At 39.2% G+C, this 128,061-nt stretch overlaps 9 protein-coding genes and 4 long non-coding RNA genes across 20 annotated transcripts; 6 read left to right on the top strand and 7 right to left on the bottom strand.

Moving 5' to 3' along the window:
- Window positions 1–8,879: 8,879 nt before the first annotated feature.
- On the bottom strand, window positions 8,880–10,607 carry LOC6493686 (gamma-glutamylcyclotransferase). 2 transcript variants are annotated; one of them, XM_001958203.4, is made up of 4 exons: window positions 10,102–10,607; window positions 9,578–9,701; window positions 9,371–9,504; window positions 8,880–9,312 (listed from the first exon to the last, which is right to left on the bottom strand). In XM_001958203.4, exons 2-4 carry the CDS (start codon window positions 9,680–9,682, stop codon window positions 8,994–8,996), a joined length of 558 nt encoding a protein of 185 aa, XP_001958239.2. In that variant the 5' UTR covers window positions 9,683–9,701; window positions 10,102–10,607; the 3' UTR covers window positions 8,880–8,993. The 2 variants fall into 2 exon arrangements, with proteins under 2 accessions (XP_001958239.2, XP_044570364.1); XM_044714429.1 differs by having other exon boundaries at window positions 10,162–10,449.
- Window positions 10,608–10,743: 136 nt separating this feature from the next.
- LOC6493685 (gamma-glutamylcyclotransferase) lies at window positions 10,744–11,601 on the bottom strand. The gene is made up of 2 exons (XM_001958202.4): window positions 11,156–11,601; window positions 10,744–11,098 (listed from the first exon to the last, which is right to left on the bottom strand). The coding sequence occupies exons 1-2, from the start codon at window positions 11,530–11,532 to the stop codon at window positions 10,786–10,788; spliced, it is 690 nt and encodes a 229-aa protein (XP_001958238.1). The 5' UTR covers window positions 11,533–11,601; the 3' UTR covers window positions 10,744–10,785.
- Window positions 11,402–13,115, top strand: LOC26514871. Of its 6 annotated transcripts, XR_004310833.2 has the most exons (6): window positions 11,402–11,535; window positions 12,223–12,262; window positions 12,323–12,437; window positions 12,572–12,738; window positions 12,804–12,876; window positions 12,971–13,115. It is a non-coding gene; the product is annotated as an uncharacterized LOC26514871 (long non-coding RNA). The 6 variants fall into 6 exon arrangements; XR_001408936.3 differs by having other exon boundaries at window positions 12,572–12,876; XR_004310834.2 differs by lacking the exon at window positions 12,804–12,876 and having other exon boundaries at window positions 12,572–12,768.
- A 3,946-nt stretch (window positions 13,116–17,061) lies between these two features.
- LOC116655866 lies at window positions 17,062–17,489 on the bottom strand. The gene has a single exon (XM_032454567.2). The coding sequence runs from the start codon at window positions 17,301–17,303 to the stop codon at window positions 17,148–17,150; it is 156 nt and encodes a 51-aa protein (XP_032310458.1). The 5' UTR covers window positions 17,304–17,489; the 3' UTR covers window positions 17,062–17,147.
- Window positions 17,490–24,614: 7,125 nt separating this feature from the next.
- Window positions 24,615–25,254, bottom strand: LOC116655887. Its single transcript, XR_004310975.1, has 3 exons — window positions 25,060–25,254; window positions 24,777–24,882; window positions 24,615–24,715 (listed from the first exon to the last, which is right to left on the bottom strand). It is a non-coding gene; the product is annotated as an uncharacterized LOC116655887 (long non-coding RNA).
- A 3,843-nt stretch (window positions 25,255–29,097) lies between these two features.
- On the top strand, window positions 29,098–29,503 carry LOC116655792. The gene is made up of 2 exons (XR_004310853.2): window positions 29,098–29,268; window positions 29,328–29,503. It is a non-coding gene; the product is annotated as an uncharacterized LOC116655792 (long non-coding RNA).
- A 7,061-nt stretch (window positions 29,504–36,564) lies between these two features.
- On the top strand, window positions 36,565–36,970 carry LOC116655794. The gene is made up of 2 exons (XR_004310855.2): window positions 36,565–36,735; window positions 36,795–36,970. It is a non-coding gene; the product is annotated as an uncharacterized LOC116655794 (long non-coding RNA).
- Window positions 36,971–41,798: 4,828 nt separating this feature from the next.
- Window positions 41,799–57,049, bottom strand: LOC6493684 (somatostatin receptor type 2). The gene is made up of 2 exons (XM_001958200.4): window positions 56,523–57,049; window positions 41,799–44,140 (listed from the first exon to the last, which is right to left on the bottom strand). Exon 2 carries the CDS (start codon window positions 43,984–43,986, stop codon window positions 42,235–42,237), a length of 1,752 nt encoding a protein of 583 aa, XP_001958236.3. The 5' UTR covers window positions 43,987–44,140; window positions 56,523–57,049; the 3' UTR covers window positions 41,799–42,234.
- A 31,547-nt stretch (window positions 57,050–88,596) lies between these two features.
- LOC26514225 lies at window positions 88,597–89,989 on the bottom strand. The gene is made up of 2 exons (XM_014910105.3): window positions 89,300–89,989; window positions 88,597–88,884 (listed from the first exon to the last, which is right to left on the bottom strand). The coding sequence occupies exons 1-2, from the start codon at window positions 89,435–89,437 to the stop codon at window positions 88,657–88,659; spliced, it is 366 nt and encodes a 121-aa protein (XP_014765591.1). The 5' UTR covers window positions 89,438–89,989; the 3' UTR covers window positions 88,597–88,656.
- Window positions 89,990–90,053: 64 nt separating this feature from the next.
- Window positions 90,054–90,892, top strand: LOC6506263 (uncharacterized protein CG13380). The gene is made up of 3 exons (XM_001958198.4): window positions 90,054–90,195; window positions 90,253–90,659; window positions 90,745–90,892. The coding sequence occupies exons 1-3, from the start codon at window positions 90,159–90,161 to the stop codon at window positions 90,844–90,846; spliced, it is 546 nt and encodes a 181-aa protein (XP_001958234.1). The 5' UTR covers window positions 90,054–90,158; the 3' UTR covers window positions 90,847–90,892.
- Window positions 90,893–98,005: 7,113 nt separating this feature from the next.
- On the top strand, window positions 98,006–117,259 carry LOC6506267 (somatostatin receptor type 5). Of its 2 annotated transcripts, XM_032454172.2 has the most exons (3): window positions 98,006–98,478; window positions 110,567–110,635; window positions 114,881–117,259. In XM_032454172.2, the coding sequence occupies exon 3, from the start codon at window positions 114,950–114,952 to the stop codon at window positions 116,405–116,407; it is 1,458 nt and encodes a 485-aa protein (XP_032310063.1). In that variant the 5' UTR covers window positions 98,006–98,478; window positions 110,567–110,635; window positions 114,881–114,949; the 3' UTR covers window positions 116,408–117,259. The 2 variants fall into 2 exon arrangements, with proteins under 2 accessions (XP_032310063.1, XP_001958230.1); XM_001958194.4 differs by lacking the exon at window positions 110,567–110,635.
- Window positions 102,056–103,026, top strand: LOC6506264. The gene is given in 3 exon segments (XM_044715156.1): window positions 102,056–102,504; window positions 102,539–102,577; window positions 102,580–103,026. Coding segments are annotated over 3 exon segments (858 nt in total). The 5' UTR covers window positions 102,056–102,057; the 3' UTR covers window positions 102,952–103,026.
- Window positions 105,344–105,859, bottom strand: LOC116655740 (proline-rich receptor-like protein kinase PERK5). The gene has a single exon (XM_032453602.2). It carries the CDS (start codon window positions 105,857–105,859, stop codon window positions 105,344–105,346), a length of 516 nt encoding a protein of 171 aa, XP_032309493.2.
- Window positions 117,260–128,061: the final 10,802 nt, after the last annotated feature.

Consider the following 128,061-nt stretch of genomic DNA (forward strand, 5'->3'; position numbering starts at 1 on the left):
TATGAGAAAAATATTTAAAGCATAAAACCCAGCACCTGCTAATCGCAAGTACTGTCATCTGATATTAAGAATCCTGACCCTTTTTATCCCCAAAAAAGACACCCTTGTCAGTTGAGCAATTAAATTCAGCAAGACTTTAATTATATTTCAGCAAATTTTTAATAAGGCACCTCGAGACCGCACTTTTTTCCCTTTTATATCAAATATAATTCCTTTTTTTTATAAATTCCAAATAAAAAGGGCAAAAAATTGCTAACAACTTCAATTAAGGGGGCATGCGCACTTGGAGGGCCAAAAAATAGGCATTTTTTCCGAATTTTTTTCTCGTAAACTATTGAATTTTTTTGAAATATCGTTTTATTATGTGAAAGTACATTATTTTAACTTAAATTTGAAAAAAAAAAAGTAGAAAATATTTAGGGGTTGCAAAGTTATGCCCCGTCGAAGTGAGGTCCATCCGAAAAAGGCGAGTTGCGGTGACCAACACTGTGAAAAACTGGATAGTCCGAAATCAAAAAATGAAACGGATTTACATTTACTAAAAGTAAATCTAGTACTTAATCGAAGGATAGTAAAAAAAAAAAATATTTGACAAAATGGCGACCTTTCAAAGTTGAAAAATCGTTTTTCGTCAAAAAAATCGGTAGTTTTTCAGCTGTAAAAAAAAAAGTTTTGCATAAAAAAAAAAATCCTTCGATTAAGTACTAGATTATTATGTAATAAAAGAGCATGCTAAATTTCAAGACAATCGGGTCACTAGTTTTCGAGTAAGAGTGGTCACCGACTTTGAAAACGTAGTTTTGAGAAAAACGTGTTTAAAGTTTCAACTCACCATTACGCTTACCGGACGCCCCTCCCTTTCAACATGTGTATCTCACTGAATTTTCACCGGATCATTTCAAAATTTTGTGGACACATTTCTAAATGTATATACTTTAACAAAATGCAAAAAAAAAAAATTCGATTTTTTGAAATTTACAAGTGCGCATGCCCCCTTAAATTATCAACTTTCCGCACGTAGAAGTCTCGACCTGCGGACGGGGTCAGAAAAAATTGGCCGCTGGAAAAGTTTTTCGGTCGAGTTTTAACTCAATTTGCCTGCGAAAAAGTTTTGCCATCACTCCCCATCTCGATTTTACTGGAAACGCTTAACGCGGCTTAATTGTGGTCACAGGTGTCTGGGGCACAATTTTTATCGTTCTGTTCACAGTTTGCAGAAAAAAATGGTTTCTTCACCCAGGGGCGGCGGAAGTGGCAGGCTGAAATGAGGGAGATTGGTTGGCTCATTTCGTTTAAGACAATTTTTATGACCTTTACGACTATTTGCCGAGTCGTTGCATTGGATTGGCTTTGATTGCGTTTATGGCTCTAAGCTTCTTGGGCCAGAAATAAAATTCCTCAATTTATTTGTTTGTCTTAGCCACATAAAAAAATAATGCGAGAGACCACTTCTGACTTTTCTCTTCGGTAATTTGATATCCTTTCGCGCAACCCTTTTTTATTCTTCTGGCTGCCGGCCAAAATCCATAGCGCGCTTTTCAGCGTTGCGCATTTTTTAATTGCTTGAAATTTAATATTTTCTGGCTGGCTTCGATGTTTGTTTTATTTTATGCTAATTATATTCGTATGCACCGCGAAGCAGTCCCTCGTTTTATCTTCGCTTTTTCCGCCGAAAAGCCAATTATAAAATTTCATTTTTGCACTCTTCGCTTTTCAGTTTGTTATTGAAAATAGCTTTTGGCGTTGGTAATCCGATAGGCGCAATTAGCGAGGGGAGGTCAGCCACAGAGTCACTGCCAGATGAGGATTTAATAACAATAAGCAGATTGTGGGATTATTTCCACATGAGATTGTATCGCAACAGTAATATGGACCCATTTTTGATACTTTGACTTTCACATACTATCCCATAACCTGAAACTAACTTAATCTAGAGTTCCTAATTATGCCAACCTAATTAAAAATCTATTTGAATTCTGTTCCTAATACAAAGTATGCTCCAAAATGCACACACCTATTTATATTTATGAGCTGACCAGTCCATCTACTTCACATGGGCATTATAATTCAATAATTTCCTCACTCGCTTGGCGCACAGATTTTTTAATTGCTTTCCAATAACAGCTCGGAACTAGAGGGTTCATTTGAATGGAGAAAGAAGGACATTGTCCTGGATGTGGAGCCTGTTCAGGCGCTGATAAGCCGCAGGATAATCATCACCATGGTCAACGCGTTAAATGCTGAAAAATTCATACGTGTGCAACTGAAATATTTACGAAACGAATTAAAATCCTCGCTAATGTAATTCACTCGGCCAGCGCTAATTTAAATTTTTAAGTGGACCAGCAATATGTAAAAAAACAAGAAAGGAAAGCTAACTTCGGGCGGAGCCGAAGTTGATATACCCTTGCAGTTCAGTCGCAGTCCGCTAGGTGGCGCCACTCATCTTATATTATTAGATATATAGCGGATCGTTTATAGTCGGCCGATCCTTATGAAAATTGGCAGATCAGATTGTTTTACCCAAAATAGAATCTGTACCAAATCCCATCTTTCTAACTTAAAAAACACCAAAGTTATGCCAATTTCGATCGTTCTATGACAGCTATAGGATATAGTCGGCCGATCCTTATGAAATTTTGTACACAAGATATTTTGGTCAAATATAACATGTGTGCAAAGTCCCAACCCTGTAACTTAAAAAACACCAAAGTTATGGCATTTCCGATCAATCAGTTATATGGCAGCTATAGGATATAGTCGACCGATCCCGGTCGTTCCGACTTATATACTGCCTGCAAATGAAAGAAGGATGTGTGCAAAGTTTCAACTCGATAGCTTCAAAACTGAGAGACTAGTTTGCGTAGAAACAGACAGACAGACAGACGGACAGACGGACAGACGGACATGCTCATATCGACTCAGGAGGTGATCCTGATCAAGAATATATATACTTTATAGGGTCGGAGATGTCTCCTTCACTGCGTTGCACACTTTTGACCAAAATTATAATACCCTCTGCAAGGGTATAAATATATAAGAAAAAAGTTAAAGAATTATGAATACTCTAATAATTTCCAAGTTATATGTTTAAGTAAGCCTACTGGAAAAATTCACATAAATAAAATTACAAATAAAGGAACAAATTAATAAAAAAAAAAATAAGGAAATCGATATATAAATTTTTACTAAACATTGCATGGCAAAGAAAAGAGCAACGTTTAGCTGCTGCATATGCAACAAATTGTTGCATGGCTTTTCGAAATAATGCTTCCATCTCTTCTATGCCGCCATCGTCCTCTTTCTATCCTATTGGTGGGAGTGCTACAATGTTGTGTTAATGCTTACACATGTCCATGACACGACCACAATGAACAGGAGTCCAGAACAGCACCAATCCAGTTGGGAATCTGCTTACTCCACAGTCGGTTGCTCCACTTTTCCCGACCATTTCAGGCCAGACTATACACTGGGAAATATTACGATTGTTTTACTTTACATGCTCCTTATTAATATAGATTGTATACATATTTACAATTATTCCTTTGTACATTCTATTTCTTCCTCCCTTTTTACGATATCCTTTTTACAGATATGTATAAAATCTAGATTTCCACAAAGTCAACTCACTAATATCTAGGAATAGTACTACGTTTTTCTCCAGTGCAGCAATTCAATTCAATCCAGGCTGGTCTGTCCATAAAGTGCATCAGTTGCGCTGCATTGCACTTTGGAGTAGCGTCGAGCAAAGTGCCTCAAAATGCATCGTGTCTGTTTGGGTGTCGATAGCAGGCCTTAATTAATTAAAATTAACATTTTTTGCACAAAACTTAACAAGCCTCTGGCCTTCTCCGCCTCCGCCGCTCTTTAAACATTGTCGGGTTATGCTTTTAGGCCAAAGTTAACTCAATTTGTTGTGAGTCCTGCACAAAAGGGATATGCCGACGAGGATATGCAAACGTGTGGGTACTTCGGCTTCTTTTAACCTCTAACCCTAGCCCCAGATTTCTATTGATTCAGATGATGGTTATTTAATTTGGAGCGTCAAGTGTGCGTTATTGATGCGAGCCGAAGAGGCTTTTGAGTGCATTTGCTGTTTTAATAGCCTGTGGCCATCAGGATGGGTACATTTTATGGTAATTGAGGGGTAGGGAGAAATATTACACCTTGTAGTGTGGGGATGCATAAAATATTGCTTTAGAATTTTTGATGGCAGCTCTACTAAAAAGTGATTAAACTATTATCAACACTTAACAGCACTAATATTTAAATTATTATATTAATAGTAATACTAACATATTTTTAAAAATCATTGGCATTCCATCAACATAATATTAGAAGTATTAATTGTATTAACCAACAATACTCTCATACAAACTTAAAAATCTTGTTCTTATTACTGCTTTTAAATTTACTTATTCAGTAACTAGTTATGAGCAACAATTAATGGATAAATTAACCTCTTATTTTTATAAATAAATGTATATAATATATAAATAATTATATGCTTATTGATAACTCTATATTCTTAACACTAATTGCCTCATTATCCATTTCTAATCAAATACTATTATAAGCTTTTATAAAAAAGGCTTTATTAAATTGTTATTAAATTTATTAAAACTTATTAAAGATCCCTTTAATTCCAAAATACTATATGCCACAGCAAACTGTATATATTTTTCTATAATCCCTCGAAAAACGGCATTTATCCACCGAAGCCGAAAAGCGCATGAAACCGTATTTAATAACGGGCTCATATTTCCATGTAGTTTATTTGACTTTTTGCGAAAATGCATTTCCGCGGCAGTCGCCTGCTGCCGTTGGCGATAGAGGGAGGGTATGCAGGTCTGCCCGGGTAAATATCAATATTTACACCTTTAATTAAAAACGCTAACAAGGTTATTTAGTATGTTGTAGAGGAGGCAGGACTGATAGGAGGGGACTGGCCCGGAAATCTGGCAGGAAGTCAGCCGTGGTGGCCAAACAAGCGAAGCTACGGTTGCCCCCGATGTTGGAAAGCTTTTAAGCGAAAATGCCAAAATGGAAATGTAAAATTTATTTTTCATTTACTGGCTTAACTTTAAATAATGCAGTGGGTGGGAAAGATATTTGGTTGGGTTGGGTAGCAGAGTGCGTCTACTAAGTTATTTACGATATTGGTTACTAAAAATTCCTCTAAAATTCTTAGTCCAATTGCGGATAAAATCCAGCTTAGTGGATAACTAATTCCTATTTGAATGGCACAATCTGGATACCCCAACTGCAAAAATCGCGCCTGCATTGTGTGCCTAAAATATTTGTCATATTGCACGTGCCACCAAAGGCGCCGCTAATGCTTCATCACCACCCACAGGGCAAGGTGGTGACATTAAAATCCAAATATTCAGACTCTACGCTGCATGTCGTTTAATTAAAAAATGCCCCAAAAGCATTTACCCAAACCAGAGCCAGATGATGCCGCAAAAGGGCTAAAAACCAGTGCAACCAGTACTGGGGATGCAGCAGTTGCAAGTGTAAAGAGGGAGGCGTGCACTTTAATGAAAACGGAAACCAAATAATCAGGAAGTGACAATCTCCCAGGGTGGTGGCGGTCAAGCTCGGATGGTATAATGCCAGGACCTCCAGGACAAAGGCACTCCAGTTCAAAATGGGAAAAGTGCAACCCATGGAGCGTATGAATTTAATGATTTAATCGCAGTCGCCCACCCCCATATGGATTCGCTTCCTTTTTTTGTGCCACGCCTTGTTGACACTGCATGCGTGTCAAGAGAATTTGTCAAAAAATGCAACCGCCGGTGGCCGCCCCGGGGGAAATTGGACAATACCAAGTGGACTTGGAGATGGACTTGGCGATGGAATGGAATATGAGGGTACAGGGCCAGGCCGTGCAAGTTATTGACTTTGTGTCTCTGTCAAATCCTGGCATGTGGTCAACATTTAAGTGTAATTAATGCCCGCGGCCAGTCGCCAGTTGCATTTCATCCGGGAACTCCGAATATGAAATCCAAATATTGCGCTTAATTTGATTAGCATGTCTGCGTCCAGATTCCAATTGCATTTTTGGTTTCATTTTTGCATTTCTAGCCCGAAGCACTTTCGGGTTCATTCTTATTATTTTTGCAATACCGGAAATATGGTGACAGCATCAAGTATGGGTTTCCTAACCAGCAGAAACTTAAACTGAAAATATTCTCTAATAAAACATCATCTTTATAAAGTCTTTAGTATTTAGAAATTGATTACAGAGTTCTTAGCACTACTTCCACCCTATTTCCTGTGTTCCCCTGGGACTCTTCTTATTTGGTAACCTTTTCTTGTCAAAGGGCGCTAATCGAAAGTGTTGCTACCTTGGTAATTAATAGTTTTCATCATCAGAAACTTTCAAACACTTTGAACTGTCAGAAACTATATGCAAATGTGGCAAAGATCCTTTTCTTGGGCAAGAAAATTGAATTCTTGGGTTAGTTGGAGAATTTTCCTTGCCCTTCCCATGGGTCGCCATTAACCCCCTTAAGTCCCGTGTGGCCTTTGACGCCTCGTGTGTGGAGCATAATTACAGGGACCAGTCAAGTTCTTCAATTAAAATTTATTTGGTTTTCAAAGAGTGGGAGTTTGGGGGTCTCTTTTAGTTTCTGACATGGAATGGCAAAGTTTTCGACGCGCCTCGTTGCGGTTTTGTGCGATTTTTAATCCTTTGTGCCTCTGACAATCCAATTAAAAATGATTTGTGGTTGCTTTGAGTAAATGGGTAATATGTTTCAATAATATTGGATAGTTATTAGCAAATAACAGATCTACAGATGGTAAAAAATTCCTTGTTTTAAATGCAAAATAAGTCTTAGTAGAAAAAAAAAGCAACTGCCTGGCAGTAATATCCTTCACACACATACTCCACACTTTGGAGTCCAAAGTGTCGAACAAAAAAGTAGCAAAAGCCCCATGGCAGTCATAATGATGACACACTTACCACATAAACCGCACGCACCACATATAACCACCGACAGGCCAACCACCAGATCCAGCTGAGAGTGGTTCCACAGTATTGTTGGTGGCGGGGAAAGTCCCGGGGACCGGGAAATCCCAGCAAAAAAGGGTTGGCTAGTGGAAAAGGCTCTTGTAGCAGCTCCAGAATTGCCACTAAAATGCACGCTAATGAGTTTCAATTACGACCGACGACTGACAAGACTGGAAGGAGCCGAGGAAGGGTGAATGGTTGAACGCATCTGAAACAGTTTTTATTTTTATTGACATGGCATTTGGGCCTTCTATCGTCGCCGTTGTTGTCGTCGCTTCTGTTGTCAATTTGCGTAAAATTTTCGTCCTTTTTTGAGTGTTGGTTTGTCGCTGCTTTGATTGAAACTAAACGACGAGCTGAGCTGCAGCTTTTAGAAGGTGTGGCGTATGGCATGTAGCCGGGGGAGGGCGTGGGAGACTTAGATGGGGGCTTGGAAAGTGCTTGATTTTAATTAAATTCCCGTTCCCACAAAATGCGACGAAAGCAGCTGAGGCCGTTCTAGTCACCGTCGTCCTGTGGCTTCCACCTCACACCTACTGTGTTCTGCTTCTGTTCGTCACTTGTCCTTCTGATTTCAGTTTTAACTTTTTTTAAATCGTAAACTTTTATGATTACAAGAGCCCAGCGCGTTTGTTGTTATTTGTACTCCTGGTGTTGTCGCTTACGCTGTGGCCTGGTGGTGTTTTGTTGCCTTTTGCAACTTTGCCACATGTTGCACCGAGTGGGAGTCCCACCTAAATGGTTATGGCGCCGAGCATTTTAAATAATTAATGGCCAAGTTCGAGTCGCTAGCACTCCGTCTGCGTTGCAAGTGCAACTCCACAGAGGCGCCACAAATGTAATAAAAATGCTGGGCCAAAACTTTGACCAAGACGCACAAACTGGGAGAGAACTTTGGCCTTCTGCAGACATTTGCCAACTTCAGGCCAAAAATCGACTCCTCGACTGCATTTCAATTCCCAAACGATTATAAACTACCGACGGTTTGCAAATTTAATTTACAACTACACAAAGTGAACAAACCGCAACAAGAGCTCCCTGGCACCAAGTTTTTACTTTGTTAAGGTCGGAGGGCAGACTTTTATTTGCCACCTACGAAACAACTTTGGCAAACAGGGGTCAGCTGGCAGATGGAGCTCCTGCCAGCTCCTGGAATTAGCTGCTAACTAGGGAATAAAATGCACTAAAGAAAAAGTTATTATTCGGTATAAGTAAGTAATCATTTCGAATTATATTCTAAAAGATATATATACATTATTTGAAAACAGATCCAATCTTTCTCAATATATTTTTAAACATTTATCTTAATATTATTTCTCTCAGTTTAAAAAGGCATGGGGAAACTTCTCCAGAAACAGGAAATTATGTTTATTATTACTTTGGCACACACAATTCCGAACTGAAAGTAGCCAAATGCTTTCCCCCGAACAATATGCAAATATTCGGAAGCCAAAGGAGCCTCAAAAGACCCCGAAAGGGCTCTACTTTTCTCTTACCCATTTCCAGAAAACTTCAAATTTAAATTAATAAGACAGGAGCCGGGATCGCCTGGTTGGATGAGCTTCGTTAGCTTCCTGGGCGGCAGTCATCAGCATCAGAAGGAGCGTCCTCGTCTTTGGAGTGCACACTAAATTGCACTTTAATTGCACTTTAGGCGAGAGCCACTCGCCGAGAAAAACTAGAAACTTTTCGGCCATTGTCTGAATGGAGTGCAGACGGGAAATTTGGTAATCATCATAAATAAGTGATTCGAATTAATTAAATTCAGTTTTGGGACAAAAGTCTCTTTTCAAGGAGTAAGGTAATCAAAGTTTACACAAAGAGTCCACAGAGAAGAGCTGCTCACACCAACTGATACATATATAAAATATATATTTATATTATTTATACATTTCTCTATATAATTTTTCTATAATTTCTCGAAAATCTCAGGAACAAATATCACTCATAATACCATAAATAGGAAATTGAACATTTAGCTTAGTTGTATTTGGTCCAGTTGCAGTTTATTCTCCATGGCCGGCACCGTTCGGCCGTTGTGCTTGATGCCTTTGAGCCAACTGATGTACTCATCCGGAATACCCGTCTCCTTGGCTCCTTTCACTAGCACCTTGAGGTATGTTTCAGAGGGCTGGCGATCGAGGGGAATGCATTCCTGGGCACCTGTAGCATGAACTATTGTATCAGGCTGATTGGTTAAGTGGTAAGCGCGACAGGTGAGGTTGGAATTACTGGCCAGCGAAAAAACTGATATGCTGATCGGAATATAGTCGCGATCGGATACACTTTCCTGACTGTAATAAAGGTGCAAAAGTTAGGGATTTCTATCATTTTTAAAGTTAAGACTCATACTCATCCAGGTCCTTCAGGTTGCTCATGTCGATCTCCCAAATGGCCCCATAGACATGGGCTCCGGGTGTGGACACAATTGTGGCAGGTGCCCCCAGCCAGTTTTTCGATCCTGTATGAAAATCCAACCGATAATTCTGTTCCAATAAAATATATATTCAAGATATATATTTAATTTATAATGTCACCCGAAATATAATATATTTTTACCTCTAATTTACCAGCTCCAACCCTTTTGGCAGTCGGATTTTGGATGTGAATCCTGCTGGCCAACATGTTACTGCCAAAGCCAAAATAGTAAAATGTGCTAGCCATAATTGGGATAGTATATTGTCTGAAAACAATTTAGAAAAACAAAATATTAATTTTATAAGTTTTAAAAGAGTATGATACATTTAGCAATGTTTCAATATCCCTCAGACTGTAAACTGCTTTAAAAAGGTTTTTAAAGCAAGCAGTTTGTAAATGGCTTATAACTTGGCTTAAAATAATAAAACGTTTAAAAACTTTTTTTTATCTTGAACACTAAGGTAAGTCTTTTGGTACCATCATTATTTTTATATTGATTTTTAGTATTTAATAATTTTAATATATATACATAGCTTTAACCATCTAGTCACTAGATTCTAGTGGATATGAGCTTTTAAGCTTTTGCATCGTAAATCAAATCAGCTGTGTCATGACAAAAATAAATAACCAAGGTTTATTTTTTCTTTGTTTTGAAACACACTTACCTTATATATATTTTTTATTTTGATATCACTACCTTATTTATTTTTATATTATATTTGTACCTTGTTTTATCAAACTGTTTTAGAGAATGTACACGTCACTTAACTGAATAAAATTTTGTTTACACGTTTTGCCTCGACAGCTGTGGGAGAACTCTCAGATTGATAAACCCAAACACAATGTTATGATCCAGAGAGTGAGAGATATGTAAGTGGTGGGCTTTTAATTGACAATGCCAGGGCTGTATTGAAAAATAATAAAAAAATAGGGTTACTTTTTGAATGTTCTTTATCTTTCTGAGAGTAAGTATTGGACTCGAACTATTATTAAAATTGGTAACGTATATTGTATATTTTGTCTTATAAAGCTTCAACATATTTTGAATAATATTTTATTGATTTTCTAGAATTCTGTTTATCTGTTCCACCGTAAAAGGTTTTGGCTAATATTGCTTTTAAAGCTTTATGGATGGTTTGAATCTTGGGAGAATATTGAAACTGTTCTAAAAACAGAAGTAAAGACTGCAACCCTGATGAAAAAAAAAACATTTTCAATAAAATGTTTAAATTCTTTGTTTTCGAACAAATTTATTGAATTTTTCTAAACTGAGTTGCAGAAATATTTTTAATATGAAAATTGTAGACTTTTTGTCTCATTGGTGATTTTATTTGGCATTTATTAATTATTCACAATTGGACTTCTTTCAGATCCAGCGTTTCTTCCAGCTTACTGGCCACCCGATTGTTGTGTCTGATGCCCTTCAACCGCCGCACGTAGTCCTCCGGGATGGAGCTCTCGATGGCGCCCTGCACCAGGCACTGAAGATATGTTTTCGAAGGCTGTCGAGAAGCTGGAATGGACTCCTGGGATAACTCGTACAGATTGGTCTCCGGCTGCTGGATCAGCAAATAGGCCCGGGCTGGGGTCGATTCGGATGCATTCTGACGCTTCACGTAGACGGTACGAGGCTCATAGATGCCCAAATGTACGCCTTCTTGGCTGGAATTTTAAGGATGGGTAATCATCACATAATTCCAAAATTATAGTAGATCTTACTTGTCAATATCAGGCAGGTTGCTGAGATCGATCTCCCAGAGAGTTCCCCAAAGACTGTCACCCGGAGTGGGAACAATAGTGGCCACTGCTCCGTCCCAGCGTTTCGACACAAAGGCAAAATCTAGACGATATCCTTCCAGCAGGGCGGGACCAATCCTCACGGCAGTCGGATTCTGGATGTGAATCCTTTTGGCGAGCATGTTGCTGCCAAAGCCAAAGTACAGGAACTTGTTGCCCTGAACCTCGGGCAGATTCTGGGTGGCATTACTCACATTGATGCTGCTGATGCTATTCACACTACCTATGCTGTGGCAACTGTATCCAGGGCATGCTGCCAGAAGATATGTGGCAAAGCCGATGAGACACTGACGATTCATTGGGTGAGTATATTACTGTGACAGTTCCAAAGATTCGATCCCGTTGGCGGTTGAACGCCTACTGAGTTAAATATTATTTTCCAAGAGATTACCTTAGAAGATGCTCTATGTTTTCATTATTGGGCGTATAACAAAAGTAGTGCATTAGGACTTATTCAATATAATTTTTGAAAAAAAAAAACTTATTTTAAGTCTTTAGCTATACTGCAAAAATCTCTGTCTAGATAAAATTTTATATTTATTTTCAAAAATATTGTTTTTGTAAACACATTATTGAAAAGAGTATTTGTAATTTAATGATATCAGTCCAGAAAATATACAACCGCTCACTTATCGCCTTTGTGTTCTAATCAGCTTTTGTTGACATTGGAAAGTATATACATACATACTCGAATCTAATTTAATTTGGGCTGAGTGAATATTGAGTTAAAAGTCACCTATTTCATTTAATGATTTTTGGAAGAATAATTTAACATATTGTTTGAAATTGTTTATACACAAACACAATTCTGTCTGTAATTTAATTTTTGTTTAACACATTTTTATAATCTCGTAAGACCATAACGCTTGGATTTTGATTAAACTTTTATACTTTAAAGAGCTTCGATAATGAATTTAAATCTCTTGGGCTATAAACTGTTAAATTCAATAGACTTTGAATATATTTCACATAAAACGTTTATTTTTCAGATAAAAAAAGTTTATTAACAGCAAGAGGACAGTCTATTTTGTGAGTCAACATTTTTGTTTTAAAAGTAAATTTTGAAAATCGAATTCGATGCAAACACAGGCAGCGAGCGAATGTCACCAAAAACCGATTCGTTTGGCTTTCGATTCCAATATTTGGTGACATGACGGCTGCGGCAACAGATTGAAAGGGTGGCGGAGCTGCCTCTGTTTGCTTGGTAAGCCACAGTGACAGGCGTTTGCTTGGCGAACATATACGAATATATTTTAAATGATTTTTGCGATTTTATTGTGGAATTTGTTGCATGTTCTCGATGGATCTTTGTGTGGCTTGCGGCCGGACTTTGGCCAGTTTGACATGGTTTCTGGCCAAACCAGCAGCAAACCAAACCAAGCCCCATCGGATTGGCGGAGGTTGGGCCAGGACTCCGACAGGGCAGACCAGGACACACCAGGACAGGACGGGAGCTGAATGCGTTAAGAGGCCTGACGTGGTCAACATGACAGCTGCACTTTGTGGTGATTTATGTGTATGACTGCGAATGCCAGGTGAAAAAATGTTTTTTTTTATCACTATCTGACAGACAGCCTGTAATGCGCGCATAATGACAGCATACAAAGCGATTTGTAACAATTCGCGAATAGCTTAATGATTGTGTGAGTTACTATCCGTTGGGAAAATTTAAAATAATTTTTAATTGAAATGTAAGCGTTAATTCATTTTCATTCTTATCTTCTAATTTATTTGCAGACAACAAGGCTTCTCGATCATCAATCTTAAACATATTAGAAATAAATTTAAAATTACGTTTCACACTTGACTTATTTTATGTTTAATTTATTATAGTTAGAATGAGGATAAAAACATTGTATTACAAATAAAGAATTTAATTATTCAATCGCTCGCTGTCACTTAAAATGAAGTAGTTCGGTTTAATAATCTTATAATGTTGTGTCCCATAAAAGTATTGTATTTGTTAATATATAAACCCTGGTAAAAATGTCTGAACAATGTTGTTAACCCCTTTTAGCTATGCCACTTAAGTATATTAAATTATGGTACAACTTGCCGCAAATCATTCAATTGTTATATCCATCCAAGCTTTGAGAGCCGTAAGCAGGCGCCGACATAAATATTCATAAGTGCATGTGCCCCCCAAAATGGCCTTCTCGTCCTTCTGCCGTTGGCCTTGCTATTGTTCCCGTATCTTGGCTAAGTTTCACGCACACATGAGCACATAAAGGACAGAAATGATCCTGCATCATTATCATCAGTGATGTACAGCACAAACAGGGCGAACAATACACATATTTGCGGAGAAAACACAACCCTGCCGCTGCGCATATTCATAGATAGGACATGTAATTTAAATATGCCGCCATTCCCCATTCATGATTTTCGCGATGCCATCGAAATGCCAACTGTGTGGAGTCATCAAATATTTTTTCCACCTGCCGCTAGTTTTTGGCATGTAAATATCGCACATCAAGTGTCTATAGTTACTATTTTCTGTAAAATAAAAAAAATATATATTAAAAATCAAAAAGCAAGTTTCCGATGCAGACAGCAGCCATATGATAAATGGATTTTCCGCATCCTCGAACTTTGGTTGTCGCATCCAGCACTTGGGAGCCTTTTGCTTTTGCTCGTTTGCTGCTCTGCTCGTTTTCACTTCTCATTTAAAGTTTCGCGCGAAAAGTTGAACGCGCATATAGAACATATCTTATTCCCATTCAAATATCGAAATCTCTGTATGCACAAGAATATTTTACGTGCCAGGCTCTATTATGTTCCATTTCGGGCATAAATTTCGTGGCATCGTCAAATAGGTGAAGAATAAGAATACTTTACCTAACGACTCCTCGTTGAACATTTGCTATGCTAATACTTTTTAATTTTTTACTTAAATAAATGGCAAATGTCGGTTTATCATAATATTGAATGATAGTGTTAAATCAAAAAGGTTATGCAGTATTGTTTTTTGCTTGCGGAAACTAAACAGTAGGATCCCAACAAAATCTTCACAAGAAATATCACAATTTTAAGACATCTCTAAAAATGAACAATTCCCATTCCCGTACAAATATGAAGCTTAAGCAAATTAAATATTTATCGTGAATCGATCAATTAACTGAAATTCCGCAGAAGAACAAATAACAGAGAAATATTTGCATTTCATTGAGTTTTGCGCAGTTTTTAATTAATTTTTAATGCTCTGAAATCGACAAAAAACGTTAATCAAACAGAATTTTGTTGAAAAATTGAGCTCTGCTTTATGGCAATTGTTTTACTAAGTGAGCCTGGCAAAAGGATTCAGGATGCAGCACGTGTCACTGTGTGGGTGGCAGTTTGAGTGGCTGGGTGTCTGTGGAATAAATTATCCAACAAAGCCTAACACGAGTCTGCCATTAAAATGATTGAGCCGCAAAACCAAAGAATCCACACAAAAACATTCAACCCAATTGCCAAGTAAACGGATTAAATTTCCGATTGACGATGAGCAAAGTGTTAATCAGATTTTCTTTCAATAAAGACTTTTCAATACTCTCATTAGGATTTTATGTCCTTTAGCTATATTACTAAACGTTATTCTGGGTCTTAATTATGTAAGAAATGTTTCGTAAAAAAGTGTATGTGTATGCCTGCAATTTCAACAAAAACTCAAGGACCTTTGGCAAGTCACGTTGCCTGAAATCCGCCGACACAAGACGAAGCTTCTTGATATATGGTCGTGACATAAGACAACTTTTCGGCAAGATTAGCAGGAAGTTCACAGGTTCGTTGTCCAAATATTTGCGGGAATCCAATGCCAAAGTTTCCTTTTTCTTTGCCTGGAAAGGAAAACATATTTTTGTGGCTTAAAGCTTTTTTCTTTTTTGGATTTTTGGAAATGCACAAAAGCGGAGGTGATGTCAGAATTCAGGTGTGTGCTGTTTACACTTGACCTTAGCTGAACTTTGGCAATCAATGTCACTTGAAACGAAAAACTTGTAGCCAAGGTACATATTTTTATAATTTGCATTTCAACAAGCTCTTATTCTTCAAATGTATCTTAAAATGACAAAAAGTTTGGCCAAAAAAATGGGTTGAGTGGTCGTACTTGACAGACCACAGAAATGTTTTTAATGAGTGGTTTTATTAGGGATTTCTGCGAATATTTCAAACGAATATAGGTTGTGGTGAACAAGCTGGTTAAGACTCGGAGAACACCCAATTTAATATGAAATTAAATTTTAAATCATTTCTAGTTTACAAGATTACCCATCCGCCCTGTGTGCAGACGTCAAGCTGGCAGACTAGTATCCATACAGATGGACATCATCATGGTATCATCATCATAATCAGGCCCTCATATCGAGGGCAGACTTGTCCATTATTAGCGCCACCGTCAATGCCAACAACAAAGTGATAAACTGCTCAACAGCCCAGGCATCAGGGAGTCAATTATATAATGAAGCGTCGATGTCGATGTCGATGTAGATGTTGTTGCCTTGACTATATCTATCGCCTGACAAGCTCGTTACAATTTATGCATTGTTTGTATTGCTGGGTTGTTTGGGTGAAAAGTCAAGGGAGCGAATGGACGGAAGGAAGGATGCCTCTCTGTGTGACGCACTAATTTGTGACGTTGTCTGCAGGACGAGGTAGGACGAATTCAAGGGTTAGCCGCCACGGCACTATTGCCCTGCCCTGTTGGTTTTGCTGCCTGTCACAGTGCCTGTCAATGTTTGGACATTTGTCGATGACCATAAAACAGAAGCTTAAATATTAGATCGCTTGTTGAATTTCCCCATGATAGAATGGCACTTGAGGTGTGTTTGAGGGAAAGTGGAATCCACTGACATTTAAATGTTAATATAATTTGATTAAGTAAACTCATTCTAGTGGCTATTCGTCGTAATTCCAATGGTTTATGGGGCAATAAATTTTATGAATAGATAAATTCAAAAATAACTGCCATTAAACTTCCTAACATTATTTTTTTACACTTTTTAAGTCTTAAATCAATCAAATTTTTCCATTTGTCATGCAAAAAAGTGTTATAATTGAAATTTAATGAAAAGCAAATATACGGTAGCATAAAAAATTAAAAGTAAAATTATCGCAGTGAAAAAATGCAAATAATGAAACAGAAAACTTCCACCGCGTAGGTAAATAAAATTTCCGCTCCTGGTGCAAACATGAAATTGTTTTATTGGCTGTCCAACGATTGCCCACAGATAATAATAAATATTTGCAATAAAACTGTGTATGTCAGTCAGTTAACCGATTGAGTTCGCAGTTGCCTGTGGCAGCTCGAAGCCCGCATAAAAACGCCATTCACGGGCCAGGCTTTAAGTTTTCCTGGTGAGTGGTTGCTCATCATCCTGTCTTTTCAGGACTTCGAGTTCCCAGGAAGCCTCAAGAAGGATGCACATGTTTGCATGCAATGGCGGCTGCATGCAAAATTAATAAGGCATAACTTGGTTTATGCCCCTCGACTTCCTGGGACGGAAAAACTGTGCTTGTTCGGGGTGAATTAATTAACAAGAACGGGGAGTGGAAAAGAGGCTTACATCTGCATTCGGGGAATCTTTTTCCCGCCCTTTTCCAAAATATAGACCATGGGGATAATTGGAGGGGTGATGATGAGTTATTATGGATTCGAGAAAAGTTGCTTTCAGTTTCACTTCCCTCCAGCTAATTTGTGTAAATATTGTGGAAGTCGAGGATGTTTCCTTTGTTTTCAGAACTTAAAGACTGAAATATGCCTTAACCAATCGAGTGGGTGTTAAGCTCACAATTTTCTACGTCAAATTACCTTTTTAATACCATGCTTTGGATGCAAATTATTGAACTCATATATTTAATGTTCATTTATTATTAAAACTTGTAATAGAACCAGATATCCCAAAATGTTCAAGATGGTTCTGTTCCTTTCTAGTATTTAGAAGGGCAGACAAGTGTGACGGGCTTCACTGTAGTATCGGCCAGGACCGCAGGCCTTATCCCTGGAGGTTTCTTCCCTGGTCGGAGGCTGCGCATTGACGGCGCCAAGGACCAGGCCCAAAAGCAGAAGAATAGAGCTTGTTGCGAAGTTCATCTTTTCGATATAGTTGGATGATCGTTTCGGAGGTATAGCCGTCTATTTATACTCGCCTGCTGGCGGAAATGTTCGTAATCGGATTCTCCAATTGATATGGTGATTTAACGGTTGAAATACTAGATTCTAATCACTTATGTAAACTCCATCATTTTCGTTTCACTTTTCACCACTGACCTATTCCGATTGTGCAGCCCACTTGGCGTATACTTGATGGTAAATGTGCAGTGTAAACAAGCGAAACGAGCAGTCGACAAACACACATTCCCACTTTTTCCCTTCCGCTCTCAAGTCTTTCTCTGCCATTTAAATTACATTTGTGTTTGAATTTGTATGCCAAGCGAATCGAGAGCTCCAGGCGAGGGCCACATCATCATCGCTATCCATCTGCTCCTAACCCACTGACACACCATACTTTCTTAGCCCACACCTCCCCTTGATTAACTACACATTGAGGGAAATTGATACGCACTTTTTACTTTGCGTTTCCCTTCCCGAAGTGCCTCTTAAATTTGTTTGCTCCTTCAACTTCTGTTGAAATCGCGAAAGAAGTTTGCTCTTGGCAATACATTTTCCTGCCATCATCACGTGTTTATTTTGCTCGGCAATTGCATTTAAAGCCAGATTAGATCAGATGCGAAATATTCGGCCAAAATCGAAGCTTTTTAATAATTTTTTTATGTTTGTCTTAGCTCTTTTTTAAACGATCAGGAAAGGGAATACCATTTATGACTCTGAACTCTAATCCGCTTCGATTTGGATCAAAAGATTTAAAAAAAGCAAATACAAATGTGGGCCAATTTTTGATCAAAATCCTGATGGTACCCTTTAGGAAAATATCGAAAATGGGGTAACAAATTTTTGGTGCCAGGTTTTGATTGAAAATGAAGGTACTCAAAGTTCTGAGATCGGAAAGGTGCAACATTCCTGGATCTGACAAATATTGGCCGAGTTATGCACAATTTTCTATCAAGAAAGTTACAAAATTGGATCAACGTTGTCGATATTTTTTTTTGGCCAAAATCTAAACTTTTGACTCACTTTTTAGTGAATATTTTAACTATTTAATAACCGATTTAATAACCAAATAGAAACTACGAATCAAACAACTTTTTTCCATCGATCTGCATCAAAAGATTGGAAAAACTACACATAAAAAATTTGACCAAATTTTTGGCCAAAATCATGATGGTAACCCTTAAAAAATATCGAAAAATTGGTCAAAATTGTTGTTGCCAGGTTGTGATTAAAAATGATTATACTCAAAGCTCGGAGATCTGGAAGGTATAACATTTATGGATCTGGCAGGTATTATCCGAGTTAAACACATTTTTCCATTAGGCAAATGCAAAAATTTGCACAGCGTTTATTATATTAATTTTTTTTACACATTTCATCCGATTTCTGAGGGGCAGTTTCCCGAGAATATTTTACAATCTTTTTTCCGTATAGTATTTTTAAAAGCAGCAGCTGGGAATGACTGATTACTTGAGTGAATCTTACTGCTTGGAGCTTACATGGGAATATAATTACCCGCCAAAATGGTTAACGACAAAAGTGGGCCGAAAGGGAGTCATTATGTGAAAGCGGATTGTCTTCCCGACTGCCTTTGGCATCGCCTCCCATTTCCTTTACTTTATGCGTTTTTACAGGATTTGTTGTGTAAAGTAAAACTTAAACTTTAAGTATAACTTTAAGGCCTGTTGAAAAAAAAACATTCAACTTGAGCGAAAGTTGCCGATGTACTTGTAGAGGCTCCTCCGCTTACAATTCAATTAATTAAGCGACAAGAGGGACAGGGACAGGGAAACTTGGGGCAGAGCCTGCGGAAGTTACTTTATTTCGGCACGTGATAAATTAATTTAAGCCGGAGCCGAAATGTTACGTCTAATGTTTTTGCATACACATGGCTAGGTGCCATCAGGTGGATCACTCGGGGGCGGATAGTGGGTGCTGGGGCAGTGGCGGCTTGGCTTATCGAAGTGGGCGTGGCAACAACTTAATTACGCTACGCACGGAAGCTAATTGAGTTCGGAGCCAAGCGAAAATAAAACGCCATTTGGCTTGGCATTGAGACCAAGTTTCGCTTTTCGGTTAGCAATTACACGCAATTTTCATGGTCTGGAAACAGTGGTCTGATGGGCAATAAATATTAATTGTCCCATATGTATAAAATATAAATAAAATTTTATTTTTGGGTCTAAGACACGGATAATATAGTCAGGTAAAAAAATAACTAACAATAGAGTTAAGCTTGAAGCTAAAAGAGTGTCCTAGAAACCACTGTGCTCACTTCCCCCTTTGTATCGCCTTTGAGGACGTGCTCCTTGAGTATTTCATGTTTATGGCCCTAAAACAGTTTCCTAATTGCCTAAATATTTGAATGCTGAGCAAACATTTGGCTAAATCAATTTTGCCAAAAGAGGGGGTGAACCTTAGACTGACCCAGGCCTAGACATTGGCCACGAACTGAACCGAAGCAAGACCCATCTCAAGGTCTCCTTTCATTCGCACTCCACTCCTCTGACAGCTCAATTTACTACTTGACTCCCCTGTTTCCACTTCGAACCCCCACTAATTATAAGTTGGCCGTAATCTGCGTATTAATCTCAGTTTTCGGTGGTGCTAGGAAAACACAAAGCCGGCTTCTTCGGTTCTGGACTCACTTTTCAGTTTTTTCTCCGTTTTGGCGTAAAACAAATGCCAGCGAATTTGTTTGGTTTATTTTTGCGTATATTTTGTAGCCGTTCCTTCGCATTAGCTGCTTTTGTCTAATTTAGCACTTGGCACGGAATATTATTAATTGGTCTAGACGAGCTCGAGACAAAAGGCCCAATCCCTACTTGGCCTTATTGAGCAATAAAACTAAATATTTGGAGTTCCCAACTTATGATTTTAAGCAGGGATAAAAATAAAGCAGAGTGTCAACAATTAATATACAATTCAAAGATTTATTATATGTTAAAGAAATTTAAACTTTGTAGAAATGTAAATTAGTGTGTGCACAAGGCTCGCCAACAACGACACCAAGATGTGTTAATGCAAATCTTTTCACCCACAGTCTAGACCCCAGACGACACATGTGGCAGCGAGGCACAAAGTGATATCAAGCCGCATCAAGTTTATACCTCGATGAGTTCTCGGTTCAAAGACCAGAACCATTGGCCGAGGACTTAATTAGCAAACGAGGCCTTGGGGATGAGGTTACTTTCTGGCAGTCACTGGGTGCCCGACAGAGTTGACTTTCTGCCACTTTAGGATCATTCCTGTCAAGTTCAGGGCTGTGAACCTCGACCGGGTGTTCCAACTGCAGACTGCTCCTTCGCTTCAGTTTGTACTTGACAAGTGCAGTGCCACCCAACTGCTGTCTTACTACTCATTCGAGTACGGCTATATCCTGTCCCCGTTAGTCCTTACTCTCCATCTTGAAACTGTCCATCAACGTCAGCTCGTAAGCCACTTGACTTAAATTTCATTATAATAAAACGAAACATCACGTTTGCAGGAAGGCGGAAAGGTAGATCCTGTTCTTATTTATGTAAGCTTCAGATGATATAAACATGGCGCCTCTTTAGGACTAAGAAAGTGACTTCATCTTAAATTAAATTAGATTTTAGTTTCTCTATGATTAGGAATTCAAAATGGTAATCTTTTACATGAAATGAAATTCTCTTTAAAAATGTTAAACCATTGCCCTTATTTGTTGGCTGGAATTGTGGCATTCCCAGTTTTCTGGAAACCATTTTCGGTTATCAAAAATGTCCACACAATGGGCCAAAGTGTGCCATTGACATTGTGTGGCAGGCTCTACGTTTGTGCCACATAACCGGTACACCCGAAACTTTTCACCTGCTTTGTAGCGCTGGCACTTGTTTGAAATATCACAGACAATTAAAAAGTTACCATTTGCTTGGTGCCATCAAATTTAATGCTTAATTTTAGTGGACAACTTTTGTGTGTAATTGCTATTGTGCTGCTGGGGTCCTTTTCAGCCTTTTTGCTAATTTATGCAACCCAAAATCACACAGGCAGCCGGCAGTCGGCTATTCAGGTGACATCTAATTGCATTTCGCATTGGGAGAAATGTCCGAAAAAATATCTAAATGGAACGTGCTGCGGGCTGACGCAACCTCTGCCAGCCCTCCACTTTTAATGAGTTGAAGTTGCCGCAATTTTACGGGGCACGTGAAGAGGGCAGGTGGAGGCAGCCACCACCCTGATGCTGCCACCTGGCTGGTGCTAAGTGGCGTGGCGCTGCCACAGAGAGGGAGTGGTGGTGCAAAGTTTACCTGGTGGCAAGCAAAAGCCGCAAATTGGCTCGTGTGGTCGGTTTTGTTAATGTCTCCTGTAGACGTGTGCTCTCAAATTGAATCTTTGATGAAAGGATCCATTTTATGCTGATGTACTTTTGATGGACGAGTGATGTATGCAATGCCAATTTGGTCTAATGTTTGATGCACAAAAGTACTAAGCACTCAGCTTATTTTTGGAATCGAAAAATAAGTACTATGTAGGGACTTCTACCATCTATCATAAGTCCAGGGGAATAAACATCCTTTTTAAACATCCTGTTATAAATCCCACTTTTAACTCTTGACCACAACATAAATCCGCTTTCACTTTTCTGAATTAGTTTCTAAACATTTCAATCTCCAGCAGGCACTCTGCGTTGCTGCATCGGCCACTCGACTATTTATGCTCAATTATTATTCAAAAGTTGCCCCGACAGCTGAAAATGTTTACCAAAATATTGCCTCTACAGATAGTATCCACACCAAGCCCCTCAACTCTACAACTCTCAACAAATCCTACGAATCCATTTAGCAGACATAGCCGAAGGCGAAAAACTAATAAAGCTGCACTAAGTGGATTCGTAAAGTATCTGGTTTTTAGTTTTTTCTCTCGTTTTTTTCCTTATTTATTATATATTTTTTGTTTCTGTTGATTTAATAAAGCCAAAAGCTCATTAGAACCAAAACAGCAAGCGGATTTGGATTATTTATAAATTTCAATTTTAATTTCGAAATGTTTACTTTGGTTCCAGTGCAGATCCTATTTGGTAAACCCTTTTTCCCTTGACCTGCTGGGCGGACAATGAAACCCAATCCCAGACTCAAATATTTGGTAAAGACTTTCATTCGTTTATTCATACTCCCGAAGCTACCGTAGTATGAAGTATTTGCATTTGATTTCTCCAGTATTATTGATATCATGCCCAGCAATTTACATACAGATTTCGATTCATATTTGTGGGCAACTCATCGAAATTTGATGTATGCGAATTGTGCGTCGTGCCAGGGAGGCAAATCAGAATCCTGTTGAATGCAACATTTGTCAAGCCCAATGAGAATGCATTTATTCAGATGGCCCACAGAAGACATTCCAAACAATCTGGTGAATTGCAGGAGATCAAAGTCATATCCGATAGGGTTTCGGCATCGGAATTAACAATCAATTGGAAAGGTCCCTTTCAAATTTCCAGATATGCTGGGAAAACGATACCACATATGCCAGGAAATAACTCTGGTATCGGAGAGCTGCCAATAAAATGAAATTGTAATCTGAGAACTACTTAAATAGTACACACAAAAAAATAAAATAGATTTATCTAATATTTATAACTCCTTTTCAGAATATTACAAATAGATATAAGCCTGATTTTCTGTAATATATCTGCAGTGGAATATACTTTCTAATATTATATCTTTTCAACTAAATACAAATTATTCTCAGTACATGTTTCAATCGGGAGCTGAAATAATTGAAAATATTTGCAAATTTCATGTCTTTCTTTCCATTTGAATCACATTTGGGGTTGCATCTGCAGATTTACAATCCTTTCAGCTGGCAGCTCTAGAATGTTGCCTTAGCTATACTTTCCGTTACTGAGTCCTTGACTCCTCCGAAGTGCCAGTGGCTCCTTGCGCCCATTCTCTCCTGGCCCTCTTGATTTTCTGGCCGGAGCAATCAAAGGAACCTCCGCTTGCGGCCTTTCGCACCTTGACGCCTCCGTTCGAGGTCTTACCTATTTTCTAATTTTCCTGCTGGCAAATTCAATTAGTTCCGCCTGCTCCAGTCGGCTGGAGTGAATGCGGCCACGCCCCTCTCTACCTTTTGGCTCAATCAATTCCCATTTATTCGAGCAACAATGGTGAAAATGTGAGCAAAGGGCCTTGAGTAGGGACCTCTCATTATTCTGTCAGCTTAATTATTATTTTGACACAGCCAGCTGTACATTTAATTACTTGAAATATCTCCATCGAAACGGGTGCTTTTCGAAATCCTTAACCTGGACAACAGAAAGTAAATCTCGGGTGGCGCCCCATCGAGCTTAAAGTTACACTTTTTTGGGGGCTCGGGCAAATAAAACGGGCTCAGCAATTGCCTCGACTTTGCCTTCGGTTTACTTTGTAGGAACCTCTCATTGTTGTTGTTTACTTGGCGGTTTCTTTTGTTGCCTTTGATTTCGGGGCAACGAGCCCCATTTTTGCTGGAATTGAATTCCCTGATTGCGATACTGAGGCTAAGCCTTTTTCCTGCTGCTATTTATTTTAGTTTTTCGAGGGGCATGGAAGTTTAAATGGTGGTTCGTTCCGGGAAATGCAAACAAGTACAAAAATTTCAAGCAACAAAACAGCAAGGGTAAACAAAACCAAAATTACTGAAACTCGTTCAAAGTTTAAGATAACTAAAAGTTTCTGCCTGGTATAGCACTGAAAAATTAAATGTAAACATGTCCAAAATTATATCTCTATTTCAATACCAAATATTTTCGAACCGAACCTCTTTCTTTTTACAAAAATCTCTTAGCTCCCATCGTTCGGTTAATTATTTCCACTTGAGTAGGTTTTTTTAGAAGCATCATCTGAGAATCTCTTGTTCGTGTTCTTTGCTTCATTAACAGCTCTTTGTTCCCAGAAGCTTGTAAATTAAACATCAAAAGGCTTGACCACAAAGGAAAGGAAAAGAGCAAAGAAAGTCTGGGACTCCACCTTCTCTTCCAGAACATTCATCTCGACAGTCATTTGTGTTCGATGCTGCTGCCGCTGTTTGGCAAATTAACAACATACATCATTGACCTGTAATCCGGCAAGCAGACAGCGCCGGAGTGGCAGCCGTTCCCGGATCCGGCTCGTACTCGTTTCCGTACATAAAGCCGTGGTGGATGCCAAGTTGTCTGTTGCCCTTTTGTGTCCATTTTTTTTCACACATCCGACAGATAAAATTCAAGAAGACAATGCAAAAAGGATAGGACTACTACACTTAACATTTAAGAAAACTAAAAATTTTATTTTATAATTCATGAGCATATTTAATATTTTTTCAACCGATATCAAAAAGGCCTAAGCTCAGAGTTTCCTAATACTGATACCTATCATGCCCAGATCAGTCGGAAACTGGAAACGTCCAAACTATGAGGATGAAATACAAAAATGTTAACAATATGTTAACCCAAGCGGAAATATCACTTACGGGCTACACGAATTCGGACAGAAAGCGTCTGACTTTCGCTTTGGGTCAAAAAAAATAAACGGAAAAAGTGCAAAGCGATTTTGGCTCGGGGGCATTGGCTTCAGAGCTAGAAAAAGGCGGAAAGAATGTGTCAATAATGACTAATGGCCAAGTCGGAGTGGCGGCCATTTTTGCCGAGGCGGGATGATGGTTGGCTTCTTTCCGCCAACTAGGGGGAATTCCCATTTATTTTTGCATATTTTTGTGGGCTGCTCATGATGTAAAAATAATTTGGGCGGCTCACCTTTTTTTCTGATGGTTCCCGTTGGGTTTCGTTTTTAATTTCGAATTCACAGAGGGCGAAAACTTTTTGTGACCCATTTTTGGCCATGGATTCATTTGGCTTTGGGAGCAGTAACCAGCATTAAGATACATATTCTTTTTCTTTTTTTTTGGCATTTGCAATTGACTAGATGGAGACTGTGAAAGCAAACATTTAATTAATTTAGGCTTACTTGGATTCATCTGAGATGGCGGCACTGACAAGTGCAAGCTCGGTAATGGAGTTTGGCACTAAAAGGCAGAACGGAACCACAAACGAACTTGCCCCTAAGTGACTGTGAATTCGATATGTCTGCTTTAAAAGAGACTCAAAAAAGAATATATTTAAAGCTTTCTCAAGGAAAAAATACTGTGCAACGAGGCACTAAAATCGGAGTAAAAAGAGATACGATGCTTCACCAGTGATTGAAAATAAATCAGACAGTACTCAGAATAAATATTTATCCCTCCACGCCCGCTACCAGTACTCGCTTTCAGTTGTAATTTAAATAAAGCTAAGTGTCATTATTCCAGGAAAACGTCCTTTGATTGCCAACTCACCGGCAATCATTGGGTGCAAACACAAACGCATCATTAGGAGTGGAGTGAGCTCCGAATCGAAGCTCATTATGGGTAACACTCGAAGGAGACTTTCCCCGGTACAAAAAAATAATAAAATAAAATGGTAAAACACGTGCCTGCTTTCTTTAGGTTGTTCGGGATAAAAATAAAACCTTGTTCGCCAGCCAATTGGCAAATCTTTGTGGTCTGCAGCCCACAATTATGGCCAGAAAATGAAACGCTCATCTGTCGTCGAGAAAAAATAAAAAAGAGCCAGAGGCAAGAAGAGAAAATTGCCCAAGGACCAAGGACCCTAAAGAAAAAAAAAGCTCAGGGTAAAAGGAAACTAAAGAGGGAAACCAGAAATGGGCCAGATGAGGAGGCATAAATAACTATGTCCGCACAAAGTAAACAGAAATAAAAGCGGGGCAAACACAACAAACTCAAATTACACACCGAAATGCTGGCTGGCTCTGTCGTTGGGTGGTTGGCTGACTCGTGGGGTAAAAGTTGGTGGTTTCTGCGGAAATGGTGGGGCCCGGCTTTGGGGAAGTCCCGAAAAGTGGGCAACTAATGTTCGCAAATGTTTGTCTGGGTTTGCCCAGGCTTGCGTTCCATTCCACTCCCTTCTCGATGCTCCACAAAGCAGCCATGCAGGTGAGTCCCTGCCTTTACTTCCTTTTCCGGTGTTTGTGTGTGTTAGCCTTGTGTAATTAATGTTTTCCTACTGGTCTCGCAACAGTCTGCAAGGAACAGCCGGATGGGAAGTGAAAGTGTAAGCCCAAAAGTTTGCACAAACAGGATATTGTTATTGTTTTGTCGCCTTCAAAAAGCAAAGAAAGCTAAATTGAAGTTTAAATAACTAGCAGTGTTGCTTCTAGAAATCATACCCATAGTACCAGATAGCTCACCAAAATTCCTTAACATCTCAGCTTATCCACAAACTAATAGGTGGCTCTTGAAAACCGAAAGTGCCAGCAAACAAGGGACTTTGTGTGCAATATTAAAGAAGAACGGTCCAGGCATCACTGGGTTATTCCAGTGGGGTCAACGACTTCTCTCCAGGATCTTCTTTTATCACCATCATCACATCACCCCCTGCCAGAAGCTTATGTGAATGGGTAATTAAGATGCTATCTCAGGGCGTTGAAATTCTAGACGAAAAACGATTTCTTGTTAACTTTCATTGGGCTTTCATGACTTGGCCTTGTTGTGTTCCAGAAACTTACCGGAACAAAGTTGGCTTAAAGGCACTGTTTCCCTAGTGGCTATTGCCAATTCCCGACAGCGTGCCATATTTTTCAATAAGCACAATTGACACCCACTCGAGAAAGGGTGTGGCGCCTCGGTACTAGAGGCTGAGCCAAGGCTGGCAGTAGACCGAGTCTGGGCTAATTTACGCCTTCAATTTGTACTGGCCGAGCACTTGTTATAATTGATGACCACTCCGGGACAGGCAATCACTGAGCCAAAAGCTCTTACCTGTATTAGAATTATAAATTTTCTTTTACTTGAAGGTTAAAGTTTTGCTAATGGTCAAAGGTCAACTTTCATATCCTTTCATTTCAAATATAAGATGTCACAAGGATGTATTTCCCTCGATAGATATTTCTCTAAGAACTTGAGGGTACTTTCTACAAGGATTAAGGAAAATTCCAATTCCTGTTGTTCAGTTAAAAGATACATATACTTTTACTAGTTTTCTTATTTAAATAAGAGTTTAATAATATATCTTGATTGCATACATAATTTTTGAATATTTGATAGACATCTCCATATTTTTCCCAGTGATGCCTTAAGGAAAAGAAAGTAGTCATAGAAGTGTAGGAAGAGTAGCCGCTTTCCCGCTGGCTAGTAATTTACTTTTTCTTGGCAGGACGACTATGCTGTGTCCGCCTCCTTCTTAGGTGACGCCTAAATGTAGGAGAACACTCCATATATCGTGTATGTATATGAGCAGCATATTTCAGGCATTTTTATGGGAAAAGAGTCGAAGCATAAATAACCGAACAGGAACCCGGAAAACGGAATAAGGACGATGAACGAGAAAGGAGCAACAGAATCCATGGCATGTGGCGTTGTTTACGAAAGAATATGGCTGACCGTGGGGGTGCGTCATTTATATGGCGCCTTCGTCCCCTTGGATCTTTACTTTCAAACTATATATACTATATATATTCATCATCATCATCTTTGCTGAAAAAAAGCTACAAAAATGTTGATCGATTCTAGCTTGACTTTTATGCCCGCTGTGAGTTTGTCTTTTTGTGGAGAAAACATAGGGCATAAATAACTAAGAAGGACATTTTAAAAATATTTAATAAAAAAGTAAATATTTTTTAGGTCATATTTACTATGTTTGTAGTAAGTTTCAATAAATATTATATAACAATTTTTTAGTCAAAAAATTATAAATAAATTGAGAAGAATATTTAAAGGTTTCCTAGTATTTTATCCAGCATTGTTTTATTTGATGTTCCCTTGGTTGTTAATACTTTTTCGGTGGGTGACTAAATCATCAATCATTCGGCGGCAGCTTCTTCATCTCCTTGACATGCCCCCCAGTACCCGAATTTGTTTCTGGCCCTACATGGGCTTATCAAATTTGTTTCCGAGTCATTGAAGATTACCACATTCTGGCCTTAAATCGAAGCCAGATGGAAGTGCATTTTTTGTTCCAATTACCAGGAAGAATCAAAAAGCTGCTGCTTCAAAATTTGTAGTCCGTCTCAACGACTTTGGGACTTTGCAGCAATTTGCAAATGCCACGAAATGGCAGGGCTATTTGAAAATAGTTTTAAGTGCGCAAGAATGCCAAACGCTCGAGTGGCCGCAAAATTAAAATTGCGGAAAACTTTCAATTTGCTTGGCCAAGTATCGGAATCGTGGCAATCATCAGGCAACAGCAACAAAAGGGAAAAATCATAAAACATAAACCAAGAACGAAGCCACTACCAAATGGAGCGGAAGGCAGGGGGGTAAGCGCTCAAGAACTTTTCAATTTGGTGGCAAAATTTGCGCAATTTCCTTGGTGGTTGGCTTTCGAGTAGGAAAAAAGGCTTACACGCCCACTTCCGCCCCACTTGAAAACCTGCAAGTGTCAGTGGGGAAATTATGGATAGCCCAAAGTTACTCAACTTCTTTTGTGGTTTAAAATTGTCATAAATTTAAAAAAGTTAAGTTGAAATTAATATTAACGATTTTTAAGAAACTAATAATTGTAGTGTGTGGATTTCCAACAGGGCACGCATGCGAAGAGCGGTCATAAGATAGACATAGAAAAGCTTAAAAGCTTATCACCGAATATCATTGATCTGCGGTCACCTTGGATAAGTGAACGAAACATCACGCGATTCTTATCTATGTTTTTGCATATCGAGATAAGAGTGCCGTTATGTAAAAGCTTTTTCTCTAGCATAGTTAGGGCTAGGTTTGCATAGGAGAGCTTTGATTTTTTTTTGACGAGCTTGAAAGCAATACGGCTGCAATTGTAAGCCAAGTTTAATAAATATTTAAATTGTGCTGAAAATTAAATAAAATCAAATCCCAGACGAATTATCGGGATTCATTTAATAAGTGTTTAGTTATTTTATGCCAGTGCCACGTGCCAGTGCGGCTAGTACCAAATTATGTAAGCGGCTAGCACCAGTTTTTTTTAATCGGCTAGTACAGGATTATGTAATCGTCTAGCACCCTATTATGCAACCGGCTATCTGGAGGCCGAAATGGATGAAATATGGGAATTAACTAGTGCAGAGATTCGACGCGGGATCGCAATCTTTTGATAAATATTTTTGGATTCGACGACAAGCCCCCTTTTCGCTACACGGAGAGAAAACTCCAGCGAATTATTGATAAATTTGTAACTATAAGAAGTGCAATTATGTGAATATTGGCCTGCTGAATTTTATTCAAAGCTCAAATCCCTTTTGTTAATTATGAAATTATTCTGCGGAAAGAAAGAATATTGTATCTTAATTCGAATTTTGCACACCCTTCAGTTTTTTTTAAATAATTAATATCTTAATATCCGTTGTTATTTTATTATAAATATATAGATTTATGTAAATATATATATATAAGTGATATGAAAATATAAGGAAAGAATTTAGATTGAATTAAATAATGATAACTTTGCGATAATATTCGAGCATGGCCAGGCTAATTTATTGTTCTATTTAAATTAATAATTATAAACATCTCTAGCTATTCCTGTCCTTGAGCTCAACGGCGGCGAACATCGGTGAGTGAATATCCCTAAATTAAATTTTAATAGTTTTGCGAAGCAAACAGTAAATTTTAGCAAGGCATGAATTGGATAATTTTGGATTGATAATAATTTTAACTAATGAAATCGCAAATTTTATAATTCCTAATTTAATTACTACATTAATCCCAAACGTAGTTAAACTGATTTATTGAATTTAACCCAATATTTTTAAATCTCTTCTTTATATATAAATATAAATTTATATATATATATATTAATATGAATTCTAATGAAATTATATAAAGTAGCAGTTAAGGAGAAATTTTATAATGAAATAGAAATACCCGACTGGGAAAAATGAATCAAGTTCGCTCCAATTTAAATTTGAGTGTTAGGAACTCCATGAAGGCTTAAGGCCATTACAGATCCGCCACCGAAACTTCAAATAGCCATGCTGGAACCACAATAGGTATCACATAGGATTGTGATAAGGGGCGAATCAAACGTCGTAGATCTCGCCAAGGTCGGGTGGGTTAAGAATAGGGTATAATGAACACCTAATACCCTACAACTGATCAAAGTCATTCTCTCTCTCTTTCTTCTGAGCCTGTTTGCCTTTTAGGTGATTTGTTTCCTTAGTTTTCTTTTGGATTTGAGTCAGTAAGACAATCATCCGGGTTTTCGTTATTAATTTGCATCTAGTTAGTGCACTTAAATTTATTTTGATGATGTGTAGTATGGATACGTGAAAAGAACCACCCCATCCGTCGAGCTTAGTCTAAGACCACAAGAAGTGCACGCCCTTCACTCCCATCCATACGTCCCCAAGGTATATCCTCTGGACCTTGCAGTAGATCTTGCAATTTGGTTCTGTTTAACTACAGCCCGTACACCCCCACGTTAGAAGTTGGCTAACAACGTAGGGAGTTCGAACCACACCCACACATTACAAAATTGGCGCCCAACGTGGGGCCTGATTAGAGTTATCTAGTCAGTTTCCTTTTTTTTCATATCGTCTTTTGTGGAACTGCAAGAGGCTAGAGTTTTTTGGCATCTTGACCCATTAGACAATGATATATCGTAGTAGTATTTTTTTTTAGTAAAACCTATTAGATCTGTTTAACTTGAATTTCGATGGAATTCACCAACTGTTCGTCTTTAGGAATTGCGATTGCAGTTCAGCAGCTTGGACTGATCGACCAGAGCGACTCTTGTGTGTAACTTGACTTCTCCAAGTTAAATAATTTCAGATTTATCAGGTCCGAATAATAGATCTGGTTAGGAATCGCAAGACGCTGAAAGATTTTTAGCTCTTGACCTACTGGATGTACATATTATCGGAAGTTTTACGAGTCAGTAATTTTCTAGTGTATCCCCAAACAGTATCAGAGAAAGAGAGATTTGATCAGTTAAGTGTTTCAGCACATTTCGGATTTCCGAAAAGCGCTATACGAATTTTGGTGGCGGATTGGTTTTGATTTTTTTATTTGGCGTAATTTTAATTTTGGAGTTTTATAGTAATTTTTTTTATATATTGAATAGATAATTTGATATTTTACCATGGCAGTACGACACAGCTTAGAGAATCCAGCTGAAGGCGTAGGAGAGCAGGAAACTATTTGTTCCACTTGTCGCGAACCTACGAGTTCAAACGATATGTTGGCTACGACTCCCTGTAATCATAAATTTCATTACAGCTGTTTAATGCCACTTTTACAAGTTAAATCAATTTGTCCCGTTTGCAGCAGTAGTTGCTCAGTGAACCGACTATCCCTTACTAACAATAACGTAACGGTTGAAATAAACGAGGCAGAGGCCTTAGGAGAAATGTTAGATCCCAGTCTTGAACCAATTAGAGCTAATCCATATAACAGAGGGAAAGGTGCTATAGCAAGAAAAGGGGTACAGACAAGGTCTATGCAACGTAAGGGACAGTCAAGTGACTCATACCTCGAGAGCGACAACCATCGAGAAGGATTAGGCAGAACCGAAATAACGGATTTAGTACAATCATGTATACAAGCTCAACAAAACAACATGTTGCAGAATATATCCCAAATTATTAACTCATCGATAGAACAAGCTCTAAAAAGCAAAATGACTTCCCTTAATATCGAGTCAACAGAACAGGATCAAAGGTCACCTAGCGTTCCCCGATGCTTTGACGATTACCAATCGCAATTACCACCCATTCAGAGAAATATCAGTCATCATAGTGAGACATCAGCCGGAAATTCTAGAACGTCCAGTATTTCCCCCGAAAAAGTCGCTAACATTATACAAGGCTGGCGAATTAAATTCGACGGTGCGCGAAACGGCATGCAAGTCGAAGACTTCCTATATCGTATTCGCTCCCTTACAGCACAAAATTTAGGAGGCGACTATCAACTTTTGTGTGATCATTTGTACTTGTTGTTCGCAGGAAAGGCGAATGAATGGTTTTGGAAGTTTCATCGTTCTCGTCCTAATTTCTCTTGGCAAACCTTCCAACAGGAATTTCGCGAAAAATTTCAGGAAGTGGACTCCGATATGGACATTTGGGACTTGATCAATGTTAGACGACAGTCAGAACACGAACCATTCGAAGAATACCAGTTCGCTGTAGAAACTTTGTTAGGTAGACTAAAGATTCCCATATCCGAACAATCTACCGTACGAATTCTTATCAGAAATGCAAAGATATCGTTACGTTACGAGTTGATGCATTTAGGTATTAACACCATTGCTAGATTACGTGAAGAAATTCGTACTCACGAGCAATTTCAAAAGCACGTCAAGGCCCAATCCTTGAAACCGAAGATACCAAATCGTTCCGTTTCAGAATTATTTGGCACTTCAGCAGATGAACTAGAAATGGAAGTAGACGAAATCCATAAGAGGAAGATGGTTTGCTGGAATTGTCAGAAGCCAGGTCATAGGTTCGACGATTGTATGGAGGTCCGATCAGTATTTTGTTATGGCTGCGGAGCCAAAGATGTTTATAAGCCAAAATGCTCTCGGTGTACCCCGTCGGAAAACCGTCAGCGGGATGCGCAGAACACCACCTATCTGACGCATCCTTAAAATCCAAACCAATAGTTAAAGAAAATTATTCTCAAACGGAATTTACAACACCTATTCCAGAGAATAACAAAGTTCAGGAAGAGGCAGAGCCCCTTTGTGCAGTCACCGAACATCACTCATTCGTACCTCTACACCTTCGATGGAAAAGGTACAATGAAGCAAAGTGTCGCATATTCGGATACCCGAAGACGACGGCCAAACTGAAACCAAGACGTTCAACCACTCGGTTGAAGTTATTTTGGAAAAATGTTACCAATACCAGGAAAAAGTTAGTTTCATCTATATTTTTTAACTCCGATGATAGGTTGTATACCGATATTAGTATAGGAGAAAGGAACTATGTTGCATTACTAGATTCGGGAGCATCAGTAAGTTGCTTAGGCGGAAAAGCAGCTACCGAAATTATGAGCAATCACCAACTTAAAAAATGCTCGGGAAATATCCGAACAGCCAATAATAATAAATGTCCCGTGGTAGGGAAATATGTGACTAATATTTCTTACCGTGACAAAATAAGACCTATTGAGTTTTATGTTATCCCAACATTAAGTCAGGATGTTTATTTAGGCATTGATTTCTGGAAAAGCTTCAACTTAATCAACCACCTAATTAGCCCTAAGGTTGCAGAATTAGATACTGAGAGAGATGAACAAAAGGGAAGCCCAAAAATACACCTTTTGTCACCTGATCAACAAAACAACCTTGATAAGGTCATCAGTAAATTTCCATCGTTCGATAGGGAAGGCTTGGGTCGCACTCATCTCATGGAGCACGTCATCGAGGTAGGCGAAGCAAAGCCAGTAAAGCAGAGACATTGGCCTATATCCCCTGCAATTGAAAAATTAATGTTTGAGGAAGTAGATAGGATGTTGGAATTAGGTATCATAGAGGAATCGAAAAGCCCATGGAGTAGTAACAGTGTCATTGTAAAACGAGGAGAAAAGATTCGTCTTTGCCTCGATTCCAGAGTGGTTAATAAGGTAACTATAAAGGACGCCTATCCACTACCACATATTGACGGAATTCTCAGCCGTTTACCACCAGCACGTTACATAACCGGCTTAGACATGAAGCACGCTTTTTGGCAGATCCCTCTGGAACAAAACTCTCGGCAGTACACCGCGTTCACAGTTCCGAACAGGCCTTTATACCAATATAAAGTAATGCCTTTTGGTCTGTGCAATGCACCTCAGACACTTTGTAGATTAATGGACCTTGTGATCCCGGCTCACTTTCGTACAAGAGTTTTTGTTTACTTAGACGATCTTCTTATCTTATCGGAAGACTTTGAGTCGCACATGCAGCTTCTTCAAGAAGTGGCTGTATGTCTAAGCAAAGCCAATTTGACAATAAACGTCGCTAAGTCTAACTTTTGCATGCGAGAAGTAAAATATTTAGGATTCATCATTGGATATGGTCAGCTTAAAACAGACAACGAGAAAATTATGGCTATCAATGAATTCCCCGTTCCCACTTCCGTCAAGCAACTGCGACGATTTTTAGGTTTAACAGGATGGTATAGACGCTTTGTGGACAATTATGCAACTGTTAGTTTCCCGTTAACTCAGTTGCTACGGAAAAATAGACAATTAGAATGGACCCAGGAGGCAGATAAAGCATTTGCTGAGTTGAAAGGAAAGTTAACATCAGCACCGATACTGCACACTCCCGATTTTTCTAGACCCTTCATACTACTGTGCGATGCAAGTATATATGGAGTGGGATGTGTCTTGGCACAAGCAAATGCTAACGGCGACGAAATGCCGATTGCCTATATGTCCGAGAAACTGACAAAAGCGCAGCGCAATTACACAGTGACAGAACTAGAGTGCTTGGCAGTAGTCAGAGGTGTGAAGAAATTTAGAGCGTATATTGAAGGTCTAGAGTTTACAGTAGTCACTGATCATGCATCATTGAAGTGGCTAATGGAACAGAAAGATTTGACAGGTCGCGTGGGTCGATGGGCGGTCAAGTTACAGCCTTTCGCCAAGCAGATGAAAATTGAGCATAGGCGTGGAACTCTAAACGTAGTAGCTGACACTCTTTCCCGTCAACATGAACCAGCGGTATCTGAAATCAAAGACTTCGGTCCATTGATAGATTTGACCTCAGTTGAATTTAAATCAGCAGAATACACGGATCTGATTGAAAACATCCAACGGAATCAGTCTAAGCTACCAGATCTCAAGATTATGGATAATTTTGTTTATAAAAGAGTAGAGCAGGCCACTGGTGACGTTGTCCAAGAAATGAATTCATGGAAATTATGGGTACCTTCAAACTTAAGGCAAGAGACTTTATACAGATCACATGTCCCCCCAGACGCAGCTCATTGCGGCATTGGAAAAATGGTAGCAAATCTAAAAAGATTTTTCTTTTGGCCAGGAATGGTTTCGCAAATTCGGAATTACGTTTTGAAGTGTTCCGTATGTCGCACAACGAAAAGCCCAAACGTAGTGTTGAAACCTCCGATGGGAAAGCCGTTAACGTCAGATAGGCCCTTTCAAAAATTGTACATGGATTTATTAGGCCCGTATCCCAGATCCAAAAGTGGGAATATCGGCATACTAGTCATAGTAGATCATTATACTAAGTTCCATTTTTTACATCCGATCAAGAAGTTTACTTCGAGCCGGATTTGTGAATTTCTCGAAACTTCAGTATTTTATACCTTCGGTGTTCCTGAGACGATTTTAACCGATAATGGCTCACAGTTCCGATCGGCCGAGTTCAAATCATTTCTGACCCGGTTTGGAACCAAGCATATTTGTACAGCGATCTATTCGCCCCAGGCTAACGCAAGCGAACGCCTAAATAGGTCAGTTCTCGCCGCAATACGCGCATACATCGGCACCGATCATTCCTATTGGGATAGACATCTGCCGGAGATAAGCGGAGCCCTTAGAGCCAATATCCATCAAAGTACTAGATTTTCGCCTTACTTTATGACCTTCGGTCAGAATATGGTCCTTCACGGGAAAGACTACGAACTGCTGAGAAATTTGAATCTTTTAAAAGACAATACGGAAATACAGCGTACTGACGCCTTGCAGTGTATTCGAAATAAAGCTAAGAATAATATATCTTTGGCTCATGAAATAAACGCTAAGGTTTATAATTTAAGGACTAGATCGGTAGAATTTAAAAATGGTGAAGAAGTCCTTGCTCGTAATTTCGCACAAAGTAATGCCAGCAAGAAGTTTAACGCTAAATTAGCACCTCTCTTTATTAAAGCTAAAGTGAAAAAGAAAGTAGGACGTTCTTATTATGAACTGGTAAATGAATCAGGGAAAATTTTAGGAACCTACCACTTAAAGGACATTCAAGTAATAAAATAAAATAAAATATTAGTAGATATTAGTGATTTCAGTTAATGACCCCTGCTAATAAGATTTTTGGAGCATTAACTGTGGTGTAGTGTGTGGATTTCCAACAGGGCACGCATGCGAAGAGCGGTCATAAGATAGACATAGAAAAGCTTAAAAGCTTATCACCGAATATCATTGATCTGCGGTCACCTTGGATAAGTGAACGAAACATCACGCGATTCTTATCTATGTTTTTGCATATCGAGATAAGAGTGCCGTTATGTAAAAGCTTTTTCTCTAGCATAGTTAGGGCTAGGTTTGCATAGGAGAGCTTTGATTTTTTTTTGACGAGCTTGAAAGCAATACGGCTGCAATTGTAAGCCAAGTTTAATAAATATTTAAATTGTGCTGAAAATTAAATAAAATCAAATCCCAGACGAATTATCGGGATTCATTTAATAAGTGTTTAGTTATTTTATGCCAGTGCCACGTGCCAGTGCGGCTAGTACCAAATTATGTAAGCGGCTAGCACCAGTTTTTTTTAATCGGCTAGTACAGGATTATGTAATCGTCTAGCACCCTATTATGCAACCGGCTATCTGGAGGCCGAAATGGATGAAATATGGGAATTAACTAGTGCAGAGATTCGACGCGGGATCGCAATCTTTTGATAAATATTTTTGGATTCGACGACAAGCCCCCTTTTCGCTACACGGAGAGAAAACTCCAGCGAATTATTGATAAATTTGTAACTATAAGAAGTGCAATTATGTGAATATTGGCCTGCTGAATTTTATTCAAAGCTCAAATCCCTTTTGTTAATTATGAAATCATTCTGCGGAAAGAAAGAATATTGTATCTTAATTCGAATTTTGCACACCCTTCAGTTTTTTTTAAATAATTAATATCTTAATATCCGTTGTTATTTTATTATAAATATATAGATTTATGTAAATATATATATATAAGTGATATGAAAATATAAGGAAAGAATTTAGATTGAATTAAATAATGATAACTTTGCGATAATATTCGAGCATGGCCAGGCTAATTTATTGTTCTATTTAAATTAATAATTATAAACATCTCTAGCTATTCCTGTCCTTGAGCTCAACGGCGGCGAACATCGGTGAGTGAATATCCCTAAATTAAATTTTAATAGTTTTGCGAAGCAAACAGTAAATTTTAGCAAGGCATGAATTGGATAATTTTGGATTGATAATAATTTTAACTAATGAAATCGCAAATTTTATAATTCCTAATTTAATTACTACATTAATCCCAAACGTAGTTAAACTGATTTATTGAATTTAACCCAATATTTTTAAATCTCTTCTTTATATATAAATATAAATTTATATATATATATATTAATATGAATTCTAATGAAATTATATAAAGTAGCAGTTAAGGAGAAATTTTATAATGAAATAGAAATACCCGACTGGGAAAAATGAATCAAGTTCGCTCCAATTTAAATTTGAGTGTTAGGAACTCCATGAAGGCTTAAGGCCATTACAGATCCGCCACCGAAACTTCAAATAGCCATGCTGGAACCACAATAGGTATCACATAGGATTGTGATAAGGGGCGAATCAAACGTCGTAGATCTCGCCAAGGTCGGGTGGGTTAAGAATAGGGTATAATGAACACCTAATACCCTACAACTGATCAAAGTCATTCTCTCTCTCTTTCTTCTGAGCCTGTTTGCCTTTTAGGTGATTTGTTTCCTTAGTTTTCTTTTGGATTTGAGTCAGTAAGACAATCATCCGGGTTTTCGTTATTAATTTGCATCTAGTTAGTGCACTTAAATTTATTTTGATGATGTGTAGTATGGATACGTGAAAAGAACCACCCCATCCGTCGAGCTTAGTCTAAGACCACAAGAAGTGCACGCCCTTCACTCCCATCCATACGTCCCCAAGGTATATCCTCTGGACCTTGCAGTAGATCTTGCAATTTGGTTCTGTTTAACTACAGCCCGTACACCCCCACGTTAGAAGTTGGCTAACAACGTAGGGAGTTCGAACCACACCCACACATTACATAATGCAGATCTAGGGACATTAAAGTTGAATCTTTCAAGCCAATTGTTAAAATATTTTAAAAAGGTATTTCTCAAACAAACTAGGAAATTGGATTTGATTGGGTCAAATTTGTGTTTTTTATCTTTTTATGCAGATTACAGGGGGATAGAACTGTGATTCATAAATGATATTCCGTTGTTCGATCGGTTATGAAAAGATATTCACAAAAAAGTGATTCCAAAGCTTAGATGTTGGCCAAATATTATAAAATAACGGCTAAGTTGTTGATAAAAATTTCGACCCCAAGGGGTACTGCTCACATCTCGGCTATTTCTAGACGGATTTCGAAGACGGATGTCATTTTGTCTTCAGGACACCGATTTCCTTCGAACTGCATCCCTAGATTTGGAAAATAGAGCAAATTTTGACCCGATTTTCGCGATTTTGGCAAGGGGTACACATGAGGATTTTTTGCAAAAATCGGCGAAAATGTTATTGTTTGATTTTAAGAAACTTTTGATGCATATCGAAGGATAATGATGTCCTGATCACGAAATTACATCCCTCGTATGGCAGAAAATCTGAAGTACCAGGCGAACAGAAACCAGCAGAAGGTGGCCGAAATCAAGCAGTACATTTTGATTGCTCTTTTTTTCAAATCTTGGGATGCAGTTCGAAGGATATCAGTGTCCTGATAACAAAATAATTTACGTCTTTTTCAAGGACTTTAAATGAAATGTTTGCTTTATCGAATAGCCGAATAGATAATAAAATATTTGATTATATGGAGCAATATTATCACTATATTCCTTCTGTTTCAAAACCAAAATCAATTTGTTCCTCACCACAAAGCATCAGAAAGTACTTTGAATGTTCATGAACGCAATTCCAATTTATCGCTCTCTTAAATTCCCATCTAATGTTTATTTTATTCGCCGTTAAGTTATATTATTTTTGCATCTGGCACAATCCACCTGGCAACATATTTTCGGTCTTTTTAAAAACGCTTTCCATTTGGACTTCGTTTCAAATACCTGCCAGCGCCGTATTTGTTTGGCCAACGTCATTATTCGACTGATTGAGGTGCTAATGTATTTATAAAGCGGATCGCCTGTATTTTTAGTTTTGTAGGCAAATTGTATCGGGCTCAGTTGGACGCCTTTTTATCTGTTCATTTTCAGTGTCCGATTTATTAAGTGTGAAGCATTAATTTGATTTCGTATATAGCCGCAAATAAATTAGGTCAAAATATGCACAATTTAGGGGCCGATGCTTTGAAGTCGTGTTCATCTGCCTCTGAGATGGAAAATGTACAGAACGCCATTTGAAAATGTTGGGTGGAAAACTGTTTTCATAATTCATCTGACGGCCGACTCTTCTCCATCAATATGGCAATAGGTTGCCTGTCTGTCTGCTCCATAGTGAGTGCTTTTTCAGCTCTCTCGCCTGACCTTAAACTTCAACTTGCAGCAAGCTGGGGGCCGGGCCGAGTGCAAGGAGGGGATTTGCATCAGTCAGTCTGCAATTTTCCATTAAAACTATCCAAGTTGCCCGGCAGATGGACATAGAAGATGGCATATGGCATGTGGCAGGGAGCATCAGAATGCAGGAGGGCCAACCATAATTCCCCGCTCCGGATCCTGGTCTGCCTGCTAATGAAGTCCTTGGGAGCAATCAATATGCCACCTATGTTCGAGTACATGACCTTCAGCAAGTGCATCAAGTAAAAGCGAGAATGCATAGGAAGGCAGTGGAAAAGTCTCTAATACTTGGCTCACTCCATCTCAGCGTTCCAGGATTGGTTTGCTCTCGTAATTGGCCATCTGCTGGAGGAGTCATTGTCCTTTGGACCGTTTTTTCTTTGCCTCCCGTTGGCTGTGGCAGTGCCAGTGCAATTTCCTCGCCTGTCAGCTAAAGATTTTCCGTTTCCTTCAGTTGGGTTTTTGTGCAGCTTTCATTAGATGTTCTGGACTTTTTCATTAAATTTTCTTTTGCAATTTCTTGCATCTCTGTTTCTTGTGTCGGTTTAAGTTTATTCTATATTGTTTTCTGCTCAACAAAAATGTTGCTAATGGAAAAATATTCGCACATTAGACGAAGCATGAAAAATGTTTTCTGTTTTTGTTTTCATGCTGACAATTTTCCTGTTGTTTGATTTCCTCCTCATGCCCCTCAATTGCTTATTTGTTTCGATTTGAGATGGAAACCTTTCGCCATCTCCGTCCGTATTTGTATCTTTTACACACGACCTGGCAAGCAGTATTCAAGTGGGTCGAGACAGGATAAAATCAAAATAAACAATAGAGTTTCCCATGGCAATAACAAACAAACACTTACGTTTCATACATTTTTTAACGAAGCGAAAAAAAGATGCTTTCAGTGTTTTTCGAATTCATTTAAAATAATGTTTATTTTGTATCCATTTTGAAGCACTTAAATTCACTTACAAACAAACATTTACAGCAAACATTTCAATTTGTTTTGCTTTCAATCAAGTTACACTTAAAATTGAAAAATTTTACACATATCTCCGGTTTTCCGGTTTTGGTTTCCTCATATTTTCCTGTATTTCTTGGACAATTAATATCTATAAATACATAATAATTTATTACAAGTATTACCGATTAGCCTAGTTCTAGTTTTAAGAATTGTTTACTTTTCACAAATATTTGCCAAAGATTCCTTCCGCTATTGTTTACAATTATCGAGTCAATGATAAATTCTGATATTAGTTTGTGAATCCATTGTTAAGGATCTATTGTAGTTGTAACTCCCCTGTGGCTGCTTAACTATTCCGCACTATTTAATATTTATGGCAACGATTTAAGTAAATTTATAATACTTGATTAGCATTCATTCGGGTCGTTTATTATCTGTAAATGCACAATTGAGTTAATGGCTGCAGAATTGTGCAAAAAATGTAAATTAAAACACACATGCACGGTTAATTAAGCTGCAATTGGGATTATTGTTATGAATTGTTATGTAAATTTTATTTATAATTTATTTCTTACAATCACATTGCAATTTAATTCGATTTTTAGAGTTTCGATTACTTTGTGAATACTTTGTTCGTTTTATTTCCAATGGAATCATTTGCCAGTTTGGAATTGTTCGGTTCTCGGTATCGGTTATGGTAATATCTCGTTTAGCATTTTTGGCTCTTTTTTGGTAGTCTTTGATTAAACGATATTTTATTTACTGCTCTTTAAAGTCTCTCGATGAACTTTAAGATTAAATCTTTGGCTTAATTCGCTATCGGCACCAGTGCCCCCATTGAACTTGTCTATTTTAAACTGCTCCACAACCAGCTACACCAACTTATCCTAAAACTGTCCAACTTTAAAAGATCCTCAAGCTTACCATCTAGCGGAGTATATAAATTGGAAAACGACCATATAATTATGCACACTCGATGACACGGAAAACTTATTCGATGACTTGATTGATTAATTTGTGAATGCGAAAACGGCATGATATTTCTATTTGTTAGCTTACTTTATAAATAAATTATTAAGCAACAAAACAGTGTATAACTATTTTTTATAAATAAATAAATAAATACTAAACAAATAGCTGCTTAAAGTTATTATTCTTTGGGAAATCCAATACCTTTAGTTAGTTTTTTAAAGTTTAAAAATAATTTGTATTATGTTTCTATTATAGTTTTATAAAAAATTAAATATATATCTGTAAGAGTCTCTATTACTTTGAATTAATTATTATTTGTTTGTCTATGGGAACTAATTTTAATGAAAACTTCACTAATTTCTCTCTGTTTTTAATTGAGATTCAATTGTTACTTTTCTCCGTTTTCGCATTTTTTTTTGTCATATAAAATATCATTTAGCAGACCCCTACAGTAGACACTCGGGCTGCGTCAACAGTTGTCGATCCAGCACCATGTCCAGCTCCAGCTCTAGGTCTGCCCTGACTCATCTGCGGGCTATGAACACCACCGTTTCCAGCGGCATCGCTGGAGCCCGCTCTTATAAGTCCGTGTGAAGGACCGGAGGCTTACAGTTGTTGGTCTCCGCGTTGACCACCAGAAGGGCGACAGGATTAGTCTGATCTTGATGCACAGCCGCTGGCTGGATGCAGGTGACAGGCAGATCCGTGCCGGCGGTGGTGGTCGTCGTTGTCGTGGTTGTGGTGGTGGTCATCGGAGCATTATTGTTTCTCGCCGCCACCAGGGTCTTCTTCTTGGCCAAAGAGCCACGCTGGGCGCCTCCCTTGGCTCCGCCCCCGTTGCCGCCACCTCCACCACCTATCAACCTCTCCGACTGCCGACCCTTGCCGAACTTGGGAAAGAAGCTGTTCTCCAACTGGAGCTGGGCATTGACGTCCTTGCGGGCTGCACAGGTGCAGGCCTTCATAAAGCTCTTCTTGAAGTTGTCGCTTAGGAAGGCGTACAGAATGGGGTTCATGGCCGAGTTGGAGTAGCTGAGGCAGCCGCAGGCCAGGAAAACGGCCAGCTCCAGCCGGGAGGCGCCACACTGCTTGGGCGTGGAGCTGATCAGCGCCACCTGGGATATCCAGTGGGGCAGCCAGCACATTATGTACACCGTGATTACGGTGAGGACTAACTTGGTGACCTTTCTGTGCGATCGCTTCTTCTCCTTGCTCTTGTGCTTGGGACCCACCGTGTGCAGTTTCCTGATCACCAGGCAGTAGAACACCAGAATGAATGTCAGCGGAGTGGCGAAACCCAAGATGAAGGAGTACAGTATGAAGGTAGAGTCCGAGTGCGAGTTTTGGGTGTCGGGCCACTCGATGTTGCAGGACACATTGCCATTTTGCGAGGCCACTGTACTGGCAAACAGGATAACCGGCAGCATCAGCAGCACGGAGGTCATCCAGGCAAAGGCCGATACTAGCTTGGAGACAAAGGGAGTTCGGTAGCGAGGCGAGGATATCGGATGGCATACGGCTATGTAGCGATCCGCGGACATAATCAGCAGAAAGATCGAGGAGGTAAACGAGGTGATCGAGGTGCTCACCATGTAGGCCTTGCACATATAGTCCCCGAACGACCAGTTTCCCACCTGCATCGTGTAGAGCAGGAAGGGTATTCCAATCAGGAAGCACTCGTCCGCAATGGCCAGGTTGAGGATGTATATGTTTGTGACCGTTTGCATCTTGGAGAAGCGCAGCACCACGTAGATGACCAGGGTATTGCCGAAGAGGCCGATTATGCAGACCAGAGCATACAGTATCATCGAGATGAGCTTCAGTATAAAGTTGTTGCTGTAGCCACAGTCCACGGCATCCTCGTCGTCCTCGTAGTCCATATACTGCTGACTGCCGTTTCCTCGAACCGGAGGCGGCAATTGGTGTGGACTGCTGGTGGGCAGAATGGTACCATTCTGGTCCGAGGAAATGGAAGGCACTGAGGCGAATTCCACTGGCTCAAGTTCCAATTGTTGTTGCTGGTGTTGCAGTTGCTGCATCGGACTGCTGCTCCCATTTGGCGCCACTGTCAGCTGCTCTGTGGGCGTTATTAAGCTCGTTAGTGTCAGCGCTGTCAGCACAAATAACAGAATGCCAGAATGGACACTGTTCACGGTCGCCATGTTGCTGGTTTTGTAGTTGTTGCTGTTGCTGTTGCTGTTGCCACTTTTGCTGGCATTGTTGTTGCTGTTGATATTGTTGCTCCTGCTCCGGCTACTGCTGTTGCTGCGGTTAGCAGCTGGCTCATTTGGGCTCGAATGTCCTTTCATGTTGACCATTCGCCCACCCATTCCCAGACTTCTTTGTCCTAGGGTTCCAGCTAATTTCCAATCGGTGGTCGGCGGCAGCCTATTTGACGATGATGCCTCACCCAGCTAAATGGCAAATATTTTGATATGCTTTCCATACCTATTGCCCGTGACGTCACATGTTGTGGGATGTGGTCTGCAAAATTGCAAAAATGAAATGCGAGATTAGTTAGTGGAAAAAAGCTTTCAGCAGGACTATTATTAGCTAAGGGTAGAGCACTGAGAGAAAATGGTGTAGGCTTAACTTAATTCTTATATCAGAGACTTGAGAGGCAGTATTTCATAATCAAAGTACTGTTTTTTATCAGTGAATAGCGAGTCCGAGGGCAGCTGGCTCTAACAAGCGCGCGTATTATTTACTGACAATATTGAGCGCATGCTATCAGCAACTATTCCCGCCTCTCGGACGCTCCTTCCGCTGGCTCTCAGTCCTCTTCGTCCTTCGAGCCCTGTGCCCCCTCCTGCATCAGGATCTCAACATCTTCCAGCAGACAATGCAATCAACTATATGAAATTCTGCTCGTTTGCTTGTTTGCCTTCTTCTCACACCACGGCGTGCGAAAAAAATGATTCTCTATCTGGCGAGTGAAAAATGAAAGGCAATGGCTAAAAGGAAAAGCGGCGGAAAAAAGGGAAACAATAAAGGAATACATGACAACAGCAGCAACAACTACAAGCAATTAACTTTCCCATAACCTGAAAAACAAAGAAAAGCAAGGCATAATATAGAAAAACTCAATTTATTGCATCTGCCAAGACCAGAAATATAATTAAATAGAAATTGAAATGTGGTTTGGACATGAAGGCCTTTCTTTTTTTAAATAAATCAATTTATTGTCAAAGCTCAAGATATTTTTAATAAGCCTTTTTATTAAAAAAATAAATTGCTTTGAAACATAAAAAATGTACTCTCTCCTTGACAAACTTAATATCATAATTAATAAACAATTTGTTTGTGGGTTTCTTAAGATCCCCAAGCTATTTCGGCTAACCTTGTCCATATAGACTCGCCAAGAGAAAACTTTGAGGCCCGAAGCCAAGCCGCAAAGCATATATGTATAGAAATATATATATAGTATTGTGAGCAAGCCCATTGAAGGCCGAAAACTTCTCGGTCAGTAGCCAGGCGGAAACTTTGGCAGACAACGGCAAACAACGGGGCCAATAAGAAGTGAAGCCAACTTTTCCGTTGGCCGAAAACCGACAAGAAAACAACAAGTCAAGGCCAAGTAAAAAGAAAATAGCCTGCGGCAAGTACCCGGCACCGCCCGCTCCACCCACACCCGGCGAAAGCCAAGCCGAAACAGATAGAATTTCCTCTGATTAATTAATTGGCGTAATCCTAGTTAGATAAACTGCGTGAATCGCCACGGAATTTATGAGCGCGTTGCTTCCGCGGTGGAATTAAGTGGGTCAACAGCAGCTGTGTCTAACGACTTTTCGACCCGATCGGGTTGGAGCCGTGTCCTGCCCATAAGCCCCTTAACCCCTTAATTAGATTGAATGCAGCTGCTTTGATGCGGGTACATCATAATTGCTACACAGAGCGAAAATTTATAACCTTTCCGTTAATAGCATTGTCGTCTCTGGTAAAGCATCGCTGCCGAACTCATCTGTCAGTGTACTGGCTTGTCAGCTCTACACCTTGATTAGCCAGACAGATATCTCGATAATTACGCCTTTGGTCAAAAGGAGAGGAGTGCGCCCGACTACCCTGGCAAGTCCTGTCGATATCCGAGTCCCGTTGGCTGTTCCCATTCGTTTGTCAGTTAGCTCCTGGCTGGGATAAACAAGGTTAGCAATCAATTGCTAAACATGTTGCCATTGACGATGATGGCACCACCCACTACTGCACCATACTCCTTCCGTTGCCAACTCCGCACACAAAGGCCATAAAACGCTTGACTACCGATTGATCTGACCGGTGGAGCGGAAGATATGTGTTTTGGGCCATTCATCGGATCCGGGTGGAGGAGCGAAGTTTGGCAGCAAATGGAAGGATGCTTTATGGCCAAGTGACTGATGAAAATATAATTGCCTTCCTGAGCTCGTTCGGTGCTGTAATAACTCAAAACTCTTGATTATTCAAGGTGCAGTGTTTAAGGTGCAAGTGACTGCAAGCATATGAGTTTGTTATGAAATTTGTGGGAGCTCCGCCAGATAAATACCCGTGTTTAATTGAAAATCAATTTAATCAAATGTTTATACACTTTAAGTCGAAATGAAGATGACCAAAAGCTCCCATACAGGAGGTTAATGAGTTTATAAATACAGATTCTGGCATTCCTGAAAGATGCTGAAAATTATAGCATACCTAAAAGGGCAACGCAAATCGAAAATTAATCACCAACACCAAAGCCAAGCTCTTGACCTTTAAAAGCTAACCTTTTACAAATCTGATTGCCAGGATCTAGTCAATTTGCATTCTTATTTAAATTTCATGCTGCTTAGCCAAACTTTCTAAATTCAAAAAAAACTGAATTGAAGAACCTAACGAAATTTAATGGAATTTCTTTTCGCGTGAAAAATACCTTTTGTTTTCGGCGCCTTTGTTCCACCTGAGCACGGCAAGTAAACTTTTACCTGTTATCTTTCTTACTCATTGGCCAAAGTCATTGTCATGCATAGAGTTTCCCCTCAATCGCCATCTCTTTCTCCGCTCCATCGCTATCTCTAGCTGTGTGGCATGTGGCTTTCTCTGTCTCTGACTCTGTCTCTGTTCACCTTTGTTCGCTTTTTGTGTGGCATAAATTTTCACCTGTTTGGCAAAGTGCATGGATGAGTTTTAGTCTGCTTCTTCAAGATATCCAGCATGTGGCATGGTTGATTTGTCTTCTAAGCTTCAACGTTTAGTTTCATAACTCTCAGAAAACAAATCCTCCCACACCTTCCCCCTTATAAATATTCACTTTTAGGTATAACTTTTTGATATGGAAGCAATTTGCTTAATTAAAAATTATATTCGATCTGTTGTGCAACACTTGAACCGAAAATAAACGCCAAATCGGCTTATGTCAACCAAATTAATTGGTAAATGCACCTGAAAAAACCCTTGCATACCCCGATGCACTCTATTTATGCCCCTTGTGGGTTGTTTGGGAAACAAATTCATATTTCATTTGCATATGGGTGAATTAGGTCGATTGGATGGGTAATGATTTGGATAAGCTTCTATCTAGATTGAATTTCACGGCTCGATGTGATTAAGAGCTGAAAGCTGAATGCAATCAAGAAGCGGATTTATAGTGGAAGTGATTCCATGAACGCCAAAGCTAATTGGTAATCGGTTTTAATAGCTTTTAGCTAACTGAACGCTTAATTAGCTTTTATTTATATTCTCTAAATTAAATGGAAGTTATTCAGATTGGGCTGGGCTGTTTAAGTGATAAACAAGTGGAGTCTCTAAGGGAAATCTAACATATTTTGATTATGTATTCTGTTTCAATGAAAACACCTTGATTTCCCAATCTTTTCACACCGATAATTCCTAACCACAATGTTTCCTTTCACGCATTTTGATCACATTGTTTCACAGTCTGGCTGGAGGGTGGATGATTCGCACCTAACTGCTGGATGGCAGAATATGTTGCCATAATTTATGTATTTATACTCTGGCCCCGGAATCGACTGGATTCCGGCCAAAATGCCCGTCCGCCCGGAATGCAGTGTCGCCTGGCCAGGTCATGATTTATAAATAATTAAATATTTATTTTCGCACATCGTCAATGATGCTCCGGTAGTCATCGATGAGGTAAGGGCGTTTTCGTGCGACTTTTGGCGGACAGGACGGAACGGGGCGGGACTTTTGCTTTTCCGGCTGCCATTTGGAGCATCGCCCACAACCTTTATGCTCATTAATATTAATAGGGCGATGTTAGCGAGCATCGGCAGATGGCTCCCAGCCCCCGATACTCGTATTTCCCCCTAGATCCCACCTCAACAGGTGTTCGGGCACACGTGTCGACGGTGTCCTTGCCCTTGTGGGCTCGTAATCAAGTCAAGTGCCATCGGCTCGACCGAAGAAAGTTAAGTTTCAGTTTTAGACGCGTTTAGGGCAGGAAACCTCGGCTAGAATCCAATTTCCATTATCCAATTTAACGCCGGCATGCGCGCATAAGTAAGCCTCTGTGGATAGACCAGGACCGGCAGGAATACATACAGCATCGCTGGAGTCCTGAGAGCACCCGAAGGTCCTGGGGATTATCCTGGTGGCTTATCCCAAGCCAACCCCCAAGATCTTTGTTATGCAAATCTCAGCACAGAATAAAAAACACGAAATAAAATCAATCTTCTACTTAGTCAAGGAAAACACATATTTTTCTGGGGGTTCTTCTTATCCTCAAAGAGAAACTTTATGCATCCAAACCTTGTCCTTAAATGTATAGTTTTTTAGTGTTCTTTTAGGAATTTATTAATAAACTTTATATTTATGTTTTTGTAATATAACTAATACAAATCCTTTGGGCCATTTCTGCATCGTTTAGCGTTGTGTAACTTGAATGTAACATTAATTATTAAGAGACACACACACTCTCCAGAGTGGGATATTGAAATTTGTATAATTTATTATTTATATGTAAGCAGAACTTTTAAACAAAGATGACAGCAACGAGTACAAAAGGAAACCGTTTACCAATTTCATAAATTTTTCAGCGAAACCAAAATAAAGCGACAAAATACAAAGAAAAATGCTAAAGAGCAATAAAAACGCCTACATGGAAGATACACTTTGTTAGCTTTGTTTTTTTTGGGGGGTGCGATCCAGGTCTCTTACCCGGAAACTTTGTAAAAAAAAATACCAGGAATCGCAGGTGTGCGTGTGCTTTGTGGGAATATGTGCAACTTTTGTATCAAAAACAAAAACAAGGAGAAAACCGCGAAAAAACCAACCAAAAATAAATAAAAACACAAAATTTGTACTCTACGCTTAAAAGTCGATTTCAGGCTTGGGCCTATAAAAAATTTACATTTTTTCAGGATGCGTATCAGAGGTGAGCGAGCAATTTTTGTTATCTCTATAACTTGATTTATGTTCCTTGGTCCGACGCCAGCAGCAACAAAAAAGTTCATCGATTATGAAGCTGAATTTCCAGCTGGGGAGTTTTTTTTTATTTACCTTCAAGTCTATGAATTTTCATAAAGCATTTAAAAAGGAAAGAAAATGAGCCACGCGCGCCATCAGAAACATTTAATGTCAGCGTCAGCGATGTGTCACGCCCTTAGCGCCTGTCGTCGCTCCCTTTTTGCCCCCCAACACTTACCATTTAAACAATAAATTAATTTTAGTCGTGATACAACCCACAAACAACAACAACGTCGGAATCAACTCAAATCAGTGTCTGACGAGGTTAGAAACTATGGAAATCAAGGGCCATTGAAGGCGGTAAAATCTACAGAAAAGCGCGTGCTGAATTTAAAAATATTAACCTCACACAGCTTAGTGTGTGCGTCCTTATCCAGTGCCCAGGGCTTATTTGCTCTGCTTTCATTTTCATATTCATCCCAGTAATGGCTTACGGCTCGTGCGTGAGAAGAATTATGTCACGGTATCATTTGCAGCCATTGTGCCCAAAAAAGTATGCAAAGAAAACGAGTGTAAGATAAATGAAATGATTTTTAATTTATGTGCGAGTCCTTAAGCAAACCCAATGGAAAGCACAAACAAAAGTGAAGGTTGCGAAATTAAATTATAATAAATAAGGGCAAATGCTCCCTTTAAAAGTATTTTCTTTTGCCATTTTGTTCTTTAAGATTCAGGAGATACGAAATTTCCATAGAAATGACTGTTTAAATCGCACCACAAACATATCACTTTACAGTCAGCATAAAAGTAAAGTGAATTTCAAGTTTAGCAAACCAGAAATGAAAACATTCTTTACTACTAAAGAGCCTTTTATATTTTTAAATATAATGGGTTCTAAAAAAAGCTTCTACTTGATGAAAAATGCATTCAAATATCTGAAACTCATATATATTCCTGATAAAAAAAACGTGTAAGGCCTTAAAGAAAGAGTATTAAGAAAAAGAATTGTAAGTAAGATGCAAATGTGGAGAATGACTGAACAATAAAATGGAAAATATGTACGTTGGAATGGACGTAAAATGCCGATGGAATTTGACAAAGTTGCAAGTTGTTCACACAACCACGCCCACATAGCCTCGGCAACATCCTCTCATTTTCGTCCCTATCATCGGTCTTCGACTTGTAATAAAAATAAGTATGGCAAAGGATTGTTTGACATAAATTTATGGGCTTGTCCCCTCCAAAATTTTGTCGTATTCGTTGAAGTTGTACAGTTCCCGGTTGCCAGGACGTGATGGTGCGATAAACGGACACTGTCCGCATAAATCGTATCGCTCCAAAACATATAAACAAGCTAAAATGGAGGTCAACATCGTAAAAAGCAGCGGCACAGAAACAGGACATTATATCGAATAAAAAGGGAAGGCAATTGGGGGAGGGGGAACAAACTATATCCCGATATGCAGATCATTGAAATTGTTTGACTCCAAACACACGCAAAATATGGCCTTTTCGGACATGACACTGCCTAAGTAAGTCGACATGAAATTTATGGCCACAGAACAACCGTCCGAATGTTGGCTAAGTGAAACATGAGCCAATAAAAATGATGACTGTGCCTTCAAATATTCCGAATGAATACAGAAACTTCCGGACCAGAAGAGTCCATAAAGTTCTCCGGCCATAAAACACGCTAAATGATTTCGCTGTTGATGGGATTAATAAAGTTAGAAATTCAAAAGTGTCAGTTGAGGGACACAAAAATAATAATAGTCGCGACTTTATCTGTAGTTTGGGATTGATAGCATATGCATGACTCAAGGCTCAAAGGGCAGGTATTTATTTTTATTTTTTCACATTCTTAAGGAGACTCACTCTCTCTTGAATAAAAAATAATTAATCCCATTAAACTACTTGATGTTGTTTTTTTCCACAGCTTTCCCCTGTTTTTGTGTCACAACAAAGCCTCTTCTGGCCAAGCTGGTGAAGCAAGGAAAACAAGACAATCAAAGTTTCATCAGCAATTTCTCAATGTTTTGCCGTCTAGGAACTTTCCTCTATTTTCGTCATTCAAGCTGAAAGTTTTCAATTAGTCACACGACTGCACAATTAAATTTTTCTGCCACTCTTTTTGCCTCTAGTGTCTGTGTGTCTACCTACACCAGTGGCCTTCTCCTTTGAAGACTCCACTCAAGGACCCACCTATGCCGCTGGAAGGACGTAGAGTCGACAACTTTCGGACATTTATCTTCCCTTTGGGTGTCGTCAAGAAAAGCAGCAAAAGCTGGCTGGGCTGGGAAAGTGGAGTCACAAGTATTTCTCCCTTGGGGAAGAACTTGTCGTAATTCACTTGGAGCGCAAGTTTCGCCATCGATAAATTTTGCTGCGTCCGAACACTTGTTGCACTTTGAAGTTTTCCATCGGTTGAATGGACCGTGTAGGTGGTTTTTTTTTGGGTTGGAGAGAGTGCCCACAGGCCAAGTGTCAAAGTAAATTACTTTCTCCGATGAACATCGATTACAATTTTCGGGAGTTTCTTATTGAATTTTGTAAATTTATGTCTGAAGTGATAATTTTATGCTAACAAATTTTGTTTGCTAACAGCAATTATTCTTATCGTCACCTTTTTGAGGATGTAAAGATAAATTAGTCGGACATACTTATTGCCTATTAAAACTAATAAACTGGCAAATGAAAATTAATTATTGTGATTTTGATTGGTAAGTCCTTTTAGGCCTTCATACAATTTTAACTTATTTATTTGACAGTTTTCGTTATTGGCTATTTGCATAAAAGTGTCGACACTGATTTACTTTATAATATTGTTGTATATATTATGCAAACATGGGCCATCTATTCTAAGCCCTGCCGACAGAACAGGCAACCGAATTGGTCTGTTGTGTTCTGGCCACAATTTGGGCCAACATTTCCATGGAGCAAGGCCGTCTGTCCTGACACGATGACGTGGCAGATGTTGCCACAAATTTCTATCACTGAGAAAAAAATGTATATATTCAAGGCATGTATTATATTTTAAAGGCAAACATTAAGAAAAAGTGTGCATAGAAAGCTGTTTTTTTTTTACGTATTTTACTAACTAGTTCCCTAAACAGCTTCCCATAACACTTTGCAGTGTAGTGTTGTGGCGCTTCTCTAATTGAAATGACAAGGCCAGTAATTCAGCTAATGCCAACATTTGGGGGCTTTAATGGAGGATCCCATGTGTAGGAAATTTAAATCTTCAACGGTAGTTGAAGGGAGAGGGTTAAAGGTAATGATGCCGCCACAAAAATGCATAGCCACGCCCACACACGACGGGAAAGGCAGATAGAGTCGAGCAATAAGAGTGGCCGGCCATCGCATATATGAACTGAACTCGGCTTGATGAACTGACATGTGAGTACGAATCAGTATTTTGCCACTCACCCACCCATGGAGCCACAGACCAGTGACCCTCCCAGAGGTTGGATGAGGAAGGACAAGATGGACTCGCTGAATTATGCAATGGGAAGCAAAAGCGGCAGCGGAACCAACTGCAAGTGAACACCGAAAAACACTGGAGAAATCTCTGACCAAAAAAAAAAGAGCAAAAAAAGATTGGAAGGTCTGTCAAGAGGATATTTTCATTTGCTGTGAGAGAGTAAAGAGGTTTTTCTGAGGGGGTGGTCGGGTGGTTGCCAATTCTCGGGTAATTGCAAAATGTAATTGAGGTGCTCACCCACAGAGCCTCGTTCTCGACACTTCAACTGATTGATGCCAGTTACCAAATTAAAGGAAATTCTTTTCGTTCGAGGATATTGGAAAAGAAGCGGTATGTTACCAATTATTTTAAAAATTAAATGCTCCGCCGTTGCTTATTAAATTATGATATTATCTAATTTAATTAAGGGACTATGACGTTCTGTTATCCCTTTGACTGCCTTTGTTCAGACTTTGTTGCAGCCTCTTAGGCTTCGTCCTTGCCTGAAATTTCAATTAAAACCTTTTGAGAAAAAGAGCAAATGATAGCACTTGATAAATTTTGAAACTCAGAGAGGAGAATGAGACAGAGACATAGATGCTGGGCAATTCAAGTGGCGATAAACAACTTAAAAGGTCGTGAAAGGAATTTGAATAAAAAATAGGACTTGACCCGATTTTTCAAAAGAGCTTCTCAACTTTTTTTCAACTGCTCGGAAGGCCTCTTTACCCCAGAAAGTTTTCACATTTTGTTGCATTTTTTACCGTAGAGTTCGCTTGGCCGCAATTAGTTTTGAAATTTTATTCGATTTGCCTCATTGATGATTTCACCGAGAAATTAATTTGATTTTAGCTGCGGCTGCTCAGATGGCAAACTTTGCCTTTATCCCATTTCGCTCAATTTTTGAGCTCATTATCTGCTTCTGGTAACCTTTTGAAGTAGCATGTTCTTAAGGGTTTTTTTGCTGGTATGGTAAAACTTTTAATAGATTTATAGGAGCTTAGGAAAAGTTGGTTCCTTTTTAAATATTTTTCTTTGGTTCGTTTGCTTCGAACGTGTTTGAGTTGGCTTGGGAATTGGTAATTTAGGCTCTAAATAAACTTTCAAAGGTATGTTATCAACTATTAAATTCGTTTTAAATTCAATTGGAACTGGAACCGCAAAAAGTTTCTATTTGCGGTTGTTTAAAATGGTCAGTAACGAACAAAGAAAATTGGAAATTGTATTTATTTTAACAGCGCACTCTCAATGCATTTTCAGGTTGCTAATGTTATTTGTTATTTCAATTGTTTAACAGTTTCAATAAGAACAACTATCCAAACAATAATAATTGTGGAACAGGAGCTAAAAATTTGACTATTAACACAGTTGGATGTTTGGCATAGATTGGTTTATTGATGATTACCCTGGAATGTGGCTGGCATTTACGAATTGTGGTTCATGTCAAAGATTTACAAATATTAGAAAATTTTGTCGTTCTATATTAAAGTTTGGAGTATATTTTTAATTATTTTATAACTTAAATATTTTATTGTCACAAGAACTACGAGGTACCTTTGTTCGTAATATTTTGTCGATATCTTTTATTAAAATTAATGCTCAGATATGGTGATAGTGCGGTGTCTGTTTTTGTGGGCCAGCTTCAGATAACAATGTCGATTTAATTACATTTTATTGACTCTGCCGCGTGGAGCCAAAAGGCCGGGGTCCCCTCCAATGGAGGCGGGTCCCACAAGCGTCTAACGTCCGCGTCATCGACATAAGCTTTTATCAAATAACAGAAGCATATTACGCCGCAGTATAGATATACATATTTATATTATTTCTCCGAATTGTTGATGCAATTTAATTACACTTTCATTCTGCTCGCTATTGATGAACTCAATTTACTTTTCTTATTTTTACGAATTTCCTTTTTCCAATTGACGTTGAGCTGTATTTTTGTGATTTTACTTTGAAAGTGTAAACAATTGAATTAATTTCCACCGAAATGCACATGGATTCTTTTGATCTACTTTTTTGCACAGCGATTTAATTGTTAAAGTATTGGGATTAAAAACAATTAAAATGGCAATTTATTAACTTTGCGGATTGGCAAATATTTTGTTGCTAAAGGCGGATAATTATTATATTATATATTTTCAATACAAGCCTGATACTATTTATTTAATTTGGAAAATTGCAAATATTTTCAGGGCATTTCAATCACGACTGTTGATGTTTTTATGGCTTAGATACTGGCTGCGGGTTGTCTGGCTTTGTTTTCTACCATGTTTGGCTTGTAACTGTGGCTGCTGTCGGCAATAAGCACGTAATTACTCACACAAGCACAGAACTTCGTACACACACTGAAATAGACGCGAAGGGTCGCCACTACACACAGGCACATTATGTAATTACATTTAATTATCTGCATTGAGTTTGCGGTCTCCGAAGGCGTTCCCCTCATCTTTATTAATTTAGTTTCTTTTTTATGTCCCTGTTTTACAGCTGCATTGTTCAAACAGAGGATATCCCCCACACTCATGGAGCTCTTCATCTTCTGGGACAATGACTAGCAATGAGATATTTTGGCAATCTGCCCCTGAAGAGCCACTCTGACAGCCACTGCAGATGCAGTTTCGGTTGCACTATCGACAGTAAGAATTCTGACAGTAAGAAGGGAAGATTCCTTTCACCCTTCCCTGCTTTTTGACAAATTTGGCAAACCATTTCTCTGGCACATACGACTTCTCCAGCCTGCCACTATACATATGTATATGGGAGCCACCTACATAATGCATCTCGGTACAGTGACTAACAAAAGTGTATGTCAAACTTTCTGCAGTTTCTTGAATAGAACTTAACTTTAAGAAGGAAACTTAATATTGCATGAAGCACATACTGCTATGAAATGCACTGCATATGAAAGACTTTTATGACATTTTATAAGCGTCCTGGCCGCTCCATTCTTCCGCCATTCATTTCTCCTCCATAAGAGAAAGATTCCTGGCTTTGGGGCTTTTCGTTTATATTCCTGGCTACCCTGACAGCGGAAAATTTGTTCTTGAATTTATAAATTCTTTCCAAGCTTACAGCTCCGGCTAAACTCAAATTAAGTTTGCTTGATTTAGCTTGAGTAGGATAATTAAACTTGTTATTGAATTTATGAATGGCATTTATTAAGGAAAATTTTCAGACACTTTAAATTGGATTAATTAACTGGGAAGCCTGGGTTGCTATGTTTCTTCACTTGTATGTCATCAAGAAAATATGTTTTGAAGTGAAAATTAAGTGGCCTAATGAAAATGATAACGTTTCCATAAATAAGTCATATTTTACGAATATTTACAAGTGATTTCAATGTAAAGAGGCTCTCAAAAGTATGCTTTGTCTAATAATAAACAAGGAATTTAAGAATTTTGAAAGATTATCTTTGTCGTAAAAAACTGAACTGGCCAAGTGGGAAAATTATTATCTAACTTGTGATTACCATTACTTAAAATAGCTATTTTTGGCCATCAAAGACTGACAATTCACAAAATTTATAGGGCCCATTGGCAGAGGGGCCAAAATGTGAATACAAAATATGTTTACAACACAATTACGAGAACAAACAGTTGACACCCACAAAAAACAAAACAATTCAACAATTCTCTTCTTTTCGTCAAATTCCGTGGAGGCAAATAAAAAATCCTTGAGGTTAAAGCACAGCATCACTCACTCGCACACATACAATAAATAGTAAAAGGATCTGACAGATGGAAAGGTTTCCATCCTTCAGCTAAACTCAACTCAACTCGTCCCGCCTCGACTCGACTCATAAGCCATATAAATTTCCGGCTGTCGTCCTTTACCGCTTCGCATAAATTTGACACTTTTGTTTTATTCCTGTTGTTGTTTTTACTCTTTTGTGTTTTTTTTTTTATTTATATATTCGTGTATTATGGCTTAGGGGAACCGTTATTTGTGTTTATGCACTGAACAGGAGCAGTTCCAAAGGAGAGTTAATTTTATGGAAGATTTACGGAATGATATGACAGAAATAATATTTACCTTGACAAAATTGCGTTTTTTGGCGAAGTTTGAAGGATTTTCGAGGTTTCTTATGGGTTAGGGAGTACACTTTTCTTTGATGTGATAATTCTTGGTATTTCTTTCGTTCTTATCAAATATTTAAGAGCCCACTTTTATTCTGTTGTGGCTTGCTCAGAAGCTTTCGAAAAATGTTCAATTTCCACGCAACACTTTGGGGATAGATTTCTTTTTGGGGTTAGTACTTCAGTCCATTTCGCGTTTGTATCAGACACTTTTTGATTTTATTCGAGGAGCTGGCCACGTTCGCAGCGTTTTGTTGACAGGCAACGACTGAAGCGGCTCAGAAACACGCTGCCTAACATCAACCACGACGATGATGATGAAGATGGCCCATTGAGTGGCCAGAAGGCAAAGCGCCCGAACAGCTGTTCCTCCGAAGTGCCGTTCGTGTCTGTTAGCTGATTCCGAAAATATTCGTTCCAGCCAATACTGTTAACGGTGGGTGGTCGTTTAGGCCAAGAGCTTACCTGTTTGCTTGGCTCTGTTAGCGAACAGTGCCTGCGAAATGTACAATGCCCTGCCATAATATCATTAGACTGGCACCCCATAGCGTTTATTTCTTGCCCCGTCTGTTTATATTATTTAATATTAGTTTTTATGTTAATGGTTTTTTAATGCCCGCCATTTCCAGCTTTTCATGTTCATCTTTCTGTGATGGTTTTCCTCGACTTCTAATGTCTGCTACGCATTTGTTTGTAAACAAGTTGTGATTTCTGTTGGGAAGCGGGAGCGTTGAAGAATAAATAAATAAGCACCTTGGCCAGGGCATAACAATTGAAATCAATTATTGGTAATAAGTCAGCCGTCGATTTATGAAAGTGTCAATGCAATTTTTTTCGCTCTTTTCTCGGCCAGTGACGTCAACACTCTGAAATTATTTCCCATGCATTCTATTTTCCAAACAAACAATTATAATTAGCCATTTGGCAGCGTCTTTGTTGGTGTCTGTTTCCAAGGGGATGGGAGGGAGTTGCCTTGCTTTATGTTATTTCTGTATTTTACTAACGAGTTTCCTCATATGCTTTTCATGGTTCAGAAAAGCGGTAATGTTTCCACAAATCTCATTATTTTTTCTGTATTAATCTTCATTGTTTTGTTTGCAACTGGATCCTGGTATTTTATGTTAAATACTACTGCGTTAATTTTATTCAGATAAACATTCAGCAAAAGTTGTAACGCCGCTCTTTAAGCCGGCTTCTGCAACCGAGCCACGAATCCTGCGGCCAACTGTTTAAACATTAACGGCTTCAAGGATACAACTGCGGACAATAAAAGCAACAATGGCAGTGCGTTCTCTTCATGAACATAAGTTAATATATGTGTTTATATTTGAGGTAATAATAATAGAGCCCTGAATGGTTAAGGATATATATAATAGTATATTTTTTTATCCCAACTGAAGGATCTTTAATCGAGTATACCGAATAACTTACACCATCTGCAACTTTCCCTTTCCTGATTCCTGTTTTCCACTCAATCAGCATTGGTGATCAATCACTTGCAATCCTTTCAGGAAAGTTACTCCTTTTTTATCCCACTAATGTAATTAATTAACCATTGCGGTCATTTGGTTTGCCTTTATTTATCATTCCTTTTAAAACAGCTTACCCAGTTTATTAATGTTGTTAATTTTTAAAGCCACATTGGCTTTGACTCCTTCCATAAATTTCCCGATTTATACACGTTTTAAATGTTTTAACTGCAGAACACGGAAACGGCTGCAGGAACGGATGCTGCATTAAAAAAAAGGATGCAGGATGAAGGTATAAGGACACCAGAGGAGGAATGGGTAAAGCCGAGGAATGCTGTTGACTGACTCGGATTGAATTGCTGCCTCTGCTGCTGATTTTATTTTATTTTGCAGTGCATTATTTTGTAGTAAAACAGGCTGATACTCTGCAAATAAAAGGGTTTAAGTAGAAATAAAAGTTATAATGTTCTTCTTATTTTTTTTTTGTATATTTCGTGGTTGAATTGAAATAGTAAAAGAGTTTGTTGGAAATCGATGCGATTGTCTTGAATACTTCTCTTAAATTTGCTTTTAATCTTTCAAATCTTCCACCAATTTCCAGGGTATCTTCAAAAGTCCTTTACTATGATCCTTTTTGAGGCCTGTGTTTATTTACATTATTTACAGCATAATAAACCGTGAACTGTAAATGCTGTGCCTGCTGTTTGTCTACGGCAGGCGAGGTAGCAAGGATCTTTACCGCAGGATACCGTATGCAGTACGGACATGCAATCTACTGCTGCTCCACCCCGGCCACGCCCACCTTCTCACGGCATGCCACGAGCGTGGCAAGAGGCATGGGGCCTGGGGCCTGGGGCGTGGCAGGACCTGCAGCTGTTGAGTCTGTCTGGATGGCGAATGCTCGGGCATCTCTTAATAAAAAGCAAATTAGCTGGAGCCCATTAAATTGATGTGGCAAAAGGAGCTGAGGCAGAAGGATACGCCACCCCTAGTCCCGCACCAGCAAATTAATATTTCTCTGCATACTTCCTCCTGCTGTCCCAGCCATTTGGCGTCAATTTTATGCCGGGCCATAAAATTTAAAAGTCTAAAAATAAATGTACCCAGATCTGGCAAGGATTGTTCATATGAGCATGAAAATGCCGTCATAAATGTCGGCTGGTCTAAGCCGGCTTCCCTGCATCCGATGTCCCTCTTTTAGGACGCTCATCTTTTCTTTTTTTACAGCCATTAGAGCTGGACTGTAAAAAGTTTTAATGTTGGTCAGCTGCCGCGCCGGAGGAGTGAACCGACCGACAATTATGGAACCCGACCGCCTAATGGTATCTGAAGGAAATACTTAACATCGTTTACGGTCTATTTTCGACAGCAGTTGTGCAAAATGAATGGTAAAATATAAATTATGAAAGTTTTTTTTGGGGTACGTATAATTTTGCCAAAATAGAACTATAAAACCAGAACTCTTTTGTTTTTAACTTTTTAAATGTCAATAAATAAAGAATAGTTAATGGGAAACTTATAAAAAAATAAATCAAGTTTTGAAACAAATATGACTTTAATTGCTTATTATGTCATCAAAAATTAATTAAAGGACCCACCATAAAATTTTCCTTTTCGGCACCTCCTTGGTCCGCTGAGTGCAACTTCCTTCCTGTAATTTATGTGTCAAATATAAACGTTTCCTCACTGGCTCGCCACCTCCCCTTGCAGTCGCCTTTCTTGCTTGTTCTGGCCATTATTTTACGCTGGCTCGTTCCTTTTGCAAATTTGTTCGGTTCATTAATTCATTTTAAATTACATGCACGCGTTGGATGCAAATTACAAGCGGCTATGCCTCGGCAGCAAGACCTCTCCACAAAATCACCCTTTAGTTGAATGAAACCTTTCGTCTCGACCAGCCCTTACCATTAAGTTTCTGCAAAATCGGCGATTTAAATGGTTTTTAAATTACTTCCGTTGCTTTATGAGGCACACTTTGAAAAGGGGATAGGGCCACAGTTCAATCCGGGGAGGTGATGCCACGAATGCATTAACTATGCAAATTTGCAACCTTATTAAATGAATTTTAATTTATTATTATCGTTTCGCTGGCAAAGCAAACAAAAAGTCCAAGCCAAGTAAAACATGTTAATTAACATTTAATTGCAGAACATAATCAGCTTTTAACGGGTTAAGTTAATGTTTAATGCAACATAATTGTTTAATAAATTAAGTAGCTGACATTACATCGTTTTATGGTAAAATATTAATAGAACTCAATAACTATCCAAAATTGTAACCAATTAATCCAATCATACTCACATGCAACCACATTTTAAATGCTAACTTCTTGAAAGACCAGCGTTACGTTACCTTATTTTACGATCCCGAAATCTGTGAAAGAAATCACGTAATAGATTTGCATATTTATGGCACTTGAGCTAGCCCAGAAGCCAGAACAGCTCCCACGTGCTGGAAAATAGTAGCAACTACTTACTTGATGAACTGGAGAAATCTCTACCTGACTGAGTGGATTCATTGGCGTAATATGTCCCCTCAAGGGAAACTGACCCTGTGTGATTCAGACAAGGGAAATCTTAAAAAACCAAATAAACTCTTTAACTTCTTTTCATAATACAACAAAGAAAAAATATACACTCGATGCATTGACCCACATTAAACGGCAGTTGGCTTACTCACTTTCCGCTTCTCGGCAAAAAGCGCGTCGAAGTACAATTAACCCAATTGCAAAGTGTTGTCAACATGCCGCAAGTCAACTCAACTCGAGTATACGCTGCGTATACGTAATGTCTGGCCTGAGAATGTGGGCGTGTGGCGGCACGTAATTGAGTGTGTGTGTAACATTTCCTGGTATTGTTCAGCAATTTCCGTTAGCATGGGTTCTGTTTGGTTTAGTTGGTGTTTGTGTTTTTTATAGGGCTAACAGAAAAAAGACTAAAAGGGATGTAAGCCTTAGAAGTTGTAAAGAAAGCATCGCCTTCTTATTATTGAAAGGCCTGCTTTTCTTTAATTTTCTACATTTTATATTTTAAAGATTTTATAAAATTTATTTCGATAGTAAACCCGTATTTTTTTTCGATTATAAACCCGTATAGAAGTAAGGTAGCCTTAACTCCAGCTTTGAAAATGCCAAAGTACGGGTCACAAGCTTTTCAGATGCTGTTGACACTTGACCGCGGCTGTCGGCTGGTTGAAGACTGTTGGTTTTTGGCTGCTAGAATACTGGCATACCGAAGATTGACACAGCACCTGGCACGTTAGCCGGGTCAACACGGCGTATGAGCAATTTTCATATTTCCCCTTCCTCCTCGGTGTGCTGCACGTGCCTGGGTCACCAGCTTTTGGCTTTCAGCACCTCTGAAATTCAGTTGATTTAAGGGTCAAAGCTCAAAGTTGGCAACATGATTGCAGTTATTTTCATTATTACTGTTACTCCAACTCTACCTACACACATACATTTAACAAAGTTTCAGCAAATTATTTCTTAATGCTGCTAATGAGTGTAAACTGGCCAATGGGTCTCGAGGGACATCTTTACGAGTCATTGAGTGCCAACTTGTTGATGGCCAACAATTAGGAACTTTATTGGCTTGAGTCCAGCCACCCATAACTTTGATTTTATTGGTAAGAGATGAGGTTTTTCTTCGCTAAATGACTAAATAGGAGATTTATAAAATAAATATTAAGATGGTCTACTGAGTGACTTACTAATAAAACATATTAATCTTCTCATAAATATTCCCAGCAATACACCGCATGACGGGAAACATCTATTATTCAGTCTATGATTACTAAAATGGATTGTTCCCTTGCCACATAATCATCATTGTGGCTCTCGTTCCACCGCATCCTTTTGGCATATTTCATTCGTGTCGATATTTCCCACTCCTTACCATGTCCTTTGCCGCCTTTGTGCGGTAGTCCATTGAGCATTGACACATGGCCCATGAATGCCATAAGTCCGGAACCGAGTGCACTTTCTTCTAATGGCTTCCAACTGCATTTCCCCAGATGATAAATGGACCTGGCGATATCTTAGATGGTTCTACGGCAATTTTCTCTTTCAAGGAACCTAATTTATGTGGTGGTCGAAAATGTGGTCCAGAAATGGGAGTACCCAACACAGTTCTCCAGGAACGGTAGAAGCTATAGTGAACATTTCTCAAAAGCAATGACCTGCTTCAAACCGCCAAAATATATATACAAACTTTTTTAAATTTACATCCATCAACTTTTACATCCAACTTTTACATCCATCGCTCCGTCGGCCGCCTAATTTCAATCGCTCAACGCTCGGCCATCATTTAATTTATATGCTTGGCCGAATCCTTTTGACGTGGCAACGTGGCGTGACCAAAAAAAAAATGAAAATACGAGAAATTCCCTAAAACTCCGTGGGGAGAAAAGCCACGCAACCGCAGGTTTTCGCCCTTCCGTTTTCCCATCTCACATGGCGGGAGCTTGTTTACTCGGCCTCGTTCGAACTTCCTACTTTTTAGATACAGGACATACCCATTAATCGGTTATTTCAGGTCTATACCTTATTTTTTGTAAGGTATGTGATGAGTTTGTGGAGAATATTTAGTTACTAGATGGCCAAAAATAGGATAATCAAGTTATTAAACTTACATTTTAGGACTTACTTACTACTTAGGATAATCAAGACTTTAAACTTAGGGTATATTTCTGTCCGTACTTTTATATTTTGTGGGTTTTCTATTTACATTTTTTTGAAGCTGGTACTCGAATTCGTATTTGTTAAATTGAAAAGCGTTGCGCTGACGACCGCTGAAAAGGCAAAACAGCATTCCAACTGGTCTCCAATAGCCTGCCCCTCCTTTTGGCCACCGCCCCTAACTTTTTCGCCCATCCACCCATCGGCTAAAAAACTCTCAAAGTAATTGATGTTAACGCTGCTGAAGGGTCGTGCCTCAACGTTTCCCGCATTGGTTTTTGTTTAGTTGGGCCCACTCCCACTTCCAGTTCCCCAAACTGGGGGCTGTCGTTGATATATAGCAGAAAAAGGCAGAAAAGATAGTCTGGTGACTTGTGGTCGATTCTAGCCAAATATTTGATGGGAAATGGTTCGTCAAAGGCTTTAATTTCAATCTCAGTTCATATGCAATCGACTTGGCATTAAATCTTTGACCATTCCTGCGCTTGATTTCCATTTAAATGCTATTTGGGTGCTCCTATTTTTAAATTTAGCAATCTTCTAAACTATATATTTTCAATAATATTATTTCGATCTCTATCGTTGTACTGGATAGTTTTAAGGACGGGAATATTTTAACTTTCTCTGGTATACCATACAGTGCTTGGGTGTGGGTGCGTCTGAGTTTTCCATGTGTGGAAGCAGAAGTTGAGCGCGTGCCACAATTTTCAGTTCAAGTGTAAATAAAGCCATGGCAAAAGGCAAACGTGAGAGCACAAAAATTACAATTACCACCCAAAGAAGCCAAAGCTTGGCTGTCTCTTTCCTCACCACCTATCTCCATCTCTTTCGTCAAGTTTACTGTCTGTCTTTCTCATAACCTCTGGCTCTCAATGCAGTGCTGGCTGGCCCCAAATCACATCGAATTTTTATGGTCGCACTTAAGTGAAAATAATGCGAAGGTAAAACAAAAGAAATGGCAGACTGGGGGAAATTGGAAAAGGTTGTGGAGAAAAGGGAGGACCAGGACATCATTTGATTGCATTTATTGGCCACTTGGCTACCTGAAGTTTTATAGACGCAGTTCGTATCATTTTTCAGAAGATACTTCTTGCATATTCCTTGCAACTTAATACATTTCAAGTGTTTCAAATCACCTTTAAAGTAATAATTATTGAGGGATTTTCAAAACATCGTTTATGGATAACCGATAGAGTGATGAACACCCATAAACTACTCAACAAACAAAAAAAATTTGTTGCCAAAAATAGCATGTTCTGCCCTTTTTCAAGCTCCATTTTAGTATCCATCGGACATAAATCTAGTCTAATGGGTTTTGGCGTATTTTTAGTCTGTTTGCTGATGTGGCATGTGGAATTTCATTTCTATTTACTGAACACACTCGCCACACACAACTAATTCCATCCATTTTTGACGGGGCTTTAAATAAACACTTCTATCCACAGACAAAAAATTTATTTAATGCTGCCTTTGAAGTTATCGATGATTTAGTAGTTAAGCAAGAAATCAAAAACAAATGTTTTGGGGTATAATCTATAAAATTTATGTTATTCAAAGATGGAAAATGTTTTCGATAAGTTATTTGCAGCCAAGCCTGTCATTATTGAATTTAATTCCCAATTTTTCCTTACAGATTAAGCAAAATAGCCCTGAGATATAAATTTTAAGGATTTATGGCGACTATTATTTAAACAGAGGACGGTATCAATCAAGCCCTGAGTCCTAACTACTTAGTCCTTCGATTATTTTCGGATTCCCTTACCAAAAAAGTCCTTAGGATAATTAATTCGTTGAAGTCGAGTAATTTGTGTCTTTAACTAAATGCTTTTTCTTTTATGAGGGGGAATGGCGCGGATACACATGTATGCCCGCCTTATGAATGAATCCAAATAGATCCTTTGCGGGAATCCAAAAAATATCCATGTATGCGTAGCGGAGCGAGACTTCATCCATCATCATCATCATCTTGGGATGGCGGGGCGTAAAAGTGTTGCCTACTTTCGGGTCTCGGCAATGGTGGACTGACTGTCAGTTCGCTGGCTCTTAGGGTGGACCCTGTCGCTTCGCACCTGAGCCACCTGTCACTCAGGTGATTCCCCTGCCCGATCTCTGGCCATGCATGTGTGATGTACTAGTTTGTTTTTCACTCAGAACAAACTTTGAAGTTGAAAAGACAAAGCACAGAAACAAATACGCTATTAGTAATAGCTTTTTAAATTGTTTTTTAATGAGTATGTGTGTTTTTTCTTTTTAATTTTATATGAATGTGTAGTAAAGTTTTTCATTTAAAGTCAAGTCTCACTATCAATTTAAAGTCAGATAACTACCATCTTTTTTTGTTAGTGTAATGCCGTTTAGCATCGTTTTAATTTAACTAATTTGAAACCTAAAATAGAAGTCTCAGAGGGCGAGGTATGTTCGTATGTATACTTTTTGTTCTTTGTCGGAACGAGGCACAAATTAATCGCCCTCCATTAACTTTGATTTATGATTCGTGCCAGGACGAAGGGGGCGTGGCCAGCATTTACTTACTGCTCACCATATTTTGTACATATTATTTATAGTTTTGCTACCACTTGCCCTGCTCCACTACCCCGCTAGCTTAGGAAAATGATGGGTTCGTTGGGTAACAAATGTTCCTTCGGGTTAATAGACGGTCAAAGTGTTTTGTTTGTTTTTTGAATGGGTGCGGTTTTCAAAGGAGAAGGGAAAAAATTGAGATGAAAATGAACAAGTTAAATTTTTATGAAAATCAAATATATTCCTTGTCACTTTATGTCCCAGCTTGCCAGAATAAATGCGGAATCCCTCCCCCAACAGCTCTTTTTCATCTCTCCTAAAGCGGGCAAAATTAATTTGATTTAAACACATTACACAGTGTAACAGTGATTCTGAACTTTTGAAGTGACACAGTAGGAATTGTTCATTGGGTCGAGTATATCACAAAACCATTTTTGAAATATTTCTAACACCCTCAAAATCTTGATTTATGGTTAAAAACCGTTTTTCGGGACTTGTTTGCGCTTAAGAATTCCTGTACGCGTTTTTTTCAACCGATTTCAAAATGTTTGGTGTTTTTTAATAGTGAAATGTTGTAGCTTTTGAAAAAAAATATATCTTCGATTTTGTTAAACAAAAAGAACAAAAATTTTACATCTGAAACTGAAGTTTTCGACTTTTGTTCGTGTTTTTCGGATTTTGATGCCAGTTTTTCGGTACAACTTACAAAAATTCGGCCGTTTTTGATACATATCAATGTTGTCTCATTAATTCTGAATAAAATGAGACAAATTTCATAAAAAAATAATGAAAATTGGTAAAGTTATAACGCTTTTCCCAAAAAGAGTCAATTCAACCTTGCGTGCGCTCCGGAGTACCTGTGTGTATAAGACAGGAATATGCTCTTCTTCTTATAGTGCTCCCATGGTTTTATTGACTTTTTTTGGGAAAAGCGTTATAACTTCAACAATTTGTATTATTTTTTAATGAAATTTGTCTCGTTTTATTCAGTATTAATGAGACAATATTAATATATGGCATAAATGACAGAATTTTTGTCAGAAGAAAGCAATATACTCTTATTCTTATACACATTGTTACTCCGGAGCGTCCGCTAGGTTGAATTGACTTTTTTTGGGAATAGCGTTATAACTTTACCAATTTTCATTATTTTTTGATGAAATTTGTCTCATTTTATTTAGAATTAATGAGACAACATTGGTATGTGGCAAAAATGACAGAATTTTTGTAAGTTGTACCGAAAAACTGGCATCAAAATCCGAAAAACACGAACAAAAGTCGAAAACTTCAGTTTCAGATGTAAAATTTTTGTTCTTTTTGTTTAACAAAATCGAAGATATATTTTTTTTTCAAAAGCTACAACATATCACTATTAAAAAACACCAAACATTTTGAAATCGGTTGAAAAAAACGCGTTCAGGAATTTTTAAGCGCAAACAAGTCCCGAAAAACGGTTTTTTAACCATAAATCAAGATTTTGAGGGTGTTAGAAATATTTCAAAAATTGTTTTGTGATATACTCGACCCAATGAACAATTCCTACTATGTCACTTCAAAAGTTCATTCACTTTTGTCATTTTTGTAACACTGTGTTATTAAACGAGCCTTTTTTTTGGCCCAGTACTGCTGGCGTGGCATCGCTTTGCTCAATAAATTTAATTTCATTTGCTGCACATTAGGGAATGAAAGGGGTAAACGTGGGTATTTAGTAAACAAAAGTCAGCGCCACACAAGCGTCATAAATTGGCTGCTGATATTTCACACATGCTGCAAAACATTGAATGTGCAAGAGGGGCATAAAGTGATGGGGGTGTACTCACCACACACATATATATTTAGGGGGGCTTACACACTCATACGTATGTATTATAATGTGCAACCCAAACGCTAATAAAATGGCTAATTTACCAGATTTCTATCCCAGGGCCGTGCAACCTTTTTACCCAAAATACCTCACACACGTTTCTCCTCATTCTATTCACGTTTCAGTGTTTGGAGATTTTTATGATATTTTATGGCTTTCGGATTTCAATAACTCTTTGTTTGTTCAACAATTGCTCAAGTGATTGACTACCAATTCACAGCAAAGTATTCGAACAAATATAGCCACATCGTAATTTCAATTGAGTTGAGTGGCGGATTTGATGCGAACTATTTTGGCACATGGGATTTAGATTATAAAAAGATTTTAGGTAGATATCAGAATTGCAATTTAATGGTTTTAAATTGTATCTCTTTGAGTTTCACTCAAGATCCAAGAATATGCTTAACATTCGACGTTGTTTTTCTGTATTTCGGCCCTACTTTTCCTGCATTAAAATACCATACAAATTACGCAAATGTGGCCGAAAGGAAGGCAGGCGAACGTCTTCACATATCACTTTGCATTAAATTTGCGACAGATGCATGAACCCTGAATGGCACTGGAGAATCCTGAAATCCCAGCTCAGCACAATAATGAAAGTTACAGATACAGATACAGAAAGTTCACAGATACACTGCCAAGTGTATTTCTGGTCATTGGCTTTTGCATAAATTCCCCAACGAAGAGGAGGGAGCACCGACATAAAATCAAATAAAATAAACTAAAATAAAAATATATTTATTTTTATATGCAATGAACTTGCCGCATGGAAAAGACACACACATGCCGCATTTAAGCCGCCATTATGGGAAGTTAAGAATACTGGAGGATTCTGGGGACTGAGGCAGTGAAGGAGAGTGAGGATTTCGCTTGTCTAGTTCCGGGTTGTTCCCCATTTTTGTCGCCCATCCCGGAGCTTTGGTTGCTGTTGTCCTCCCGCTATCATTGTTGCTCCTTGCGGTTATCTAAACGTTTTGTTTTCGTTGCTTTTTGCATTTCAATTTCGGCAGTTTTTTGTCGCCCCTTTCCTTTTTTTGGCTTCCCTTTTCGCAGCTGCGTGGTCGTCACTCCCCCCACACACTGCCACCCAAACCATTTATATTCCATTTTTGCCGATATGCCCTTTTTTATGGTGATTTTGTTGATTTTTCTTTTCCGCTAACCGGAAATTATCTCTTCGGTGAATTGGTGGCTGGATGCTCTAACAATCGGGAAATGTATTAAAAAATTACAAGTAAGCCTACAATAATTATCTAAATTCTTAGATAATATCTAATAGATATGTATCTGAAAAGCAGGCACTTAAGATAGAGAGAGAGTAGTATACAAAAAAAGATCCAAAAAATAAATATGCCAAAGCACTTTCGACCAGAGTCTGGGGATACTCTTACAAAAACAAGAACTCGGCATGAAAGCCACCATAAAACCATTCAAATGACACGCTCCATTTGGCCGTTTACTTCTGGCGGGATGTTGTGTGACAAACTTTAATTTGAATTGGTCACCAAGTGTCCCGGATCGACTGGTCCAATAACCAAATATTTTGCCAAGTGCGGAGGCCGTCTCTCCGATTTGCAATCTGAATGCGAACTGTTCATTGATTAAAATCAATAAAAATCAACTTACTCACAAATCAATTTAAGCCAGGCCAACAAATTACTTCGATAGACGAAGGGTCTCCCTCTTCACTCCAAATAGAAGTCTGAGGATTCTGAGGGTGTTCTAAACATTTTACACAGGTTCATGATGGGCCTAAGGAAAATTTAAAACGATAAAAAGGAGCGTTTATAGGAAATTGGGCGGAGAGGTGGAGGTGCCTAGGTGAATTTCTTCCAAGGAAGTGGGTCTCTCTTGGGTTTCCCATCTTTTGTCCTGGCAGTCAGGCAAGCATACTTAATGAAAACTGAATATGGAGAATTTTGGGATGGCCGGAAAAAAATTAAATGGGAGCCTAAGCGGGGCTAAGGCTAAAAGGTTCAACAATATATATACATATTGTCTTAGCAACAGGCATAACATTAACTTTCTATTTATTTATAGAGTCCTGCCGAGCAATTCAGGAGTTTGCTCCGAAACCTTTTTCCACGCCTCTCTTCCAGGAATGTTATTATGTGTGTTTAGGCGGAAAAAATATGCGTGAGCTTAGATTAAATTAGTGCATGTTTCCATCCCAAAAATATTGTTCAAACCAGACACTTTAAAATTTCCGGGAAAGGAGTAGGAAACATTTTCTTTATTAATCAACGAAAATATTAAAATGAAATCCGCTTTTGTGCCGCTGCCTGAATAAAACCCAACAAGTCAAGGAATTATTGAGGGGGAGTCCCAGGGATTCGAAACTTAAACAGACTTTGGTCTAAATCAACATCAATAGAGAGTTGGGCCCTCAGGGGTCTTGGAACCAAATAGCAAAGGACGAATTGTAGGGCTCCCACATCAGCACTGAATATTCCGTTCCACGTACATATTATTGGATGTTGTAGATTATTTTTGCAGTTTTTTTCCTGCTTTGTCGCAGGACAACATTGTCCTGCCATTCAGGCAGTCGGGTTGTGACATGCATAACGGGATTTGATGCTACTGCTTTTTGCGCCTGGCATCAAATATGCAAGCAAATCAGTCAAAGGATGTCGGCAAAAAGTGCACAAACATCGAGCAACTTGATGGAGCTTAGTAACAACAATCCAAACAGGGCCCAGAATAAAGTAAAACAAAAAGCGAAATAGGTCAACAATATTTTCCAGCATTTGCCCAGGCATCTTATTCCAAAGCCAACCGAAAAAGACTTAAATTTAATGGAAAATATTCTGTATAAACAGATTTGGGTGGAGTGGCCCGGAGCGAACCGAACCCGGAGTGTGTGTGTTTTTATGACATTTGGTGGAGAAGTGAAACAAAGGTTTCTCGAATGAGGTTAGAACCTGCAAAAGTAAACAATTACCAAGAAACATGCTTGTCTATGCTGCGTATTTCAAGTCTTATATTAAAAAAGAAGAAAACAAATAACTAGTTTTAGTCAAACACAGAGGCAGATTGTTTTGTTTCTTACACACATATTTACAGCAAATATAAGGTTTTGTTTTAAGAACTACGCATTGTTTAAAAAGTGGAAGATACTTCATTACTAACCATATTTTTTAGGCTTAAATTCAAGTGATTTCTATTCTCAATTCATGTTTATTCGAATGTCTTATTTGCGATTCCAGACATTCAATTTCATCCAAAAAGCATGAGAGCCCTCTTCCCAAACCTACCTCAAGGTCGTCTATTCAGCATTTATTTCTGTTTTGGAGGGGCTCGAGGAAAACGCCTCATTGATCTAGGGTCGTAAACTTGTCAGTTCGCTTTTCTTTTGGTTAAGACCAAAACATATTGGCAGACGCGAGCAGCCGACATCATAGACAGGCACTTACCGATGGGCTTATAGGGTTAAGGGGCTGGGGCTTAAACCGACAGACATGCTAACTACGCCCATGAATCAGTCCCCATATGAAAGATGAGCCTGCAGTCTCAGACTCGTCTCAGCACTGAGCCACCAATAAAACTCAAACTTGGAGTAATTGCTTTCGGTCTGGAAGCTGACTTCATAAAAATGCCATAACTTGACTGCTTCTCCCCCATTTCTAACCCCTTTTTTTGTTAAGGTTTCTTATAAATTTACCAATTTGCTGTGGCATTTGTTTATACAGCCCCAGACGACGATACGTGGATGAAGTTTATGCAAATTGCAGCATTTGATGGTGTGCGATTTTTATATTGTACATATGTACTATATAACCCCTAAGATGGGGTCAGAGGGCGTGTGCGAGGATGGGGTCAGTGCACAAAATGGCTTAATGTCATACACAATGGTAATTAACCCAATTTGCTGGCGGTGTTAATGCTGCCTATGATGATGGGCTGATGCCGTTTCGAGCCAGTCAGGCAAAACATTTGCAATGGAAATTAATGAACGGGGTAATAAGCGACTAGTTACCATATCCCCCAACAACCCCATCCACTTTTCGGCGCCCCTGGTCTTCTGCTTGTTATGTCGAGCAAATTGCCATCATGTGTTAGTGGGCGGAAGCGGGGCGCACTCGCCTCGATTGCACTTTCAATGAAGGAGCAGGAACTGAAGCCAACGGCACTTGGCCCCGATTGTTGACTGACTTTAAGTGGAATATAGGGTGCAGGGTGCAAGGTGCAGAGTCTAGGATAAGAGAGTGTGGTATTGTGGCAGTTTCTGAATATGTTAACCATGCAATTGTAGGATTACGAGGTCCTGAGAGTGCTTAGTGGGTAGAAATGGCACATATACGGAGACTTAATTGCTATATTTTGCTCTTAAGTAGACTGTATAGAGATTTTTGAAAAAACTACAATGAAGTGATTCTTATTTCATTAACCCAGTTTTCATATATCCACGCCACTATCATTATTTCATTATATACTTCAAAGTGGAGAATGAACTTGAAGGTAAAACAAATCAAGGCCAGAAATACGTTTGAACTAAAACAGAAAAGAATAATAAAAGACGGCATCGACCGCGCCATTGTCACTCAATTTGCCGGTCTGACATGTGAACTGTTTGAACCTCAGAGTGGACCAGACACTCTGGCCAAAAAGAGAAACTGAGGCTATCGATTTGGCCAGGACGAGACCAACAAGTGAAAGCCTCAGGATATTTTCCGGGCAGGAGGATGTAGGAGGCAGGAGAGGCATAATTTGTAAATGTCCCAACATGAAGTCAAAACAACAAAAAAATCGCTGCCAAGTTGCCAAGAAAAAAGCTGACTGAGGATTTTGGCCATACATGATATTGCCGTTACTTTCATCTCTGTTCCACGTTTTCCTTTTCCTTTTGGCCATATCCCCGGCCTCGGCATTGGGCCATGGAGCCATAAAAGACACAATTGGGCCAACCGCTTGAAAAATGTTGACAATTTGAATTTAAGAAATCACTGCCAGATGGTTGAAGGAACCACTGAAATTAAACTCTGGAAATAAAAAGTTTTTTAAATATTATTAAATGGAGTTGCTTTAAATTATTTTATTATTGTTTCATCTAATTAATATCCTTAAATACCATATTTTTCCCAGTGTAATTAAGGGAAAACCAAACCAAAAAGCTTGACCCAAAAAAATCAAAGTTTCCACGTGCTACAAGGCAAAGGATGTTGGACAAGTTTTCAACAGGCGTAGCATGTAAAATATTTAACACAAAATGTTTTTGTACATATTCACCCATTTTCATTATATTTCAGCACAAATTGTGCCTCGGCCCCAAGGGCTTTTCCAGGGGTAGTATTGGTAGGATTTCGGGGGTAGGGATTTGCCAGATTAAAGGGACGGAAACGTAGGGAATCTTGCTCGGGAGCTCGGAGCGTGGGCGGAAAAATAATGAGCGTCATGCGGCGTCGTCTGATAAATATAGCCAAGCACAAATTTATATGTGGGCAACAGTTGTTGATGCCATAAGCGATAAATTTTTCGCAAAGTCATGGCAAATTGTGAATATGGTCAGGGATACTTGACGTGTATATGTAAGGATATGCTTAACAAGGAGCTAGATTGTATTTAAAGGGATAGCCTCTGAGATGATTGAGCAGTTCTATTCTCCTACCACAATAGGTATATTTTTTTAGCTTAAAATTAGCCACAAAGCAAAGAAAGAACTTTCAAAACAGTTCATTAAACAAAAGCAGAATTGGCGAAACAGAACCCAGACCTATTGATAAGCGTGTGGTCTGTGTTTGCGTTAATTTCGCCGTTAAAAGGCACAATTCGTTTATGTCTTCACACTTAATTGTACATATCTATTGTTCCGAATATAAAACCGAGGTGGAACTTTTTCCAAAAAAACATGTCAGGCCTTCGTACAGCATCCCGTCGTGGGGTTATGGAGGAGTATATTTGCTTTAGACACCTGTCACAAGACAAATAATCAGATAGAGTCAAGCAAACACAGATTCCGCAATTAGGCGACTCCGATTTTCCTATAAAACGCTGAGCTGACAGCAAAATAGTCACAGTTTACCAAACTCCACTAAAGAACAAGATGAATTCCAAGATACTTTTGGCTTTGTGCTTCGTGGCATTGTTTGTTGGGGTGCCGTCGTCAACTCCGGCTTCAAGTTCCACGAGCACAACGCCAAGCTCAAGTTCCACAAGCACCGACCCAAGTTCAAGTTCTTCGAGCACAACTCCAAGCTCAAGCTCAAGCTCATCCACAACACCCTCGTCCTCGTCTTCTTCGACTACACCGGCTTCTTCGTCGTCCAGCAACTCAACTACAACTCCTTCCGATTCCACTCCCGCATCCTCAACCTCAACCACCCCCTCGACATCACCCTCTTCTACATCATCCTCCTCACCCTCTTCCTCATCCTCAACCTCCTCCTCGTCCAAGGCCCAGAAGCGCAAGGAGCGGCGTAGGGAACGCAGGGAACGCAAACGCAGGCAGGAGAGGCGGGAAAAGCGTCAGGCTAGAAGGAAGCAAAGGCAAGCTAACAACAGGAGGAACCGCCGCGGCTAATCACCAAATCCCCTGGACATCAAACATAATTTTTGAAACAAAAAAATAAATATATAAAAAATATTTGAGATCGCATAAATTTTTGTAGTATTTTTTTAAAAATTAATAAATCAGGATATATTATATATAAAATACAGGATACAAGATACTATAAGACAGATCAATAAGTATCAAAATAATTTAAAAATTGCAAAAATACGAAACCCTTAAAATCTAAGTGATAAAGGTTTTAAAATCAGGCAGCAGCGTCTGAAAACTATATTCTGTAATCTATAGGATATAGTAGAAACCATACGATCTAACTTATATAAGTTGTGCAAAGGAATGATATGTACAAAATTCGTAGATGATATCTTTTATCTTTGAAAAATCTTTAAATTTGTCAAGTAAAGATAATTAAGTACAGCTAAATATGCAAAGCATATGGCTTTAGGTAGAAATTTCGTATAAAACATTACCAAAATGATAATTATGCAATTTTTTTTAAAAAAAAGGTATTTAAAACGTTTCTCAATACTTTATTTTAAAATATTTCTAAGAGGGACTAATCTCATGAACTTAAGTAATCAGATATTAAACAGTAGCAGTAAGCTAAATTAATGTAAATATTCTAGCATAATAAATAACCTATTAATTAAAATTATTTTTTATAATTATATTATACTACCTTTCTAGTCATAATGCTCTTTGTAAGGGTACCTATATGTTTTCCAAAGCTTTTATTCTGAAACCTAAGCCTAAATGTATGCAATAAAATTATTTTTGGATCGAAAAATAAATCCGTCTGTTTTTAGAACAAAGAAGCCCAACGTAGATTTTTAAAATCACTCAAAAGCATGTATTTATGCTATAGGTAATTTTATTATTAATTAACATTCATTTTAAACGATTTTTGAGTTTTAGATTTTTAAAATCCAAACCCAACCCAACGTAGATTTTTAAAATCACTCAAAAGCATGTATTTATGCTATAGGTAATTTTATTATTAATTACCATTCATTTTAAACGATTTTTGAGTTTTGAAAGATAACTTTTTGAATGCTTTTTGATATAACAGACATACATACATATGTAAAATGCATTAAAGAAGATCATCACATGACAATACAATTTTATTTTTAAATATAAAGATGACGGAGTGCTCCAAAAATATTAATTGTCAAGTAAATTTGCAAAGAAGAGAAACACATGTATTCTAATATAATAAAGACACTGCAAATAGAAAATCCGCAAATTAAAACAAACAGTTCTGGCTATAAAAAGCACGTCTTATTAGGTGTTAGGCTTACAGTTCTCCAGTGAGAAACAAACCTGAAGATGCGTTCCAAGTTGTCCCTATGTTTCTTGTGCCTCATGGCCATGTACTTCAGTGTGTCAGGACAAGCCACACCACCATCGCCATCCGCGCCGGCAACTCCTCCGACTTCACCAACACCGTCCGCCCCAGCCTCTCCGACTCCGCCAGCCTCGCCGACTCCACCAGCCTCGCCTACACCTTCAGCACCAGCTACCACAGCTGCAACTCCTACAACTCCAACAACCGCTACATCTTCCACGGCCACCAATGCCACCTCTAAAAAAACGATACGGCGCCGCAAACATTTCAAAATAAGGAGAAACCTGGGTAATACGATTCGCTATGTCCACTATAACCGTGGTCGTAGGAGTGGACGTAGAAACCGTCTAGGTTACCGTAATGGACGTGTCCGGGGAGGACGCGTCCGGGAAGAAGGAGTGCGCGTGCGTACAATCGAACGCGTCGTTTAATTTTCAAAAAAGTTTTTCGAAAAATTCAGAACATTAAAAGAAAAATACCAAAAAAAATGCATTTATTTTTTAAAGCTTTTATGCCCTCTATACACATTTAATGCTAAATATTATCCTAACAAGTGGTGGCGCTAAGGACTTGACTTGTGAGCAGCAACTTAATCAGGTATCAAGGTGCGCGTATTATAAATTAATTTAGTATTCAGCGAACTCTGGCGGGCCACAAAACGCGATTAGTTTTGGCCTGGTTAGGCTTAACTTTATGGCCTGGATACCGGCACACACAATGCACCAGCCGGCACTTCAGTTGAGGGGGATCCTTTCAGTTCCTGTGCACCCTCCAGAGCCCGCCCCTGACCTCCTCCGAACCTCAAACAAAGTGCCGTGGCCCCTTTTGTTCAGTTAGAAAGGCAGCAGGCACAGTGCAGCTGTTGCCCCATTAGCTATGCAGCGTCGAAAATTGGCCAAGGACATTACAAGTTTTTGCTCTATAGAGTAGAGTGTGAATTTAATTTCAAACCGAATTTCCACCGTAACTGTGGGGATCCCTTAAATTGCATTGACAGCCCGAAATTGATGCGCGATTTCTCTTCACTGAACCGGTTTTTTCGCCATCAATTCAATTCGGTTAAAGTTAAATATTTATGCCGCTATACGAGGGTATTTTAAATTATGTATTCGATTTCAGCATTCAACAAGCGTTCAACCCGCTGAAAAAATTCCACACATACACACAAATAAATGAACGGAGATGGAAACTTGACTTGACCAGGCGTAATCAAATAAATGATGGCCCCCGCCAACCCAAACAATTGGTCCTGTCATAAAAAATTGAGGATTTTTCATTCCTTTGACTTTTCAGTTGGGCTCCCCAAAAAAAAAATATACATTTATATATATATTCGGATATATCGTTAACGTTGGGTGATCCGATGGGAGATTGACAATTAAAACGGTTTCCATGGGCCGAGGGCAAACAGAATTTCTGTGTCATTTGACAGCGCATTTCATTTTATTCATTTAATCTGACACTGACTCTGACTCAATTGGCAATAGCGACAATTGCATCTCGGAAACAATTTGCCCGGCTAAAATATTTACCTGACAGTCCCCCAGAGGACAATTATGTGCACTTCTTTGAATGGCATTGTGGCTCAATGAAATTAATTATACACTTATCCCGCCGACTCGGTGGCAGAGTGACAGACGTCAGGCGTGGATTGCAAAATTCTATTGTCGGCAGATTCTCATTATGGCATCTTTAGCTTGGGGTCCAGGCAACCAACGTCACTCTGCCACTCCTTGGCAATATTATTACACCTGACAACAAGTGATAAAATACTTTATCTTGTTTAGAAAATATATGAATCTAATTCAAGTTACTTGTCAATCAGGACCAAATTAAACTCCTAAACTTAAGACTCTAGAATTTAAAGCACCAATTTAAAGATACTCTAATAGGCAATGCCATAGCCTGTGTTAATTGTCCACTTTGTTGCACAGTTCCCAAACGCCCGACAGTGGGCGGTGGCACCTGCCATAGACGAAGATACAGAAACAGAAACTCTTGTTTCCATTTTCATTCGTTTTCACAGACGTCGTCATCATCCTGAGTTTTATGTAAACTTTTTGGTTATGCCACTCCGCAGTGGAGGAGGGAGTCTCCAGGCAGTGGGCCACCTGAGAGAAGTCAAGCAGAGCAGCTTTATGCGTAATTATAGAACAGACAAGGCCAGAGACACGTGTACCACAACCCCGTGGTGGCACTCTGCGGTCATAATGAGTATGCGGAATGGGATTATGCGGAGGTGTGGACGAGCTGCATAAGTGTCCTGGTTATCCTCGTCATCTAATTGTGAAGCATCGCCTCAAAGGACAAGGAAACTGCTCTTGGCCTTTTGGTGAGCTAAGATTATTACAGCATAGAGACCAGATGATAATGAAGTCTAAACGAGGCTTTTGTTTGAAATAATTGTTACGTTGTGGGTAAATGCAATTAATAAATAAAAAGTTTTATTTTTAAAATTATTTTCTTCTGTTAAAAAAAATTTTTAACCTTTTCATTTCATCTTTAAAAGAAAATCTTTCCACAAACAGACATTTTCTTCCTTCTAATCGGATGAAAAGTAATTTATTTTTAATTAATTGTCAACACTTCGCATACGAATTAGTCATGTCGTAGACAAAACTAATTAAAAATTTAAATCCAATACCCCTGTTCATGGTACTCCGTCCAACATCTGGTGATACAAGCTGTCAGATTCGTTTTGTCTTCTGTAGAATCCCATTAGCTCGTCCTGTGGAAGGGACCAAGTAACTTTTTCCCAATCCGAACCCTTTTCAACACCAAGACAGATTGTCAAACATTTCACTCTTGTTGGACCAATAAGGATATTTTTAAAAGACATAGATACATATTAATTGGGTTGACAAATCGAAGCAAGAAAAATCTGAACAATCAGGACTTTACAGAATATCATATACATAACATTAAAACAAAAGGATTTTTGGGAAATATTGATTTGTTTATTAAATATTATGACAATTAAGATAATTTGTATTATGATTAATGCTCCTACTTCCAAGTCATACTTGTTATCCTGTAGCTGTTGACTATTACATCTAACATTAAGCTAACATTGTCCTGTTGCGCTCTTACTCCGAATATCCTGCAGCTCTCTTAGCCGCTCTCCGGCCCGACTTTCCAGTCTCTCTGCCTGGAAAAGCCGCCAAAAAGTCAGCTGTTCATCCGGCTTTCTCGCAGAATTTTCAAGATATTCTAGTTTGACATATCAAGTATATATTTGCCACCCCCTTCATGGGGTTCGTTGCTCAAACCAATTTAATTGCATTTAATTTATGGGCAAACTAAAGTCTAACCGTAACGTCTAGGAATATCCATGGGGCGATAAGTGAAAAAATATACATGATGGCCAATAAAATAAAAGGGAAGGATGGCCGAGAAGCCAATGCCGGCAAATGGTGCGTGTCCAAATCGCATTTCTAGGGCGAGGCCCGGCTAGCTGGGTAAATAAAACGCAAAATGAAATAAAACAAAATGGAAATGGAAATGGAAATCGACATAAATAAATTGCTGGGAAAACGGTTTTTATCGCTGCCACAGCCTTTGACACTTTTGCTTAATGGCACGCCCCTCCCCCGGCTAACTCACTAACACACACCAAAATGATTTAGGTTCAGGCCCTTGGTCAGACCCATCCCACATGGCGTATGCGCAATTAAAATTCCCATACTCTTTTCATATAAAAACCTTGAAAATTTATTGCTTGAACTCCCCGCTCCTAATTTTTTGTACTTGTCTTTTCTTATCAGTCTCCATGGGGCCACGCGTATGTGACATAAATTTTACTTTGGCAGCCAATCTATGCCGAAAAAAATAAGAGAAGCGACTAATTTGACAATTGGCTTGTCTGAGAATTTCAATATGTTTCCTTTGGTCCAACAAAAGCTCGACTCTTTATACTTGAACTGGGTAGAAGGAACACATTATCATAATTTGGCCTTGACATGCATAAATTTCGACTTCTTGGTAATGTGCGCAAAAACTTGGCAACAAGAATATTTTCTCATATTAACTTTTTCGATGCGTGTTTGACACAAAAAAAGTTTTCTTTTCTGTGGTTATTTGTCAGTGCTCGTTGTAATGAAGATTTAATTAAATCTTGATTAAAGAAGTATGCGAAATTTTACGGCAAAATATGCATATTAATTTAGTGAAACAATTTACATTTAGTACAAAAGCCACACAGAAGGAATTTAATTTAACGAGGCCTCTTAGTTTATAGTCTTAAAGTTATTAGAACACATTACCGTACTCTCTTTCAATGCATTATCCAGGGTACTGCAGAAATTAAATAATTAAAAAGATAAAAGCCTCTTTGCTTAACAACTACCAAATTCTCTTTGCCCGCTGAGCCACTTAGCCAGCCATTCCCAGTTGGCCAAAATATAATTGTTCCCACCGAGGCCGGCAAACTTCTGTTATTAATTTTTATTGTTTCAGTTATGCTCTTCGGTTTTCGGTTCGGTTCCTTTGCATTTCACGTCCAACAATCCATTCCAAATGCAAATGAAAATGCCTGCGGCTAGTACGGCATACTATCCTTCCCCAGCCACGCCCACCCTGCCACAAGACCGCCCACAGTTCACACATACACACGAATGTATCGGCGCCGCTTAATGCCCCGCAGTTCGCAGAACATTGTTTTTCCATTTGTGTTTGTCGCGTTTTAATTGCAAAGCGAAAGCGGTAAAGCCAAGGCAGCAAAAGCAAAATGCGGCCAGTTAGTTGGCCCAGATTCGGTCGCTCTTGGCCAAAAGCCGGACCAAATTGTCATCAGGCAACTGGGGTGAATTTTCTTCTCTGTTCTCTCTCTTTTTTTTTTTGGGAGGTACACCTCCAATTGCCATAATCCACCGCATGTTGTGTGCGAGAAATTAGCGAACAATTTGCAAACGGATTGGGTGGCCAATTGGTATGGCCAAAAATCAAGTGAAATATGGACAAAGTGGTACGGAAATAAATGGGTTCTACCCAGAATAGAACAGTTTAGTTTTTATGGACCACCTTTTAAAATGAATTTATGCTAATAAGAATCATTTTGTTGCTTGGTTACCCAAAAGTGAACGCATCGAGCTCGGTAATTCAATTAAAATTTCCCTTTCTAAGTATCCGAGGGATTCGGGTCCGAAGCCTAAACAAACTCCCAGACAGGGTATGAATTATTAAGTAAATAATTTTAAATGAGCTTTCAATGTTCTTGAACCCTTTAAAGATAAACGTTGAGCTATTTCGGGTTGGGATAAGCCCCATGACAGTGAAAAGTTTAAGAAACTTTAAAGACTTTTATTTAACCTCAATGCATAATTTATAACTCAATCGAGTTTTAATGAAATCATAGCCATTTCGCACTTCCAAAACGAATTATTATTAACAAAGCCAATCAATATCAATTAACAATGCGAACGAAGATTAAAGGCAGAAAATTGCGAAATCAGAAATGTGCTATAATTCAATTACCAAACAAGCACGAAGCAGGAAGTCAATCGGATTCTTGAACTGCAGTCCAATCTTAAAGCAATCTGGGTGGTGTGGCCAAGAAAGGTGTACAATAAAAATCAAACCCAAATCCTTTTGGAAGGATGAGAATAAAAAATCAGAAGCCAAAAGCACGCACAACGCCAACAAAAAGAATCTCAGCAAATATTAAACGACAGCCTCGAGGACGTTGAAAGTTTCCTTAAAAAAAACCTAAAAAATACGGACAGAAAAGCTGAAAGCTGAGAAACATCAACTTAAATTTCATGAGCGATAGATGAAGGATGGGTGGAGGGTTAGACTGGCAATGGATATAAATGAAAAAGATAAACCCACTTTATGAATGAATTTTTTATGCGACGCCTTGTCCTTTTGTGTGATTGGACCTTTCTCTGCCCTTAACAGGATACCAACATTATACTCTTTGCTTGGAAGTTATTATACTTTAAAAGTACGATATAGAACTAAAGATTATAAATTATTTCTTATATAAATTATATATTTATTAGTCAAGAACACAAGAATTTTATGATTATTTTTTTAATCTTAAATAATAAACACTTTCAAAAGAGTATCCCAAATTTAATCATCAATGAAAACTCTTAGGCATCTTTAGAATTAGCCGAAAAGGGCGGATCAGGGTTGCCGTCAACGGGGGGCGTGGTAGGCGCTAATTCCAGGCAGACACCCAAAGGAGTAGTTAGCCTTAGATAAACGGCGTTTAGAAGGAGACGCTAACCAGACACTCCACGGTCAGGGCCATTGTATTGGCCATTCTATGGCATTGTCGTGGCCAATTCTTGCCGCGGTGAGACGTTGAGCGCCAATGACCGCAAACAAGCATTATATATATGTATTATAGGCGCTGGCCTTGGCCAGAAAATGACCATAAATCAGCGTCTTTCGGCCCGCAAAACTGTAAACCTAATCTGCATCGCCTCATCTTTAAACTCATTCCCCGAATCCATTCGGGCCATCGTGCCGACGTGTTAAGAATATGAAATCTTGTCCGAACAAAAAGAAAATATAAGTTCTCATTCCCCAAACTCCTCCTTCTAGCTATCCTTGCAATTAGGAGTTGCGTGTTGTCATTTCAATTTGCTTAAATCAACATTTACTTGAGTTTTTCTGGTCAACTGCTTAGCCACATGCTTCGAGCCAAGAGTGTAAATGAAAATTGGCCAATAAAATAAGCTGAATGCATTTGCGTGACACTCATGTTGAGTGGCATTCAGTCAGTCCGAGGTTAAGGGCAGGATAAAAGGATCACAGGAACACGGAATACTCCATGGCATTGAATAGGTTCTTGTGTAGGCCTTTGGGGATTAGCATTTAAGTGAATACTAATTGGAGCAGACCTTGGAGAGATTAGAACATACAACAATCCATATATTCTACTCCCTCCTAATCCTAACTACAATTTAAACATTTTAAAGTATCTTTCTTATTCATGAGTCCTTTCTATTTCGTATCCACGAATATCTATTCAATTCGAAATCACAAACAAGAAGCCACAATACCGATTGTCAACTAGTTTCAAATTCAACTTGGTCCCTGGAAACTCGTGGAACAATAAAACTTAATCAAGTTTGACACAAAGGAGGCATTCGGCAAACTTTTCGCCGTCATTTCGTTTGTTTGGACCCTGTTTGCTGTCTGTTTGCTTTCAACTCACTTTCAAATCCATGGATGAGTAGATATCCGCGCCCATTCACTGTTTATTTTGCATATCATTTGAGATGAATTTCTAATTTATCAGGGTGGAAAATTCCTTGCCCCATACACCTCCCACAATAACAACAGCTATGGCTATGACGGCTTAAAATTCCAATTTCGCAATGGATTTCGCACATATGAATTTTCAAAATTGCCCGTATCGCATTGATTGAATTCCTTCGTGGCAAACTCAAGGTAAAGACATTGTCAAAGGCTTTGATTGATGGGTTTGCCGTGAAGCGACCTTCACGGATTCGCTCGCCACGTGTTATTCGAGACAGGTGTTTACCTGTCCTTCTGATTGATGGCCAGTGGTCAGATTTACACTTCAGGATCAATAAACTGTCGAAATGGCCACTTCGTTAGCTCCGCCAGCATTACTAACCTTTTATCCATCCATCTGTCTGTCGGTTTGTCACGTCGCTAAGCCTTGACGGATTCTCAAATTCGGGTTCACTGAACTGGCAAAAAGTCCTGGGGGACCAGACGGCGCTCTGCTAATTAACCAAGGAAAGGTACGAGTATCCTTGTCATGTGTAACAGGTGTTAAATGTCTTCAGTTGGAATTTCGTATGTTTGAGTGCGTGCCGGGAAAGTTTGAAATTTTCATGAATGAATTGCCAATTAGGGGACCTTAAGGTCGGTTTTCTATGAAATGCTAATAAATTTTTAATAATCTTTGGGTTTTATTAAAAAAAAACTAAACTATTTTAAAAGCCTAATATTTATTATAAATAATTGAAATTGTTATGGTCCTAAATTGTTTTCCATTTTCGGACGAGTGACTTTAAGAAATAATATTATTAGTCCAAACCCTATTCAAGGATTCGACTCAACATTTTCCTACAATTTCGTACTCATGCCCAATTAATTTTACAATTTTTACAGTCCGATTGCCACGGATAATGAAACATCTCCCATTTCGGCAAATCCCTACCCGTTTTGCGCCAGTTTGCAATGTAATAATTTTCAATTACCCTTTAGAGATATTGTGCTCGCATTCAGGTTAATTGTAGCATCTCATCCTATTGCTTTCGGAATACACAAAAAGATTCCAAAAAATTATTTAAGTGGAAAAGAAATCGAGCTGTGTTCAAACAGAAGATAATCTTCCCATACCTCACAGAAATTTTCTTTATTCTTGGGAAGGCGCGTGTTGAAAAATCAACGAAGAAGACGAAGACAAATTTTTGCTTTTATTGCAAATATTAAAATGTTTACACTTGAATGGGTGCTGCCAAACAGAGGAGCAACATTAACTCGATTATGATAACAAGCCGGGCTGGCAACCGCCTCCAGGACATCGAGTCCTTTTTTCCTTCGGACCCCAGACCTCAGGAACCAAAAACTGAAGTGTTGGGCATCGGAGCTTCGAGTTCATCGCACGTGCAACGGATGTGCCCACTTATGTGAAGAGAGAATTCCTTTTTGTTAGCTCCTTTTTCATTCTGTTCTCCATTCATTTAAAGGTCCTTTGCTTTTTTCCATATTGCAGACCCAACGGAAGCTCAAATTTGGCCAAAATATTCGGAGGCAAAAAGCAGAAAGATAAATTTGTCTAGGCCAAAAAACACGCACGTGTGCTGAATGATTTTAAATAAGTTCCTAATTAGGGTATTGGTAACAGCTTGCATTCTACTTCAGTTTTGTTTATTAACTTGATTTTACAAAGTTTTTTAGTACATAACATTTTCAGAAAATTTAACAAAACAACTAAAAAAAATTATGTTCTTAGATTTTGATGCGGATTTGTGGAGAATCGGTGTACAAATTGTTTAAGGTATTCCGCTCAAGAATCCGATAAAAAAGATATGGCCTTGGCTGTGGCCATATAGTGGCTCCATGCATTTTTTGCGGCTTTGTAGGGGATCCTCCAGAAAATTCAACAAACTAAAAAAAATTATGCTCTTAGATTTTGACGCAGGATGATGGGATCCTCCAAAATCGAAATCAAAATGGAAATTCGATCTAGAAATCCTTTAAGGTATTCCGCTCAAGAATCCGATAAAAATGCGCAAAGTTATAGCCTTCTCCCCCATGTGGGAGGACTGTGATATAGGTAATCCAATTATTATGCAGATTTTTAGCCAAGATATTTTTAGCTTCCCATCCGTCCATTCTTTATAAATATATTGTATAGCTTGAGTGAATTTTTTCAATTTATTTGCTTCTTCACTAATATATTTGAGTGTAATCACTAACTAAACTCAAATGAATAAAGAAACTCAGACATAATTGAAATGGATTCTTTGGGTTTTTGGTGAGTGTCTTGGAGAGGAAAGGCGACCTCGTCTGATCCGCAACCACTTGAGTGGTTTGTCCCGGCGGTTTTCTTTATATCGTGCGGGTTCTCAAGGCGCCGCCATCGTAGCCGCCCTTTCTGTCTTGGCACTATCCCTTTCTCCATCTGCGGCACGGTTCAATGAGCCGGCGGCGGTCAGGCGAGGGATTCGAGGGACATTCATTAAAAGGAGGCTGCCCAGAAATTTGGTTTCATTTCTCGACGAAGGCGTGGTCGCCCTCAAGTTCTGACATGTGAATGGACCAGGACTGGGAGTCAGGCTTATGAGCTCATATCAAAGGAGCAGGGAACTTTTAGCGTGTGTTCGGTAAATGTCAGCGAACCGAATTGAAAATTAAATGATAGTTATTGATGGCAGAAGAGGTTTCAAACACAAGATAATGAAATTTACCCGAAAGCTTTAGCTTTGAAATTATTGGAACTAAGATAATGTTATAAAGACATTTCAAGGACTTCTTATTATTTTAAACTTATTACAATTAAACAAATTTAAAAGAATAACTAGCCCTATATCCTTTTGAAATACTTGGCTATGATAACCGAACCAAATTGGTAGTCGAAATGTGAGCTTCCTGGTAAATAACCCAAAAAAATTACTTGTAAACAAGGAACTCTCAAAATAAATCAGTCGCATGTCAGTCAGAGACTCTGGCCATTTTCCCCGAGGAGAATCTTTCAAGTCGATTGATTCCAATCGCCTGAAGTGCACCCAACCGTCTTCATCTTTTTTGTTGCCGGGCTCCCCATCATTTCGATTTGGTTCGCTTTAATTGCTTTGCCGGCTTTTTCATCATTTCCCATGTAATTGCCTAATGTCCATCAATGTAAGCCCCTTCAAAAGATGGGAAAAACAAAAATGAAGGAAAGCAACCACACTCAGGGCCAAATAATTACAAACGAATGAAAACCAAATTGAGTGTCAGTCAAAAGGAAATTACATTTGATTAGAATCTGTTGCCAGACCTTAACGAAAATAAACCATAAAAATTTTGGGAAAAATTAATAAACCACCGTAATGGGGCAGAGAATTTAATATAAGATAAAGTTAGGACCGATGAAATTTACATTGCGTTTAAAAATAAAGCAACGTGACTCCTTTGAAAAAAGTTTTACCTGAAAAGTCAGTCTGTTGAGTTATCCTTCCTTCCTGCAGGATCCGGCACCTCTCCACTTGTGGTGGCTGCCATGACAGCTTCCTCTCATACATGGCCCATTTTTGCCCAAGCTTTTACCGTTTTCCCCTTTCCCAACTTGGCTTAGGTCCTTTGGCAAAGACGTGCCAGCCTTCACATAACAAAAGAAAAGCGGCTTATGTAGAACGTTCAAGCCTTGGCAGCGAGATATTGCTTTTTTTTTTGAGTCAGAGTGTGTCCCAATGCGAACAATTTTTCCAATACCCCTAGACTCACTTCCAAGATTATTCGATCGGGGCAAATCCAAAGGTGGATTTTTCAGGTTATCAGGAAGATTTCACAGCCTTCGATAAAATGCAATTTCACGGTGCCCATTGTACAGGAATTGCCTTAGTTATACATTCGTAAATTTCCATTGATTTACACCAAATCCCAAAACCCTTTACCTCCTCTGTGATGCAAATTGCATCGGAATAAAAAAAATATACTACACAATTTTCTGTGCACATTGCACAATTCCCTTAATTGGGTTTATATAATTCTCCGACTGTTTGTTGGCAGCATTTATGCGGTGGCAGCAAACACAGGAAAAAGCTATTTATTAAATCGATTTGAAATTGCAGAAGCTCGCAAAACCCAATTAAATAAATTCAAATGTGTAATAGAAACAAAAAAACGCAGTCAACAATTGATAGTAATTTAGGGACAATTCAGTTGACACTTTTTTTAACGGATGTTGTACAGTGGTTAACCACAGAACTGTTTTTTTCTTTCCATTGTCCCCAAAGAGTAGTAAATTGGTTACTGTTCTGCCTTAAAAAATATATTTATGTTTGATAGAAAATAAACCATAAGGTTAATCCTGAATCAGCTTGTTAAAGCTGCATTATATTTGTTCCTTTAAAAAAAGGGGATATCCGTTATCGTCAAGTGCTGGAACTGTAGCGAACTCTCAAACTTTCTTTCCTTATCGGTTCCCCAAAAGTTCTATGACTTTACCACAGGATCCGTTAAATTTAACGCTTTGAGCGAATCAACGAGGCTGACCAGCCAAATAAAGACACATCTTCATTATATTGCGAACTACTATTTGCTTTTAATCTCACAAGAACTGCCAGCTCATATAATTGTAATTACCCATTTTTCACATGTTATCAAATCATTTATTTACTTTCAAAAGTTCATGATATCACACATAAATACATTCATCAAACTTTTAATCTTCATTCTTCTCTTTTTTCGATTTCAATACAGTTTGGGTCTTTTAAAAGAGATTAGACCAGCTATCTGTACAGCTATCAGTTTTTTTTTAGGGAAGAAATAACAAACTCCCCCAAAAATATAATTTTGGATAATTTAAAATAAACATTTATTTAATTGTAAAAACCATGGAAGTGGCACATTACTTTACGTATTTCTAATAAACATTTAAAATAAACATTTTTCTATAATTAAAATAAACAAAGCTTCTGAAGAGACAATGCCAGGTATTTGCTTTTAACTTCATTTCACCTTTGCCCCCAAGGCCGACCACACCCACGCTCTGGCCCCTGCCCCCCTTCAGGTGCAGAAGGCAAAAAAAGGCCAAATGAGTTGGAGGGAGGTAGTGCTCAGAGCCCGGAGCATGGGAAACCACACGCAGAAAAACAATCAAGTCGTTGGCGACCTGACCCATACAAACACAAAATGGCACCCACACTCTTCCACTCAGCACATTGGAGGTAACTGTTTATCTGTAAATATAACCTGCACATGCACGAGCACAAGTACCAGATACAGATACAAAGATAGGGATACAAAGCCATTGCCGTGGAGACGCCGCAGCAAATAACTACATACACTGTAGAAAATCAATTGTAAAAAGGGAACACTATTTTTTTGGTTAATATAATTCTTTTTTTTTATTAATATCTTACTTGTCCATGGAAAGAATAAAAGGATGAACTCTAAAGAATCTTAATATTCCTAAAAATCACATGCATCTCTTTCCGCTGTGCATATGGTCCAGATACAAATATAATATGAAGAGAACAAATACGGTTGCACTTAACCTCGAGGCTTACGCGGGCGGGCAATGCGCGCTTCCCTCTCGTTTAATTGCGCTTGCAACATGACGGCAGCGGCCCCAGCGGATATGCATCCACACTCGTGCACATATTGATATGTGTATACGTTAAATTTGCAGTTTAATTTCTTTTTCATTTCCGGGCCGGTCCTGGGCGAGGCGCGGAGGATGAATAATGGGGGTCGAAGATTGAAGAACCGGCAAACATTTTGCTGCAACACATGTCGTGACAGCCGCTCCTGCCACGCACTCTCAAGGATTCCAAAGGAGGCAGCCAATCAATTCGACAGTTAAAATGTATGGTAAGATGAGGAAAATTTACGGTTTATTTTAAATAAAAACAGAAGACTTACATTCTCTTGGAATTTACTTACAACTGTGGAGTTTCAAAATATATAGTAAATGATTTATAATTATCTTGCCCATATCTTGTAAAGGATCTTAAAAATAATACTCTGAGAATAACTAAATAAGAGTATTAAACAGTCATTCTTATTGTGATTTTTGCATTTCTTAAGCACATGTTTTACTGATGTATACACTTTTCGATCGAACTCCGATTCCCCACGAGCCCCAACGTTTATTATTCAACGGAAATGAGTACCAGATTCCTGCGTGTGTGTTTGGGCCGATATCTCTTCCTTTTATGCAGCTTTCGCCCCACACATTCCATTACTTTCCTTTGCGGGTTTCTCCTGTTTTTATACACGTATTGTTGCCTGCGTCAGGCTGTCGCTTATGCTGAAAATTAAAAGAAACTTAACTCTTCCGCTGAGCACTTGCCGACGCTTTACGGAAGTTGCAATGAAATTGCCAACATCCGACAACAAAAGCCAATAAAAACACCGACAACAATGTGGGGCCAAGTTCCAGCACGTGTGCGTATCAGTGATGCCAAGAAAACAATAATAAATATAAGATTATAGGCCTTTAATCTATGAAACAAAATACTTATAGAGAGAAAAGTATAGTCGTGCAATACAATATGGTTTTAATAATAAACTTAGCTCGCCGAGGTGCCATCACTAATCGTGGCAGGCTCACCAAGGATGAGCAAGCCGGGGGTCCTTGCATTTGTCAGTCTAGGCAGGCAATATGGCTGCTCATTTCCTGTGCGCAGAACGGAAGTGATTTGAGCTGCCTGCAGGACAAAAAGGCAAAGAGGCGGATTGAAATGGGAAAAATGGCAGCTCTCTTTTTCCCCGCCATTTTCTCGTGTGATGCTCCCGCTCTGCAATTGAGATGATAGACTGCACTGCACTAGTGCTTCATGAATATTTAGGGAAAGTTTCCAGCCGTCTTGCAGGTGAACCTTTTTCAAGGCCAAGGTTGCGTAACCCTGAATGACAATTTCCCAAGTGGGGATTGTGTTTCATCGGATTAAAGGTACAAAAAACGAAGTTTATACGCTCTTAACTATTAGTTACTAGAAATTGTCCTTTATTACACATATTTCTTTTCGTTGTGTTGTCGGAAAAGCGAGACTAAATATGTTAGCACCCTAATGGAATGCAAATTTATTTCAGATTCTTTTCGCTGAGTCTGTCATAAGCAAAGCATTTTGCATGCGAATTATGTTTGGAATGGCATTCCGCGCAGCTCAAAGTGAAGGATGAGCGCAAGGATACCATTTCGCCGACATTTACCTGCTGCTTGCCAATGCAAATGCCGGGCAATTTTTCATTTGCATAAAATGTCCCTCTGCTCGCCGTCGAGATTTCCGAGTTGGAGTCTGCCAAGTTTGCCAGCTGCCGACACCAGGGATTACGAATCTCAGTTTCCATGGGGAACTTGGCCAAAAATAAAAGAAACTTTTCGCTGACAAATTAGCGGGGAAGTCTGGTCCTAAATTCGCCAGATAAACTCATGTCCCACATGTGTAATGCTCTCGTCCGGACTTCGGTGTCGGTCTCCGGATTAGGTTAACTTTCCCACAGGCAACCAGTTATCGACAGATTGCCACCTCCATGCTGCACGACTTCACTTGATCCTTGTTTGCAGTTCTACTTCCTTTTTTCCGTTGCCATTATTTCCTCTGAAACGATTCTTGCACACTTTTATTGCAAATTGAATTTGCTGTGTCACGTCGTCGGCCACTTTGTCAATATTTTTTTTGAGTTCTTAAACTGCCGCCATTCTTAAAGTAGGGGGTAGTAGTTGGCTATACAATCCAGTACCATACAGGGTGGTTTAAAAATAAAATAACAATATCTATGGAGGCTTTCATAAATGAAAGGAATTTAAATCTACTTTTTAAAAATTTTAAGACAACTCATTTAACACAATCGATTCATCGATAGATAGTCAAAGCTTTTTGTAAACTTATAAAGCTATGCAACACTTGAAATATTTGTTAATAAAAAAAGAAAGTAGGCGATGAATTATTTTATAGTCGCGATGGTATTACATTTTTCTTATAATCATTCTAAGGGTAGTCTCCGAGCTAAGCGGTAGTGCTTTGTGATCATATAAAATATTTCAACAGCAAATTTTCTTTAACCAAAAATGGATAATCACCATTCTGGGAAGAAACCTATTAGTGGTTAGTTTTTTATATCATCCGAATGTTCTGATATGTAAGTCTGTCGAGTTATTGCAGATATCCGCGGTACCACTCCCGGTGACATCGTAGCTCGGTTGAATGCTCGCTATGCGAACTTGAATGCACGCTCGCCCCGCGACGTTACCCTCATCGGTCTGGAGAACAAAGTGTTCGCGGAGTTGCCCCAGACCGAGTTGGAGTTACGTATGGAACGCGAAATCCAGGAGAAGATGGAGCGCGAAATGAAGGAGCGAATGAATCGCAAAGTGAGGACTAACCTGGAGACTCGTATGGAGAAGATGAAGATTAAGGATGAGCCCATGACGGTCAACATGGAGACTTCAACGGACCACAAAGGAGTGAAGACTTGCATCTGTATGCGTCCTTCGCAGGGCTACGAGTGCGGCGGATGTCGTCACTTCTTTAGAGGACGTATTGCCGAAACTTGTGAGAAGCATCCATCGGTGAGTCTGGTAACAGCATTGCTGAGTCATAATGACTTGCAAAAAATTGTACTACATATATTCATATTTTTTTAACCTAATACAGGAAATATTCCTAATGGACTTTCGCGTGTGTCCTTATTGTTCAGGCCCCATTGGTATGATAAAGCAGCAATTTAATGAAGGGGTCTGCATGATCGCTGTGTAACCTGATAACCTGTAAAGTTTCGACTAATAAACTGCGAAGTAAACTACTAATTATCTTTTAATATTGCTAACAGAAAACTATCGTTAGAAACTATACACAGACCTTCTTGCTCGAACACCCTGTTTGGAAAAACTTTTCAGATGGCGGAAGTTTACATTGCAACGACAACTTTTCGTGGTCATAAAATGCAGCTGCAACTTTTCTGGCTGGATTGCAACAAAGGACTTTCAGTGGCATTGTTATACCTTTCTTCCTGCCATTGGTCAGTTTTAGGCCATTGCACTTTTGGCCAGTTTAGAGCGATGGTCTTCCAGTGACCCACTGGGGTTCACAAATATTCCACAGCACCTGCCTCGGGGCCCCCTGGACTAGACCGATTCGCCCAAGTCAGCACATTGTTCGGAATATGGCCATCAGCCGATTGGGAATGTGAGTTAGAATGTGTGTTCCACGGCCAGGACATCATTTGTCAATGTCCTCCGCGCCCTGGGGCGTCCTGAGCTCACGCAACCTCATATGCGCCATCTCCATACACTTAAAGGAAAGAAAGGTTCAAAATGCATAGTATTTGTAGGCATTTTTCGTTATTTAAAGTGCAACAAAGGAACTTTGAATCAAGTTTTTTAATGAAACCATAGAAGCTAGTATATTAAGTGTAAAATGAATATTTTTCAGTGTAACCTTTTCGCATGTTTGGTTCCCGTATATTCAGAGACCTCTAGGATTTCCCCGGCATTGCATGAAATTTATACACATCTGCTACCTGACGGCTTTTCCAAGAAGGAAGCAAAGGTTGGGGGTCGAAAATGCAGTATGCTGAGCATCGTTTTTATTATGCAGCACTGTTGAAGCTGCCACAACGACCTCCCCCTCTTGGCTCCTAGCCGCGGACATAACTAACCGCTGCCAACCTGTATGCCATGCCTCTAATTAAATGCCTTTGAACTTTGCTCCACTTATTACGAAGCGATCTACATTCATTCGGTCTTTTAATTGACGTTCTTGGCATTCACAGAAACACCAATCTGATGTAATTTCAATTTATGCAGAAATCAAGAAAATAAATTGAAGTTGGTGGTTATCATGGTTGGTAATTATTGTTATTTATTTCTTTGCCATTTAAAAGACAAAGATACTAAGGATAAGTGTCTTAAAACCATCACTTAAATTTGTCAAATGATTTGCTGAAATCCCAAGATTAATGGCAGCATATGGTGTAATTTAAATATTTTGGACATTTTCAGGCTCCTAAAAGTTATTGCCTTTGAATTTTAACGTCAAAAAGGAATACCCATAAATATGTATAACTTCGCTGAACCATCCTGTCACTTTTGGGCTGCGGCTGAAACCACAGGCAAATGTCAGAAACAAATTCAGGCAAAACAGCCAAGCAAAGCGAAATATTTTTAATGGCCATAATTTGGTGGAAACGACTGGAACAGCCGCAAAAGCACAAAAGTCGACAGCAGCAGGCAAATGAACTGAACACTGGCCATAAACCGCTCAATTATTGCGACTTGGCCGGGGCCGCAGAAAGTCATTATCTAAAATATTTGACATGCGTCCAGACATTTTCGGAGGTGGCCTCCCATTAACAGAAATTAACGCTTTATTTTATTTATTTTTTCGTACTGAACAGTGAGTGTGGAAGAATGGATGGAAAAATCCAGTACAGACACGCGTAGACATAAAGTTCGGGGTTCAAAGGTCTGGGCAGTGATTTCAACACGCAATCCGAAAAGTATGCTGGGGAAAAGTGAACAGGAGGAAAAGCTTTTATCAATGATATATGAGGCATGAAAATAACATTCACATACTGCAGTAATCAGCTGCAGAAGGAAAATCCACCTCCCAAGCACTATAACTGAAAATTATGAAACGAAAACTTTCTTACCATGCATTCTATCTCGACGACAACTTTTGGAAATGAATTTTTTATGGGACTGCTGGAGCAAGTGCAGCTTGCTTGTCTTGGCACTTTTGTTTCCTTGCAGTTTATGTGTCAGATGCAGTCGGGGGAGATGCAGTGCCCGACTGCGAAAGGACATCCCTCAGATAACCGGGGAGTTTTCTCGCCCTGAAGAGCCCAACTTGGAAAGTAGCAACATCTTGTCACGGTACAATATTAGACAACTTTTCAGGTCAAAGGGGACACATTAAAGGTGGTGTTTGTCTTGCGGACATCTGGAGTTGGATATGGGATAAAGAAGCTGCTCTTTTGTGTTAGTCAAAAGCTAGCAAAGAATCATAGAATATTAGGGTTTTTTTAAGGGATTTTTGTAAGCTTTAACTACAGTACACTATCTACAAAATAATCAAAATTTTTGAAAAAAAAAAACAATGATATATTCTTAAATTTTGATCTTATTTCGTTAAAAAAATATACTTAGTAAAAATTCAAATCAAGTTTAAAAATACATAAAATAGAGATCAAGGAGATAAAGTCAAATAATAGCCACCAGTCCACAACAGTCAACTGGGACACCATTTAAAACAAAGACAATTTCTCACTTTCCCCCAAAAAACTCTCACTCCTCACCCTTTCACCGCCGCACTTCACTTCTCTGTGACATCTCTGGCGAAAAATGTGAAATAAAATAAATATTGACGGGCGAGTTGAGTTGGCTGCAGCTGAATTTGGGATTGGGTGATTTATGTGGCATGACTCATGAGCGAAAAAGTGTAACTGAAACTGAAGCCGGTCTAGATTTATGCGGTGATATAGCTGACCAATCCGTCCATATAGCACAGCCGGACAATTCCCAGACACGAGGGCAAACAAACCAAGGAAAAATTGAAAACTTTTGTATGAAATGACAATCGGTTGGTGATAGAAGGAGGAAGGATGGAGCAGGAGGTGGTTCTGGTGGTGCAAAAAAGTCAAGTGGAGTGGGGCAGCAAACATGCCAATATTCTGCAGGCACTTGGCACATATAATGTAAGGAAAGTGCCACGGAGGGCATCGAACTCTTGTGGAAAAGTGAAATGTATAACCTACACTTGGGAAAAAGAAGGATTAAAATAGAGATACTTTTTAAAATTAATTGTAAACGAAATAGATGTGTGTTGGATTCCCTCAAAATTGGCCTTTCTCTATTTTCTTTACACTTAAAAATTGTTTTATTTATTTTCCGACTGTATGGAGGCTTGCGAAATGCAAATGAGTGGGTGGCATGGGTGGTGCGGTGCTTTAGCCTCAGATTTGGTTTGCAACGCTTCGGTTTTACTTTCGGCCAGATACTCGCACTCAAATGCGAGTACGGACTCGTATTTCGGTCACCGTATGTGGAGGGGGATTCACTTGTGCATGTCAATCACATTCTGACAACAGGCGGCAGAGGCATACGACCAGAGGCGTGGGGCAAGAGGCATGAGACCAGAGGCATATAGCACATACAGATATTCGCACGCACCGCCCCAGCCACGTCCACCCCATCCATCCTATTCCACAATCCATCCTCATCTGGCTGCCAACGATCCGACGATGAGACAAACATTCCCACATTTGATTGACAACCTAAAACGGTCGTCTGGTTTTCAGGCAATGAAATATAAACTCTATTTTCTCTGCTCCTCGCTTGGTAATTAAATTCAGCAAATTTCTGAATTATTTATGGCTAATTAAATATTATTCAGGTGCAAAATAAAATCCCGCTGCGGGCCGCAAAAAAGTAACACAACATAATAACATCAAATTAATGACTCAATTATTAATTGGCGTAATAAAATTCTAGAAATACCCGCTAAACACGCACTAAATTTGCGAAAATCATATTTCATAGCTGCCCCCACATAAAATTGCACAACTACTGTCCAAACTATTAATTAATGTTCTGTGCGTAATTATTATTTTTAATACGCGGCATTTATTTCACGTTTTGATCATTTGCATCCGACATAATGTGCGTTGGCAAGAGTGGGACGAGTTTAATGCGAAAATAATTTCATTTGTTAAATATTTCATTTTCTTTTTTGGCACACAAAAGAAAAAGTGTCAGAGGCGTGTGAAGAATAATATTTAACAAGAATATTCACTTTTTAGCCTTGTTTTACATAATTATTAATTTGTGTGTGTCAGCAAAAATAAACCCAATTAACATAGCCACATTGATGTATATTTAATGAGCCATTCTAATCGATGGTACCCTAATTAATTAATTTACGAAAAAACTCGTAATCATTCGAAAACCATTTAATTTGCATAATTTTTTTGTTTTATGTCAATGCTGAGTGCGTAAATTAAACGAAATTACCACTTATTGTGGATGGATGGGGGAGGCTGGAATCTAATAATGAAATTCTCAAATTACAACCAACTAATAGCTGCACAGTGAGCCCCATATATTTGCATACATGGGCAAACACAGTTCATTAAAAATTCATTGGGACTCGCGAGTTCGCCAACTCACTTGATTATTTTGCTGAGTTTGTCGAAAATCAATTTCGGAAAATTGCTCGTATTTATATGGAAATTCAGGCGGGGAAAATGGAAAGGAAAAAATTAACAGAATTTATAAGAAAAGTTTGCGCTTGCCACCAAAAACTTTTGACCCAACAAAAGCAACCGCAACAGGGAAGGAAGTCCAGGGGATGGTTCGAAATGGGTTTTAAAATGATAAACTGACCCTTCTGGGGAATGTCGTCTGCATTCTCAGACACCCCGGCCAAAAATCCACCCAAAACTTTCCCAGCTACTTTGTCTGTGTTTTTGCCAACTTAATTCAATAAACAGAAAATTACTTTAAAGCCAAAAATGATTTAATATTCCTGTGCAACAGATTTCAAAGCAAACTTTAATGAGCTGATTTTTAACAGCAGTAATTACTCTGGACAAGCGCAAAAGCCTTGTCGAAATTCAATTATCTACATTAAGCTACACACATTTTTGCAACAAACTTGAAAACCGCCAAACATTTTCACAGAGTCATGGTATAGAATCCATTTATACCCCTTTAAAAGGTTTCATTATTATTTAAATATTTTCTTTAATTTTTCTAGCTAACAATTTTTGGTTTATACTTTAACATTTATTTTATTGCCCATTAATTTGTATCCTAGGGTATAAAAATCATGCAATACTTTGGTACAAACTTTACTCTGGTTATTCATTTAATTTAAACTTTTTGCAACGCCACAGAGGATACAATTTTGTGTGACAAACTTTTTGGGATTTGCGAAATTGTAAACAATAAACATCCCGCCTATTCGGACGAATTTTGAGCACTTTTCAGTGTCAACGGAAAAGGCTTTAAGCAAACTAAAGGAAGTTCAGCCAGAAGGATTAAAACTTTTGCTCAAAAGGCGAAACTAAAGCCAGGCTCAAAGGAAACCCCGACAGTTGCCATATTTTACGCGTCACTCTTTCCCCCTAGTTTTTCAGCATTGTTTTTGCTATCTTTTGGATTTTCTTCCACATGTTTTTCTAATTTTTTTCTCCAGTTTCCTCTAACCAAGTCAAAAGTTTCATTTTTTGTTGGAACAAAACTTTAACTTGCTCCACACGGAAATAATTTCAGCCATTCCTTTGTTAGTAGAGTGCGAACAAAAACTGAAAATTTGATATTCTCCTAATGACTCGCAGAGCGAAGACTCCGGGTTTAAGCCAGGTGAGAACTTGGCCCAGTGCAGAGCAATTAGATTTCAATGCCAGAGGCACCTAACCCTAAGATGGAAACGAAGACAAATGGTGGAAGTGTAGGGACGTGATTTATTTATCCCATAAGTTGTAGAAGCAATTACCAAAGATAGGAATCTAAAATTTGATTATACTTTGAAAATGTAAAACCATTTGGCTGGCCCAGATTGTCAGGGGCTGGCTGGATTACAAATATCAATTATTGGAAACCAGCCACCTGCAAAATACATGCAATTTTGTGCAGAATTATCAATCAGCAATCAAATCCTCCCAGAATCCGGTCTAATTTGGACTTAAATTTAATTATTATTATTTGAATGGAAGTCCTAATGCTGGTACTGGATGAAAATGTTGCAACAGGATTAATTGCTTATGCATTTCTGTGCATATTGTAGGAATGACAACTGGGCGTATGAGTAATCTTGTCCCTTTTTATTACAAGCTGCTAATTAAAACAAATACATTTTATCATAATAAAAATCTTGCAAAAAGTAATATAAATATATTTTTATAGTGAATATATTTTTATAATGAAGTAATATTAATTTATTTATTAGCTGTCAACAGTGCGAATGAGTAATATAAAATTCATAATATGTTTATATGTATAAATAACTTATTGATCTTAAAATCTTATTGATCTTATTGAAACTAAAAATTAGTTCTACCATAGCATACAATTAAAAGCATGTGTGTCAACATGGCGTATGAGTAATATATTTAAGTTTTTATAAAATTTTTATTATGTTGTTATCGAATTAATTTACAACCAGCTCTTAATGTAAACTTCAATACTTGTTAATGAAAAAACGTCAAAAATCAGAATAAGGCAACAGTGCGTATGAGTAACCATAATGAGTACCTCGGATTGAAGACTTCAATTTGAAGTTGAAGAAGCTATAAAATTATTATAAATAATGTTAATAGCTTGGTTTCTGATAAATTTTAAATTAACAATTTAGATAAAATAGTTTAATAAAATTATAAATATAAACACCATAATCTAAAATAATACCAACAGTACGTATGAGTAATTTGAATAAACTTTTGCGAATAATGAGTTATGTGAAAACTAATTATCTTTTTAGTGTTAGTAATTAATTTTATGTACATTTAAATGCCAGAGCTATCGTTAAACTAATTGAAACGATCTTTTATTGATGTTTATATTTATTTATAATCAAAATGGAATCAACAAGCTGCCACGAGAAAAGTAACAGTACCGAAACCGTTAGCAGCGGACTGTTATCCGAACAACAGTAAACGAAAGTGAGAGTTCGTATAAGAGAGAAAGTGTGGCAGAGAAAGAGAGAGTGCGGTGGAGAGAAGCTAGCTGTTAATTGAAGGAACTGCAGCAGGAAAAGCCACGGCAACAACAACAGCTCGTCGACCGCAGCACGCAACACGCATCAGGCCAATCGGGCGACGAACCTGATACCCGAAGCCCGAACGCAACTGTAAATACGAGCGGTTCTGCAGTCGGAAAATTCGCATGCACCACAACAAAATTCGCCGGCAAATGCGGCGCGCAGTATGCAAAACAATGCCGAAACGTGCAGTTCACCAACGGCGGCCCAACTAAAGGACCAAACTAAACTCGAATCCTGATCGTTGAACTAAAGTTAAATCAACAAAATTATTCACCAGCAGCAGTAACAATAGTTTTCATAATCGCGCGCACAAAATAAACAGAAAGCCAGTGAAGGGAAGGAGGAGTAGGGCGGGCCAACTAGATAGCCCCGCCATTTTCCATTGGCCTGCAACTAATGCAAATTAGCAGCCAAAATGCTTACAAAATAAACAAATAATTCTACTCCCCGGCCAAACCGCAGCCGCTTCCACATCACAAATAAATCAGACGGAGAGTGAAAAATAACATTAGCGGGAAATTCGAGAAATTGCAGAAGCGGTTGCCAAATATTTTGAGAACCTCAAAAGTGCGTACTGTGTGCGGTATCGGAACGATGAGTGGCTAGAAGACACAATATATTCAAGCGGTAAGTAAAATTTGGCATAGGAATAAATATCAAATTTCGAAAAGGGGTTTCCTTCCTTTTCCACTGTCTACTGTCCACAAAAAATAGAATCTTTGATTTTTTGTGGCATTTGTGATAAATTGTAGCTATCGAATGATATCCCTTTCTGTGGTTATCAATGGGTCTAGCATCTTCCAACGCTTTTCATACACTGAAACAATTTGGTTTAGATTTTAATTTTTAATATATAACTACAGATTCTACTCCCTAGGAAATGATTTGTATTTTTGTGCCGTGGATTTTATCAGATAACTGACATTTTTTGCGAATAGCAATTTGTAACTGTTGAATGTTTTGTGTTGCGGGTGTCAGGCGGTGGCGACTCCAAGAGGCGAGATGAGCCGTGGGGACGGATTGAGGAATTGGTTTGTCTGATGATGTGGAAACTGAGAACCATCTGACCATCACAGCCAGGCGGAGAAAAACCTCGAAAGGATTCTGCGAAAGACGAAACGAAATTTGACAAATTAGGGCAAGCTGTGATGGAATGGTAGCAAGAGTTGAATGAAGAATTGTCAGATTGAGAATAAAATTCAAAAATGTAAATTGAAAAATGTTGATTAATGGGCTTGGTGAAGGAGTGATTTAAAAGAAGAGATATGTAGCATACGGAGATCGAATCAAAGAAGTGAGGTATGTACTTTATAGGAGCTATATGTCTCCATAAAACACCTGCCTATTAAAGGGTAACCTCTCGTGATAATAAAACCCACGCCAAAAAGAGATAAACCCAGGCATGAGCTCATCCAGCTGAGTAAAGTCCACTAAAGCCGAAACCATCTAACCAAACCCAACTAACAAAAACCGAGAGCCGAGAAAATCGGAAAACTCAAACCCAATCAAAAGGCCGTTGCACCCGCTGACTAACTGAAAGAATGACGTGCGCTCGCCCCTTCCTTCATTCAAGCGGTTTGATGGCTTGAGTCCGAATGTAGAACATGAAGCAGCACAAAAAGACAATATAAAGGGAGTAAAGGAATAAAAGGATAATGGATATATACGAATAAGAAATTATTGGTCTTATAATTTTTTTATAAAATGCTGTATATTTATTTATTTATTTAAATATGAATTATTTAATAATTTATAATATAACTATAATTTTTAAGATACTACCCATTATTCTAAAAGTAGTGGGTATTAAAAATCAAGCCATTGGGGAGAAGTTACTGAAGCATTTCACCAGCTGCTGGTGCGACTTCGCAGTGCAGGTCATGTAATTTGTCAGACAGATTTCTTTTAGTGCCAGGACAGTATCCCCATTTGCACCAGCCCTTGCCCCGCCCACAATTTCGTACCGAAAAAATACCGCCCACATCATTGCAACAAAACTGCTTCCTTCCTGCCTTTGGCTCTGTTTGAAATGGTCAAGGGATTGTACGCCGAACTCTCAATTACTCTAACTTTTGACCTAAAAAAGTGGGAAAATAAAAAATTAAATATAATTTTTATTTTATTTTTATTCCTTAAGAATTAAGAATTTAATGGAAATCGTCTTATTGCTAGCTCTTCATCTTTTGTGGAGAAAATTACCTCAAATATTGTGACTTTTTTGGAAAAAAAGAAATTGCGACATTTATAGAAACTGCTTTTCGGGTGGAAATTGTAAATGAGGAAAAATTCGAAAGGAAAAGTTGAAAATGGGAACGCGTCAGCCTGAAAGGGATAGAGTCGCAGAAACAGAAAGAGGCGACAGCCTCAGACATTGACATTTCAGTGCAAATGAAGTGATAAAACGTAAAGGCAAAGCGGCGTCAGCTCGAAAATTGCCAAAGCGAAAAAGGTGGCAGGATGGGGGTGGTCTGGTGTGTGGGGCAAATAGAGCTGGAATGGCAACAGGATGTGCTGGAAGGGGACAGGAGGGACGCTGGGGAGAAAGAGCAAGGAGCAGACAGACAAAGCGCGTTGAAAATGCGTCTAATTTGATGGAAGCGATGCATGCCTTAACCTTTCGTCGGCGTCAAGCAAACAGACAGAAACAAGACCAAAAACAACGACGAAAGCAGCCAAATGATAGCATTTCCTCTTGACTCAAAGGACCAAGTTAGACAACAACAGCAACCACACGGACACGAGCTGGATATCCTGGGAAAGGAATGAGCCCGGGATTCAAATGGCGGAACAAGTGCCAGAGATGCTGATGCCACTCCGCCTGGCTCCTCTCTGGTAATTGATGGCCGAAGATGCACAAGAATTTATCGAAAATTATCCAGACTGCAAAGGGTAGCTGTTGGAAGCTAGTTCTTTAACCAAGGGTTTCCTCAATATTCCTTGAAAATTATTCTGAAATTTAAACTTTTTTGAAAAAAGTTAGTTGCTTGAACTTTCCGATAACAGTTCTCAAATAATTAATTAAATGGCTCGAATCAGTTTTTTCCACCATAAGCCATCTAAAGTTTTCCTTAGCTAATTAGCAAATTCCCAATAATTATTCATCATAATTGACAATTCACTTTTTAAACTAGTCATCACTCGCGGATGGAGAGAAGTTATCCGACTTTCCAGCACCATTCTCAGCACCAGCCCCAACACCATCAACTTTCAACTTTTTCTGCAGCATCAGAGGACAGAAAACGAAGAAAACTTTAGCAATTAATTACGGACAAGACCCCTAAACTGATACGGGAGGGAGTCGGGACTTGTACACGTACAACTTAACCTACAAAAAAAAATTCAAATAATAAAACTGAACCTAAGCCGACCCAGAGAGATAAGATGGGCTCTGCGTTCCAACGCGGTACTGCAATTAGTATTATTTTTTTTTTTTGCAGACTTAGAAAGGAAATTGAAATGCATTCGATGTGGAGAAAAGGGCGTGGTTCAAATATCATATCCAACTGCGATGTGCCTCCCACTCTCATTGGCCTACATAAAGGGAATTAATGAGGGAGGGCACAGCCACAGGCACCCGGAGACCCTGACTAAACATCCACATCATGATAGATGAGTTAATGAGGACTTGGCCGGAGTCTCCTCCGCCAGGGCCAACGGATGATGGCGAAACTGTCAATTAATGTGAGCCAGCAGTTGGCTGATTATTGGATATGTAAGTGGGGCAGCTAGAAAAGGGGAGAACACTAACGTGGGCGCAGAAATTAGAAAAGCGAAGCTGTCGTCGAGGCTAAGTAGGCGTCATAAAAGCCAAAAGGGGCACAGATGGCGGCAAGCTGCAAATATAGTTTGAAGAATAAAAATTTCTAGTTAAATGTTTCATGTTTCCATTTAAAATTTAAATGGAAGCAGGCTCCGGGTTAAAAGACAAGTTCACAGGCCGGGGGAGAGGTGTATTATCCCCAGGTTGCCGAAAATTTCCAGTCTTTCCACAAGATGGTCTGTCCTTGGCCGAGCACCATAGCAGCCATTCGCCCATGTATCGTCCCAAATCAGTCCACTTGTCGCCCGTCATGTGGCGCAAGCGATTCAACAACTTTGTGTGCGACATAGTCCTTCCCGAGGAGCATCACATACACACGAGCAATTTCGATTTGCTCTCCAAGACCGTTCCACCGCCCAAATTTTACCTCCTCTCGGCGAAGGAGCATGTCCAGCCGTCATCCGGAAAAACCGACCAGTACCGGCGGTATCTTAAAGCATCTGAGGCATACAGCCCCGCTGCCGGCGCGCAGCGAGTCAATGACATGGCTATTGCCGCGCAACAGCCTACCGATCTGGAGCCGGAGGCTGGACTACAACCTGGAGGGATGCCAGCGGCACAGCGAAGCCGCTCGATGGCGGAACTACGATGTGGAGGTGGCGGGACGAATGTGGTCGCTGTGGGGCGGGCTGCATCCATGTGCGCGATGGTTCGACAGCACGGTGCGTGGCCGTCAGACGCTGGCAGTCTGTGTGGTCGCCTGCTGCGCGGCTAGCACCTTCCGCTCCCTGGGGATGTGGAGCCCCAAACTGCTCGACGCGATCGTGGTCAATGGGGACCGCTACTACCGGACCAGCGTGGAGCAGAGCGAACGATGGGACCACCTCCTCGGCGTGGGCGACATGTGCGTTCAGTGCGAGTTCCAAGACCTGCGCTTCTTCGTGCAGATGGAGCTGGTGGCCTTCGGACAGGTGTACAGTGACCCGGCCAGCACAGTTATGGGACTCCTTGAGGGCCTCAACTATTTCTTTACCCGATACCAGTGGGGAGTCCTGGAGTGCCAGGAGCAGCGTCTCGCCTTCGGCCACAGCTCCAGCCGCGAAGGAGGGTACTTCATATACGATTGCTCCGCGTGGGGCTCCCCCATTTTTCCCGATAACATGGGCGCCTCCTACGCTCTGCGAGCCACAGAGCTCCAGGTCCTCCTTTACTGCATGGTGGTCACTCTGAACGTCCGGCGTCGGAATGTCGAGTTCCGGCTGTACAATGTGGACTTAACCCGAGTTTCCGACGGCCCAGGTTCAGATCCAAATTCCAAATATGAATCTAAATATGAGTAACTTCGTGAGAAGGTCCTGCATCAAGTGCTTATTCAAGTTTGGTATTCCAATAAAAAGACTCACTTGGTATAGGAACCATTGTTTATTCATGTTCATGTTCATGTGCAACTCAAGCCTGGATGGGAAACTAATATAACGAGAACCTGCCAGTCTTCATTAGATTTGCAACTTTGGCCAGGTGCAATATTGCAGACGTTGCCAGTCCATTCCTTTGTGGGCTTCGGGTTTTCGGCCCCCTACCAGGAGCCACAACCATGATTAATGTTCAAATTAAACAAGGCCGCTCTGACGTTAATGACGACAAAAGAGCAGCAGCGATAACAATGCCACCAGCGGCAGCAAAATAAAGCTAAAACAAAACAGTTAGTCACACCCAAGGCAACAGCAACAATGGCTTGTGGCAGATAATGATGGGAAGGTTTATATAGAGAAATGATTAGTCTGGGGGCTCACTCAATGTCGCAGCTGGGGCATAAAGTTATCAAAATGCAGGGTCATATAACAATGTTGTCCTAGGGAACTTGGTTATTAATCTACAGGGAATAACAAAAAATAAAAAAAAGGAAAATGCAATGAAAAGAGTACACAATTTTTTTAGAATTTTAAAATAAAAAGGAAAGGAGCCTGACCCTTTGGATCCATTTTGATATGAAACTAAAAACGGATAAACCAACAAATAAAATCAAATGATATTGAATGCATAAATTGCAGCATGATTGTGAAATCTTTTTATTTGCAAATTAAATAAACTTCACACGTCATTCGAGTTATCAATTTGCTTGAATTTAAGTCAAAAAAGATCGATTTCGTTACGCATCCGATTCGATTTCGCAATTCAATTAGCGGCGTTAATGGCAATGACGAAATGAGTGATTGCTCCATTGACAACAACGGTCTCTACACACAGAGACACCAGCTCTTTTCTATTGATATCGGGCATTATTGATTGGATTTCCACCCAATGCTGATATGATGGAAAATTCAGTGACGTTGTAGCTAGCATAATCGGGAATATAATTAATAAAGAGCATGATTTAGTGTTAATTAGGGAGTCGACCGACTGCCTACCAGATAGACAGATACTGTACAATATTTATGTATATATACTGCTCATTATATGGCCAACAGCTGCGGACTGTAAAATTGTGCCCCATCCTTGCCCTCTATACCAAAAGCGGTTATAAAGCAATCAATTGAATTGGGAAAAAGTTCATCATTTTTATTATTTTCATGGCTTCTGGTTAATTGAACTCATAAAATGGTGAATCAACATCGGGAGCGGCAGCGGCAATTCTGTTGGCCATGGCTACAAAAAAACATTGAAAACACTTCAATGAGCAAAAGGCCGAAAGAATTTCGAGCAAACAAGCGAGCAACCGAAAGGAGAAATGGCAGCAAAATAGCCAGAAGTCTGAAAAAGACGCACTAAAATGCAGAATTGGCAAATTTTGTAAACAACCTGAAAGAGGAGATCCACCTTGTAGGTGACTAGTCGATTGGCAGATACTCTGTGATGCAAGGAGGCTACTATTTTAGCCTAAAAAGTCAAACTCTATCATAAATAAATTCCTAAAATCTATTCTATGTCGAATAGTCTATAACTGAAGTTGTTAAAACCTTCCAAAAATAAGCACTTTTGTTCCTTTTATCCTCCTGCTGGACTACCGACTAATTGAATAAATAAATAATGAAATTATTGATCCGGATTATTGAAATTGTCAATGACAAAATGCCATGCCAGCTGAAAACAAACTACAAACAATCTCAGAGGCACAAAATGGAAAGAACTACAATTAATTGGCTATTCAAGTTGCTAATTGCATTTCAGAATCCGGACTAGAAGTCGAACAACTCAAATGCCAATTGACCATAGGCCTTTTTTGCCATTTGCTTGATTTGTTTTTCCATTCAGACTGATTTCCCCATTTTCTTTAGATGGCGTTTTGTTTATTTATTTTTATCACTGGTCAGCTACTCGCTTGGCCGTCAACACGTCGGACACATCAAAAGTGCAAATGGCTTGAAGACATCCTTTTCGATTCCCCTGCCTTTTACGTTCGCCCTCCTTTGATATTATTTACCTAGGTAATGGCATTTGCTGATGATGACAACGCCGGTTTGTGTGATTAAGCTGGAGAAGAAGTTCGATTGAAGTCAGGGATCCTGACCGGGGCATTCAAGTGAAAGTCAAACAGTCGAGAGAGTAGGTATTCAGTCGGAAGCGGCAATCACAGACTGATTGCTATGATTAGTAGGTGACACCTCACAGTTAAAAAAATTTATATACATTTTAACCATTTTCAACTTTTTACTGATATTTATTTCAAATGCATTTTGTGGGTGGGTCAAAGATAGTTATTGGAAACTATTTGCGGACAGCACCCCTGCAACCTTAGCCGCGATTCCTGTTGCTATTTCCGCGGTTCCTGTTGCTATTTCCGCGGTTCCTGTTCCGGTTCCTATTCCTGTTCTGACGCCTGCGGTTCCTCCTCTGGCGTTCTTGCCTACGCCTCCTCTGAGCTCTATTCTGTCTGCGACGACTGCCACTGCCTCCGGTGGAGCCTGAGGAGGAAGGAGCTTGAGAGCTTGCTGCACCTTGAGGGGCAGGTGCAGCGTCAGTCGGCGGAGTTTGAGAATCTGGTGAGGTGGGGGCGGCTGGAGTGGCTGATGAGGGTGGAGAGGTTGGCGAAGTCGGAGAAGTTGGCGATGTTGGAGAAGCCGGAGGTGTTGAAGAAGTTGGATCGGTTGGCGATGTTGGAGAAGTCGGAGTGGTTGGAGATGTTGGAGTGGTTGGATCAGTTGGCGATGTTGGATCAGTTGGCGATGTTGGATCAGTTCCCGCCCCTTGGGATGGCACACCCACGGTCAGTACCAAAAGACACAAAGCTAAACACAACTTGGAACGCATCTTTAGTGCTAACTACACTTTGGATAACTGTGAATCTTCAGCTTTAATTTCACCTTTTTATACAAAATGTGCCAACCGAATATGTTTACCTAGATCCCCACTCGTGTGTTTGAATTCCTTATCCAAATATCCAAAATTGACAATACTTCTAAATGTTTTTTATTTTTAACATCTAAAATTAATAACAATTTGGTGGAATACATACAATAAAATAAAAATAACACCAGTTTCAATGCTATTATGGCGAAATTTAGATAACCCAACAAAGACCTCAGTTTAACTATCTGTTTTGATATTGTTTACTCTTCATCGTCTCCACTTTCAAGCTGACAAAACATTGCTTTAAAATATAAAAAACAATAGGAGTGCCAATAATAGGAGTATCAATACTACCTATGCATACTTTTAAAAAGTATTATATCTAAATATAAATTACTTGACTATTTCTGAAGTTATAATTATTTAATAATGATTTTACTTCACTTCAAACCCTTACCATATTTTATAATAGTCATAATCAAAAAAATTCCAACAAAATAAACTAAAAAGTAAAATTAATTAGAAAGGGAATTTATGAATATTTCATATACTGTCCACTTTTTGCCTACTTTTAAGCTGAAATTACCCTCTACCGGAAGAAGCATATCAGTAGGCAACCATTTGTTCTAATAAAACTATGACATATAGAAAAAAAACTAAAATAACAACCCTCCAAAAGTAGATGTTTACCGAAAACACGTCAAAAACTATTTGAGATGCATTGGATGTCACCTCAAATGGTGTCACCTCAATTGCCTTTTTTAACATTTCCTAAAAATAATACATCTCATTGTGTTAAATTTATTTTTAAATTGTACCTTTTAAAAAACATTAAAAATTATCAATCCTAAAAATAACGTGACACAAACATTTTGTTAATTCAATAAAAGAGCTTTAAAGACAAAACTACGTACAAAATAAATGCTCTTGCAGTTATTAGTTAAATTTTTGGTTAAATGGGACTTCAGTCACATACTCCAAAAATAGTCGACTGATCCTTCTAAAAATTGCTAGAACATATCCATAAAATAGATTTTAGAAGAAACTCCAAATATTCTAATTGAAAAAGCACAAAAAAAAATCCATTTCCAACCTTTCGGACCGAAGTTTCGGTTACATGAAAGATATAGCCTGTAGTAGACCGACTACTACAGGCCTGTCTCCGCTTCAAAACGAATAGATCCTAATCAAGGATCCCCATCATAAATATATCCTAAGGGGTATTATCTGCAAGGATACAAAAATATATACTAACCTTTTAATGGTACCCAAATCCACCAAAAGCCCTGTTTTAACCATTTTAAAAATAAAATTTCATTGGATTTAACCTTTTTCATTTTTATACATGTATATATTTCAAATGCACTTTCTGGGTGTTTTAAAATTAGAAATTGTTAAATCTGCGGACAACGACCCTGCGACCACGACGGTTCCTGTTCCTATTGCCGAACCGGTTGCCATTCCTGTTCCTGTTCCTGTTCTGACACTGCCTCAGCTGCCTGCGTAGCTCGATTTCTTCCCCGCGCTGACGTTGCACAATCCGGCGGAGACGCCGGAGTTCCTGCGCGTCAGAGTCCGAAGTGCTTGGAGTGGTGGCTGGTGTTGGTGAAGCCGGAGTCGGAGAAGTCGGTGAAGTTGGGGTAGTTGGGGAGGTGGGAGTGGATGGAGAAGTTGGCGTGGTCGGAGAGGTCGGCGATGTTGGAGAAGTTGGCGATGTTGGAGAAGTCGGAGATGTTGGAGAAGTCGGAGATGTTGGTGAAGTCGGAGACGTTGGAGAAGTCGGAGATGTTGGAGTACCCTGGGCTAGCACACCCACGATCAAGGCCATTAGGCACAAAGCTAGGCACAACTTGGAATGCATCTTGAGAGCTAGCTATACTTTGGATAACTGTGACTCTTCTGCTTTAGTTTCCCCTTTTTATACAAAAGTCCCCAAAAGGCCACAAAAATCCCAAACTCATTTATGTTTACCATTTAGAGTTCCAGTTGTGTTTGTAGATTCCTTTTTCAAATATTCTTTCACACTTTTGCAAATATACCCAGATGCCTTCAGTCAATACAACTAATATTTGCCATCTAAAATTTATAACACATTGTAGAAAATTTTCCTTAGACACAATGGAAGACGAAATTCGCCGGTTTTGGCCTATTGTGTCGATATTTACATAAACTAACACTAGATTTTGTGAAACTGAAAGGCTCGTGTTTAATTATCTGTTTTGATATTGTTTACACTTTATCGTCTCCAATTTCAAGCTGACAATAAAATTCTTAGATATATAATAAGTTATTAAGCGAACACAAGCATGTTAACACAAAAACAACTATATATTTTTATATATTTTAAAGTTTTAATATATTTTATTACAATTCTTGTTCCATTTCTCCATTTAAACATATGAATGTTACGTATGTTTATTTATTATATTTATTGGGTATACATTTTTAATTAACAAAAACAAGGTTCGGCAAAAATAAATTAAATAATAATTTTAAATATAAGAAGAGAACAGATAGTTCTTATACATAGACCTAAATATTTTTGTTGTCTACTTTTTAGCTTCACTTTTATCGAAAGTTCCATATAAATAGGCAAAAAATTTTGCATTTTAAATTGGTTTCATTTTGGGCTTAAATAACAGCCGTAAATATTATTTGACAGATTACAGTTTTTAACATAAGAAAAAGATTTAAAGAGAAGACTCTCTTTTAAATTATCTACAATAGACAACAATTTTGTCTATAACAACACTGTTTCAAGATAGATTTCTCCTGTATTTTTTTAAAATTTGATTTTCTCATTATTTTTCTATTATTATTCGATTAATAACTCAACCATTTTTTTCTTGCTTTCAATGTGTATATTTTGGGTGTTTTTTAAGTCAAATTATGGAACATTTCAGAAATTCTTAGAATCTACGTGAGCGTATTTCTCCATTCCGGAACCTACGACCCTCACGGACCCGACGACGCTCTCCGTTCCTGCGTCTGTTGCGGTTTCTGCGGATTCTGCGAGCCCTTCGCTCCATTTGCACCCATCTGTTCCTGCGGTGACGACGTTCCCTCCTGGATGAGCTAGAAGAACTTGAAGAAGGAGACGATGTTTTCGCTGGCGAAGGATCAGAAGTTTTCGTTGGTGACGGAGACGGATCAGGAGTCCCGCTGGAGGAATTAGAAGCAGCTGGACTTTTACTGGGTGATGGCGAAGGATCAGGTGACGGACTAGGGGAGTTAGAAGGACTCGGTGTCGGACTGGGCGACGGTGACGGCGATGGCGAAGGACTCGGAGATGGGCTCGGAGACGGGCTCGGAGATGGGCTCGGAGATGGACTCGGAGATGGGCTCGGAGATGGGCTCGGAGACGGTGATGGCGAAGGATCCGGTGCTGGTACACCAACGATCAAAGCCAGAAGGCAAATTACCACAAAGCCTTTTAAAGACATCTTCAGTTGAATGATTCTTGCTGATACTGTCTAAAAATCTTTTTCCAAAAGTATTTATAGAAGAATCTGTGCCAATTCAGTATGACTAGCTAGCTTCTTTTTTTTCGGATCTGTTTCGTGTGTGGATAAATTGTTGAAAGCAAATATGTACAGTGTACTCTATTTGCCAAACAAATCATAAAAACTTTCCATTGTTTTCAATCAACGCTCTAGATACAAAGAACACTTGCCTGTTTAGCTTCAGAAATTGTTCTAACTCGACTTGTGTTTGATAATGAGCTATTTTTTCTTATAAGTGCGAGTATTATTTATATAACTTAAAGGTATAACTAAAGCCTAGAACAATTTTTAAGTTTAGTATCCAAAGCAAAACGTACAATATTTAAAACTAAAAGGCTTCCATAGTTTCAACGACACAGTTTCCATAAAGGCGTTACCGCAGAGACAATAAAGGATTTTCGATTGCCACCCAATTAGTGTGAATCCTTCGTGCCTGGTTGCGTGGCATAGATTTTGTTGGCCCGCAACATATGCAACTTAATCCGTACGTTCACCCACAGCCACCGCCACCAACACCGCCACAGCCCCTGTGCCCTGAAACTACAGCTCAATTATTGTCAATGGTCTCTTCAAAATTATGTTAAATTTACCATCGGAACTATCGAAGCATCCACACAAGAGCACATCGGTAATGAGTGCAGCTACCAGCGAACAATAAACACATCGAATCAGGGATGCTACCATATTTTGGTGCTAATTTATGCAAATTACGAAGGGTGTCGAGGGGGGAATGACCCATAAATTGCACATTGGGAGGCTGGGCGAGTGTAAAGCATCCTAAGCCCTTCAATGAGGTCTGAATTTAAACTAAACTGTTTATGACTCTCGTATGTTGGATTAGCGAATAGGGTTACTCGCTAATGTCATGGCAATCCATATATGATAAAGTATTTTTGGCCATATCCTATAAGACTTACAATTTTGCTCACATTTCGGGGAAATTAATAAGACTTAAGCCTAAACCGCTTAAGGACAGAGTGTCCATGGAAATGAAAAAGGGAAGGAAAACGAATTAAATTTTATACAATTTTTGGGCGGAGGGTTTTAAGACCATGAGTGGAGCTTATGGCTTACACTTCAGAAAATCTAATCCAATATAAAAACATTTAATTTTAAAAAATTTTCAAGAATTAAATTTTGTATTTATTTTGAAATATTTTTCCAGAAACAAGCCCCTAAAGGAACATGTTTGAATAGAAAATCTTCAAGTTGTTAACAGATTGCTTGACATCCGGTAAATATTTTCACAACATTCAGGGATTTTCGCAACACCCTCAGCCCTTTCCACTCAACTCTCCTTCCATATCCTGTGACAAATCAGTAAAAACGTTTAGCATGCGATTGACAAACATTTTTCAAAGCTCCACTGAATCCAAAAGGGAAAAAGAAGAATCCGGGGGGTTTTTTGGGGCCAAAACGAACGAAATCGGAAACATCTATAGAGCCGAGGGTGTGGCGGAACAATGAACAAAGCTACATGGGATCGGGTCGGACCGGAGGGAATGGGGAATCGGTGTAGGAAACAGAGTGGAAAACCGATGGCAGATTTCAGTTTTTGGCAAGCCGCCTGCAGTTGAGACCACAAAAACCGAAGGCAGTCCGGAACAGGAGCAGTGTAAAACAACAACAGGGGACCACATCAAAGGCAACACAAGCTGGGAGGCCTCACCTTATCCACTCCCTCTATTTCAGCCCAGTACCGTTCCTATAAGAGGTGCAAATATGTGTGCCAAAAGCCATCTAGCGAGCTCCCCTGACAAATGAAGGGAATAGAGCAAATGAAGAATCCAGGAGGCCCTCGGCCTCCGTAAATAAAAACGAAACCCAGCAGAGCAACAAGAGGGTTAACCGCAAAGGGGCCGAGAGGGACACTGGGTGGCAGGCATTATGGGTTAACAATGAACACCTGGCATAATTGAGACCAAAGTGTGAGCAACATTCCACCGCATTCAGGTGGTTGTTACATCCAGGATTCAGAAGGCTGGAGGCAGAATGCAGGATATATAGCCGTACTCGAAGAGCAACTGACCGCAAATGGAGCATCAGTAAATTGTCAATGACTTAGCCGACCAGGAAGCATAGGGTTTAGGGGTTAGATGGGCTAAGCATTTTAAATCGAGACATACACTGAGAGTTCTCCTCTTCGTTTTAATTACAACCTAGGCTAGAATTTAACCATATTTCAGCCATTTCTGGGATTAAGCCGTATGCTTAGAAATTCCCATTTACCTCCATTATGTTGAAAAATTCAACAAAGGGCGATTATGCCACATTGTGTTTGCCTTCTAGTGGGTGCTACTCAAACCGACACAAAAAACAACAAAAGCCGAATGCACAAAGCCGCCAGGATTATAATTGCACTTGTTTTTGTTGTTGTTGTTGTTTCCGGGTGTTTGTTTTTTTGTTTTTGTTGTTTGTTAGTTCTTTGTTTGTGTGTGTGTGTTTTTATTATGCAACACATGTTTTAGTGTTTTCATTTTGTAACAAAGGTCAGGTGAGTGGCAACCTGTGGCCAAAAGCCAAAAATGTGTCCCAAAGATTAAGTGCATCGCCACCAAAAAAACCGAGTTAGGGTGTAAGTGAGATGGGTGATGGCTTTTAGAGAGAGATAGTCTGTGTGGGAGTAAAAGAGTTAGTGGCTGCTGAGGTGAGTGAGTTTTGTTTATGTTGCACTTTATGTGTGCTCGGTCGGCAACCCGAACCATAAACTAAAGCACCCATCGCAAGCCAACCAAACCCAAGCCCACTTTCAATCCCAAAACAAGGACCTCTGCCCACCACACCAAGTGCACTTGACATCAGGCTGCGACCGAGTGTGTGTGGGTTTTGTTTGTTATGTGTATACATGCAAATGTGCCAGTCATATTTGCCTACATATATGTATTAGGATTCCTACATATGTACATGTGGGCCAGTATCCTTACACTCAAGAAAACAACTCTATTCTTTTAGGATAGAGCTCTACTTCGTATAAGTAATATGTCCACATGGCGTATGAGTCATATTACTCATACGCAACGTTGTACTCTTAAGACAAAGACGAATGAAGAAATATATTTTCCTACAGTGCATGTGTTTAGAACCCGCTTGTATGCATGTTGTACTCGGTGTTTATCCCAAAAATTATGCTCTTCGCATGCCTCCGGGTCGTCCATTTTCCAGCCCCTGTCCCCTTCTCACTTTCTCGATCACCCGCCCATGAATTACTTGCCCTGTGCTTGCTTTTGTTGTGGCTGCTTGAAACCAAAGCGAGCGGCTAAACATTTGCCAAGCTGTTGCCTGCCAGACGGCTGCCTCTCTCCCTTTGAGCCATATATTTGGTCGCGTCTTGTTTGACTCTCTGGGTGCCATGGTAGCTGTGTTTCTGGTAACATAATCCAAACACACATTCGCCCACTCATCGACTAAAGCATCGTCGATTCCCAAAATTCCAAACGATTGCGGTTTGGGCAAACTTTTGATAAAGTTTTAATTAATTAAGCGAACATCCGAAAGTTTAAATTTCTGATAATTAAGTGCTAACAATGTTGATGAATATTGAATAATAAGAGTGTAAAGCTTCCATATAGTATATTTTTGGTTCAAACCCGTGTATTTTATGGTCGGACTTAGTGGCTAAGCTCAAAATGCAGATTTTTATGGCCTCTCGTCACTTCATCACCAGTCCATCAAAGTAAGCTGCTCGGGAAAATGCACTGGAGACCCTTGTCTTGGGGGTCTCGTAAAATGCATAAATTTTTAATAAATCCCACACACACTCTCGGATAGAAGGAGATAGTGTGAATGTGCATGAGGGAGAGAGCTGACAAAATGTGGTCAAGGGAGCGATGAGTAGAGGATACCCCGTCACCTTCCTCTGGGTTTACCACGCTCCCAGGACATCAACACTTGCAGATTATACACTGTGGAAAATGGTTTAAAATTATGCAGTTAAGATAATTCTACTTTTTAAGATACTTATAGGATTTCTAAGAGTACACTGCTGGCATTCACTTGCAATTGTATGAAAGAAACCTATTTTATAAACAAAATAAAATGCAAACATTTTTTAGTACATCCTTCCACACTCAAGCACAACTTAGTAAGCAGCTTCCTTGGAAGTAGTCTCAGAAGTCTGGTGCCTGACATCCACTAAACTGCAGATACACAACTGCAACACATAAACAGCATTTCTTTTTTACTTTCTTTTCTGGTAAACCCACTGCAACCCATGCAATCTAGCAATTTGTGCCTCCATTGCGGTTTACCGATAACAGTTGCACTTACGGCAACAATATAAATGGCGAGTACAGGTGGGGAACGAGCCGGCAACGAGCCAGCCAAACAGCAACAGGAAAAATAAATGTCGAACAACCATTCAGGAGTCAACGATGGTGACACCGGGTCGAGATTGCCGAGGGGATTTACACCTGTCATTGGGTTGGGATTTAATTCCTTGAGCAAACAAACAACAAAACGAGAGGCTCTGAAATGAATTTGGAAAACAGGATAGCTTCCAATTTCAAAATAAATATTAAAAGAGTCTGGAATGATTAAAATGCATTTAAATAAGCCAGATCATTTCTGATTCTCCCAATATAAACCAATTACTTACATTTTCAGACTTAGACATAAAATAAAGCAATAACTTAGCTGTGGAAAGATTAGTTTACTTCAGCCTTGTCTAAACATCCAAGCTTAATTTTGATTTATGGCCATGGAATTAACTTGCTAATATGCAAAGCTATTTTAATTTAGCGTCACGAAGTCAAAGGCATCTATGTCGAAACTCTAATCCCCATATGAGCGGTCCAAAGTCAACATTAGAGGCATTAATATCTCTATCCTTGGTGCGTATATGAGCCAAAAGGATCAAGTCATCTGGCTCTTAAAATTGCCTCAACTTGGATAAGACAAATATTTTCACCTGATATTTGCATAAATCCTGACTTTCCCTAAATACTTGGCCAGCAAGGGGGTCCGTTTTGTAAACAGCACAAAGTTGTTTGTTTGAATTGACAAATTGTGCGCAATTTAATTTCAATTTAAATGTTAATTTCCTTCGGCCAACAAATCAAATTTGGCGTTACTGACTTTTAATAAATCACAAACTTTTTCTCCGCAAATGAATTGGTCTGCTGCAAGCCCCCGAAACAGTAAGCAGATGATTTATGTCGTTTTATAGAAATTGGTGTACTACAAGTTCTTTTCAAAAGTTTATGATTTCCAGGGTGAAAGTAAGAAAAAGTTTCAGCAAAGTTCCTTAAGAGTCTGGATGTGAAATCTGGCTACTTTTAAAATATTTAATTTATGTTTATTTTTCTGTTATTTATTCTACAAAAATGGCCAACAATATCAGTCAAATCGAGAAACATTTCAATTAGCCAATCAATTTTGGGCCTAGATCAAAGTGCAAGTCCACATATTAATATTTACATTAATTAGAAGAGCAAACAACTAACTATGGACATTTTGTGTAATAATGAAATTTATTTTGCAGGACCACCAGTATGGACCAGCGACCAGAAACTGATTAAAATAATTAAATTTGCGAGCGAATGAGGAAAACATGCTGAGCTGGCTGATGATGGGTCTCGTACAGCTAGTGAGTGGCGATATATCCCCCGATTTCTATGCCAACAGCACGGGTTGGATGGCCAATAATGAGAGTATATATACCACGGAATTGAATCATCGATGGATTAGCGGAAGTGGCTCCACAATCCAACCGGAGGAGCCTGTCTACGGCACTGAGCTGCCCACCTACCAGCATTGTATAGCCACCCGGAACTCCTTGGCGGATCTTTTCACAGTCGTCCTCTATGGCATTGTCTGCATTATTGGCCTCTTTGGCAACACACTCGTTATATATGTGGTGCTGAGGTTTTCCAAAATGCAAACGGTTACGAATATTTACATCTTGAATCTGGCGGTGGCGGACGAGTGCTTCTTGATTGGCATTCCCTTTCTGCTCTACACGATGCGTATCTGCAGCTGGCGGTTCGGGGAGTTCATGTGCAAGGCCTACATGGTCAGCACCTCCATCACATCCTTCACGTCCTCGATATTCCTGCTGATTATGTCGGCGGATCGCTACATAGCCGTGTGCCATCCAATCTCCTCCCCCAGATACCGTACTCTGCACATAGCCAAAATAGTCTCGGCCGTGGCCTGGACCACGTCGGCGGTGCTGATGCTGCCCGTGATTTTGTACGCTAGTACGGTGGAACAGGAGGACGGAGTGAACTACTCCTGCAACATCATGTGGCCGGATGCGTACAAAAAACACTCGGGCACCACCTTCATCCTGTACACGTTTTTCCTGGGCTTTGCCACTCCGCTGTGTTTTATTCTCAGTTTTTACTACCTGGTCATACGGAAGCTGCAGTCTGTGGGCCCCAAACACGCCACCAAGTCAAAGGAGAAGAGGCGGGCCCATCGAAAGGTCACTCGGCTGGTTCTGACCGTCATTACGGTCTATATCTGCTGCTGGCTGCCCCACTGGATGTCCCAGTTGGCGCTCATCCACTCGAACCCGGCTCAGAGGGACTTGTCCCGCCTGGAGATACTGATTTTCCTACTACTGGGCGCCCTGGTCTATTCAAATTCGGCGGTAAATCCCATACTGTATGCCTTCCTCAGCGAGAATTTCCGGAAGAGCTTCTTCAAGGCGTTTACGTGTATGAATCAGCAGGAAATTAATGCCCAGTTGCAGGTGGAGCCGAGTGTCTTCACAAAGCAGGGAAGTCGCCGGCGCGGAGGCTCGAAGAGACTGCTGACCACCAATCCGCAGATGCCACCGCTACTACCGTTGAATGCCACTGGTAACAACAACTCATCGACCACCACATCCTCCACAACGACGGCGGAGAAGACAGCCTCCACGGGGGCTCAGAAGTCCTGTAATTCCAATGGAAAAGTGGCGGCTCCGCCGGAGAATCTGATTATTTGCTTGAGTGAGCAGCAGGAGGCCTTCTGCACGACCGCCAGGAGAGGATCGGGGGCAGTGCAGCAAACTGACTTGTAATCTATTTTATACAAGAAAATTAAATACAACAAAATGTAAGAAACAAAACGTTATTATTTAGCTAAGACTAAGCAGTATTAGAGTGGAAAATGAAAAGTAAAAATACACCGCACAACGATTAACTAGCAATATGTGAATTATCTTGAAAAGAATTTGATTAAAATAAAATCCCTATTTCATAATTAAATATTAATTTAAGCCCCTAAGCTGCCAATATTCTCTCCAATCCGCTTATACCTAAGACTCTTAAACTTAAAACTCCACCTTTGACACTAAACTTCTTGACTTAAACTTAAGAAAATTGCAACTTCTGCAGTTCAGATATCACAATTAACCAATTAGGTAATTACACTAAATTATGCAATTAAAAACGCATAAGACAGGATTGCATAAAATAAGCAGCTTAGCCAGAGCCAGAGCCAAGTCAGCCAGAACTCTCGTAAAATGGCAAATAAAAAACTTTTTACGAGGGCAACTGGCGTTGGATAAAACCAGATGAGTCAATCCAACAGAGTATAGAGGTCTGGAAAGGCTGAGTTTTAATTGAAAAACTAAGGAAGCCCCCGAAAGCTGGCACTTTTTACAGTGTCAGAGTGCATTTCCCCCATAATTTGTCTTTCCCGAATGAAATTAAAACAATGAATAATTTAATTGTCACTGGGTGCATACTAATGACAGACCCTAATATTTATTTTCCAAATTGAAACGAAAATGAATAAATAAACTGAATTGATTTGGCAAACAGTATCTCATGGAATGAGCTGAATATTCTGTAATGTAGGCTAAGTAAGTGAATTATGTAAATGTGCTTGGATGTGTGTCAATAAAGCAAAGTTTGTATAAAATATATTATTGTGACTAGAACATAGAAGGGAGACTTCATTTCAGGAAGCACAAATCTTAAATATTTATGGTGAGCATATAGTGGAGAGGATCTCTGTGGAATGGGTCGAGATTAAAGAGCTTAAAGAGCTTATATTTAAAAAGAGAAGTTTCAAAAACTTGACAAGCATTCCCTATTTGTCAGTGAGAAATTCTTTAACTCTTTGTGAGCCTCGGGTGTACTTTTATGTTTGTCGGCGGCTCTGTTGTTGATTTATTTGGATGCGATTGAACTGAAGTCGAGTTAAGAGCTTTTAAGCCAGCACACTTCGGAGAACAACCTGCCAATATATTGTATTCTGCTTACTGCAACCGGCATTAAATCAAGTTTAGAAACTTGGCTTTCTGCCACTTTCTGTTTTCTGTGCTCTCTGGCTTGAGCTGGCTTGCTTTTTTACTTTCTTGCTTTGCTGCTAGAATGCTTTCTCCCCATTGATTTATGCGTTTCAGCGCGCCAGCATAAAGAGTCGGTTTGTTTCGAACGGAATCCCGGAATGGATTCTCAAATACGTTTACCTGCCTTGGCCCTGCCCGACTTTGACTGCAACTAGCGACCAAAAGGTAAGGAAAGAAAATGTTAACTCAAATATGGGGAAAGCAATTCATTGAAAGGCAAAAATAAATAAATGGCAAGACCGTTTGTGCTTTGAACTGTTTGCTGGGGGATTTGCGTAAGCCGAGCAAAGGTAAAAAAGGAACGACAGCTTAGCAACTTTTCGAGTGCAAATTTGTGAGTATTTCCCGTGTTTGGTTTGGTTTATTTTACCTTCCGCCTTGGCATCTGTATCGTTATTGCTCTTGACTTCTAAAGGCCTTTGATAGTGTCTGAATTCCCTGGAATGCTGTTTCATTTTTCACGAGAAAAGCTGCCCAGCTTGCATTTGATTTTTGTGGTGAAATGCAGCAATTGCTGCACTACGTAAGCTTTAATTAGTTAATTAGTTTGTGAATTTGGAATTTCAGTCAAATATTTGCGGTCACTCGGAGTGCAATTGAATTAAAACGCCACTGTTTGCGGTGAGCAGTTAACTTATTGGATGCTTGATTTCCTCACATATCGATTTTAAGCGAGCTATCCTCTCGCCAAGATGTCAGTGTCAGGGACTGTTCAAAAAGCTGTTCCGAGAACTCGAGAACAAGGACGAAGGACCAAGCGAAGGGCCGAAAAGAGGGCCATTGTCATCAGCGTTAACAACAGGGCTTGCTGGCCAAAACGATTGGAAACAAACTAGTGTTGGCCAGCAAACATAGAACGTGGGCTATTAAGAATCATAGTCATCTGCACTGCCAAAAAGGGATAAAAAAAACATTCATTTGCTTTTTAAAATTAAAAAAATAATGTTTTTTCGTTGCTTAATGAAACTAGTTGCTTAAACTAAACCTAACTTATTTTCAAAACTGTTGTCTCCTTTTTATCAGTGTAGGATTGCTCTAGGATAAAATTCAGGGGAAAAAATCCTCGCAAAATCCGAAACGTGACCCAGAGAAAAGGGAATAAGTGGTTGTAGTTTGAGCCCAGGAGCCCAAGGACCCCACGGCAGGATCTGTTGCATTTTCGGCTGGCGCACAGATTGCGTTAAGAGAAGCTTTGTCTGCTGGCCTCCTGTCTGCTTCCGGCCACTGAATGCCACGCCAACTGGGGAGTCCTGAAATGGGCTTTCACCTCTTTCCTCTTCACTCCCTTCAGTCTTATCCCCGTGGCAGCCATTCGTTGCCAACAGTTTGTCCGGTGTGGCTGGCACTTAGCATTTCATTATTGCCGTGATTGGATTACGCTGTAAATGCATTTCGCTGTTGTCGTCAGAGCCGGCCACTGCCTTAAGGTCCTTGGCCTGGTCTGCTCCGCTCTCTAGACATTGGAGTCCTGAGTCCAGAGTGCAAATGGTCTTCGCCTTAAAGTGCAAATCCTCGACAACAGCCAAGAGAAGGTATGGCTCTTAATTAAGACACTTGCATCTGTGGAATTTTTCTAAACCTCTTATTACCTGACTGACTTCGGTATAGTGGCGTGAAATATTATCGTATAATTTATAAGTTTTTAAATTAGCCAGGTAAAAAATATTTAAAGGTCAACATTCTTTATTCCCACTCTCACCATTTTATTTGATTCTTCTTAAAACTTTTCTCATAAATTTATAAACAATTTTCGTTGATTTATGTCGGATTTATGCGTGTTTGTAAACTGTTTTCAAAAAACTTTGAATTGCACCTGAGCAGGTAAACAAATAAAAGTCTCAGCGGGTCAAGCCCCCATTTTTATGTATTTTTCCCAACCGTTTTGTTCAGACGGTCAACTGGCTGGGGTATTCAATTCAAAGGCAACTTCCAAACCCATAAAAACTATTAAAGGTAAGGCTCTTACAGTTTCCATATAAACAACACTAACTAAAATTGTAAAAAGAAAAACTTTCCTTCATTTCCTGCCAATAATTCTAGCATAATAATATTTACGTTTAAAGTCAAAAACACGGAAACGAAAAACAAATTGCAAAAGAAATTTGGACAAAAGATAGTGCAATAATAGGAGAATTTATTTTTGGAACAAAAAGCAGCAAAAATAATATGGAAATAGTTGGGTTTACAATTTTCCGCCTTTGACTCACTCCGATAGTCATAGCTGGGCCAATTTATATCCAATCAGTTTTCTATCCAGTTATATCCAACCAGATCAAAATTACATCGATTAATCGTTTAAACAATTACATAAATTTATTTTTCTAATTTTTTTCAAGGGGTATCCCTATCAAATAGTAACTTTCCCAAGTACCTCCTTTGGCCGCGCGATACGAAAGCCATAGCTCGGCCAATTTATATCGAATCTGGAAGCCATTTTGAGATCAGCGCCACAAGAACCTCCATTCCTCAATTAAAATATTGCTTAAGTATTGTTTTGTAATTTTTCGAGCCTGTTCATATTCAATCTCATACATATTATTTAAATTTAATCCGAATTCAGCCACGACTCTGGACGAGAACTTCCAGAAGCAGTTGGATATCTGCCGATGCAGTTGCCATTTTCCATGCATTTTCAGGACAAGACCAGGACCACGAACAGAACCCGGACGAAAAGCCAAGGCAACCAATGGCGTTGGCGTTGGCGACCAATGAAAACTTGTGTAATTGATATGTGCGGTGGCAACTTTCTAATGGAGCTCTAAGCTGGAGATGCTACGCAAGCTCTCGGTCCCCCCCGGTCGTGTTGAATGGACAGTGTCGAAAAGTTTGCGGTCTCCGGAAAATTGGGATCGCCTGGCTCCTCGCTCCACGCTTCACGCTCCTTGCCACACGTGGCTCAAGACTGAAGATGCAAGTTCGACACAATTTGCCCACTAGATTGTAATTGGTTTTGTGGTGGATGCCTGCAGATGAAGCCCAAAGGTTAAATGCAGCAACACGAGTTGGCAATTAAGAAAATTCAATTTAAAGGTAAGCTCGATGGGTTATTCGAGAAAGCTGAACGATTTTTGGATTTAAATTTTTGGCAATAACTTAATTTTAAGTGAAATACTTCATAAACTCATAATTTAATAATTTTTTATACAAATTTTAAATAAGGTTATAGGAGAGTAACTGAAAAATAGAAAAAGTAATTAATATTTTCCATAACACCCAAAAATGCCTTTGCCTTCATAGTTTTTAATGACTTCAAAGTTCATGTGACCTTTAACTTTGGTCCTGAATTCCTGTACTGGCTTCACCCCTCGCTTCCCGCCGCCTTTAATCAACCGCCATAATTTTGTATGACATTCCCTCACATGGAAAATGTACGACGGGTGCCCGTCACACAGGTCCTCCGAAACATTTAAATGCCATTTCAATTACGCGCTCTCTATCCCAGGCTCACCATCCCCATCCCCATTCCCACCCCAGTATCCTTACAACCAAAAAGCCCCCTCAATCCCCGCTCCATTATTCCGTGGCAGGGGCAAAAGCTTCCGCTTCGTTAGTGCAACGTTTACGCACAAATTAACACGCTGGCAACTGGAACTTTTTCCCATCCAGGGCGACTGCGAAACACAAACGACAAAGGGTTGGCAAAACACACAGCGACCGAAAACCGGGAAGGATTGCATACACAACCAACAAAAAATGCAAAAAAAAAAAATAAACTTTCTCCAGTGAGATCAAAAAAATTAAAAAGCATAATTTTTATATTTTAATGAGCAACAGAAACAGAAGCAGTTGCGAGTTGTCGGTGCTGTGTTGGCTGTCGGGGAAAAGTTATTCCGAAAAATTGCGTAACATAAAAATGAAATTTCTATTATCTCTTGGAATGCAACAGCCCGATGCATTCCCCGGTGAATGGATTTCCACATCACGTTGCATATGGCTTTGGCGTATGCATCTGGAATGCATTTGCATTAAAAACGGGAATCCTAAGTGCATGCCGATGCCTGCGGAATAAGAAATAACTAGAATACATACGGATGCATCCACATGAGGGGATAAATGGTAGAAATATTTCTCTGGGGTTGAGTTGAACCGCCTCGCTTGCCCCACCCATAATAACACACACTCCTTTAACCCGCATAATTTTTCATTTACCTTTTGATTTTACCAAAAGGTTCATATGCATTTTGGGACTTACTAGTCCTGTGGTGTTCTTATTCTTGTACACTAAAAAATAAATTAGTTTAGACCGGAAAATGTAATTTTTCAACTGCCTTTCTTTTTTTCCAAATAACTAAGGGTATGTTTATTTTATTATATTATATGTAAGTTATATTAAATTGTTAAATACTTAATGTCTATACACTTTTGCTCCTAGTGCAGACGATTCCATCACTTTCCATTTTCATTCCACAAGGTAACCGCAATTTTCAGGTATTGGAAAATAAAATGCCATGCCTGGGGGTATTCTTGTTTAGGAGTAGACAGTAATACCATAATAAAATTAAATGAATTAATTTCATCTAAAATATCATAACCTTCTTCAATTGATGGTCTATCAAAATAAATATGATTAAAGAGAAATTAGCAACGTTTATTAAAAGATGTTCTGGGAAAATTCATGGAAAAATTCCATTTTAATCAATCATCTATTAAATTGCCAACTTTGGCTTAAACATGAAAAATTTCATAAGCCACATATTTGTAGCCTGAACAAAACTCATAAATACACTCTCTTCCCGCGCTTGAAACTCCCCAAAGCTTTTTGGCTTAAAATGTTAATTGGACGCTGAAATGTTAAATTAGTAAAAAGCAAACTGGGGCCATAACAGAAGAGGGGTCTGCGAAAAAAATGCCAGAAAAATGTAAACCTCTGCCCAAGTCCCCCCAGAACGGTTATGAAAAATGTCAGTTGGATGGCAGCCAACCGGGGCAAGGGGGCTAGGAGCTAGACAACTTCCGGGGCCAGAAGCAAGGGGCGCCCACAACTCGCATTTTATTATGCATAAATTATGAAATTACGCAGAAAATAAATAAAAGTAAAGCGTCACCCAGTTTTATGCCCTGCTGGCAGGCTCGTTCCTTGTCTAGGCCAAGTTTCATGTGGGCCCCACAGCCAGATATGACATTTTTTGCATTTTCTGATCTGATTTTGGGATTTTATATTAAAATGAGCCTTATATTTATTTTATGGTTCTGATTAAATCGCAATTAAATAAAAGGAATTTAACATTTTAATTTTTTGATTTTCTGGCACATTTATTTTGAAAAAGAGGTCCTTTTTGTGCCTGAAACCTGTCAGTTACATTACAAACTATTTTTTTAAAGAAAAACAAAGTTTTTAAAAAAAAGGTGAGCATCACTGACCACAGGAGACCTGGCACTTGGCGGGGAAAAAAAGAATTATTAAGCCATTTACGTGCCGTTGTTTTAATTTGCTGCATTTTGCGATTTCAACTGTGATTTTGAGTGATGGTACGTGGGCGGGGTCCCTAGGCGGAGCGTTTGTAGAGTCCTCCCAGATACATGTTCCATACAGGTGGGTTAAGCGCCTGTCAGCCATGTGCCAGTTACGATGGCTGTAAACCAGTTGCAAGTCATCGAGTGGCTTTCGGCCATGTCCAGGGCGAATTTAATTGATTGAGGGCGGAGAGTGTTTGCTGAAATTACAATGCGGTGGGCGGAAATGCACAGAGGTATGTGGTTAAGGCCGTGAATCAAGGACTCCTAATCAATGTGGGCTTAATGTGTGGTTCGCTTAGGAGTTAATCCTCGTCCTGCCAAAAACTGCATTGCTAGAGCAAAAATTGTAGCTTCAATTTATAACCAATCGAAAAGCAAACACTTAATGAGAAAATGTTCGACTTTAAGGTGTCATAAAAGGTGAAAAGAACAGCGTCATCACATCAATGGAAATTAAATTCAAACAATTTCAATTTGATTTTACCGCAGTCCGTCTGCCTGCCCGGTGCCAGTGCCAGTGGCAGAGCCTGTGCTTAACGTGCGAATCGTAAATGAATTTTACGATTGATCGAATTTTCCAATTTAATGAGAGAATAAAATACACAGAAGGCCGTCCGTCCGGCAGACTAAAAACGACGAGAGTTGTATTAATGAAAAGGTGTACGAGAGGAAGCCGGGTCTTACAGGATTAAGGATTTATTAAGGAATGCATTTGGAAGGAAGCTTGCAGAAAAGCAAGTCGGAAATGGGATGAAGACGGAGCTTCTTCGTTGAAACTCAAGATAAAGTAATCAATGATTTTTTTATACGCAAAAAAATACAAAAGCAGAGTCAAATGAAAGCTAAAGTGATTTACAATGAGCTAAAAAAAAATAGATGCTGATGAGGAACAAAAAAAATAAGAGGAAAAAGATGGAGCCAAAAGTTTGAAGGTGCTTTTGAAATTAATGATTAAGATTCACAGAAGCTTTAATGAAGACAAGGATATGCTACCGCCTCTCTTCCAACAACAAATTTATGGAAATTTTAAAAGGTATATTTGAAACCGGAATGCTCAGAACAGGAGATTTTTACTGATTGCATGCATTATTCAATGGATAGATAAAAGAAATGAGAAGATATGCGAAAACGGTTGAATTACAGAATCTCTTTAGCTTCTGATTCACATTGTAGTCACTTTGCATCCAAACAACAGAGTCTGCACAATAATTAAATATCCAACCGAAAGTGCAGACAACTTTATAAGCTTTATGAGCAACAAAGATAAAACAGCTGCAGATGGTTGGCCACTCATATGAAATGCATTTCAATTAAGTGCAATAAATTAAGTATATATCCAGCACAGACTATGTAACCATTTGGTCTTACTTAGTGGGCCCACTCCCCCTAGCACCCACTACCTAGCTACAGTCACCCCTATTCGGAATGACCCCAAAAATGTTGCATAATTAATTAGCCAAGCATATGGTGTGGCAGGAGAACAAGGTCATCACCCACACCCATTGCATATACAAAGACTGCAAATTATGCAGAATATAAGTTGAAAATAGTTTTTGATGAATATGTTTGTTGAAAGTATACCCTAAATTTTAGAACATCTGGGCTTTAGGAATTTAATTTAGAGAAAGGGCTTAGAGAAAATTTTTAATTAATGATGCATATAATTACTATTTAATATAACATATTTGATCCTAATATTAATATTGAATCCTAAAACGCTCTTGTATATCCTGTATTCTATGCATTTTGCTTGCCAAGCTCTCGAGTTCATTAAAGAGTTCTGAAAGGAATTTCATCCTTGCCGTTCGCAGAAGTGGCGCCTCCCCATTGATGTGGCATCCATCCATCTGGCTGCCATCTAGCAGTTGTCAAACAAGTCGAGACTCACAAGTGACTCAATCGCTGACTGACACCAGGACTAAATTCTAAAGCATTTTAATTGCTGTCTCGACTGAGGATGCACCCAGCCCAGCTTTAGTTTTTAGCATCAGCGTTGGCTTTAGCGTTGGTTCTTCCTTTGCCTTTGGCTTTTAAAAAGGGCATAAATATGTTGACCTTGCACTCAGTCAGTTAGAAAGTGAAAAGCGAAAGGGGCGCCGGCTGAAAGGCGAATTTGCATAATTTGCGTTCAGGGCGGAAGTGGGAAAGGGTAAAGGGTGGCGATGCAATTGCACTCAAACGAACCTTAGAATTTAGTTTTTGGTAGAACTTGCTGACAAGTTTCAGCCTCAGTACCTCAAATCCCAGACATATACCAAACAAGTCCCTGGATTTTAACCTTATTTTCTGTTTAACACATCCCACAGCTTATGAGGCGATGTCCTGCACGGAAAATAACCATTACTCCCTTTTTTATTTAACTTCTTTCAATATAATTTGATATATTATTTCAATGTAAATGTTCTGAAGCATATGTTTTTATCACTTTAAAATGTTTTACTTTTTTGTACATTTTTTAAAGTATTTTCTCCCAGTGCTTATACTAAAAAAGTGCGAAAAAGTAAAAGGACGAAGGCAACGACAATGTTGTCGACACTTTTGACGACTTTTGCCATTGAGACAGCCAAAGTTTTTATGGCAATTTTCAGCACAGCCAGACACTTGAAGTGGGCGTTCTACTACAATTTTTTTTGTATTTTTGTTTTTGTAAGTTTTTTACATGCAACAAAGTTACACATTTACTTTCCTTGCACATTTTCATCATAGGCTCGACATGAATAGAGTGGAAAAGTTTTTTTCTTTTTGCTAAAAATCGTGTTAAGATGTTATGAATAAAATAAAATGAGTCAACTTTAAATAGATGTCCTCAAATTTAAACTTTTATAAAATTAAGTTTATAAAATAATTTAAAAAACATTTAAAGTTGTGGAAAATTCAACTGACAAAGTTTTGTGTGATTTTCTGAAGGACTTTAAACAACTTTGTAATTCAGATCTTAATTACCATTTTTGTGAAATTCTTCCTGCTTGTGTGAAAATTTGTGAAAAAAAATCAAACTATCAAAAGGTCAATCCCTAGACAGGACCCACTGTTGCCAAAATAGAGCCAAGGAAAAAAAATATTAGTAAAATACACAGAATTTCAACACACTGAGATGGCAGAGAAGGAAAACAAACCGAATGCACAGATTTCATCCAGCTCAATTTTGCAGGATTTACCGGATCGCCAGGATTTTCAGCATGGACAGGTGTCCTGTGCTCTGTTGCCGCATCCATTAGGCGACCCTTAGCTGAGCTTTTAAGCAGCATGCCCGGAAGGAATCCAAGGATGAGAATAATTTCTCCCTTCTCGTTTTCATCCTCATCCTCGTCGACGTCGTCATTGAGCTTGCAGTTTGAAATTTTTATGACTCCTGGACTCCTGTTGAGAATTTCAAAGGTAGAGGTGTGACTATGGGTCGATAGTCAATATAGTCCATCCATCCATTCGTCTGTCCACCTTTGGGCATTTGTACATCCGGTTGATTGGTCGGTAAAGCCAGACTTTGGTTTCACACTGGGCGGGACAAATAACATTTTTACAGTCGGTCTTTGATTTGATTTTGAGTGCAAGCCTGATGGATGGAGGATTGGTTGGACTTTTGGTCTTTGCCCCTTTGCGTGTGACATCAACGGTGTTACGAAAGTCCTGAAAGTGGAAAAGTCTCCGCTTTATGTGCAACTTTGTTGCGTTCGAACACTCAATTTTGCTTTCCGTTGGCCATCCTTTTAACGAAACACCGTAGCGAGGTGGTGCTGGGTCACCCTCCCAGCATCAGACTTAATTAAGTTTTGGTCTATTCCCTCGAAAGGATGCTCCTACTGCTCGTGGTGCTTCACACTGCGCCATTCTTTGCATGACAACCAAATGACCAAGCTGCGAATATAAAGCTTGAAAGTTGAAAATGTGCAACAAAGTAAAATAGGATATATTTAGAGAAGGGACTCCTGCTAGAAACAATGAGAGGCCTCCTTGCTAGATTAATTATTAAAAATAAAATAAAATTCTATTAAAGACTTCCTCTTCCTCAAACATCTCCCAACTCTCATGATGAAACTGTTGGGCAAATTAGGGGAAAACAATTGCCTGGTAAGTGAGACACAACACGGTTAAATAATTCCCGTCTGCTGCTCACTTTAAGCACCTTCTAATTGCCTTTGTTAATTTGCGAGCATATTTCATTGGGGAGCTTGGTTTAAATTGCGACTGACTGGAGGTGGGGAGTGTGAAAAAAATGGTGGCAGAAACCGAAAACCTAAACCAGAGACCGGTGGTGCAGAGACAGAAGGCGGACAATGAAGCGTGAAAAGCGGAAACGGAAATTAAGTGACTGCAGCGAGACTGACCAGCGCCGGACCCAGAGTCCAGCACGGCTCCAGGACTCTCTGGATCCGGTTGCAGGACCACGGCTGTCTCACTATTGCCGCATCACAAGCCCATTGTCCTATGTCCTTTTGTCGACTCGGTTGGCGTGGACACAACGGCAATGATGGGGCGGTTTGAAGGCGGTTTCTTTGGGGAGCTTTACTGTACCGTCCGCCTTGCGTTTGACTGCTGCAAATTGCATGAGAATCCCGGGCTGTTTGTTTATTCTTTTTATGCAGTGGGTGAGCCACTTGAGTGGACTGGAAATGTGTTTAAAACAGGGGCTTTAAGAGAAGGACTTATAAATAAATAAAAAAAATTAATGACAACTATTTATTTGCTCTTTTCTATGAACTATAACCTTTTAGAACATTTAAGAACTTAAAACTACAGTATCTGAAAACTTGTTCACAATTCAAGCAACTAAAATCAATGATTCGCCACACTACCCATGGCAGACATTTATTGCGGATTTTTCGCGTGGCAAATAGCCAAAAAAGGATAAAATAGAAACATATAGATGAAAAAGTCAACTAACAGCAATTTCTCTTTTGGCCACTTTCTAATTAGCTTGT

Source organism: Drosophila ananassae, chromosome 2R, assembly GCF_017639315.1.
Source record: "Drosophila ananassae strain 14024-0371.13 chromosome 2R, ASM1763931v2, whole genome shotgun sequence".
Classification (NCBI taxonomy): Eukaryota; Metazoa; Arthropoda; class Insecta; order Diptera; family Drosophilidae; genus Drosophila; species Drosophila ananassae.

Excerpts from the sequence above, each read along its gene's own strand:
- LOC6493686 (XM_001958203.4), bottom strand. The coding sequence starts at position 9,682 with ATGGCTAGCACATTTTACTATTTTGGCTTTGGCAGTAACATGTTGGCC. Across the intron at positions 9,505-9,577 it reads TTGGAGCTGGTAAATTAGAG|AATTATCGGTTGGATTTTCA; the intron begins GTAAAAATATAT and ends TTATTGGAACAG. Across the intron at positions 9,313-9,370 it reads AACCTGAAGGACCTGGATGA|TCAGGAAAGTGTATCCGATC; the intron begins GTATGAGTCTTA and ends CCTTTATTACAG.
- LOC6493685 (XM_001958202.4), bottom strand. The coding sequence starts at position 11,532 with ATGAATCGTCAGTGTCTCATCGGCTTTGCCACATATCTTCTGGCAGCA. Across the intron at positions 11,099-11,155 it reads AACCTGCCTGATATTGACAA|CCAAGAAGGCGTACATTTGG; the intron begins GTAAGATCTACT and ends TTAAAATTCCAG.
- LOC116655866 (XM_032454567.2), bottom strand. The coding sequence starts at position 17,303 with ATGAACTTCGCAACAAGCTCTATTCTTCTGCTTTTGGGCCTGGTCCTT.
- LOC6493684 (XM_001958200.4), bottom strand. The coding sequence starts at position 43,986 with ATGGGTGGGCGAATGGTCAACATGAAAGGACATTCGAGCCCAAATGAG.
- LOC26514225 (XM_014910105.3), bottom strand. The coding sequence starts at position 89,437 with ATGGAAACTGAGATTCGTAATCCCTGGTGTCGGCAGCTGGCAAACTTG. Across the intron at positions 88,885-89,299 it reads TTTGCATTGGCAAGCAGCAG|AGCGGGAGCATCACACGAGA; the intron begins GTAAATGTCGGC and ends TCTCAATTGCAG.
- LOC6506263 (XM_001958198.4), top strand. The coding sequence starts at position 90,159 with ATGGATAATCACCATTCTGGGAAGAAACCTATTAGTG. Across the intron at positions 90,196-90,252 it reads TGGGAAGAAACCTATTAGTG|ATATCCGCGGTACCACTCCC; the intron begins GTTAGTTTTTTA and ends GAGTTATTGCAG. Across the intron at positions 90,660-90,744 it reads CTTGTGAGAAGCATCCATCG|GAAATATTCCTAATGGACTT; the intron begins GTGAGTCTGGTA and ends AACCTAATACAG.
- LOC116655740 (XM_032453602.2), bottom strand. The coding sequence starts at position 105,859 with ATGCGTTCCAAGTTGTGTTTAGCTTTGTGTCTTTTGGTACTGACCGTG.
- LOC6506267 (XM_032454172.2), top strand. The coding sequence starts at position 114,950 with ATGCTGAGCTGGCTGATGATGGGTCTCGTACAGCTAGTGAGTGGCGAT.